General features: G+C 33.0%; 1 pseudogene; it reads left to right on the top strand.

Moving 5' to 3' along the window:
- The first annotated feature begins 59,329 nt into the window (after positions 1 to 59,329).
- LOC143410708 (cadherin-12-like) lies at positions 59,330 to 138,160 on the top strand (annotated as a pseudogene).
- The last annotated feature ends 6,019 nt before the right edge of the window (positions 138,161 to 144,179 follow it).

Below are 144,179 nucleotides of genomic sequence, written 5' to 3'. Positions count from 1 at the left end.
CATGGGTCAAAATTTAGCATAATCACAGAAGTTACAAAATCTTCCATGTGAAAATGTAAAAAAATTATTGTTATACTTAATTGATCTTTAAATTAAACAAGAATGTGTGTCACATGAGATTTAATATTTGATGAATTATATAGCATTTTATATAAAATAATTTGACTTATATTTTTCAAGCTAAAGAGTAATTGTGATCAAAAGAACAAGTACAGATATGTTTCCCTTCAAGAAGCACAAATGAAATTTTTTTTTAAATGTAGATACAATGAACTATGTCAAGGTTAAAATGTTGTATAGTCTTAGTTTATATTTTTCAAGAATTCTTTATTGTTTTTCATAAATAAATCTGAGTATTTGAACTTTGATTAATTTAACCATTTTAAATAATTTTTCTATATCTCCTATCATTTGTTTTTTGTAGATTGAACATAAGTACTATATATAAAATTTTATCAATAGGATTATACTATCATTTAATTTAGTGGCATTTCATCTGTGTAAACCTTAAGCAAAAGTCACTGGTGATTAATAATGATGAGAATTCTAATAAGTACCTTAAAATAAGCAATAAGTACAACCTTCAATTTTTACTTGTAGAATGGTTTTATTTTAATGTGATATATTGGGATTTTTATATTTATTTTACTTACTAGAATTAGGTTCTGATATTAATGAAACTCAACATGTCAACATGTCTCTAAAAACTACTTTCAAAAGATATATATTGTAATAGGCATCAGGAAAGAGAAACAATAACTATCTCTGTCTTTGTACAAAGCTGTTAAGGAAAATAAATTTAATACTTTTTCAGGTGCAAGTAAAAATACGTATGCTATTTTTTTATATTTTGCAACTTAACATTGCAAATAATTTATTTGAAACATTGCATGGTTTCCTATTAGGCTATTCACTTAACATGCCTAAAACCATTGACAAATATCTCTAATCAACATATTGGTGTCACAGACAAATTTGCTAATTGGACTGGTTTTGTTGAATCCTTTAACACTCTTGACCTTTGGAATATTAGTTACTGAAGCCTGTGCAAGTTCATAAAATGAGGGAACTATCAATCACTTTTTCCTAGTGCAGAAAAGGGGATTAACTTTATTGTAGATAAACCTGCAGAAAGTGGGCTTGTTATAGTTTGTTGCCATTGGTTTAGATTTGGTAGAATACTGTATGTTTTTTTAAAAAAAAAAAACTGCTTTTTCTCTTGAGAAGTATGTTTTCTCACCTTCTCTTTTCCTTTTGCTGTGGGTCACAGCAACATCCTGTCAAGAGGTGAAATATATTTGGCCAATTCACTGTAAGTTCAAAGATGCCCTGCAACTCATGGCAAACTGATCCTCACAAACAGGTTGCATTTCTCGGGCTTAAGTTGAATCTATTTCACAAGAAAGAAACATTTTCTTTCTCCTAAAGTGGCTGATAAAAAAATGAGCAAACAGGAACCTGCTGGCAGGTACCTTGTTGCTTCGCTGTGGCTGAGGAATAAGGCACCACAGATGAAAACAGACCCCTGAGATAAAAAGCATAGTTCCTGATGAGATCTTTGGAACCTCTGCATCCAATGTGCTTGAAGTCAGATCTGGCTTTACTTTTTGTTTTGTGAGTCGATAAAGGCCATTTCTCCCTTAAGATACTTTTAAGTTGATTTTCTATCACTTGCAGCGGGGAGAGTTCTGAATAATGCATCCGGAATGCTCTGTCATTTTTCCACATGGTGACTCATTTAGATAAGTAGTGGCTTAGGTGTTAAATGGGGAATGACTGCTAACCATACCCTGTCAATAGTAAAAATAGCTGAGAAGCACAGATTTTTCTAAACTGGAACAATCTAGTTCTGTGTCAGATAACAGCTATTTTCTCACTGTGACCAAAAGAAATTTCCATTTGACCCCCATGGCATTTGCAGCTCTGTACCAGTCAGATGAATCTTGATATAGGTGGGTCAAGGATAAATACATAAGGCACTTTGATTCCTAAGTTCCAGTCTGTGAAGATGTTATCATCTAGGAGTGAAAGAATGAGAAAATATCAAGAAAAAGACATGCATTTTTTTCCCATGAAAGTAAACTGTCTTATCAATGAGGGGGTTTACACATGATTCTGTTATCAACATGATGAAATGCAATCGTTTTGAGCAATCCAAAGTGGTTGAATGCTGCAGTCTGGCTGGGCACAAAATAACTGAGCCACCACAAAAACCTTGCAGATTCAAACAGCAACTTTTTATTCCTGAACTCTCACCAACACTCTACACACACTACCTGGGAATACACTCCCTCCACCAGGCTCTGCAGGCTCTGCGTACCAATTCTCTCAGAACCCCTGGAGAACTCAATGGGAATTCCAAAGGAGCGGGTGCCTGAGGCAGCAGGATATGCCCTAATCCCATCAGGATCCACCCTAATCCTGGAGTCCCCTATTCTCAGCAGGATCCACCCTAAACCCGGAGCCACCCCAATCCCTGAGCATGGTCACCTTTTAACCCAAAATACCACGTGTCATTCCTACTTGGCTATGGCTCTCAGCAGTTTAACCAAGACTTTATTGTACTAATTATCCTCTGCTTTATTCTGATTATAACATGGTATTATTCATTACATTCTAACCTATGGAAAAAAATTTGAAGGCCAAGCTTACCAAAAAATGTCTTATCTGTTTCTTTTAGAAATAGTTCAGATTTACCTGTATTTCTCTTACAATTGGCTGCTGTGGGAGGTTTGAGGCAGCCTCTGGTATGGTATATGTCTTTGGGAGCATTAAACAAGTAGATGAAACACATACAAAATGTGATACTATCCCAGAGGTGTGCATGGATCCCTAACATTGGAAATAATCATCACTAGTGATGCCATAAATCCCAAACCCCAAAGATAGACACAGGAAAGGAGGATGCTGGAGGGTGGTGGCATGAGGGCTTCCTTAGAAACCTGAGCTTTGGTGATGTTCAGACAGCTGCAGTTTAAATTATTAAACAATGGAAGGGGAGTTTTTCTTGATTGTTTTTACTGGTCTATTTATTCTAATGACAAATTTGTTCTATGAAAATGCAGGCACAAGCAGAAGACAAAAGATGATTCTTAAATACTAAGATCCAGAAAACTATTAAGTGGAGAAAACCTAAATAAATACCCTCCCCCATTTTTTGACACCCTCATGTATGCCTTGCTTCTACTTGATAAAGATCAGAGGGGTAGTTACATTATGCTTCCAAATGCAATGAAGAACAAAAAAAGCCCTTTCTGGAGATGCACTCGCAAAGAAGGGAAGGAGCTCCCAATCTTTTCAGATGTATTGAAGACTAGCACTCCTCATATATTTATTCACTTGGTTGTGTGACATTGCCAGGCCTCCTATTACATCATAAGGTATTTATCTCCTTGATTTGGGACTTGATGATACGATTTGGGTCTGTGGTATATAAAGAGACATGACCCAACAGAGACTAGAACTGTATATGTCTATGTAGCCTTGAAATGTTTACTTTTTTGCTTCTGCAATTGCCATAGAACTTCTTCCATACAATGGAAACATTTATCATCAACTTCAGCCTCAGAATAAAGAGAAATAAGGAAGTAACTGTGAAGACTGAGACTCAGTGAGGGGGTGATGTCATCCTGGGTGTTCAAGGTAGCAGACAAGAATGTCCTAGGCAAATAACCTTTCATTTTCTACAAGGGAACAACCCTAAAAACTGCTACAAATTTTTGAAAATAGTAATTTTTATCAACGTCTTGCTCTGGAATGCTATTTCTATCAACATATTGCCCTAAAGGCTCTGCATGACTCTCGGGTTGGGAAAAGAAAGCATGCCACCTGGGATGGAGCTAGGGCAGGAACTCCCAGACACAGATTAATCATATGTTACTTCCAACTTCAAATTGGTTGCAGCAATCATACGCTTTTCTGAAATGATTTCCATCAGACTTACATTGTTGCATGATACAGATTTTCACAGTGCCCACCTGCAGTCCCCTCCCTTTCCCAGCATAGAAACAAATTATATTTTATGTGCTTGCTTTGCAGTTTCATATATACTCATCACTTAAATCCCACCCAGTGCTCTTAAGATTAGTGAGAAATCATCCCCCTGTTCTCCTTTCCTTTCTATCTGGGTCACTGGCTTTGTGCAGCTGCCCACCCCCTATGCATACCCGAGATATCTTTGGCAGAAAGGTTTTCAATTTAACTCTTATCTATTTGGCCTATTTTTTTTAACCCTTTAATCCTGTTAGCATCTTTCAGCTGTCTGCTATGCTGTAGCAGCACTGCAAGTTTCCTAAGCACATTTTGGGATGTGCTAGAGTTTATACGCTTGGTCTGCCCAATAAATAACAGTATAAAAGTAGCTTGTATTTCTGTTAAGATGGAGCCTGTATTTTGTAATAGCCAGTTTATCACGTTCACTGCTGATTTTCACGGGAACTAGGCTCTATCAAGAGAAAAACTACCATCTCTTAGTTCATATTTAAGTAATGGCAGGGTGCATCTGAAAAGAATGGGTGCTCAGAGGTATCTGTTTATAGCTCAAAGTGTTACATCAGATACTGAAGGGCATCTGTTTTACCTGTAGCCTTGCAAACGGTGGAAGGCAAAGTTCTGGTCAATTTGCCTAAACTCTGATACATAAAATATAACAACCACAGTAGAAAATATCCTCTCCTTTGGGGAGTTAGGAAGGAAAAACAAAAAAAGCAAAGGTCACCTGAAAGGTTATATTCAAGTAAATCATGCAAGACAACAATGTCAGGAAGTGACTCATCTGGTGGTTATTATTCATCACCTCTTAACACCTTTTTCTTCCCCAAAGAGTAATGTGGAAAGAAGGATTTCAGTGTTGTCTAGATCTTTTTTCTATACCACTTTGTTACACTGTGTCAAAATCTCATTATGAGGTACAGGGAGCATTGAAAATTTTATTTATTTATTTATTTTTTAATAAATGTATATAAAAAAAGTCTGCTCAATAAATAAATATGTCAAGAACCTTGAAAAGAATGGCCAAGGCTATGAAAAACTCTGACCTCTCAGGTTTATGTATCTGTTTTCCTATCTGGATAATATTCTAGTTCAATAATCAATTTTGAGCACTAATTTTTGTTTCTAAAGCTATGTAAAATACCAGTCTTTGATTCTTTTATTGTACAGATGATTGATCCAAGTGAAGCTCTACAGCTGAGCTACATCCCCAGCACTTTGTTTTATATTGAGACAGGGTCACCTTAAGTTTCTGAGGCTGGCCTTGAACTTGGAATTCTTCTGCTTTAACCTCCTGAGTCACTAATATTTTAAGTGTAATTGCATTCAAGCATTCAACTAAATTAGCAGTCTCTAAAAATGGTCTAAGTATTGATTAATAATTAGAAGTTAAAATAACGTTTTTGGTTTTTTAGTTTCTTTTTTTTTTAATAAAGCAGGACCAGGGGTATAGCACATAGTAGAACATCCCTACATTAAATCCCCACTAAAACACAGACATGTACAAACACACACACAGTGCAGACATGATAAAATAAAAGCTTATTTTTTGCAATCCATCATCTTACTTTCTCCTATGTGATTTTTCTTCTTTCCTCCAGTTATAAGTACTACTGAGTCTCTGGATTAAGTTGGTAGTTTTGTAGGCACCATGAAATTAGAAACAGCCAGAGCACATTTCACTTCCTGCTCCCATACATCTTAGCTTAGGAAACATTGACAATAAACATAAGGATAAATAAGTGCATATCCTATTAAGTTGTCATTAGAATTTCTAGGAAGAAAAAATAGTGAAAGATGAGAGAATGACCAGGTTTGGGGTGAGGACTTAAAGACAGTGATGGAGGAGATCTCTGCTTAGATGGCATTTTCCCCCAGATTGAAACAAATAAGCCTCTTGGAACACCTGTTTTGACTGTTTCTAGCATTAGAAACAGAAAATATGAATTGTGAAGGACTGTATCGAAGTAGATTGGGGGTGGCATCCGAGGGAAACTCACAGGGTAAGAAATCACACAAATGTCTTGAATCTTCTGAAAATTCTAAAATCTGGACTTAGAAATCAGAAGGCTGATTTGGTTTTATATTTTCCAATCTGTGCAGAGAAGACAAACTGCAAAGTCAGTGATTTGGGATGTTTTAATTAATATTGTGTCTAGTGCCTAGGACATTGCCTAGTGGGAAACCAAGAGAAAGTCCTAAATTAAAATTAGGGTATTTTCAAATTGATATGGAAGTATTTTACCATATCTTTATCTGTTTAATACTTAGCTTTTCACTTGTTTTGTCAATTTGTCATTTGCATGAGTTGCCCATTTAAATGTGAATTCATCCAGTCAAGAGGTTCTACAAGACTGAGAGACAAAGGGATCCTCCACCCAACTTGTCTGCTATTCTTCTTAATGTCACCCCTTTTCTCTGCTCACTGGTACAGGCTGAGTATCCCTTATCCAAATTTTTCGGATCAGAAGTGTTACAAGTTTTGGATTTAAAACATGTATATATTTTGAAGTCATTGCACATACAGAATGAAATATCTTTGTTAAGGGACTCAATCTGAACACAAAGCATAATTGTTTCATATACATTTTATGCAGTGACTTGAGGATAATTTTTAAAGTGTCTTTTGCACACCTGCATTTTGACTGTGAATTGTCATGAGGTCAGGTGTGAAATATCCTGCTGGTGGCATCTCACTGGCATTCAAAAAGTATGAGATTTTGAAGTTCACATTTTGAGATTAGAAAAGATCAACCTGCATCCACTTAAAAATCTTCTTGAGTACTTTTCTTCCATTTATAAAAAGCAGAGATGAGCCAACATTCAGAACATACATCATCAGGCTGCAACAATGCTTTCGTAACTGAGCCATGAGATTACTTTTCTTCATACTACCTTGGTTTTCCTCAATTGAATAAAAATCGTGAATTTTGAGGTTATTTGGAGACATGCTGTTATTTATTGTTGATACAGCCTCAGTCTCCCCTCTAGTGTAAGTCGCATCTCAATATATCTTCTATTTTTAAAAATTGTATAGTCTTAATGAAGTTCTCCTTGGGCCTTCTGAACCACACTAATCTAGTTTGATTATTTTTTAGTATTCCAGCACCAAGTGACAGTGTTTTAATAATTGCTGAGAGCCATAGCCAAGTAGGAAGGAAGCATGGCATTTTTGGTTGAAAGGTGACCCCAACAAGCCATTGAGATGATAATGATTATGTTAAGATTAGCATTCAATTGGGGATTAGACCCCTGCTGTCTGCCTAGGCCTGCTACTTTGAAGCTCTTGTGGGACTCCAGGAGAGTTCCCATTGGTTGGGGAAGTGCGGTAGGAGGGAATTCCGGAGGAGAGATTTCCTGTTGGAGTAGTGTGTCCCAGGAGGAGCCAAGTGGTGTGGTTCAGCATTTTTTCCCGGGAGCATGTGTGGAGTGTGCTGGTGGAGTTCAGAAATAAAGTTTGTTCCTGCTTCAGTGGCTCGTGATTTGTGCCCCGCCAGACTGTGGCAAATATTCATCCTCTGTTTATTACTTCCACCTGTCACTTTGTTCATTCACCTATTTCTCAGAACTTCTGATCTTCTTCTGCCTAGTTTGCTTCCTCCACATCTCTCCAGACACTTCCAAGACAAGACCTATATTAGGCAAAATTACTAAGCTCCTGTGTCATTTGACTGAAAAGGATCCAATTCTCACTAGAAACATGGCAAAAATATTTAATAAGATTATTGGCATAATTTAAAGAAGGAAATCAACAAAGCAGACAGTAGTTATAATTGTCTGGCAGAGAAGGCTGAGACTAGCTGAGATGAATGCTTCTTTAAAGACAACACACAGGAGTGAAACCGCTGTTGACCGGTGACGAGTTCTTGCTTCCCCAATGTTGAAGAATAACACCAGAAAGCACACACCGAGGCAAGGTCAGAGTAGAAATTAGAAATTTATTAAAGGACAGCAGAAAAGACTTCTCCCAGAGGAAGAAGGGGACCCAAGAGGTGGAATCCTTGGAAGTGCGGTTGTTTCCCCTTTTTATAGTTTTGGTGATGGAATGTAGGTTGGAAGAGGGGTGGGACACAGGTGGGCCAAAGAAGTAATCTGGTCAGGAAGGACTTCTGAGTCAGCACCTTCAAGTTTGCTGGGGGCTGTTTCCTGGGCTCCATTAACATTTCTTTGAGGTGGACTTTGGCCTAGGGCCTTTTCAAGACTTCATTAACATTCCATGAGTTGTCCTGCGTTTTCCCTGAGTCATTCCCAGCATGGCCTCCATTTTAGATTTCACTCGATATTAGACCCAATTTACCTCACTACACTGACTACCTAACTTTAAATCTGGCTTCGGATTCCACCTCTTGGGTCTCCTTCTTCCTCCGGGAGAAGTCTTTTCTGCTGTCCTTTAATAAATTTCTAATTTCTACTCTGACCTTGCCTTGGTGTGTGCTTTCTGGTGTTATTCTTCAACATTGGGGAAGCAAGAACTCGTCACCGGTCAACAGCGGTTTCATATTGGAGGTCCCATACCGAGATTCTACACCGAGGTAAGTGCACGCACCCCATGTCTGTTTGAGGTGCATCTTTCTCTCTCTTTCTCTCTGGAGGGTATGGTGGGCACCCGACGGCTACTTAAACGCAACTAGTGCAGCCGCCACTCTTCAAGACTCGGGTGAGAGGTTTCTCGGCCTAGGCAGCTCTTAATCACCTGTTTAATACAGAGCAGGCATGTTGGGTTCTGCCAAAGCCGCTTCCAACTTTTCTGTCTGGGCCCGGAGAGCAATTGGCGTGAGTACACGGTGTCGTGAATCCCGATCTGCCTCGGATGCGTGGAGGTGGGGGAATGAGTTTGGAACAACTGCGGAATTCCGGTCTGGGCTACTCTCAGATGATTCTTAAGGTTCATTTCTCTTGAGCCCCCTCCCGACAGCCCCCAGGGGTATCTAGGGTGATACCCCTATCTAGCAACAGTCTTGGAAATTTTTAAAGCTTAATTTTGGATATACATGGTAGTGTGTAGTTCTCTTTTAAATTTTTTTCAGGTGATTTAATGTAACTTAGTACTACTTTAGAAACTTCAGAACAAAGAAAGTGGCTTAATGATCCTGAAGGGATCTCTTCTGATGGTAGCTTTATATTATTAAGTAAGATCCTATTTTCAGTTTTGTGTGAGCAAGTTTTTCTAGTGTAGGAAAATGTAAAAGGAATGAAATTTTATTAATTGTATCTTAAACTTGTATCATAATTTTCAACATCCAAACCTGGAAATTATGATTTATGGCTAAAATGCCTTAGGCATGAGGTTTGTGCTCAAAATTTCAGTTTTTCCAGTTTCTTCCAGACCTCAGCCAGGACTTAAATTGATATGCAAATAGAAGAAGCCTGGAGCACTCAGTAGGAGACAGATCTGAGACCCAAGAAAAAAAAAGGTTAAAAGTGTCTTTTTATGGGAACTCAAACTAGATTAAACCAAAGAGTAATTACAGGCCGGTCAATTTTTTCTAGGACTTTTGCTTTTTTCTTAGATTCTGTATTTTTTTGAGCTCATGATTTTGATCCTACAGACAAGTTAATGTTTTTCTGATAAGTTCTATTTTTGACCAACTATGGAGTTTTTTAAACATTGCAATGAGATATCACCTAAGAAAGCAACAAGGCCTTTACTATTGTGTTGTGTTACACTCGTGTTACGTGTTGTATGTCAGTATGTCTGTGTGTTTGTCCCTATATCATGCAGTGATATGCCAATTGACAGATGAGGAGCGCTCATGAAAAATTTTAAAAATGGATCCAAATATCTTTGATTCACGTGATTCAAATGGCTCAATAAATTAGGTAAACAGATGAAAGTAAAGATGTCTTTAAAATTAAGCTTATTATAAGTTTTTCTAGGTGTTCAAAAATAAAACATAACAAAATGTTGATGTGTATAAAATAATCTGATTAAATTCAAAATTTACAAGTATTGTTTCAAAATGTGAACAGAAGGAGGTTAACAGATAAAAAAGAAACTAGAAGGTTCTAGGTATGGATTTCATAGAGGGAAAATGTGTTTCTGGATAAGAGTCTATATGATTAAGTAATTAAAAGAGTTTAAGTAAATGATATAAAGAAGGTCTGTGTAAGTTGCTTATAAGTGTAAGTTTTTGAGCAAGTAATCTTAAAGAAATTAAACAGCTGGTTAAACAAGTGCTATTGTTTTAGAGAATTGTGCTATGTTATCTCTTTAAAAGCTAAACTTGGTTAATATAAAAACATCAATGTAATTGGTGCTATTAATGTGTTCACATCTTCCAGGTATACAAGTCTGTTAGGTAGAAGCTTTAGAAAGAGCATTATATCAAGCTGTGTTCTAAAGTTGTATGGTAATTTTAGGCTTAAAAGAAAGACATGTTGGAGATATAATTAAATCATTTGTGTTCTATAACTGGGCTTGTTATCAACAAGATATGTACAGTTCTATGTTACCTTTGTACACTGAGATACAACAAGTGTATTTTTAAGTTAATGAGGGCTTAATCTGTGTAAAGGTTTTACTGTAAAACACAAAAGTACTTTGCTACTTTTCTACAAAATGTTAGAAGCTTTCAGCCATTCTTTAATTCATGTTTTAGATGTGATATTATGTTATGTTTGCTCAAGTTCACAACAATTTATGTAGGCTTTGTAAAATAATGTTTAAAAAGCAAAGATCAGTTTCAGAACTACAGTATTTAAGATCTATGAAGAGCCCCACTTTACTTGAGATAAGGCTGTATGTCTCATCTAACTGCATGTGAAAGTGAGTATGGAAGAAGTAGGCCAGATTTCAGTACATTTAAAGTTGTGCCCAAAAGTTGTTTTTTGTCAAGATTACTAGGATCTCAAACAGGGGATTATAATGTATAACTCTGCCAAACTTCAAGGTAGCTATTACATGAACTAAATATGTTTTTACCCTAGTTAATTTTGTTTTGTAGTTTGCTTTTAGATGGTCTAAAGATTACCTGTTTGCAGAGGTACTGCTTTAAGAACTCACAACCTGGGTTAATGTAAGATAAGGAGTTATCACCTACAGGATAGAGAGATAGACATTAAAGCCCAGTGATCTTAATATAAGGCTGTTAAAACTTATTTGCTGGATGTTTAAGATTAAGTTTTAAAATTAAAAATTTGGCTCTTGTCCTCTGAGTCAGTCTGAGTCAGAAGATAGGGTACTTTTCCAAAGAGCTTTGCAACTCTAGGCCACATAACCTCCCGATCAGGAAGATTAATGAGACCAGTGGAGTACAGAAAGCCAATCAGTGCATTTGCTGTGAAGAGGAGGGTCATCAGAAAAGGGAGACATGCCTGATGCTTCTGAGGGAAGCCACATGGTCAAGCAAGGCCTGGACCCATCCTAGCGCAAATGGCACTAGCAGATCTGAGAAGCTGCTGTAAGTTCCCGAGGACTCCCAAGGAAACTCAGCTGACTGCTAACAATAGATGGAAACAAAAGTCAGTTTGACTTGCTTCATCTTAAACACTTAGCAAAGACAGTCAAAGCCAAAACACAGCTATTCCTGGGCATTTTTAAATAAAATAATAGTTAAATGTAATTTCCATAAATAAGTAAACTGGAGGCTTCAAAAGAGATTCTCAGACAGGAATGCCTGATAACTATCAAAAGGAACTGCCAGAGTAGTTTTTAGTTCAAGGCCTTTATTTGCTAGTATAGTTATCCAGCCCTAAGTAACAGAATTAAATATTTCTCTATTAGACACAGAGGTCATACTAGTAAAAGGATTTTGCAAGTCAGATGACATTAAGTTATTAAACTGTATCTTAAGGAAAAGGACATCTGTAACCCTAAAAGTTAAATGTTGTGTTTATATCCCTGACAATTCTGGCAATGTGACAAATATCCTTAAAGATTTACATGCTCAGATAGAAGCCATGTCCTCAGCAACTTTGTCATGGAAATAATATCTTAGCTCCTGGTTCTTGGTACTTCCTGGTGGAAAACATTGTTAGTCTTTGTCTTTGCCATCATACTCATTGGCATATTCCTGTGCTATGGGATTTATTGCTGCATCAATCTGGTTCCAGTACTAATGAATTCTTATTTCTCTTATAGACCACCCATCACTCAAATGTCCCTCCAGTCTATTACTTCTCAATCAGACTTCTATCATGGACCCACTCGATAGACCCGATTTTTAAAGGGGGACTCCAAACTGCTTGCCCCACACCATCCCTTTTCAGCCTGAAGAAGCCAGAAAGATTTTCTTCGCCCCCCTTCCTTACAGCAGTAAGGAGTTCCCAAATTAGAGGGGGGAATGAAGCCAGATTTAAAGTTAGGTAGTCAGTGTAGTGAGGTAAATTGGGTCTAATATTGAGTGAAATCTAAAATGGAGGCCATGCTGGGAATGACTCAGGGAAAACGCAGGACAACTCATGGAATGTTAATGAAGTCCTGAAAAGGCCCTAGGCCAAAGTCCACCTCAAAGAAATGTTAATGGAGCCCAGGAAACAGCCCCCAGCAAACTTGAAGGTGCTGACTCAGAAGTCCTTCCTGACCAGATTACTTCTTTGGCCCACCTGTGTCCCACCCCTCTTCCAACCTACATTCCATCACCAAAACTATAAAAAGGGGAAACAACCGCACTTCCAAGGATTCCACCTCTTGGGTCCCCTTCTTCCTCCGGGAGAAGTCTTTTCTGCTGTCCTTTAATAAATTTCTAATTTCTACTCTGACCTTGCCTCGGTGTTTGCTTTCTGGTGTTATTCTTCAACATTGGGCAAGCAAGAACTCGTCACTGGTCAACAGCGGTTTCAGGAGAACCCACACTGGTGTTGAAAATTCCTAGTCTTCATGGTGCTGGTCTATGTTTCCACTGTGCAGGAAGCTTAATTGGAACTTTTCTTCATCTGGATATGCATGTCTTTGCTTCTAAAAAATTATGTCCTTGATGGTCTTTTTGGGTTCTATTTTTTGTCCTCTTTCTGGAATTACTATTATTAGGATTTTTTTATTTGCATTTTCTTATCTTTTGGCCTCTACTTCTCATCTGTTATTTTTTGTTTGTTTGTTTGTTTGTTTTGTTTTATTTTGTTTTGTTTTACCTTCATGAAGATATCCATAAGTCTTTTAATGTGAATTATTCCTTTGTGATTTTATTTTTATTTACTTATGTTGGCTGTTTCTACTAACCAAAACAGTCTTTTCTGTTCCTTCACTACAGGGTCTAAAGCTAAGTAGTGGCAGTTCTGTGAGCTTATTGGACCAAACATATGCAGGCTCAGGTTTTAGAATGTAAATTTTTTCTTAATTTTTTTTTTCAGAATGCACTAATTGCACCTGTGCTCAGCTATGTCTAGTGTTCAGGACTCTATTTTACCCCTTATAGGGAGTAAACACTGAGGCTTCTCCTGAGACTGGGCCATGGGTGATGGTGGATAAGGTTAAGAGTCACCTGGCTCAATAGAGAGAGCTTGAAAACATTGGTATCTATATGTTTTGTGTATAATTTTTTGAACTTCCTGCTTATAACCTCTCATTTATCATTGTTTTCAAAAGGAGATTAAATAATGCCAATTTTCTTTCTTTAATGTCATCTATGGTATGATTACAATGACTCCTGAATTTCACCACTCCCACTTCATAAAAGTCAATATTTGGGGATTACTCTGTTAGTTATTTCTCTCTCTCTCTCTCTCTCTCTCTCTCTCTCTCTCTCTGTGTGTGTCACTTTTCAATTTTTTTTCTTGTCTCTTCTGAATATCATATTTATTTGTTTGTTAGTATTGTGATGGGATTTGGAAAAGACTACAGAGTCTAATCATTTTTGTTTTCTGTTAAATTTTGTTCTGTCTCATTTGTTATTCAGAAATGTTATCATAAGTGTATTAACTTGTTTATAAAATACATAGTATAATAACTTGAATGAACAGGGTTTTTTATTCCTGAGTTTTCTTAGATATTTTTCTTAGATATTTTCTTACAATATTATTATGTAATTCTCCATTTTACAATGTCCTTAGATGAGCTTTAACATGTTCCTTAAAGTTTAACTGTTAGTACCTTGATTAAATACACTTATATTCTCCAACATAGCAACGATTGGACATGTGTAGCTGATTAAAAATGAATCTAAAATTGAACGAAAGTTTGTTTTGGTTTCTTAAAATTACCAGTAGCCACATATACCTTGTGAATAGAGTATTGATAAGTATATATAGAACATTTTTTTGTCATTGCAAAGTCTTTTATTAGTAACACTAATTTAAAATTAAGTAACATTAGCCTTGTGAGGTGGTGCATACCTATAATCCTAGCAATATAAGAGGCTGAAGGAGGAGGATCATAAATTTAAGGCTAGCCTAAGAGAGACCCCCAGCAACTTAGACCCTGTATAAGAAAGAAAGAAAGAAAGAAAGAAAGAAATAGAAAAGAAAGAAAGAGAGAAAGAGAAGGAAAAAAAGAAAGGTGTGGAATGTAGTTCAGATTTAAATTGCCTCTGGGTTCAACTTCCAGTAGTGAATAAGAAAAATAGAATTAAGTAAAATTGGGTCATATAGTAAGAAATAAATATTCTTTTTCAATTATTTTATGTATCTTTAGTTTTTCTTATCCTTCTGATTACATTTAGGACAGAATCTCTCAGATTTACAGATGCATATGAATCACTTTGGCGTGTGTTTAAACCAAATATTGTGTGTTAATAAACCTAGAAGGGAGTTTGAGTTTCTTCATTTCAAAAAAGACTCACTGTACCATGCTTGAACTGCTGTTTCCCAAGACCACATTTTGAATAACAATAAACTGAGAAAGGAAAGACTTCATATTGGTTTAGTAAATGTTTGTATTTGTTTATTATTTTAAAATTTTTTAAAAAGATGTACACCTTTTAAAAGAATCCTGAAGAAGGTAATAGTATAGTGACAAGATCTACTATCATTGTGTTTGTTTCACAGAATTTTACTACATCTGTGAATTCATGCCTTAATCTGTCCACTTTCTTATTAAATTGATGTATCCTGAGAACTCATTACATGTCAAATATAATTATAACCTCTGTGCATATATGAAAATAATTTTATCATAGGGATCATGTGCTATCTAATCACATCATCATGATAATAGTGATATACAGGTAAAACATAATTGTTAGATAAATAATTGAATGACTGAAGTTTGGAAAAATTCACAATGTGTATAAAACTGGGGAATGTTTATGCTATTTGCCACTGCAGATGGACTAAATAAGGAAGAACACTTTGTTGTTTGTGAACTAAGATTTACTGAAAATTCCCTGTAGAGATTGTTGATTGAAATAAGGCTGGAGGCTTGAGGAAGATAGTATATAGAGAGATTGGGGGGATTGCCAAAGTTTGTGGACAAAACGGGAACATTATTAGGAAGGTATGAAATCAGAAAGCACTAAAGCAGAAGTTTCAGAGATACAGATCAAAGGAAATTGAAATATCATTTTATGGTCAGCTGGGAAAATATGTCATAGCACTAAGGTCAACGAGTTTCTGAAAAATAAGAGCATTTGAAAATTTCTATTCTGAGGCAATTTATCTAGATTTGAAGAGTTAAAGATTTACATGAGCTCTTATGTTTAACATGAATTTACACGTGGTGGAAATCATATTTTGACATACTTATAAATGGCGTACTTTATCCTCTTTTGCCCACTTTCAGAACGGGATTCTTAATTCTACTAGGTAATATAATTCCTAAATTCCAGGCATCTTTTCTTTAATTTTTTTTTAGTTGTAGATGAACACAATATCTTTACTTATTTATTTTTTTTATTTTTACATGGTGTTGGGGATCGAACCCAGTGCCTCACATGTTTGAGGCAAGTGCTCTACCACTGATCTATAGCACCAGACCCAATTCCAGGTATCTTTTCTTGAAAAAAAATTTTTTTTCAGTGTTGAACTTTATAAAACCCAAAAATGTTCTTTAAAAAATGACTAAATCTGCATTTTACAAAGAATAATGTGCAACATGTACTTCAATATGTACCATTTCAGTAAGCATTTGAAGAAAACCGTGCAGATGCATGAACAATTTCTTCTCTGGCTGAATCTAGATCAATGTGACAATTCCATGTGTGCTGTGATGCTCATTTATTGTCTCGGGGATTTCTCTTCTCTATTTAGGTTTAAAGATAGATATTTGCACCATGCAGCAACCCTTTGCCTCTCTGAATTTTTAATATCAAGATTGCTATTCTCACTGTGCTAACTGCTTAGTACTGTCTTTGCCAGTGTTGTGATGATGATGGAGATTTTGAGGAGGCCAATTTCTAATGAAATTTATAAAGAATGTGTTTTCTGTTCAATGTCCAAATTAGAACTGGATCACCCACAGCAAAGAAACATAAATACTGTGACACTTCCTGTGTATTTGTTTCCTTCAGGGATGTAGCACCCTGGTCACTACCAGCATTCAGTGATTTTCTGTGATTTGACTAATGAATAGTGACTATAATAACATATTGATAAAACTCACATAACATTACATAAAACATGATATAGCCCTCAGTCTTTTTATATTTAGAATAGCTATTAAATAGTTCAGTATACCTGACCCATACAAGCTGTAAGATTTATGGTACTGTTAGTGTATGCTAATGTATAGGATTATATATAGTTAATACTGTTATAATAGTAATGTTATTGATATCAGAGTTACTAGCAATTATTGCTAAGAGAGTCCTTTCTTACTGGCTTTTTAAAAAATATATGATTTTAGTTGTAGATGGACACAATAGTTTTATTTACCGATATGTTGCTGAGAATTGAACCCAGTACCTCACACATGTGAGGCAAGCGCTCTACCACTGAGCTACAGCCCCAGCCCTCTAACTGGCTTTTATATAGCATTCTTACTTGTTTGCTGGTCAATGTTTGGTTAATTACCATCAGACATTCTTATATATCATTGTCATTTGATCGTACCCTAAAAAGCATTTATTGTTTCCTCCCTCTCATCCTTCTTTCAACCACTTTTTCCTTTCCTTCTTTCCTTCCTTTCTTTCTCCCACATTTTCCTTCCTTTTCCCTTTCTTCCTTCTTTCATTTCTTTCTTCTTTTAAGAGGTGTAAAGGAATAAACAGTATTGTCCAGAATAAATACTGGAATGCACAGACATACACAATTGGATTCATGAATATGTACTTTGTAGAGCTGGTTACAAATAAAGCAGCAACTAAAAGTAGCATATATTAAAATCTAATGTATGCAATTAAAATATAAAGTAACTTTTATTAAGACTTGTAAGATATTTTCCATTAAATGTCTTATATCAATAATATCTCACTATGTATCTTTTAACATCATAGTTATACAAACAAAATGTTAAATAATTGTTTGAGGATTATAAAGTTTCCAAAAAATTCTATACTCTTGACCTTTTTTTTTTCATTTTTATCATGGGGATCATGATAATGGCTTTCCTGAGAACAAAAATGGATAATATCACAAATACTAACTTATGTAATAAACACAGAGCATATAAAATGGCTTTTGACTTGTAGTTTATACAGTTATAATCACCATGTTATCGATATCAAGGTTATTGATAAGTAAACTGTTAGATAGATTCTCATTTGCTCTAAATGAATCCTATTAAGTTTACTTACAAAGCCCGTTTTCCTAAATTAGAGGAATGCCATGCCACACATGCCTTTTAAATTTCTGATTTGCATTAGAGGTCTTCAAGTATTTAAGATCTTTAAAATTTTAAATGGACTTTAACTGTATGTTTGTTGCTTTTTAACTGTCTACATACTTAATTTTTTAAACACAGTAAACCTGAAACCTTGAGACTCTAACCTAGTCAACAGCAAGCTCTATAACTATGGACTGGACCTGCTGGCCTTGTGTTGAATTGGACAGCCAATTTTTAATGTGGAGCTGTGTTATGTTCTTGGGGTGCTATGAGGGATACAATGCAAATCAGGGAGTCTGTGAACCAGAAAGAACCCAATTGTGCAAATGAGCATCTGGGGACATGCAGTAGTACTTTAATGTGAGTTGGAAACTTTGTAGATGCACAGGAGAGAAGAAAGTTAATTCTAGGCAGAAAGATTATGGATGAATACTTGGGGTTATGTTACTTACATTTAGATCATAAGGACAGGTAGACACACAGCCAATGTGAAAGATGGAAGAACTACAGAGCCCCAGTTGGGAAGAAAAGTGTGAAATAAATCATACACATAGAAAGACCACACCATGAAGACCACACTAGGAAACAGAAGTTAGGTTTTCCTGAAAGATAAGACAAATTGTGATAGATAATCTGGAATGGGAATGTAAGCTATGACTACCTTTTCCATTACAAATGTCTTTTTTAAAAAATATTTTTCATTGTAGATGGACAGCTTAATTAATTTATTTATTTTTATGTGATGTTGAGGATAGAACAGAGTGCCACACACATACTAGGCAAGTGCTCTACATCTGAGCCACAACACCAGTCCATAAACATCTTTTTATTTCTCAGATGGAATCTTTTTTGTGATTTGACAAAGAAACTTGCATTTCATGGGTATCATTTTCCCCACAGTTCTTCATTATTTCTTCTCTACATTCAGCTTGAATTAATTGTGCATGTATTTCAAGTTTCTTTAACAAAATTTAAATTATCTCACCTTAAAGTTTTTCTTTAAGAAATTTTAAATGACATTTAATGGCCCCAAGTATGAATTCCTCCTATAATTTATTCCCAAGGTAAGCCAACCTTTTGATTTATTCTGATGATTTAAGAAGTTGTTGAATATTCAAAATAGTCTTTTTACTACATAAGGTCATGCCTGTCATTAAGAAAGAACATGTCAATTTTATGATGACTTTAATGAAAATATCAGAACCATTATAATATTAAGTGACATATTACCTACTCAATTTTTTCTTTATATTTTTAATGATGATGTTTTCTATCATGTAATTATCAACTGTGAGCATTTATAATTTTAGTCTCCTGGAAGTGGTTGGATAGAGTCCAAATGATGAACAAGCCTGAAGCATTCTGCAAAAGATAAATTTGAGATTTCATTTAAATGTTTTTCCCATTTTCATTTTCAAAATGGCCCTGTAAACTATTTTTTGTTACCCTGAGTTTTTGTCATATATGTTATATATGAGGAAAATACTTGTGAAATTTTACTATAAAAAGATTTATTGTAAACATCTATGTACATAATAAGGATGTAATAAATTCATGTGTCTAGGGTTCCCTCAGAGCTGAGGTAAATTCAATCTAAGCTACCCATATATATGACTTTGTGACCCACTCTTTGTTTTATTTTAGGGTAACACAGAAACTTGGTGTCCTATGGAACTGGGTAATGATGTTCTCTAAAAACTTAGGATCGACCATGTCGATAAATTTTCATTCAACATGTATTCTGTGCTTCATTTTCCCTCAGTTACATCACTTTTCCCCATAAAATATCAAGATGTCACCTCCTGAGAGATTTTTTTTTGATAAGCAAAATACAACTAAGATCAATGTTACAAATGCCTATAATGTCAATGCTTCCTAGATGTGCACTGCCATATTAAACTTATGTTTTTGATCAATAAATTTTAATTCTTAAATTGATTATAAAAGTTTATCAGATTGATAAAAAATGAGAAAAAAACAGAATGAATATTAGTCACAGGGTCATCAAAGATTATAATGCTTGTCTATGGTTCTACTTATAATTATTTTTCTATTTCCATATTAAGAAGCTTTTCAATTGATCATATTCTTCTGGCAAGTTCTACTGCAAAAATATATGATTATCCATTCAAACAATATTTTTTTCAAATTTAGTCATCAGTAGTTATTATGATTTTTGGTCACCTTATATTTTCCAAATATTCTGTGGATAAAGAGCAGAGAATTAAACAGCTTTACTTTTTTTGTTTACATTTTTAACTAGGAATACAGTAAATTGAAATTCTATAAGTTTGCTTTAGAAGAATTATACTGACTGCAATTTGAAAAACCAAATAAACCTCAAAAGCTGTATGCTAGGTCAAGTTTAATACCTCATAAATCTATAGCATAATTTTCTGTAGTATTGGATCATGCAGGCTATGAGCAAGATAGCTATTTGTCTAAAATTCAATATTTGCATATGTTTCATACATTTTCATTTAAATGTTAATATCAGATATTTGGCATTTTAAAATTTCAAATCACAAGCTAGGGGTTGGGGTAGAAGCTAAGTGGTAAAATGTGCACTTAGCATGTCCAAAACACTAGGTTCATCACTCAGCACCACATACACACAAACACACACACACACACACACACACACACACACACACCAGTTAGACAATATTTGTTTATACATGAGTTGGGTTGTGGATGGCCTTCAATTAGCCATTGGACACTATACTCATTTTATTCACTGAGTGCAGTTATTAGAAGTTCTTATGATACCTGATATTTCATAGATCACCGAAAGAGAAAGGAGGGATTTTCAGAATTGTCAAAACCTGTATTGCATCATGTGTATATCCAGGTTTGTGAAATAGATCATATACTCAAAAAATGTGACATCTTTTAGATTTTTAAGAAAGAAAAAATATTTTTTTGCTATCTCTAAATTGTGTACTGTAAAGAGAGTAGTCTGGAAAGACATTGATATTAAAACACATTGACTGTCTACAACAATTATTAAGTTTTAAAATTCTTCAATGTTACATATATGCATATATATATCTCCACACTCTATAAATTACTTTTCTTTTTTCAAAATTAAATAGTTTGAGCAGTGTTTCCTCCTGCCAGGGCAAATATTGGGCATCATTTACATCCAAAGTTCAACATGAAAACCCCACACTATGTCAAGTCAAGGGAGCCAATGTACCTTTTATTTATTCTCCAATTCAAGATTGACAAGTGAAGGTGTTCAGACTGTTTCATAGTTATCCTGCCACTCAGTTTATAACAAACAAACAGATTTTATTGAGGTGATCTCTGAGTGGTGCTGCCATGCTCTATTGGCTCCTGGATATGGGTGATCTTTTTATCTGTACCCTCATGCACAATTATTTACAGGAAACATGTCTACCAACATGAGGACTGGTCATACTTAACCACTTTGGCAGGACCTGAATCTCTCTAGGGTGGTGGAATCAGGCTCCAGTTTCTTATCAGCTGCAGTTTTTTTAAGTGAATAATTGATTAGAGAAAAAAATCTTGAATTCTTAGTCTATGGTATAAAGAATTGAAAAAAAATTCATTCTCTAACTATAATAAACAACAGAGAGAAAATTTTTACTCGTGGATAACTATGTGTTTAAGGATGAAATTCAGTTGGTACACTCCTATTAGGAATTCTTTACTTTAAACTCCCTGGGGGATTCAAAACCAATGGTAAAGAAAGGTCATATAAATAATTCTAAATATCACACTTGCTTCTATGTTTTTACACCAGTAGATAAGAAAACATACAGCATCACTTTACGATAATCTTAGGGCCATGGTGACACTCAAATCTAAGTTTTACAGAAAATGTCAAGATGAGAAGAATATTTGGAATTCCTATTTTTAAGAAGTTGAATAGCTCAAAAATGCTAACTTCACATTATTTTACTGAGAATTCAAGACTGTTAGGTTCAGTTTGTATTACTAAATGTATCCAGCACTATTTATCAAAAGAGAAGATACACAAATAATATGTCTCTAGGTATGTGTATCTTCATAAGGGGATGTGGCTGGATTTGCTCCATTCTTCTCTTATATAATCATTTTTAAATTTATTATGCAATTCTGGACCTGCTTATGTTCTTTCTTCTCATTCCCTTCAATTTTCCATTTATTGTGGACACTTTTTGCTGAGTTCCTATTAATGTAATTCCCGAATCCTATCTTCAAACCTCAACTATAGCTTAGACTAAATAGTTCTTGCAATTACCCATTAAAATGATCCATCCATGCTTGAAATTTCACAATTAACTTGAAAGGCAATGATCAAACCTGTTATGAGTCATTTGTAGTGCAGTGCAAATGAGGTATCTGCTAACAGATGTTGATGTCTAAAAGATAAGGACAAGGACAACATGCAGGGAATGCTGTTACTGTAGGTGGCACAGCAGAGAGGAAGGAACAGGGATGGGAAAAATTGATCTACATAACCCTTTTATCAAGAACAAGACCTGTGCAGTATCACAGGGTTTTTTTGTTACTCTATTATACCACATTTGTAGATCAAGGGTACCTGAAATATCTTAATTATCATTTTAGAAAACTTATTAAGTTAATAAATACAGCAGATTTTGTGCAGGTGCAACCAAAGATGGATAACATGATTTTGCTTTTTCTAAATACAAATCAGGCGACATTAGGTTCAAGGATCAAAGGCATCATAGATCAAATCCTTGCCAACCACTTTCCATTATTTTCCAAAAGTTTTACCATTATAGATCAATTTATTCTGACACAAACATTGTATATACATTAATATTTAATTGCATTCATTTGAGCAAAAATAAACATTTTTAACATATATTATGATGTTTGGTAACAGGAAGAAATTATGTCTTTTGATGCTTGAGTGAATAAAATCAGACTGGAAAAGCAAAGTTGATTTTTTATAATCCAAATTAATCTTTGTTCTAAATAATTAACTCCATGTGATTGAGAAAATTGAGTAAAGTGACAAAAGTAAAAGCTTCTACTTATTCCCATTGCTATCCTAGAAATCACTATCCACTCCAAAGCTTAAGGATTCCTCAAGGGGCACTTTGTTTCTTTCCAGGAAGAATCATACACACCGAGACAGCTCAGTACTGTGATTGACAGCCAAATCACTCTGAGCCTTGCCAATATCTTTACTATACCCAGCTGTTTATTAACCATTGATTTTCTATTATTAAACACATCTGTGGCATTGCTAACATTATCAATGTTGTCATTTAAAAGTGGTATGCACACGGGGTTGGGGTTATAGCTCAGCAGTACAGCACTTGCCTCACACACATGAGGCACTAGGTTTGATCCTCAACACCACATAAAAATAAATAAAATAAATCAAGTAAAGACATTGTGTCCATATTTAAAAAAATATTTTAAAAAAGTGGTATTCACTTTTTATTCCTTAACTGAATTAATATTTGGGATCATTCTTATTTATTGAAATAAATTATGAGAAATTAACTATGATTTTAATTTTCTAAAGTCAAAGAAATTGTACTCTGTATGTGTTATATCAATTTGACATAACTTTCATGGACTTTTAAATTTGTCAGTTCAGATTTAGAAAAATTTCAATAGAACTCATATTAGTAGCCATCGATTTAAAAAGGAATAGAAATCTTTCCTAGTTTCCACAACCCCTCTCTGTCTTCCATTCCTTCCTTCCTACCTTTCTTCCTTCCTCCCTTTCTTAAAAGTTCTGATTTGACCCAGCCACACATCCATCCTCTTGTATCCAAATAATTAATAAGGTACATTTAGTAAGGAGAATTAAGTAAAAATAGAAACTGTAACCATGGAATATTGATTTGCTTGTACTGACTCACAGAGATAAATTCAGCTGCTTTGGCCACATCCACACAGAGATGACTTAATCCAGAGATTGACTTTTGATCCTTCTTTAGTCTGCTGATGAGTTTTGTAAAGTAGTATTCCCTATGAAAAAGAAACCATAGAAAATGAGATAAAATTTGCTAATTGTGATTGTGCTTTCATCATTTTCCAAGTCACTCAAGGGCCCCTGTGTTTTCTGCTATAAGAAGAATGAAGAAATAAAGATTTTTCTTTAAATTTGGGCAGAGAAAAGAATTTGGGCTGAAGCTCAAAGGGGCTCAATTTCTTATACCTGGTGGTACAGTATACGCTATGCAATATGTAATCATTCTATGGCTGTTTTCCTCACATATAAAATGAAGATTAAAAAGCAATTCATTTTTTTGTGGAGGGGGTATCCAGGATTGGATTAAAGGGCACTCCACTACTGAGCCATATCCCCAGTCCTATTTTTTTGTATATTATTTAGAAACAGGGTCTCACTGAGTTGTTTAGTGCCTTGCTTTTGTTGAGGCTGGCTTTGAACTCATGATCCTCTTGCTTCAGCATCCTGAGAGGCTGGAAATACAGGCATGAGCCACCACACTGGGCTAGCAATTGAATTTTAAGTAATGTGTTACTCAAACATTGTGAGCTTAAGAAGAAATCAAAGTTAATATTCCTTTGCTGAATTTTCCCAAAATCAGTCTAGGTCTAAATGTTTCACATTAGTAAATTTACTTTGTTCTGTATGAAAAAAATGATTGGAATGTATTATCAAATATCTAAGGACATAGTTTCCTGAACTCTAAACTTCTCAATCCTTCTTTATCTCAAATGTTATGCTGCTGCAAAAGTGATGAAAATCTGTTGTTTAATAGAGAAATATAAATTGCAATTTTGATACAAAAAAAACAGGATATGACTGATTGTTGTTTCTTTTGAGAAGGAAATCTATAAATACTGACCCATCATAATTGGGGTACTTAACATCATCATTTATTGGAATTCTGACAATACTTATATATTCTGTCAAATTATAATGGTGTTTGGATAATTTGGATAACATTGAAAACAGTGTTCAAATGGAAAAAAGTAACAATTTTGTCTCTAAACTTGTTTTCTTACTTTGATATTTCTTTAGATTTTTATTTTTCACTTTTTGTTTTTACTATAGGTAAAACCATTTACATTTACTATAATAAGATATACTTGACACTGTTCTGGTGTTTTACTGCAGTCTTATAAAATCAGCTTTATTGAAGAACTCTGCTTTCAAATACATCCAGAATCACAAACATTCTTGTATTTTATGTACATTTTTGCTAAAAAACCTACAGATGGAAAACCACTCTGTTTCTAAAAGTATGTTTTAAGGAGAGTGGGGTGTATCCATGTTTAGTAATATGCAAATGCAATTAAATATGACACACATAATAATTTTTATTCTCCTCCATTGAGTTTGAGGCCTTGTAGAAGGAAAAATATTAAAATCACATGAGAAATGCACTAAGTGAAATCATTTCTTAGCCAAATAACTAGCTGAAAGTAAGGCCACAGTTCTATTTCTTCTTGATTTCTATTAACTATTATAACAAATAACTGATTTAATGCTTCTTGGGTAAAAAAAAAAGGAGAGAGAGAGAGAGAGATTCAAAACTTAATTCACAAATTCTTGTGAATTATTCATTCTTTAAGCAGCCATTCATCAAAAGTTTGTGATGCTGTGCTTGGTAGTGGGGAAGAGGAGATGAGTGGGGAAAATGAATGCCAGTAAAGTAAAGTAGATATTTAAGTCCTGAAAACAAATTAATTACATGCTTGCAGCACATATCCCCCACACATATACACACATGTGTATGTGTGTTTACTATATTTTACAAGGAAAAAAATCAAGATCTTTTTTTTTGGATTTGATTCATTTAATTGTCAGTTATTTAAACTTCCTGCCCCTATTTCATGATACAAATAATGAAGCTTTGAGATTTTTATTTTCTTGGTCATAGCTGTAAGAGAAAGTTTCTGACACTATAACTGACGTTTTAACAGATTATGTAGGCAAATCAGACAATGCCAGTGTGTGGTAATTTACAGACTAAGGAAAGAACTGAGTATGGCCTCTGGTGCTAACACTGGAAGAGATTTACGCAAAGGCAGCCATTCTTTATCATCTGTACTAAGAAATTTCCAAAGGCAACAGAGAACAAAGCAGGAGAAAAAAATTAACCAGTCTTTTCAAGACAACTAGAACAGAATATGCCTTTCAGATTTCTTAGCATTGAAGATACTGAAGCCATAGGAATTCTGTGTTGTCAAGGTCTCACACATGTGAGTACATAGACTGGAAAGAGGCTTCCTTCGGTGAAATATTTTGTTTCACACTCTTTCTGTATAAGCAACTTCCGGAGTCTGGCTTCAAAATGTTTAATTTGCTATTTTTTTTTAATAGAAGACAAAGGCTAAAAAGGCAATGCCAGCTTCTCACTTTATAGGTACAAGCAAGTAGAGCTTTGCAAAAGCTGTGAGGTGGTGACAGGCAGGGAACTTGTTCACAGACCAGGGGGCCTCCTAACCTGAGTTGCAGTGTACCCCTGCAGTGAGCCAGAAACCAAGTCTCCCTTCTTCCCATGTTGTTTTGCTAAATTGTGATAATAATTAAAGGAAAAATAGCCCTTACACATTGTGTAGTTCAGAAATTAAGTCAGTAAATAGTTTTAATGAGCCAATTTTATTTTTTAATAAATGTTTGAGACATTTTTCTCTATCTTTTATTGAAAATCTGTTTCTGAGATAAAAATACAAAAATATCATGTACACGAGGCATGTCGATTTTATATTTTCTTAAGTATGTAAAGTAGTATCTAAGATACAATAATTTTTCTCTCATAAATATATAATAAGATATACTTTTCTATTTTAAATTCTTAGTTCCTGCTTAAAAGTAAATTGATTCTCTAATATGCATTCATTTGTATCTGTAAGAATGTACACTATGCTCTTATAATGGTTAAACCGTGTAATAAATCAGTCAACCATTAAAAGATTGGTTTTAAAAATAGTCTAGTAATTTATTTCATGAAACACCTTTTATTTTAACAAAAATAGATCAACAACAATATTTTAAGAAACTTAATGGTTATCATTATATATTTTCAAATTTGTTAAAAAGCACATTATAATATATTATGAATAATATGATAAAAATTTATTTTCTCTATGCAGAATGCACAATAAAAACTTAAAATATATTAAAACAAATATTTACTAGATATCAGGATTATGAAATAATTGAACTTTGAATGAATGTATGTTACTTCTATATTTAGAGAAAAACATTTTAAATAGATTATTAAAATCACAAGCTAGGCCTTTTGTTCCCCAGTAATGTTAATGACATATATTATCTATAAGTTATTATGTAAGGTTTTTGAAATTGATTAATAATTACCTTTATTTCTTAAAACCAAGAAGCCTCTAAGTTTCTTATGAAGAAATTAAACTTTTAATAATTCAGTTGTGTATTAAACAAAACTATAGGAAAGAAATGAAAGTCTGGCAAGTATTTCTCCACCCTTTCTTACACTTGGCACTCTATGTGGTCCACATCACTATATGTGTTAACATTTTTGGGGAGGGGTACCAGGAATTGAACTCTGGGGCACTTAACTATTAAGCCACATCCCCAGTTCTATTTTGTGTTTTATTTAGAAACATGGTCTCACGGAGTTGCTTAACACCTCGCTTTTGCTGGTACTGACTTTGAACTCAAGATCCTCCTGCCTTAGCCTTCCAAGATGCTGGGATTACAGGCATTGTACCACCATGCCCAGTTTAGTTAACTTTTTGTTGCAAAATATTGCAAACAAATATTTTGCCTGCAAGATATTTCCCGAGATTTATCTACAGTGGTCTTCTCAGGCCCTCATTAATGTACATATTTGTATCTTATACTTTCATGTGATTTGTTTTATCATGTTCTCAAAGAATTGTCTCATTAGTACAAAAAAAAAAAAACAAGATGGAAGAAAATCTGGGGCTAAGAGGAAAAATAACTTGTACCATTCCTGCTTAGGGCATCTACTCTCAGCACTGCTCATAAGTGATTTTATTCTTAAAGATTATGTCCCCCCAAATAGCAAATTATGTAAAATAGTTCATAACAGCTTTATATTAACATAAAAGTGTAATCCTATTACAACGTAGTACTGATTTGTCTGCCACCCACGATTGAGTTTCTAGACGCAAGAAATGACTTTTATCAGTTTCCATAGGACCACGGAGGGCTGGCCAATAAAGCTCATAGTGAGAAATCACGTTATACAAGGCAGAGTTGAAGAAGGTGAATATATTCATTCGGAACAAGGAGAGATAAAGAGTAACATGATAGCCAAATTCCAATTTCAGAATTTTATCATTATAAGTTATAGAAGCACAGTGTCTCCATGGGGCAAGTGAGCAAAAAGTTATTGGAGAATATATTTTAACTGTTTAAGAAGGATTTTACATTTCACATTTCATATCTCATGCAGCTGTTAGTGTTCAAAAAGGAGTAAAATAAACTTAGTATTTACCTACTTTCTCAAAATATTGTATTTGTTACAGTTTTTGTATATAGTTATTATTACATATTTATATGTTTGTCCATCTGTAACAACCAAATCATATCAACCTTAAAAAGTAGGTGTCTAAATCCAAAATTCCACAAAAAGTGAAAGAATGGGCAAATTAAGAATGTTCTAAGAGTTATCACCAGAGAAATATTTTTAAATGAGTGTATAAAGATGAAGACAATGAGAACATAAGTGGAACATCTTCTCAAATATTGTGTAGTTGAGAAATAATAAACAGGAACTTTAATAAGTTGTAGTTATTTATAAGTAGGAAAATCCTAAATTTTCCTATCACATTTTATCACATAAATATATTCAACAGTGACTCGGTCCTGTGACAACCCATGTTGATAATAAGACAATTTGTGTAGCACACTGGAGGATATTGATCTGAGGCCTCTGACTCCTGCTTCTGGGAGAGAGGTAATCAATCTCTTACCAAACATGAACCACCTTCACTGCACACCATGTTTCACAGCACACCTGTTAGAAGCCCGTGCCGTAAGTAAACAAGCTCTGACCACACATGCCTATCTTACAAAAAGATGCTACTGTTCATCTTAAAAGTTGAGCCAAAGAGCAAAGATCATCACACATTTGAGGAAAACTATAACATAAAAACAGATAAAAATTAATTTTAAACCAAAAACATTAGGAACAGAATACTCAAAATAACAGTGAAACCACTTCTACCAATATTTAAGAAATTCAAGCGACAATGGAAAATAAAATGAACTAAAAAATGTGAAAAAATGAAATAATCATACAGTAAGTTCTTATACCTAATATTTGAAGTTATCTTTAAGCAGAGAAGAGGCATTTTTTAAAAAAATAGAACAAAGTGTGTAAGAGATTCTTCTTTTTTAATGTTGGGGGTGGGGGAGCAAGAGAAATTATAAGCAAGAGAATATGAGAATAAGAATTCCAGGAAAAAGAAGTCAGGAAGAACAAAGTTAATAATAATTTTTATGAATCTGATTATATGAGGTAGAGACTTAAAATTTCACTAAAAAGTATACAGGATAAATAATTTTTTAAAAAAACTATTTTTCATTTTAGTTCTCAGAATGCAAAGTTGGACAAACCTTTCCAAAATTTCAGAGAGAAAAAATAAATGTTAAAGAAATACAAATCAGCCTAGTGGGTGGTACACACCTGTAATCCCAGCAACTTGGTAGGCTGAGCCAGGGGAATTGCAAGTATGAAGCCAGCCTGGACCCTGTCTCGAAATTTACTATAAACAAAGAACCAAAGTGACATTAGAGTTTTCAGGAACATGACAACAAGGATGCTAGGAATTCATGGAGCAATGCATTTTATGTTGCAAGAAACATGATTTTGAACCAAGAATGCTAAATGTGGCCAGATGGTCAATGTACTCCAAAAATGATCTAGTTAAGTAAATAAAAACACATATACCTTCCAAGTAATTTTTTGAACACGTTAGTGTCTCTTTCAAAATTAAGGAACCAAGTCAAGAAAGAATGAAACATGACATACTGAGAATAGAGAAAGTTATCCAGTAAAACTGTAAGGAAAAAAGATGGATGTACTATCCAGGACTATTTAGGAAAATAGATTTAATAACATACTAATATAAAGGAGTATTTGAAAAACACTGATGATATTATAAATATAAGTATGGAATAAAATAAATATAATTGAAACTATGAAAAATACTAAATATATAAAAAGAAAATAAATGGGAAAAGTATAATTGCTTTAAGCCATTGGAAAATATGTTTTGGTAAAGACATATTAAATTAAAAAAGACTTGCATGGAAATGCAACTCAAATCAAAGAGAGTTAAATTTAAAATTATATTACATATTTAAATATTTATAAAATTATCTCAGTCATGGGTTCAAGTTTGCTACCCACAAATTGTGTTTGACCACATATTACAAATTTGCATGAATTTTTTATATAATAGGTGGATTTATATGGAGCTAAAGGTGATGCTGCCAAATATCTACTTCAATTGGCAATTACCCATTTTATGTAAAGGAAGAAGTTGTGTCACACTATAACCTATAACAGTGGCTCAGCTGTCCAATCATAAATGACTTTTATAATTTTAGGATTTTGGTAAAGTTGAGAAAATCTTAGTTTTCTCACCAGTAAAATATGCATGAAATGGTAATTTTTATAGTATCCTTGTGAGAACTTAACTTGTTTAAACAAGGGAAGTTGTTATAATAGAGTCTAATGTAATAAGTTATTACCTCATAAAGGAGTTGCAAAAATTAACTGAATGTATTTTTAAATGACAATTTTAAAAACTGCCTAATATAGTACTTTAAATTAGTCAACTATTAAATGTGGTAGTTGTACTATAAATAGAATACATAGACACCTGCACAATAATGAGAATAAAACAACCAATCTATGTTGGTTCAAACATTTTTTTTTTGATTAAAAATTCCTCTTGAAATACTAGCAAAATAATAAGGATTCATCTCTTTCATAAATTTTACAGTTGCTTCATATCACTTTCTGTGTTTGCCTGTGTGAGAGTGTGTCAATAAAGCAAATTACATATAAGTCACGAACAACTGAAACAACTTGACATAAAAATAAAATTTGACAAAATTTATTCAATTAATGGGAGAATCAGAACAATGAAGCAGTGCTTAAATTGTCATAGTATGAACAAAAAAATCTATAGATAATATCTGTCTCATTCTAAAAACAAAGCAAAGAATCCTGGACATTGTTTTATTAATTAACTATTCTAAATATTGTTTGATCTAACTTAACAAATATTGCCTTGAAATTTATTTTGGTTTGGTAAGGACATCTATTATTTATCTTGAAATCCAAAATCAATAAATCATGAAGTACACAAATGCATTAGAAATTAGCACTTTGATAAATTATCAATTCCTCTGCTATGTTGCTCAATGTCAAATATGGGTTATAGTGGAGCTAGTTTTTTAAATGATAAGACTATAAAATAAAGATCTTAGTCTTAATATATATTACTTATAATTAGTATTAAGCATACAAAACTGATTTCAAAGTTGTGTACTAAATATTCAGTTAATGTGAAATCCTATAATATATATGTATTTTTTAAAAATATTATTTAATATCAAAAAAGCAAAACCATAAATATAAAACTAAATTTGACTGAAATAGACTATTTGGATACTTATAAAACAAAATACAATGAATAATGCATTTCTATAGAGCTGAATTCCTGATTTAAAACAAAAATGCAAATAAAATCAAACAAATTTTTGTAGCAAGCTGTACAAATAAAAGCAAATTTGATACTTAACCCAGAGTTCCTTTCACCCTATAGTTGATCATTATGGTGGCTATGAGCAAAGGCTTTCTTTTCAGCTGAATGAGTTTCCCCCCATTGCATTTGTATAAGTCCTGACTTTAGATGACCTGCATTATCATGTGGTATGGTATAGAGATACAGGGTGTCCACCAAAAGCTCATGTGTTGGACAATTCAAGAAGGTTTAGAGATGAAATGATTGGGTTATGAGAGCCTAAATTTAATCAGTGAATTAATCTACTGATATGGATTAAATGGGTGTAACTATGTTGGTAGGGTGTGGCTGGAGGAGGTGAGTCACTGGAGCCATGCCTCTGGGGTATATATTTTGTCTTTGTTGAACAGAGCTCTCTCTCTGCTTCTTGGTATGATATCTTAAACCACTTTCCTCCACCATAATCTTAGTCCATGATATTCTGCCTCACCTTGAGCCCCAAGGAATGGAGGAGGCTGTCTATGGATTGAGATCTTTGTAACTATAAGCCCCCAAATAAACTTTTCCTCCTCTAAATTGTCCTTGTCAGATCATTTGGTCACAGCAATAAAAAATCTGACTAAAACTTCATGTAAGTGTTTACATTTATAAAAAAAAAAAGTGTGAGTCATAGAGGTAGGATAGTTTTAACTTTCAATGCAATAATACACATCAAATATTTTATACTGTGTTTCACATATTGTAGTACCTCCTAATATATTAATTGCTGTGTTTCTATTATTTTAGGGAAGAAGAGGGGCTACAGATGAGAATTACTTTCTGAATTCCCCAAAACTCATTTAAAATGGTCTTAAGTTCTTCAAACATTGTTTTTAACAGCAGAGTTTTTTGGTTGCTCTTATGGTGGTGCTTCTTGTTGTTGCTTTTGCTTGTTTTGGGGTCTTATTTTCAGTTAGCTGCTTGAAACTCTGGTCACTTAATGCATGCCTTAAAATTTAAAAAACAAAAACTAAAACTAAAAACTGAGAAAAAAATTTAAAAATAAAGAAAAAACACACCAGAGAACATCTAAAAATGTCCCCTGGTATTAAATATGTATCTTCAGTGTCAGTTACTGGAAGAGTAAATGGAAGTTCTATGGTTTCAGAACTTTGAAACTTGGAAGTCTTGTGTTTGCATTTAAATGCAGAAATCCCACCTTTTACAATTAGAAAAAGAAAAAGAAAAAAAAGAAGTCCTGAGCCTATAAAGTTACCTTTCTGAAGAAGGAAATGCTAATGGCTGGGGACCACAAGGACTTAGCTATCTATTACTTCTAGTTCATAATAACTTCTGGTTATTAAATATGTCAGATTAAAGAAGATTAAAGAAGAAAAACAAAAGGAGCACTACATGTAAAGTATTCCATGCTAACATAATCCTCTAATAAACAAGTGCCAGCCTAGTGCAGGGATATTGAAGAGGAAAAGGAAGCCACACTCCAGGTACAACTCCCCTGTAAGGAAAAGAGCACTCTCTACAAAAGAGGTCATGAAGGAAATCATGATAGCAGTGAGGGTGGATGGTTTGAAGGAAATATAAATTTGTTTGAGTAAGAGGTCCTCCATGGGGTAAGATTTATGGAATAGGCCAAACTGCTTTCTGGAACTTCAAAGCCATATATACTGCTAGCCAAAATATCAGAGTCATGGCAGCCTTTGCCTGAATGTGGCCCCAGGTCAATGCTCAGGAAAGGAGAGGACAACTTGAGCCCAATCTCAGGCCTAGCACACATTCAGGACTCTGAATTGCCTGATGGACTTCTAGCCAGCTGCTAAATTTATTGAAATTTATCTTCTCACAGTTTTCTTTTTTATTTGTATTATTATTTTAAATAGCACTCATTAATAATTTTCAATTCTACTAGGCAAAATTGCCCCTCACCAAATTTTTAATCTACCTTTTAAATCAAATATGAATCAAATTCACAGTTTTAATATTCATCCCAGAGCATCAGCTACTGCTGCCCTGGATTTTTGTTAGTTTTTTTTTTTTTTTTTCTGTCTCCACAGCTGGGTCATAAAATACATTCCTAAGTAAACTCAGCTAGCTAGGACTCATTTTCCCTTGGACTTTTAATTCCGTTTTTGTCTTTTAATCTCTACTATATTTTATAATTGGTTTACAACCTGAAAGCTTTTCTAAGAATACTATGTGTGAAAATTTCCATTTAATGACATAATCACTGAGACATTAAAAAGAAAAAAAAACTTCAGTATAGAGGCAGAAGCTTCAAGATAAATACTGAAGTCCTAAATTAGTTAAGACCCATCACATTTATTTGGAAATAAATGGCATACTTAGTTCTACTTTTGTCATAAAAACGTCATAAAAAAGTGTACAGCACAAAAAAAAAACAAAAAACTTTTTTTTCTTTTATAAGTAACAGGAATGCCTCCAGCTATCTGAATTAATCGTGCAAGTTCTTGGTTAAATTCAACGTTCCGTATAGTATGCATGGAAATTATAGTTTAATGATATAATATTTCTTCCTTTTCATCTGTGTGCTACTCTGAAATTTTCAAAGTGGTCAATAAAACATTATTCAATAAATGATAAATTACTAATAAACATAAATAGTTGTAAAAACAAATATTTATTTATTTTTAGTGAGCTTTGAAAGTGATACCTAACTTTTAAAGTTGTTTTCTAATATTAAAATAAAAATCATCCTGAGAATGATTGCTATATTGCAGCTGTAAACCAAATCACACGTTCCAATCTTCATACAGAAACCTTTGATGTGAAATGATAACTTGATCATATGTGAAGATTGGGCCATTCAACAGTGTTTGATTTCAGGAACTATAAAAACAATCTATCTCTGTCAGTAGTCATAATATTTATCTGCATAGAAGAATCTATTCCAAAATTTCCTGTTTTATAGAAGAAGAAACTGATGTCACGTTAATGAATTGGGAGAATTTGGATCAGAAGGCACATGAACTAAGCCAGACATTTTTGTTTTTTATTTTGAGACAGGATCTCACTAAGTTGCAGAAGGTCTTGTAAAGTTGCCCAGGCTGGCCTCAAACCTGCTATTTTCCTATCTCAGACTCCAGGGTTACTGGTATCACACATTTACAACATGGGGCCTAGCACTCAAGGGAATGCGAAACAATTTTGCAAGTGTGGTAAAGTCATATGTATCATCATGCCTTTGATTCTGTGTGATAATCAGTATTAATGTCACCTAGTTCCAGGTCATGTGATCTACAATAACAATCTCTAAATGTTATTCAAATAATTTTTCTGCATATGATGTCAGTTTAATTTTTGCTCTTAGGAAAGTATATTCTCTTTGTGGGAAATAAAAGTAGAATTGTGCACTCTTCTGTAAACTTAGCAGGCTTAAAGTGTCAGGATTACCAATATGCTAGTAATCAATTTTGTTGTACTATTTTGCAATTGCCCTTAAGAGTTCTCAAGACACTTTTGATTTGAAGATTCTCCTTTGATTTCTGCAACAGACAGCAAAAGAGTGCTGCTGTCACAATTATTGACAGGGTGGAACATTGAGCCTTTAGGCTAAGTCAAGGAATCTAAGGCTTCATTGAAAACTTCTAACATCAATTGATTGAAACCACTTTTTTAGCCAGACACATTTGTTCCATTATTAACTTACACAAGAGACACGTATTAAGTACGTATTATAAACCAAATCTATAGTATTTCTGAGATTCCAAAAGAAAGTAAAGCTGAATCAGTTTGTAGGTGACTGGTGGAAGACACAGTAGGGGAAGGATAGACAGGAACCAAGACATTCTGAACATATAGGAAGTGAGTTTCTGTAAGAGGAGCTACTGATCCAGTCTTTGAAGTAGGCAAAAAAAAATATTTCTAACATCAACAACAGCATGAATCCATAGCAGAATATGGAGCAGCACTATCTCTTAGGAAACTGTTATCTTACAGAGGAAGCATAAACACGAGTCCTTAGCGAGAGATGAACCTGGAGGTGTTGGGAGAGGCAGTTCACAAGAACATCTGAGATACTGCTGAGGACAAAGTCAAATTTACATTTTTACATAAAAGACAAGTGTGATTGAATTACACAGAATTGATGCTAGGTACTAAACAAGCAGCTTTGGGGTTATTAAAAAATGCAATACTATGATCTAGATGAGAAACTAATATTTTAATTAAAAATAATATCAGATAGGAGGGACATATTTTATCAATGATTCACTAATAATAGACTGGAATGAATTTGAAAAATAAGTTCTAAAAAAAAAGTCATTCTAGAATACAATCAAGACTTATCTTGTTCTAGTTACTGGCAATTTTGCTTCTGAAACAACTGAAAACTATGGATGTTGACCAAGGTCTAGCACCTAGCACCTAATAGGAATGAGATTAAGGAGTAGAACATACAGCTTTAGAGTAAAAGTCTACAGCACAGAAACCTTTCCAGGTAGGGAGCTAAATGTGATTTTATATAAAAGGTTAACTGATGATGTTAAGGAAACCATAAAGTGAAATAACATGAAGAAAGATTGGGACCTCCAAATTAAATGCCTTCAAAGAGACCAGGAAACATGAGGAGCACCTTTCTCTCTTGAGAGCAAACTGAGTTGATTGGAAGCAGTACCTGAAAGCTGAAGCAGTGCTGTTTTGAGTTCTAAATTCTGAACAGATATTTGGAGTCTCAGGGGAACCAGGATTTTAATTAAGGTGAACTGTCAGTGACATCACACTGTCAAAGTGTAACAAAAAATTTCCAATTCTTAGCAATTCAGACTTGTTAGTCTCCAAAATTAAGCAGCCAAGTTCTAACTTTTGTTGGACAGCAGAAAAACACAAATGTCCTATAGATCGAGTTTGGAGGTGCTGACTAGGTAAATTTCAGAATGGAAAACAGAAATCACACTGTCTTGATGTTCACACTACAGCTATGCCTGGGCCTGGTTTTGGAAAGAGCAGTGATATGTTTAAAATCCTGTACCCAAAAGATAATGCTGCAGTAATAGAAAAGTTATTGTGAGAGGAGTTCTGATAGAATTCCATCTCAAATTATACAATAAATTACTGGAAATAGAGGAAGACTCTATGCTTTCATTGCAATGCTAAAGGACTGTGACAACTGTCGTGATAAGCTTTCTCTATGTGCCAGTTATTACACTTAAGAGTTTTTCATATTTTTACATGAATTATTGCATTAATGAGTTCAATGAAGACTGGACAGTTTATACTTCCATTCTGAGGTAAAAGCGGCCAATAGGGTTTAAATAACTTGCAAAATATTGTTTGTGTAGAAGTAACAGAAAATCTAAGTCAAAGTCTAAAGTAGCATTTAAAAAATGGTTTCTGGTCTCAAATTATAGAAAGTGTTGATGGTTGAGCTTCAGGCATCATTAGTAAAAACAAAACAAAAAAAACAACAACAACAACAAAAAAAACAAACTTTATTTCCATTCTTGTAATTCTAGGGTTATGTCCTCTTCTGATTGACTTTTTCCATTCAAGTTCTTCCCAAGGTGTTCTAAAAGACTATCAATTTCAGACATCCACACACCTATTTCTAGAGAAAAAAATAAAGAGAACATTTTCTAGAAAGTCCCAGCACCTAGCTCTTTGAGTTTTGTTGGCTTGAAATGAGTCATGTATACAATCCTGAAATAATCATTGTTAAAAAATTTTTAAAAAATTACGTAGTTTAAACTTGAGCCTATTGATTCCACAGAATTCTACTTTTGCATGCATGGAAGAGTGGGTGATAGAAATAGTGCTAGTGTATGGACAGTTTAGGGAATGCTTTCTCTCTCTCTCTCTCTCTCTCTCTCTCTCTCTCTCTCTCTCTCTCATATTTCATTGTATTTTCACTGGATATGATGGCAAATGCCTGTAATCACAGCAATCCAGGAAACAGGCTGCAGGACTGCAAGTTGGAATTCAGCTGTACTTTACTGAGACACTGTCCCAAAATTAAAAATAAATAAATAAAAATAAAGGTATGTAGCTCAGTGGTAGAGCACTTGCTTGGCATGTGTGAGGTCTTAGATTTAATCTCTAGTACTACACATGCACTGAAATTACATTATCATTATAACAACTTTCATAAGATCACATTTCCATTTAATTAGAGTACTTCTAAATTCAAGTATATATAGTGGGCCAATTTTATTATAGTCTACTTTTTTGTATTTTATTATATTTTAAAAATACGTCCCAAAGTCACTTTGTCTAATACATAGAAAATAAAATTCAGGTGAGAATTTAATATTAAGGGAAGAGCTCATCACTCATGTTAGTGTTAAACTTTGTTAGCCTATAGGTGATGAAAATAGAAAAAAACATAAATTTCTGTGTTATATTACATGTATTTAAATAGTATATACTACATACACTTTTCTAGATAATAAAATTCATGGTTTTTCAATTTTATGTATTTTTTCTTTTCAAATGTTAGCTGAATAAGTGTCAGAATGTATATCATTCCATACATCCTATTATATGTCTAGAACATTTACAATGTTCTAATACAATGTACCTAAGGCAAAAGTAAAAAAACAAAAAACAAAGATATGATGCACCTCTTGATAAATCTAATCTTTCCCCAAGCATTTGAGATGCTTTTTACTTCATAGTGGTGAGGATGCAAATGGATTTAGGCAGTCTCAGAATGATAAACAGCAAAGGATGTATTTGATGAATAGAATATTCCTATACATTGGGGATATTTTAAAGAAAAATTTTATAGAAACTGTATGTTAGATTTAATACACTTAAATTGTCTATGCATTTCTAGCAAGTTTATGTACTTATTTACTAAGTACACAAAATGCAAGTAATATAATATGCAGAATATAAAATTTTCATGCTAAAAGTGGCATTGGCAGAATATATGTTTATGCAATATGCTTTCTTGTATGTTAAAAGTGATATCTGTAGATACAATAGAATGTATGTTGACTGAAAGGATAAATTCATGCACCAACAAATTAATGACTACTTCAGTTGAAGTTGTGAATTAATATGACTGCAATCTACCATTGTCTTGCTACAGTCATCTGTGGTAGTATCAAAGACAGTGATATTAGCATTGACCTTCAATTCCTGTGTTATGAAATGCAGACAGTAGAGATACTATAATTACTTTCAGATACTGATGATATCACTCTTAACTTAGTCAAATAAATAAAAATAATTATCACAAGACATATGCAAGCAGAAGCAAGGCCTATGTGGTTCCATTGTGAAAGAAAGTGACTAGTCTTTTCTGTGTTCCAGAACCCATATACACTGTGATAGAAATTATGAAGAAGAGACAATAAAGACAACTTAATCTCACCAGGGACAAAGCATAATATATTAAAGTATGTATGTAATGTACATGCACACACAATATGTTAACATATATGCATAAAAAGTTCTAATTAGTACAACCTAGTTTCATGAACCCTGTTGTGGTGGCTCACACCTAATTCTAGCAACCTGAGAGACTGGGGCAGGAGGATCACAAGTTTGAGGCCAATCTTGGCAACTTATCAAGACTCTGTAACAAAATTTTAAAAAGGAGGGGTGTTGGGGTGTATTTCAGTGATAAAATATCCCTTGATTAAACCCCTAGTAATGCTAAAGGGAAAAACAAACAAACCAAAAAAGGGTGTTCCACAAAAATCACGAACCAAGATAAAATAAAAAACTAAAGGTAAAAAAATAAATAAAAATAAGCTAGAAAATATATGACCAATTTGCCGATTAATATATAACATAATGTGTAAAGGACAGATGATTAAGAATATGATACCAATTTATATATGTGTGTGTGTGTGCATGTGTGTGTGTGTGTGTGTGTGTGTGTGTATCTAACGCATACACAAGATAGAAATAACAATAAAGATAAGGTGATGGACTACCAAAGTGCAGTCAAAACACAACTGCATATGAGAACTGATGAGAATGCTAGAAATCATACATTGGCCAAAATGTAAATTAGTATAGTCCTTTGTAGAACAACTTGACAATGGATATTGATATGTTTGAATTCAAATGCCTTTAGACTGAGCTGTGCCAATGGATAAGAATTTTCCAATTTCAGAATTATTTGTGTTAGAGACAATAAACAGAAACTTCTAAAATGAGTACTCACTAAGTAAATATTAGTTAAAAATCAGAAGAATTTTTTTGTGCTTTTGTAGGATGTCTACTTAAGATTTGAGTGAGCAAAGTAAGGTTTGAGAATGTGTGCATGTTTCTATATTTTATATAAAAGAAAGCTGAAACAGGGATAATTGGGTACTTAGACGGTACAATGAGTTATAATGAGACAAAGACAATGACATGACGTGTTGGAGAAGTAGGATAGGCCTAACAATGGCTTTGGAAAGCCATACACATTCATTTTCTCTATTATTCCTTCTGTGTCATTTGTTATCCCCAGTGAGTGTGGCTCAGTGCTTCCTGGATCCCTCAGCACATTTAATGTGACTTAGCCCTAGAGTTTGTCTCTCCGTGGAATAAACTTTCTTCAAAAATCCTCATAGAAGCCGAGAGTAGAATGGTGGTTCCCAAGAGCTGGGAAGAGGGGGATTGTGGAGTTCTTGGTCAAAATCTCAGGTTGAATATATTCAGGAGATGTACTGTACAACACAGTGACTGTAATTAATAACAATGTACAGGTGGATTTACATACAATGAAAGCATTGTGATTTGAAAATAATTTAAGTATTGAATAATACACTCAACATACAAAAATCACAGTTGAGCCTAAACCTGCTTTCAACATGTTAAGAACCATTATGTTAGGTTAGAGTTGGGTGAAATCAACATGAACTTATTTTATAAGAAAGTGCTGAATATTTTATTTAATTCGTTATACCTATATCCAAAAAAGAGCATTGGTGGTTTACCCTCTTGGTCACATGGTTGCCTGTGGGAGCTGTTGCCTGCCGTTGATGCTTCTGAGATTACTAAGGGGGTGTCCTATCTACTGTGTATCACTAGCTCAGGCAAAGAGCATATTTCACAATTTGAAGTATGGTTTTTACTGACTGTAAAATGAATGTATGCACAAATTTCATATTATTTTGAAACTAAAACAAAAAGTCTTAAGTTGAATTGTCACTAAGTCAGAAACTATCTGTATTATATACTTGAAAATCACTAATGAAATTAGTACAAATTTTAAGGTTTTTTTAACCCAAAGATTGATAAGTATGTCAAGTAATGCATATTAAAAGTAACTCAATTTAGCTACTCCATAGTGTATGCAAATGTTTTAAACATCACTCTGTATACAATAAGGATATAGAATTTTATTTGCTAAAGAAATGAACTAGGGCTGGGACTGTGGCTCAGCAGTACAGCTCTCACCTAGCACAGGCAGGACCCGGGTTTGATTCTCAGCACCATGTAAAAATAAAAGCATTTTGTTGTGTCCATCTACAAAAAAGATTTTCTCTCTCTCTCTCTCTCTCTCTCTCTCTCTCTCTCTCTCTCTCTCTCCTTTCTTAAAAAAAGACATGAACTAGAAAAAAGTACAAAAATTTTACCTCATTTTATTCATTTGTCCATATAAATTATTTTTCTCAAATATTTTTTCCTGATCACTATAGAAAACATTCCTCAATTTTATTCTGAATTGTAATCCACCCCTAAATTTATATGTCCAATACCAAACTATTCATGTGTATTTCAAGACACAGCATTTCAAGAGTTCTTAAGCATAAATGAAGTCATAAGGGTGGGGCCCTAAACTGATAGATCTGGTCACCTTATATGAAGATGAAGAGATGGAGAGATGGCAGAGCTCTCCCAGTTCACATGAGCACAAAGGAAAGACCATGTGGACAGAGTGAGAAAGTGGCCATCTGGAAGGGAAGAAGAAAAGTCTTACCAGAAAAAAAAATTTTACAGTTTGGTCTTAGACTTCTTCCCTCCAGAAATGTGAGAACATTGCTTTCTGTTGTTTAAGACACCCCAGCCTTTAGTATTTTGTTGTTGTTATTGTTTATCATAGTCTTACTAATGCCACATCCAAATTGGATCTCAAATGAATTCTAAATATGATCATTTAGATGTTAGGGAACACTTACTTAGTTCAGTTTCTCTCAATTGGGTTCCCTGATGCATTTTCTTTCTTCATTATTGTATAATACAACTCCATGTTCAATTTTTCTGTTGCTCTTTGTTTTATATGTATATGTTAGGGTTGGCTTAACTATTACTAAAAATACACTATTAAATTTGTAATGATTAGGGTAGTGTAAAGTGAACTTGAAGTGATTTGATACTCTGCCTCAAACATTTTGCATACTATCTGCAACCATTTATAAAGTAATGTTTTGTCTGTGAACTACATTCTCTCTGCACTGCAGTTAGAATGTTGTATTATTGTATTTGAATTTGAGGCATAGGAAATAAATTCCAGGCTGTTGTCAACATAGAAGACCCCTCCATTTTCAGTGCAAATCATTGATTAGTATATTATTTCCCTATTGCACACTAAATGCCTTCACCTCAAATCCACAATGTTTTTCTACTTCCTGGGCATTTAGTAATTAATAATGTTAAGAACAACTGGTGTGCGAGTTTAGCACTGAAGAAGGTAGTCTTGCTTAGAAGCATAAATATTCCTTAAATTTAACTGAGAATTATTTTTTTTAATTTTTTATAGTTCTAGATGAACAGAATGCCTTTATTTTATTTTATTTTGGGGGGGGCTGATAATGATCAAACTCAGTGCCTCACACACTCTAGGCAAGCACTCTGCCACTGAGCTACAGCTCCAGCCCTCTAACTGAGAATTCTTAACAACATGAAACATGAAACAACGTGAAAGTTTTGTTTTTTGTGTTAGTATAGAGAAAAGCATGGGAAAGTTGACATAGCAAGCCAGGACTCACCTATTCTGAAATTGAACAGACAGCTCTTTTTAATAATGTGCTTCAAGTAGAGAAACATGTATTCTTGCTATCATGTGACTAATAGGATTGAATGAAAAATCTCTGCTACTTATATGTATTAATGAAGTACTCTCACTCTTTTAAGTGACAAACTTTATAAATGATTCACACAAGATTTTAATATTAGATTTCAAGAAAAAAAAATTCTTCAACATGTTTATTGGAAGTTCATATTAACATTAAAAACAGACACGTAAAAAGAAAGACAAGATTATATTTGTATTCCTCTTTGATATTGCATGTGGTATAGGTTTGGCAAACTTTTATTAAATTTATTACTACATATATATATTTTGTTAAATATTTTTATTTGCTACTTATTAAAAAATATTTTAAGTTCAAATATACCTATACAGTAGAACAATTCACACCTCTCAAACTGCAATTTCATATTTAGGATTGGGGTAATATTTAAAATTGATAGGCTTTTCTATAAAACACATGTATGGTAAAGAAATATAGGTAATGAATCTGAGAGTAAAAATCACTGTTGAGGAGAGGAAAATTTATTCTTGATAAAATGTTCATATCTACAACATTGAGCAAAGACCAGTTTTGATGACTCCTTAAGACAGGAACATAGTGATTCACAGAAGCAAACACTAATCAATAATGAAATTTCTTGTGTGTGTGTGTGTGTGTGTGTGTATGTGTGTAATTATGATTTCATTATGATTAGTGGTATGATTAATGCAACTATTGATGGCATGGAAATGTTGGTGCTGGTGATGGAAAATACTACTCATCACTCTTATCTACTTAGCAATATATTCCTCCTTTCCTTCTAGAAGTTTCTTGCCCTGGGAAAGGCTGCTATAACATGTTTTTCATTTGCTGATAGAATATACCAAAGCATATTAAGCAAAAGCATTTGATATTGAATATCTACAAAAAGTTGCCATTTATTTTATAATTTTTATTTATTTGTTTATTATTGATTTTTTGTTTTGTGGTACAATACCCTCAGCTCTTCTATTTTGTATTTTGAGACAAAGTCTTGTTAAGAGGCAGAGATTGGTTTTGAACTTGGAATCCACCTGCCTCAGTTTCTTACTGAGCTGGGATTTGAAGTACACTCCACTGTGCCCAGGGAAAGTTAGCATTTCTTACTCTAATCTCTAATACTTTTCTTTTTAAAAAAATAATGGTGAAGAGTGGATTCATTCCTTTAGACATTATAAGACTTAGTTTATTCAAAGTTCAAATTGGTACCAACTTGAGAGAAAAGGCTAAATAAATAACTGAATGGAAAGGGCCAACTGTGCTTTCCCCAAATACAGCAACTACTCTGAATGCCTCCAAGGGATCGAGTGCACAGTAAAACTTAGGATGCACACATACACACACACACACACACACACACATACACACACACACAATATATATATATACATATCCCTGCTCAGCATATACATATGTGTGTGTGTGTGTGTGTGTATGCTTAGCAGATATTTCTAATTAAAAGCAAAATATAATTTTTTACAAGTTATGTATGATATCTTTGATTTTTTTTTTACTCATTTAAGAATAACAATGTTGAAGAAGACATTGGGAAGCAGTACTTAAAAAGTTCTTGAAGACTGATTTATGAATGTGCTTAAGTAGATAAGAGAAAAATACAGAAAAATTTTCTCCAACTTCCCTTTAGTACTTAAATAATATTCTCAATTTAAAAAAAAGGGAGTAAAGCTGCAGATAATTTGGACTGTCTTCAGTGTTTTTCAATGCCAATGAACCCTCAGTTTAATTTAGTCTTGAGACTAAGAGGAGTTCTGTAGCTATTTGACACTGCAATTAAATATGGTTTTTCAATTTTTCAAGTATTCTTTTCTAATTAAAGGCTTCCTAATGCGTGTATGCAGTTGCTGATTTGTAACCTGAAATTGCAAATCACTTAACCTCTAAAGTTCAGTAAGCCTCTAAACCTTTTAGCTTAGCTATTGATATTCTAATGATGAAATTAAAGCATCCACAGTAAGCAGATGCGCTAATGTAAGTGGTGTCCATGTTTTCTTTAGTGTAGAAATCAATAATACTACCTTGACAACTTTCAGTTCAATGATCTATCTACTGGAAATGGACTTAACTTTCAAAATAGATGTTTAAAATATGTGCTATTTGAAGAACAGCTCTATGATTCCACATTTTTAAATTTATTTTAACTCATATGTGAAAATATAGCAATTATATATATTAATGATATGTTGTGTTATCCTTTGACACATGTAAAAATTGTGAAATGTTTAAATCAAATTAATGAATCTCCTCAAATATTTATTATTTATTTATGATGGAAACCTTAAAAATACTTTTTTCTTGCTTTTAGATTATACGTTATTGTTATCTATAGTCCCCTAGATGCAGTACCACACCAGAGCATCTTGCTCTTCCTCTTGTTACTCAGAATATTCATCAACATTTCCCCTATTCTCCACGACTCTGACTTCCCCAGCCTTTGTGAACCACCATATCACTCTCCACCTTTATAATATCAAATGTTTAGATTCCATACATAGGTGATATCATGCAATACTTGTCTTTCTGTGCCTGGCTTATTTCATTTAACATAATGATCTATAGTTCCATCCATGCTGCCACAAGGGACAGGGTTTAATTTCTGGGGCAGATTATTATCCTCTTTGTAACATTTTTTTTAATCTCCTCATCAGTTGAGCAACACTTTGGTTGTTTCCATTTCTTGGCTATTGTGAATAGTGCCACAATGAGCAGAGGAATGCAGATGGACTTCCACATTCTGATTTCATTTTCTTTAGATATATTTCTCTTAGAACCACTGGTTCAAAAAGTTGTTTTGTTATAAGATTTTTGAGGATCTTTCACACTAATTTCCCAAATGGATGTACTAATGTGCATTCTATCAAGCATTGAGCAAGAGTTCTGTTTTTTCCCATCTTCACCAGCTCTTGTTAGCCTCTAAGTCTTTTTGATACTAGCCATTTGTAATAGGGTGATGTGATATCTCACTGTGGTTCTGATGTATTGTTATATGATGTTTTGATGGTAACAGTTAAATTTTCTTCAGTGGCATAATATCTCATGACATCCATGAGAAATGCCAAATTCCAAAGGAAAACAGTGTGCAGCAAATTATAGAAATGGTTTTCAACTCTGTACAGGAAGAAAGCTAGAATCACACTCTCTTATTTTCCAGGTGCATATGTGCTCCAGGTCAAGGCCACGGATGCAGATGACCCGACCTATGGAAACAGTGCCAGAGTTGTTTAGAGCATTCTTCAGGGACAACCTTATTTCTCTATTGATCCCAAGACAGGTAATTTTTTTATTACAGAAAACCTAATCACCACTCCTTCAAATATTTAAACTTTAATTAATTTTTGGCATGGAAATCACCTATTCTAATACAGCAAAAAAGATTCTGTGAGCTTCATACTGAGCAAAGAAACTAGCATCTCACCTATCTGCTATAGATAGTGACTTGTGTAAATCTAAACATTTTCACATATACTTACAACTTCTCTGGTTGTCTTATTTTAAATTTTCAAAAGTCTACTTTTTTAATATCTGGCTAAATAACTTTTCATTCCAGGTTTCTTAGCTGAATTAAATTACATTCCATTTTTTGGCTTATCAGTGCATGATGAAATCCTAGATCATTTTTGCTGTCTGTATAAGTGTCATAAGTGGCTGGCTAAAGCCAAGAGACACGTTTGTAATAAAGCAAAGGAGAGCGTGACAGACATGAAGACCGTTGATTCTGTATTCTGTGTCTTCAAAGCCATCACACTTCTAAAAAAAAAAAAAAACCCAACAACAACCTAACCTAAATTGCAGATTTAAAGGCCAAATATAATATGGATAATGTAGAAAGGGCAGGAACATATGCACATGAAAGATCTTATATCCCTCCCGTTTTTTTTTTTTTTTTTTTTTTTTTTTTTTTTTTTTTTGTGGTGCAGGGGATTAAACCCAAGATCTAATGCATGTTAGGCAAGTGATCTACCACTGAGGAAACCCTCACCCCTATTTTCCCTGATATATGACATGAGATTTCTGTTCTTCTAAGCAGTCTGTTTTTGAACACTAAATACATTGTTATTGAGAGTCATCCACTCTAACCAGTGAATGAAGAAGGTATTCCATGTCACATGAGAGTTAAAGCAGGAACTCCAGGTGATAGCCATTCTATCCCCTCTTATATAGTGCAACTAAATAAGTTGCAAAATAAATTGGGCACTATTATTTATGTTAGCTTAAGATAATGGGAATTGTCAACATATACTAAAATAAACTATCTTTAAAATTTGCAGATCAATTACTCTTGATGAAAAATATTAAATTTATAAATTTTAAGACACATTATATCTATGTATATATATTTGTATACAATTTATTGATATAATCCAAATATATTCCTAAAAGAGGTATGTGCTGAAATCTGGCATGCCAATGAGATATGTTATTAATAATTAGCCATCTACTAATGTTGCCTAGAAACAAAGCATATTGTTTTTCTACTAAATTGGAAACAAATGCAGGACCTACAGAACTTACTGTCAATGCTCACTTCTTTCCCTTGTGATGAAGTCAAAGGGGGAAACAGAAATTTTGAAGCTGAGAGTAATATAGTGAATTTCTTCTTTGTCTAGACCCAAAAAAAGAGTTGAGAGTAAAGAGAACACATCTTTCCTTTAAGAATTCCTTTGAGAAGTGTTATAGTTTGGATATGAGTTATTGCTACAAAACTCCTCTGTTAATGAAGCAATGTCCAGAGGTACAGTAATTGGATTGGGAGATCTGAAACCTAAGTTCATCTTAGTTTGAAAGGACTAGATGGTAACTGTAAGCTGGTTGGGCATGGCTGGAGGAGACATATGACTGGAATGTGCCCTGCAAGGGTACATCTTCCTTTCCCCACCTTCTGCCTCCTTAGTGCAAGGAGAAGAGCAGGATTCTTTTACCATACCCTTCCCCCCATGATATGCTGCCTCACCTTGGGCCCAGAGCAAGGAATTGACCATCTATGGACTGAGACCTCTGAAACTGTGAACCTCACATAAATTTTCCTTTCTTTAAGGTGTTCTTGTTGAGTATTTGTGGGACAGAGATAAAAGGCTAACTAAAACAAGAAGCAATTATAAGGGGAAGAGAATCCAGAAGGTGAAAACCTCCTCTGGTTTAGACAGAGTATTGTAGATTGAAACTCAGACCATGAAATGCTACCAGTGAGTGTGTAATGGGGAAGTAACCTTTAGAAGGTATTTTACAGTAAATATGGCAGTGAATGTAGGAAGATATATGTCAATAACATTATTAAACAAGATTTTTGATTATTGTTAACTATGGGAAAATTATTTATTTTAGAAGAACCGGGAAAATTGAAGAAGAAAAAAGTTGAGGATGTTGTTCAATGAAGTTTATGTTGACACAAAGTTTCCAAGAAATTACAGAGTTTTGGAAAATGGGCAGAATATATAAAGGATTGATGAAGGGACATCATCTAAAATGTATCCTTTCATTAGATTGGATCATTAGTTTTTCTTCATATATACATATAAATGTGATTTTCTTAGTTGTAGGTGGACAAAATACCTATATTTAATTATATTTTTAATGTGGTGATAAGGCTCAAATCCAGTGCCTCACATGTACTATGTGAGTACTCTACCACTGAGTTACAACCCCAGCCCCTGGGCTATTTTTTTCTTAAAGAGTTTTAAATCATATCCAAATTTACTTTTATTGAAAATCTGATAAGAAATGAAAATATGAATTACTTCAGTCTCTGAGGAGCACTCCTGAGAGACAAAAGAAAGAAAAAAAAGTATATAGCAACTTGTGAAGAAAGAGGGTCAGTTTTAGAATACTTTCATTGGTTTGCAATTATGTACTCTATAGACTGCGTGTGTTTATATCCTAAGCAGGGTGGCCAATGAAAGATGAATGACTTTATGCTGTTAAGAAAAACTGTAGGTGATGTGGATATAATTAAAACCTAACTGAAAATAAGAAAAAAAAATATACAGAGATAAACTAAATACTTGTGTTAAGAATATACTAGCTATAGTCAAATTAATGACATACATATATCAAGTATGTGATTCAAGACAAATGCTCTCCTTTTGAGTCTACTTGGGCAGTGTTAACATTAAATAAATTCTAATTTATTTCAAAAGTATTACACTACACCATAATATATGAATACACATTATGACTTTATAATTTCATGTTTATATTTTTGTATAATGCTTATTATATAGAAGTAAATGTGAAACAATTCTGGCACAAAGTACATAATAAATTTTTGAAGCATTGATTTTCAGTGGAGACAGAAGTCTTTGTAGTAGCCATGCCTCAGACCACTAGACAGGAAAAGAGTGGATGATGAGACACTTCATTAAGAGAATGAAAACTAGTTCTTCATGCACAAAAACCATTAAAAAGACTTTTTGTCAAATTTATCACCTTGTAGTAGATTAGAATAAATAAAAAATCAAGGATAATTGCAATTTCTCAGAAATACTTTCCATTTGTTCCAGCCATATAGCTTCTTTTTATGATTCCTCTTGCTGTTATTAAATAAAATGCATGAAAAGCCAATATTATCTAAAATTTTCCACATTTGAGTGTAGAGAACAGTTTAAAACTATTCTTAAAGGAAGAGTCTCATCAAAACTTCTAGTGCATAAATACTTAGGAAGAGATAAATATTTTTATATTTTTTTATTAGACATGAAAAAATAAAATTGATGTTTGTACTGATATTTCACTTTGATAAGCCTTCCTAACATTTCTGAGTAGATATGGCAAGATTTTTTTCCTAAATATAAACACATGACATTAGTATAAATTAATTTATTGAATGAAATAAATCAAGAAAGGGTAGTTTTTAAAATTTATTTATTTGATAATTTTTTGTCTTGACCAAGAAATACTTTGCTATAGGCATGTTCATATATATGCCTTAAGTTATAAATCAATAATATTTGTAAAAATCCAAATGTAAGTACATCTATAAAACATGCATTATTTTATTATATTTAATGTTTATAAGACATTGAATTATTTATTGTATCATATAATGATATATTATAATATCATAAGCTTTTATCAGCTAATTATATAAATCATAATGCTTAATTACACTTAATGTTTAAAGAGCAATGGAAAGCCTTTATAAGTTATAAAATATTTTTTAAAAAGCAAAATAATGTACTATTTTATCTAATGCATGGCATCAGAATACTGCTGAACATAGTAACCTTAATAATAGAGATATTCAAGTTAGAACAAAAAATATTACTCTTAATAACTGAATCTAATGCATTAATTAATGTTTAACATTTTTTAATGCATTTAGTTTTTTTCCAAATGATTCCAAGTAACTAGTCTGCATTAATTAACTAGTGATTTCCACATTGTATATCTACAATGTGCATCATATGGTGATGATATTTTGTACTTTTCTAAAATATCTGAGCCCTACTTGAGGAAGCATATTGATATCAATTTCAATATATTTGTTATTCCATAGACTTTAATTTTGTCTCTATACAAGATATAAAAAATCAACATTTTAACTTTTTAAATGCAAATTTTAGCAGTATTATGTATATTTACATTGTTATGCAACCAACAATGGACAGATATATTGTATAAATAACAAGGTATAGATATAAAACTAGTATTCTATATCCAGAAATTTTTGGCCAATTTATTTACATTAAATTTGAAACATGTGTTCTTTCTAAATTCTTTTAGAATTTGTGTATGTATGCATCATTTATATAATTTATACCAAAACAGTTAAGGGAAAATGCAGTTGCATGAGCTACTTTGTTTTTTTTTTTTTTTTGTTGTTGTTGTTCTGATATTCCAGGCTGTGTGACCCTCCTTAGTTCAGTGACCTTACCAAGATTTTTGTTCTTGAGTCTATCATCGTTCATTCAGATATAATAATCTTCAAGTCTATATCCTATGTGTTCTTATGTTTTTACTAAAGCTTTTTTTTTAGGTTTTAAAGTGTTTTGGTATTCTAAACTTCATACTAATATTGCAGCATGGACCATACCACATGTTTTGAACCAATACTTTATAAGACCATGCAAATGCCTGTGATATCTTGTGTCTTGAAAATTATTTTCATATTAATTCATAATATAATTTTGTCTAACTTAAATTTCTAATATATCCATCCTTCAAGGATAAGAGTGCTCACACAAAGTAGCCATTCCTTCAATATGTGTTGGCCAGAGTGAATGAATTGCCAGAAAACAGTAAAACAAGGACTCGTTATGGACACACCAAGGGCAAGAAAATCAATAGATGCAGTACATATTAAGAAGAAAAATGTGTCAAGGAAACACACCATTATTAAGATAAAAAAGCACACATGTTTAGCTATTCTGCAATGTTTTGCATATGTGTAGCAATATTAGCTGGCCATGAATGCATCATAGAAAAAGATCCCCTTGTATTGGGCATTGTCCCTCTTTTAGAGAAGTGTAATTGAGTTCCACTATCCTTGTTTTAGAATAAGCAGAAAGATCTAAGAATGTTTGGCCTTGAAAAGACAATACTCCACAGGGATGTAAAATATGCTGGTAGGAATTAGTTTCATTCTGTGTTGCTTTCGAGGAGAAGCTCTCTCAATGGCTCTCTCATCTAAATACACTGTTTGTGTGTGTAAAAAGGGGATGTGTCATAATCTTATGAGCTTGACATCACTGGATTTGGTACCATAGATCAATACCATGACCGGTAATGTGTTAAATTAATATTTTTTTTAATGTCCATTTATTTATAACCTATGGCCTGGCAGGTTCTTGGCCACTGTGATACTGAGATGAATCAAGTAGATTCCCATCTACTGGGTGGAGCCCATCAACTCCTCAGAAGGTTATATTTGAATTTTGTAAGACACAATTTTCTATGATGAATAATGCTACTAATGGACACTACAGATATAGACTGATTAGAGGGGTGAAACTTCTTGAGGAACATCTCCTGGGGAAAATGACTCCTAAGTCCTATGGAACTGTTAAGGCCTATTATAGTGGGAGTTCCCTGTTAAAAATAACTTGTTAATTCTTCTTATTATCTAAATACATTGTTGACAACATTTACATCTGCATCCATCACTGCATACATGAAGTTCATATAAACTTCATGTATGCAGTGATGGATGCAGAATGTTTATTAATATCTATAATGGCATGGGTATGAGGTGTTTCCTGAAAATTCCTGTTTATGCAGAAATATTTAGAGGTAAACTTATTTGGCCATGAGACCTATAAACTTATCTGTCCATCTTAGTTTAAATCACTGGGTAATAACTACAGGCAGGTGGGATGTGACTGGAGGAGATAGATCACTAAAGGATGTGACCTGAAAGTGTATCTTCCCTGTGGCCCTTCCTCGCCACATGCTTTCTCTTTCTCTACTTCCTCACCCAGCCACAGGGGAGAAACTTTCCTTCACCGAACATGTTCCCCCATAATGTGTTGCCTCATCTTGGGCCCAGGGCAATGGAGTGAGTCTGCGATGGACTAGACCTCTGAAATTGTGGGCTGCTAATAAATAGTTCTTCTTCTTATTTGTTCTTGTTGATAATTTCTGTCAGAGAGATAAAATCAAAACAATATGGTTTAAAAATGCATCATTTTTGGCCAATTAAGTCTAAAAGGAAATGAAACTCAGTGACTTTTCAAATCAACTGGTAACAAAAACCAGATCTCTTATATAGTGTATTTAATTACTTAGCTGTGAAATTGAAAATGGAAATATATATTATGCTGCTAAAGTTCTTAGTTCTTACACTATTATTATTGTTCCTATCCTGCCATCTATCTTTAACAGGCTTATATATAAAATATATTTTATACTGCTTTCTCCACATTATTACTTGTGTAAAGGTTGATTATTACTTGGTCAATCCTGGAGCCTATGATTTACTTAAAGAGATCACTCTCTGGTCAAAAATAATGCTTATTCAAGATGTTTCTCATGATAGAGCAATTATAATACAGCTAAGTCCAAACTAAATTCTTCATCCCATTCAAAATTATATCAGAAATTCTTTTCTGCAAATAGTGACCAGAATTTTTAAAAACACATTAAATAATAATCTGTCTTGAAAAAAAATGTATGTATGTTTTTTTCCATATGGTAAATTAACTGTTACTTTATTAAAATCTACTTTTTAAAATATTATTTATTAAGTGGCTACTGTATTCTTGACATTATTCTAAGTAAGTATTCTCCAAAAATACAGAGAAAAAAGCTTGCTTTCAGCAACTGATATTTTGTTGGGGACCACAAACCAAAGAGAATAATTAAGAAAAATAAACAGGGTTTTGAATAGCAATAAGAACTAAAGAGAAAATGACAATGGTCATGAAATGCTGAGGAGTAGTATCTCTCATGGAATAATGACCTAACCCGAGTATTAAAAGTTGTTAATTGCTTGAACTTGCAGATGTGTTATACTATATGCAAAGAAGAGCTAAGTAGCAGGTATAATTTATCCATCAGATAATCTCCTATGGAGATGGGGATCATCCTGTTTCCTTTCAGTGGACCCAAGTACTCCCAAGGGTCTTTCTTAATGAATCAGAGGAGTCAAAAAGGATTAAAGATGCTGCTTCTGTTGCTGCCTCAGAAGATGGTAAATGGGAATGAGGATACAGGCAGTTAGGCATCCTCCAGAAGATGAAAATGTTTAGAAAGGAACACAGCACTGCTGACAGCTGGACTTGAGACTAACAAGACCCTCTAGAATTGATATGGTATCAAGCCATTATATTTATGGTAATTGGTGACAGAATCAATAGGAAACAAATTTAGCAGGAGAGTTTGGATCAAACGACCAAGAATGTTTTAAAAGATAACTTTGAGAAAAAAAATCTGAAGGAAGTTGAGAAAATTTTTAAGAACCTACGATGGGATAACATTTGCAGGAGGCAAGAAGAGAAGGTAGAGACCTCCGGTGAGTCAGGAAGGGTGTTAAGGGGAGACAATCAGAGAGCTCAGTGGAAAGGTGGGGATTTTGTGAAAACTTTAAGAGTCCTGCAGTTTCTGAAGACTTCAGAGAGAAGATCATTGGAAACTCACCATTATAGCTGCTCTAATGAGAACACATTGGTGGCCTTGGGGACTTCGTGGGGCTAGATTACTCAGTGAATGGAGAATGATGGGATTCATTTGTTGTTCATCTCCCAAACCCAAACTATAATGCTATTCTAAATCTCTAGGACTTGGAGGGAAGAAAATAACCTGATTCCCTCTGTCTTTGAAAATATTTTCTTCTTCCATGACACGATAAAGATTGATTAAAATATAGCATAGAAATTTCTGTCTCGGAATTAAGCTTTAAAGTGACATGAAGATGAATTGGGAAGAATGTAAAAGGCTTTTGCAATGAACCTTATTCTATGTATTTATTTGATATTTATTGCAAAATAAATAGTTACACAGGGAAAAGACCATAGTGAATTGCTAAATCAGGGCATTGATATGGGGGATATTGAGTATCTTCCCTGAATAAAAGGAAAGAAAAAAACATGCTTGTATTTTCTGATTTGCAGGCAACAAAACATAAAGGAAAGTGGTTTCAAAATAATGAGTATCAAGTACACTAAAAAATATTGCATATTATTTTACCTCTATTACGTGAAAGTAAATAATTTTACCTTTATTACATATAGGAAAAATATAGAGAGTTGTATTAATAAAGGTGAAACAGGAAAATAGATATACATTCATAAAAATTATTAAGAATCTTTTCAGTCTTCTGGCAGCCTTCTTTCTATTGAGGGAAGATAAGAAAAAAAGAGCAAGTGTGTACCATAAATAACGGACATCTGTGCCTGAATCCTGTTGGATATAGTCACATATGAGTCAGAGATGGAGCTGGTTATTGAGGCAGAAATGACTTCTTAGGAAAAACACACTAACATAGGAACGAGAAAGATGAGCAGCCTGCCATCTGTGGAACAGAGACAATAGGAGTGAGATGTCTGGAAAAGTACAGGGGCACAGGTAGCCTGGCAAGGCTGGGATAGCAGAGGTGGAGTGCTCCAAGGTGTGAACCTCAAATGCCACCCTCTCAGAATCTATGACTGGTGGTGGTGCATGACTGCAGTGAAGGCATTTCTCCTGAGAGTTTCTCTATCCCAACTCTGTTTATAGGGAATATAACAATTCTGGAATTTGCATTGCTCAAATGATTCCGAACCACCTTGTCCTTTCTTTAAATCACCATCATTTTGAATATATGTGTAATATCATGATTGGTCCAAGACTAAAAGTTAGGTTATCAATGCTACTATACCATGGTCACCCACAAATTAGAAATGTCAGTCTCCCCCTGATTGACACAGTCACTACACTGCTGAAAATGAAAGACAGCAGGATGAATCTATCAATCTGTCTCAGATAATAATAATAACAACTGTAATGGTAACAACAACAACAATAATAATAAATCTATATTAAATCCAGTAGTATCTGTAATAACTTGGGGATTGTGCATAATAGTCCCCCAAATTGTGCTTTTATTCTGGACTGTCACCAAATAGATGTCAGAAGACTTTTTGTGATACTGAAAAGTGATCACATAATTTTCATGATGCTTTCTCAAAAGGCTTATTTGTCTTTGAATAACACAGTTGTCTGCCTGTTTTGCCCCTCTGCAGTCTTGTTTCATGTCATGTTCTCTCATGTGCTGGGCCTGAGGGCTCTTCCAGTGGGCTTTGATGTAGGGACGCTCTGCTGTCTCCTCTCCTTAGAATGCCCCACCCTGTTTTTATCCAGATCTGCCTCCTCTTCTCTAAGATTTCATCTCCACAGTCTTTCCTCAGAGGAGATTATTCTGACACCCCCACGTCCAAGGCACTTGCTCTTATAGTCTTCACAACACTCATCATCATGTGAAATTGCCTAAATCACTGTGTACTTCCTTATGATCTGCTTTTTACTCCCACAAACACAAACCCATTAAATATAAATTTTGAAAGGAACTGTACAGAGAGTGTATGAATTATCATCCCATATGTCTCATATGCCACTATGGGACAGTTTGAGATTAGTTTAATTAAACTACAATTGGCTAAAGCACATGCACACTTTAGAGAATCACTAAGGCATACATAGTACCTGGAGAAGGAATAACAAGAGGGTGCTGTTAGCTCACTAAGACTGAAGGAGAGAGAGGGTCTAGGGACACAGGCATTATCTAGTGAGGGCCCCTGGGATAGAAGGAATGGTATGTGGGCTACTATGGGAATAAAAGCCCAGGCCAATTTCTGTTTTACTTGACAATACACTGCCAATAGACCTAAGGCTTCCTGGAGCCAAGGAGCAAAGTCTAGAAAAGCATTAAAGTAGATCTGTGGGGCAGGGGGCGGGGGGAAGGGGAGGGGAGGCAGCAATTGATTGTGTCTATTATATCCTCAATTCTTTTTTTAATTATTTTTATTTTTTTATTAGTTACACATGACAGTAAAATGATCTTGACAATTCAAACATTTGAATCAAATGGCGTGTAATTTCTCATTTTTCTGATTGTACAGGTTGCAGAATCATATTGGTCATACAGTCACGTATATACATATAGCAATAATAATGTAATAATAATAATATAATGTCTATTTTATTTTCTGCCCTTCCTACCTCCCTTCCTCTCCCCACTCCCCTCCCATTACATCTCTCTACCCAATCTAATGTGACACACTTCTTCTTTTTTTTCTCCTCACAACATTAAATGTGTATTCTATATAATGATGAGGGTCTCCTTTCATCTTCCATGCAATTCCCCTTCTCCCTCCTTTTCCCACCCGTCTCTCTTCCCTATTTAAAGACCTAAAAAGAGCATAGTACAGGTGCACAGCCACATCAATGTTTATAGCAGCACAACTCACAATAGCTACACTGTGGAACCAACCTAGATGCCCTTCAATAGATGAATTGTTAAAAAAAATGTGGCATTTATACACAATGGAGTATTACTCAGCACTAAAAAATAACAAGATCATGGCATTTGCAGGGAAATGGATGGCATTAGAGCAGATAATGCTAAGTGAAGTTAGCCAATCCCTAAAAAACAAATGCCAAATGTCTTCTCTGATATAAGGGGGGTGACTCAAAATGGGATAGGGAGGAAGAGCAGGAGAAGAAGATTATATCCTCAATTCTAATAACAAAAGGTGAATGAAATGTTTACTTTAGTACAAGGCCTGCCTGATCTGTGGTCCCATGTCTTAGTACTGAACTTTACCTCTTCATTCAAAAATTAGCTTTTGTAAAATTATATACTAGATGATCACAGATACTGTTTATGATATTTTTTCCTATATAATATTGTGTTATTTTTCATCTCAAAATGGCATTCTTGGAACATTTACTGTATTTTATAAAATAATCAGACATTCATCAAGATTGAGGGACTATTGCCAAAGAAAATAAACTCTCTGAAGACTATTTTTCTTTGTTATATTATTTTAAATGTGTCAAACTATCTCAATCATATATGTCCATTTATATTGGCAGAAACTATGTAACAATATTCTTCCCATTCTAGTTGTCTTGATTAATACATTAGAAATATCCTCAGTTAGAAGATATTAAAATCATCCCAGGATTAATTATCTCTGTCTCCTTTTATCCAATAAAATGATTTATTTTAGAATTCTATGGGATGAATTAAAGTAAGTGGCATCATTTTTGTGAAATATTTATACTGTTCTATAAAATTCATTGGTTTGTTTTCAACTGCTCTACTATAAGTCAGCCACTGTATCTATATACAAATACCAAAAGGAAGGTAGATAGGATGGACACTAATACTAACATGAAAACTTAGTTGGCTTGAAGCATTTTCTTCTGCTTCCTGCTGTCTGGTATGGAAATACTGCAGCTCAGTTCTTTGCAAAGTCCTCCTACATCAAAACCATGTAATCTATTCTTGCTTGTTTGATTGGTTTTTATATTTTAATTGATTGATACACAAGTGGCCATAACAGGAATAATTTCCTCAAAGAGAAATTTTCAGCATTTTAAAAAGTGATGTAATGAAAAATTCTCTTTTCATTTTCAATATTATAGTCTTCCCAATTCCCCAGATTTGTACAAGTTACAAAAATGTGCAAATGTTGCATTTTATTTTTGTGGAACCGTGGTTTCTTGAATGTAAGTGATGGCGGTAAGAGCATCATTCTCATCATCACATATATTCTTGCTCTTCCAAAATTTTAATGTACTACCTTATAGTTAGTTAGGCAGCATGGTACCAAAAGAGGGCAAGGAACAGAAGGCAGGTCACCTATCATACCCAGGGCAGACGAAGAGGGTAGGGTGGCAGATGCCATGGGGACAACTTGACAAAATTAAAAATCACAGGGGGAAAAAAGATCACAGGAAAAAACAGATATTCTGAAAGTGAGTTATATGTATCTACCCCCTTTGCAATTGTATCTTAATGTTTTGATCTAACTTCATTTCAGTACATAGCTTTTTTATACACTTCACTAAGCAGAAAGAAACAAGTCCAAAATTCTCTCTCCTTTTCTCTCTTTCCTGCCTTCTCTCTCTTTTCTTTCTCTCTAATTTGATATTGAGGATTTTCAAACACAAACGAATTAAACAAATAAAAATATTTTATATATATTTGTAATTATTATATTTAAAATAAATTGTGCAAAGCTAGGCCTTAGTGAATAAAAGAACAAGTCAGTAAGCAGATGAACATATGAATCAAACTCAGGGATTTATCTAAAATTTGCCGAATGCATAACTCAGAAAGAAGTCACACAGGTTAAGGTAGGCAGGACAGAGACATTAAAAACTAGAGATGAAAAATCTTAGTTGTAAGATTTAGTTGGAAATAAGGCATCAGGAGCTTAAGCTGGAGACAAACAGATTGAATCAAAATGGTGTCAGTACCAATTCTTGAATAAAACATCATTAGCAAAATGAAGGCTGTCATTTTATAATTATTTCTTCCAAGTGTCAAAAGAAATTTTAGATTGCAGTTAAATCTGAATAGGCTTCAAAATGGCATTTGGTAGTTGGATAGTAAGTAGAAAGTAAAGATAAAATGAGGATGTATATTTGGTTTGTGATTTCAATGCTATGTGCTCCTGTTGACACTCTTTGTCATACATACTTGTTCCCTTACGAAACACCACTATTAGTGCCACACAGGTTGAAGGCAAAGGCTGTCCCATCTTACCCTAAAACCATTGACTGAAAATAGGAATTAGGTTAATGCATTCAGTTTTTTTTTTTTTAAAGAATGCTGAAGGCTTTTACTTACTTCCTTTTGAATAAGTGTAAATATAAATTAGTTCTAAATTTGGACACAAAAGTAGAAACTGAACATCATGTATTAATATGCATATGAACCATTAAATTTATGACTAAAAATGTAATTATGGATAAATTCACTCGAACAATCATTTATTTGGTCAACCAGCTTTTGAGTTCCTTCCAAATATCGGGCACTGTCCTAGGTGCTGGAGGACCTGGTGACAAAGGAGACAGAAGTCCCAGCAATTATAAAGCTTAATGATACCTAAATGAAAAATCTATTGCTAAAGTAACTGAGGGAGATGGTGAAAGACAAAATATAATGTGCAAAGGAGATTATTCACGAATTTAAAAAAACTAAGTGGCATATTTATCCTAGAAAATGAAAGTGAAGAAGAAAATGGTAATCATTAGAAAGTGAACACTCAACACAAATTGACCATGTACATTTTTTCACATGATTATGTTTACCAATTTTTTAAAAAAATTCTTATTTGAAATAGACACATTTGTATAAATAAAATTTAACCTAATGTTCTTAGTTACATTTTAGAACTAATATGGTAGTTTTAAATAATTCCTTACTGCTGCTCTATATCTCATTGTAGGGTTGTTTCCGAAATTAAATTATATCTTAAGTATTGAGCATTTAAGGTGTTTTTAAATAACACATGATTTCTCACCGGCATAGCTTTGCTAGTGAATCTACATAGAATCATTTTATTGTGGTTGCAACATATTTTATTATGGAAAGTACAGGATTTGTGATGTTTGTCTTCTGTTACTATTTCCCCCTCAAGGTATTATTAGAACAGCTTTGGCAAACATGGATAGAGAAGTCAAAGAACAATACCAAGTTCTCATTCAAGCCAAAGATATGGGAGGACAACTAGGAGGACTGGCTGGAACAACAGTAGTCAACATCACCCTCAGTGACGTCAACGACAATCCAATTCGCTTCCCCAAAAGTATGTAATTTACCCTAACTCAAAATTTGCAGAGCCATATGAAATTATTGAATTACAATGTTATATAATGCATTAGCAATTAAAATCATTTCCCAGACATTTTTTTTTTTGGTTTCAGGGAACATAAGTCAACAGATAAAAATTGCATGACTTCAGAATTTATAATTTCAATGTATTTCACATCCCATATTATTTTAAGAGAAAATAGAGTTAATAATTGAACAATCAGACTTATTAAATCAATGTTAACTAAAACAAAATATTTATAGTTATTTGGGTGGGATCTTACCCTGATACATTATTAACTTAAGACGTAAAACAAATATACATAATCTGATATAAGGCATCATATTTATAACACATGTACCATCATATTTTTTATTATATATTTAACATAATAATTCTGTGACTCCATTTTTGTAAATATACACATGGAACTATTTTCATATACTTTTGTGAATAGGATGATATTGATGATATTTTATTATTTTAGTTCTGACTAGTTATTTCATTTTAGTTTTGCAATAGGTGAAAATTGCTACAGTTTCTTTTGATAATAGAATGGTTCACACCTGTATCCTCTCTATAACTCTGTGTTTCCCTTTGAAAATGAGTATTTCTCACTTGTATTTCATCTAGTTTTCTGTTACAGTATTACATTTAACACCAATCATTACCTATTCACTTCCCAGTGCATTTTGGGGAATTATTTCTCTGTTCCTCAGAGTAAGAATATTGATGCTGAATGGTTTTAGTAGTAGTTTTATAAGAAATTTGATTAAGTCACCAGGTAGTATTTTTGTCTAGAGAGTTTAAAAACCAAAATGATTTTTCTTTTTCCACTTCAGAAGGACAATTAGGGAGTTCATCTACTAAAATCTGTAGCACTAAGAATATTTAAATAATTGTATATTTTATTGCTTTGGCTACATGTTTTCATATTTGAATGCTTTGTCACTTTTTTCTTTATAGTTTCAACCTATATTTTCTTCATTGGTATATATTTTTATTTAGTAATGAGAAAGTCTAATTGCCAAATGTTTGGAATGGCATTTAGAAATCATTATACTTTAATGCATATGTTGATTAGTCAATTGAACCATTCTACCAGGACACATATTAAAAAATGCCATGTGATTCATGCTAAACATACATAGTTTCTGTCAATTTAAAAAAAATGTATGAATTTGTTTCAAAGATAACACCAAACTTTAGAACATGGAAAGTATATAACAAAGTTTACTAGATAACGTTATGAGCAATAACACAAAATTCCTTAAAGAAATATTTTTTCTTTTTTATTGAGGGAAACAGAAAAAAACATTAAAAGGAGAAACAAATAATTACTTTGATTACCTATCATATTATCTCATTAAAGAATATGGTTCAAATTCTAAAAGCTATCCATGTTTTTTCTTTTCTTTTTTCCTGTAGTTCTTTCTTATTCCTTTCTTTCTATTTTATTTTTTTTAATTTTTTATGTCTGCTTTAAATTCGGCAAGCTGTGATAGATTATTGAGCAGTATGGATTGAGAGATTATTCTGTTTGCATGTAAAATGTGGGATATTAAACATGGGTTCAGATTCAGGTTTTGTGTATATAAAGCCTGTGGAATCTATAGTGTAGCAAATACGCTCTGGGAAATGTTATATTCTTATTTATATGGGTGATAGTGGTGTTTCCAGGTCAGAAATTCAAAACCACAACCAGTGGAAAGATGTCCTATTAGTGGGTATGTGTCAGGGTTTTAGCCCCTGGTTTCCTCCTGACCTGCGGGAGATATGGGGAAAGCATGCCCTGACCAGGATGAGCCAAGAAAGGCAAAGGTTGACTGGCCTTCGCCACCCAGGCGCCCACACCCTGCCCTCCCTCGCCGAAAGACAATCAGACACGCTAGGGAGACCTTCAAAGCAGGATCTTGTTTATTGAGGAAGTACACACAGCTAATATAATGCTCAGGAGCCAATCAGGATAAAGGTCAGAGGGGTGGGGTGAGTTCACTTGTACACCCTTCCCATGTTCTGTAAGGGAAGGCATAAGCTGTCCACGAGGGTGGAAGAGTACTGGACCTATCCTGGAGGTGGTCTGTTTTTTCTGTCACCACCACACTACCTACTGGCTGATTGCCAGGTGCCATCCCAGCCACATGTGCGGCCCCAAGTCCGGGAAGCAGGCAGCAAGTCATGTCCTACAGGTATGGGTGAAGAGTATTTTGTAGAAGTTTGGGCAGGGATAATAGACCTGGAAAATACACAGTGAAAGTCTTGATTCAAGAGAAGCTACATATAGTTAGGAGACACAAATTCCTGCTTAGATCCCACTGAAACAGAAAGATAACTTTAGATCGTATGTAGGGGGTAAAAGAATATGGATAGGTTCATAGGCTTGTTGGGTATTTATTCAAGTTTCAATTTGTGTTTTTAAAGGTGATTAAACAAGAAAATATGTGAAAGAACAGAGCATTGAAACTGTTAGAGCATTTATAAGCTATTCCATGAACTTTATGATTACTGTCTTATCTTCTTTTTTACAATAACATTATTAGATTAATATTTATCACTTTGCCTATAAAGAAGATGGACCCTTAGAGAGATAAATACTCAGTTATCAACAATGAATTGAAGTTACAAGTTTTTTAACTCTGAAGTTCACAATTCTTCTAATTTAACATGATATTAAAAATAAAAACTATGGTTTTCTTTATATGCCACTCTAAAACAATATTATTTTAAATGCACCTCTTAAAAAATCATAACATATATTAAACTGCCTATACTCATAAAGAGAAAAATGAGAGGGCAATAGAAAATTACCTAGCAGATCACTGTGATCAAATTATTTTATGATTGTATTACATGCACATTTGAACCACTGTCTAGCATTATAATAAGTGGGAGATATTGTTGAATTATTTGAAGGAAGAATGTTTTCATGTTTTGCATGAATAAAAAATTAGTCCAACTGCCTGAAGTTTTACATGTCTTTGTGTCAAAACCTTTTTAGTGTAACATCATTTTGAATTACATTCGTCAGAGGAAAAGACAGAATACATTTATACACAGTAAAACCATTTCTTTCGAGGCCAGTGCTCATTTAGCAGAAACATTTCTCATATGGAGCAATTAAACAGCAAATGTGACATAAAATTATGAACTGAAATGATATCTATTTGAATGTTAATCTCAAGGAAACATGTATTTCTTACATAAATAACTTAAAGGAGAATTCCCCAGACTAGCTATATTTGCTCATGACTCTTAAGCAGTAATGATAAAAAATCTTGCTTCAGATGAATTTGACATACTTTTTCCATTGCTTAAACATGCACAACATAATTTCTTAGAATTTACTTATCACAGTGCATTATGGCAATGTGTATTCATATGCATGTATGACTTATTAAGCCCCCATTTGCATCCATTTTCTTCTATAAAAGGAGATGGGAAACCATAAATGGCAAATGTATTTGTATAAAACTTATGAAAATAGTTTGTCATTTTACTGTTGATTTAAAATTGATTGCCCCATGATTTTATAACTTTTCTCAGTCTGATAATGATGATGATGACTATGGTATTGACTAATAAATTACTATGTTTCACACAACATAGAAATTGTTGTGTGACAATGATTTGGATGTTCCTTCTCACTTAATTCTTATGATGACTCAGTTTCAGAAATAAAATTGCAATGCTATATTGTTTAAAAAGTAAAAGAGATTCATCCAGGAACTTCATTTTTAAATTAACTCTCTCTCTAGAGTGGAAATTTATTTTTGATGCCTATGTTTACCCAAAAAGTTCCTCCAAGTAACCCAGAAAAGTGTCCACAAATGAAACCAACAATACTGGATGAGAAGTGGAAATAACCTGATACCTACAAAAAGAACTCTATCTGAAATCATATGAAGAGAAAGTATTTTCTTTTAAAAATGTTTTGCATGAGAGTTATATGGCTCCTATCTATTACAATCAGGGATATCTCTAGAGGATTTTTATTTGTAAGTAAGCTACAAAAATATTAATGCTTTCTATTACATGAATTTTAAGTGGCTAAACCATCTAACAAGCTGATCTAAAGTATATATTATGAAATCAAATTACTTAAGAAATGGGGTCAATTCAAGAGTATAAACATATACGCACATAGATATTTATGTGGTTATATATACACAAGCATACACACAGTCTCAGAATATGTGTTATATGTGTTAAAATAGAATATCTCCTGGCCTTTGAGTTCAGAAAAGGCCTTGTACTACTCATCTGCATATGGTGAGGATCACTCAGTTCCTTTCACAAGCTTCCTTGTTACTCTCAAGTGCATTTTTTACACCTCACTTCCTATCTTGCCTGGAAATTCTGGCTAAGGGCAGGCGACCTGTTTATTCTCCAAACACAAAAAAATAAACAAACAAAACCTAATAACACTCCCATAATATGGCTAATCAAAGCCTTTGAGCCTGGAGTAAGTTGGATACAAATGTTACAAAGTTGTAAGATGTATACACTATGTATTGATGTTACATTATTGCAGAAGGGCAATAATGTAACATAAATTACATGAAGGGCAATAATGTAACATAAAACAAAATGCCAAGTATTGCTTTTTAGATAAAATAGCTTTGATATGTGATAAGGACTGAAGTATACAGTAGTGTAGAGAAAGCCCACAGAAACAGTAAGTGAAGCAGAGCCTGGAGATATCTCAATAACAGAGTGGAAAGGACACGGGGATCTTCTGGACTCAAAAAAGAAGTTAAGTAAGAGGAAGACCGATGAAGAAATGACTTCAGCAAGAAGATGGCTTTTGTGTTAATATGATGAGCTTGATGGAGGGGAGAAAGCAAAAGGCCATCGAAAAAGGCTTTAAAATTCTTAAAAAGTGTTTTCAAAATCAAAGCCACAAAGAAATATTTCTAAGATATATAAGCAAAGAAGTGATACATGAACTCTTACACAAAGAGAAAAAATAACTGAATTAAAGAAATCATGCTCTGTTTATCATTAGAGTATGAAAAATCTTGAAAAGAAAACGAAGTTATGAGAAGATGAAAAAAAGCAGATCAAGTCTTTATTACTTAAATTTCTGACATTAGTGACGGTCTTTAACCATAGTTGTGAAAGAATCCTAAAGCTACCTTTAACTCCATATGGTTCACATTTCTCTACTTCATTTTTGCTTTATTATTGGTCTTAGGAGCTATATAGACAAAGAAACTGGATTTTGAAACTGTTTTGTTAATAAGAGCAACACAGAACCAAGTTTAATAGTAAAAACCTTGGAAACAAAATTCTGATATGTAAGAAATATATCTTATTAACAAATATTAGATGTAATAAAATATATCATTCAATAGAAAAATAATTAAAACTGCAGTTTTATTGAAGTAATGAATTGAAGTAATTGAATAATGTAAAAATAATATAATTTTTTATTTGAATCTGCATAAAGAGAATAAATTTTTAAATTTCTTCCCTCAAGCACCAAGTATAGATTTTTTAAGTAACTGACAATCACACAACTTGGAATAAAAACAGTGATAAACTTATGAACACAATATATATAAATGTACTGGATGGGAATCCACATCATTACAGAACAATGGAAATGTTGGAAGAAGTGATATCTACATTGATTCCTTAAATAATATTATTATAATAGTGTTAGTGGGAAACCAAAGCTATACTGAAATACTTACAGCACTGCAAAACATGACATCCTATTTAAAGGTTTGTATATATAGAACTATGAAAAATTAGAAGTGAAAAGACAGAAAGGGAAGGAAGGAAAGAAGGAAGAAGAAAGAGAAGGGGGAGAGAGAAAAAAATCAAAGAGTGCATTGAAACCATTCCTGAAAAAATAAATGATAGTCAGATATTTATACATGAAGAGATTTGTAGTGATAGCTAGTGAAACATTCAGGCACGGACAACTAAACAGGGAAAGTCCAACAGTCAAATACAGGCAATAGAAAAAAAGAAAAGCCAGTGCATTTGCACATGATTCATGATAGTATGATGGCCATTAAGAAATCAAATTAAGAGACAGCTAGTTGGACTGTCAGTTAACGAATTGGTTTTGGCTAAAAGAAACTAAACTCTGCCATGAGAGAGAATATTACAAAACTTCATCTCTTCCAGATTATCTTATTAAAGTCTCAAAAGGAAATTCATGAGTAACCAATCCTTTGAATAAATAGATGAGGTCAGCTGAATTTGAAAGCCTAAATATTTATTTGTTTTAAGTATTTTTATATCTATCTATATCTATATTGATCTTTATTTTTATTTGTTTTTATGTGGTGCTGAGGATCAAACCCAGTGCCTCACAGGTTCAAGGCAAGTGCTCTACTACTGAGCCACAATCCCAGTCTTGAAAGTCTAAATATTTATTAAAATTTTGTTAGTTATTTTTGGTACCAGGAATTGAACCCAATGGCAAATAACCACTGAGCTACGTCCTTGGCCATTTTTATTTATTTATTTTTATATTGAGACAGAGTCTTGCTAAATTTCTTAGGGCCTCCTAAATTTGCTGAGCGTGACTTTGAACTTGTGATGCTCCTACCTCAGCTTCCTGAACTGCTGGGATTACAGGCATCTGCCACCATGCCCAGATAGGCTCTTAGTTTAAAGGTGCTCAATTTTTTTCTAAATCATAAGAAAATTTGTATTATTTTTGTGGAATATTTTGATAAGGTTATTTGACAATATATGTTAGAATTCTTAATGTGCTATATCTTATTTGATTAATCAGAAATTATAGGGATAAAGTCAACTGAAAGAACTGTTTACATATTTAAAGGAGGATTTAAGGGAATATTAAATGCACTCTGTTAAGATGAATGAACAATGGAAAGTTATTGATGCACTTGAAAGGATGTGAACTCTTGCCAAGATCTACATCATGTTTATTACCATGTAACAGGAATAGTGAGTATATAATTCATATTTATTGAATATATATATATATATATATATATATATATATATATATATATTATAGAATGTGAAAGAGATTTTTATTCTGATAATAATTAAGTAATATAAATGGGCTGTTGAAATTCCAATGCAATTTTTTGAAAAAAAATATAAAGGACAATTAGATTTGTAGGGAAATATAGATATGTTTATTGAAACTGTAGTTACTATAACTGCAGTATTAGATGTAAAACTTATACTTGCATAGAGGTACTTTGTAAAAAGGAAAGGAGAATCAGAAGTCCAGAAAAAAAATGTAGTCAGTTTTCCTTCTTTTTTTGCACTACAGGCATAGAAAGAGTGTAAAAATAAATTAATTTTATCTTTAAAGCCTCATCCCCTTTTGAATATTTTTAAATCTCCTGATGATCTTTTTCTCCATATTTTCACTGACTGTGCTCTTTAAACTTTGAAAATAGAAACCCTCCTGTTTATGCCTAACCCACTAAGTCACACATTATTGAAATGTACATGCTTCAATATGGCTGAAAGTATTAATTTTGAGTTATTTGTATTTTAAAAGCTTGCTTACTAACAAAATATTGTCTCAGTTTAATTGATTTCAGGTAGTAAAATGAGACCAAGTGGACAAACCAAATAAAGTAATCATTCTGTGGGTCAGAGATGCCACTTGACTGGTCCTTCTCATAACCTAGAATACCTGAAACAGGTGTTGAACAGATTATCTGAGCTTATAGGGCACATCTCCCAGTACTGTGTTCAATGATGACACATAGTTGACTTGAAATTGTCTGTGGTGGGAGTTCTTATGCCATAGAAGTTGACAAACACTAAAACTCAGGGCTTATACCTGCATTCCCTCCCTACTCAATATGTATGTTCATAGTCACACCCTACCAGGGTATGAATGGGAATTATGATAACAGTATAGACATCATAGTTCTAATGTGATGATAAAAATATTTATTGATGGGAAAGATTTTAGATACATGCTACAAAATGTAAAGCAGTTTAGAAATGATTCCTAAAAACATTTATTCTTCTTAAAGGGTAATATGTATTTTAAAATGTCTTTCTTTCCTTCATATTTATGTCCATTGACTTTCTAAAAGCTTTATACATTTATTCCATGTTATTTCTGTGTCAGAAAATAATGTACTCACTCCCTGTGAGTGATAGACATGACCCTGTCTCTTCTTGCAGAAGAGCATGAGGAAGACATTGCAGGTACCTCAGAGAGAAGTACTATGGGAGACTCAGTTAGCACACAATAACAGTAATACAGAGAAGAAATATGTGTGAGATCTCTGTTAGCAAAGACTGTGGTAGTTGTGAAAATGATAATATGTGTATAGATTTGAACAATTTTATTGGATAAAAAATGGTAGTATTTATTTTCTATCAATGGAGGATTTTAATTTATGGAACAGGAGAAATACTACTTGCTGAGACATTGCATATTAGATATCTTTTGGGGGACATGGCAATCCTATAAGCTCTATGTGGAATGCAACAAGACCGATGCCTTGAAGTTTTGGAACATCATAATGTTTTGCCAAGTATGAAACTCAGAAGTTGTATATAGAGAAATTTAAAATATAAAAAAAATAGTGTGAATAGAGTAAATGAAGTCAAGAGGATAGATGAAATTAACTAGAAGACAAAAATCAAAGGGGCGGCTGGAGACAATGGCTCTTGACCATGATTGTCAATAGAACCAGAAGGAATGTAAAAAATCTTGTTATTCAGGTCTAAACACAGAACCACTAAAGTAACTCCTCTTTGGGTTATTCTTGGGCTGCAGCATTGTATCCAAATCTTTCCATATGATGCTAACATGCAGCAGAAATTTTATCTGATCTTGAGGACATAACAAAGGGCATTGGGGAGGGGACAGCTGTGAAGTGGAAGAAACCAGAACTCTATATAGAGAATGTAAGAGATGTTAGAAGTGTGCTTCAAAAAAGAGGGAATGATGAAGAGGGTTGAATGATGCCCAAAAATTGTTAAGAATTTAATGACAAAGAAATAAAACTGCCAATATCAGAGGAAATCTTTAACAGAATAGTAGCTTCAAAAACCAGCCTAAGTCTACATGTGGCTTGCTTGTTAGGTAGAAATAGGTCACAGTGACAATAAAGGAGAAATTATGTTAAAAAGGGGACAATAATTAAAAGGGTGCCTGGAGTCAGTTTGGAGCAAAAGAAAACCTTTGTGAAATAATCAAATATGAACACTGTCTATTCTTGGGAATATCTCAGTTAAGAAGAATATTGATTGTGAAAACAGACTGTGTGATAAATTGTACCAGTATTTGCATATTGCTGGAGTTCAATAGTAAGAAGGGAAGATGAAGGATATCTCAATTGAAATTGGCTAAATAGCGGGAGGGGGGTGCTTACAGATTTAATAAAAGTTTATTATTGAAATTTTTACCATGATGCTAAAATGCAGTGAATATCATCTAGCCAAGTATTGTCCAAAGTCAAATGTAGAATTTAAAATGAAAATGTCAGGATGCATTTAAGACTGTTGAGTCATTAGTCAGAACAAGATATTTTGTGTGTGTTTTTTTTTAAAAAAAAAAAACACTTTTTATAGAGTATGGGGAATAATAGAAAAAGTTTATGCTGAGGTATTCTTTGAGAGAGTGATGAAGAGTTCCCATATAATCAAAGTAAGTAGTGTGGTTGCTCTTTTCCTAGCCTCAAGTATGTAGAGAAGAGCCTCCTCAGCAACCAGGGCAGATCACAATGGCTGCTGTTATTTTCCCAGACAGGGAGCAAATCCTTGGGATAGTGTTTTCCATATGTTTAAGAATGTTGAAGTACCCAAGGAAAGCTGTTTGTAAAAATAATTACATGATAACAAAAGGAAGGGTAAAGATGTAGCTGCAGAAGGGAAAAATACCCAAGAGTCATTTTAAGTCCTACAAAGGAGATTTTCCTCATATTGAGAATCTGTGCGTGGAGTGCATCACTGAGGGATCTGGAGGGTGAGGCAGTGTTCTATCAAAGTAGAGGCAATTCCTTGCTCTTGGGGGTTGCAGGATGAGATGCTTCCAAGAATTCTTCACTCACTGCCACTCAGCTAAATCAGACCTGGAGAAGCAAAACTATACCTTAAAACAAGGACACACCAAACCCCTAGCTTTGCTGTATCCTACAGTTGGGGAGTAATATCTTGGAGAATTAATAGGAAACAAAAAACTGACCACTATATTGTAGTTACTGCTGCAGATGATGTTCTGGCTCAACATTGTTTTCATCCAAGGAAAGACATTCACTGAGGAAATGGAGAGGGGAAGAAGGAGAAAAATGAACATGCTGTACCTATTCCAATAAAAGGAATATTAATGAGGGATTGTTTGCAGGTTTGGGAAAGTGAAAAATCTACATAACACCATTCTAATTTCATTCTGTGAAATACAGTTCACAGTCGTTATCTGGGAAAAGAATTAGTGAAGTTAGTAAAGCTGAGTTTGTGGAGAGTGGATTGGTTTAAAATAGAAATGAAAAGAGAATGGTAGTTACTTTAGCATCTGCATACTTTGCAAGCAATGAGGAAGGTGAATTCTAGGTTAATGATCATAATTTAAACCAATATCTAGCTTTCTTTCTTGTTTTTTTTTAGTCATACATCTCTCCTCTTTAGAAGATTAATTATGACTATTAAGGGTTGTCTTTTGTCAGAAATAGTAATAAAAGAATGTCAGAAACCAGGCATGGTGGCTTATCCTGTAATTCCAGCAGCTTGGGAAGCTGAGGCAGGGGAATCACAAGTTCAAATCCAGCTTCAGCAATTTAGCAAGACCCTGAGCAACTCAGCAAGACCCTGTCTCTAAATGAAATATTATAAAGGGCTGGGGATGTGGCTTAATGTTTAAGCATCCCTGAATTCAATCCCTTGTACAAAAAAGGTGGGGGGCATTGGGAATATATATAGGCCACACATTAATATTTTATTGAAATGATAAATCAAACTTTTCAAGTGGATATGGAAAGGACAGGAACAAGATGAGAATTTATACAGATTAATATACCAGTGGTCCTTCTGATATTGGAGTTGATAGATCACAGTGGGAGTAGCTGAACAAAGAAAATTATAAGTCAGGAAATTCTTAGCCTATTAGCTTTTTCATGTGGTTGTTTCTGTGGTTTGATTCTATGGATTGATGGTTCTGTGGATTGTTTCCTATTAGATGACCTCACAGACCCAATATCAAGTTGGCTCAGTTCACACTCTCAGTCTAAATATCATACATGGAATAGAATTATAAACATTGCTTCAGACCTTCGAAGTTGCCATGCTAGATTAATATTTTTGATTTTTCAATTAAATTCTTCAATGACATTAAATTGTTAACACTGCTAGATATGTTTAAACTCATTTGAACATTACACAATATATACATATTTTTATAAGATGGGGAACCTCATAAATATGTATAAATTTATGCTCTTATATAATCATTCAAAAGAAAATTATTGAATTCTGAGAAAGACAAAACTATAAAAAATCTGTTTATCCATTTTTATATTGTCTTCATCATCCTGTGGACAAAGCTACTAGAAGCTGCAGTTGGACCTAATCTTTTACCTGAATTACAGGCATGCTAAGTAATTAACTTACTATATAAATATGATTTACATCTGGCCCTATATTTTTGCATTGTCTTATTTGCATAGAACCAGAAGTTTTAGATGGATGAGTTCTTATCACTCTTAGAAAAGATTTATTGCTATCATTACATAGAATTTATAAAACTTAATCCATTAATTTTAGATATATACTTAACAATTCATGTACATGCTTGTACAATTTAGAAGGGACATTTATAACCTTTGTAAACGTTCTTTTCTCTTTTAGTTGTTGAGAACTGAGATTGTATTAGATATAAACATTTCTAAATTGCACTAGATTTTACAAACATTTTGTTTTCCTTTCCTCTTCTGAGTTCTTTGAATTTCCTTTATTTTTTTTTCTACTATTGTATTTTAAAAGGGAAATAATTTAACTAAAATAGTAAAGTTGTTGGTGCCCAATCCTTGACATTTTAAAACGTGTTCAACCTGCACTTTTACTAAGTCAATCATTGCTAGAAAATGCTTCTCTTTCAATTGATACAAGTTTTTCAATGGCTTTAGGTAATGATAAGTTTGTGAACAATTTAAGATGAAAAATTTCAAAACTTTTTTAGAAAACTTATATCAGTAGAGTAGAACGAACACTAGTTCTCTTCAAATTTATTGTCACTGGTCTCATAGACATTCTGAGACTGAATTGGGATAGATTTGTCATTCCTGAGGTTCTATTTACAGATGTTTAATGTGTTTGATTTAAGCCCAGATTGAATTCAATTTTGTCATCAGAAAGGTCTATTCTTGCGGACTTTTTTTTTTTTTTATTAAAAAACTGCTTTAGGGTTTTGAAGACAGAGGACCTAAAATATTACTAAACTATCAAAATATTTTGTTATTCCTTAATTCTCCAATTTTCAGAACAAGAAAATAAATATTTTAGTAAAATATAAAATAATTTTTCAGCATTCTCTTTTTTTCATTCTCACACATTTGTATGCAGCTTTCTATTTCTTACTGTTATTCATATAGAAAAAATATTATAATGCATATTCATGGGGACATTATCAATAAAAATATTATTTAAAATTTAATTAGTAGTAATGGATAATATAAAGTATGTTATTATATATATATATATATATATATATATATATATATATATATATATATAATACTAAATTTTATTTACTATTGTACCAGTGAATTTTTGAAAATAAATCTACAAGATGAATCAAAATTATTATTACACCAATCTTACAAATAAAAGAATCACTAAATATTTTGCCCAAGGTCACAGAGATATAGGTAAAGTTTCTATAAAGTTATTATTATTTTTTTAAATTTACAACGATGTTGGTTGCTTTCTCTTGGTATGTTCTTGACATACTACATTATTTGTCTATTATTACATTTGCGTAAGAAATCAAATCATATGCAATTAGGTGCAATTAGATGGCATTTCAAGGAAAAAGCATACAGGATCAGTATTTAAACAATTCCATGTCTAAATCTAATTATGTAATCTACAGTTAGGTGATTGTGTATGTATATGCATATACACATTCTGAATATTAAATGTAAACTTTTTAAAAAAATAGTATAATTATTTAGGTGGGCTCAAGGATACAATTTTGAGTTCTTAAAATGTTTAATAATTCATATCAATTTATTCTTAAACATTTCATATTTCTAGCATTCTAGTGCCGCAGTCCGGCTGCACCAAACTGACGGGGGGGGGGGGTGACGAGCAACTTGTGTACATTGATACAGCAGGAGTGGGAGCCGTTTATTGTAGGACAGGAGCGGTATATATACATTCCACACAGCTTATCTTAATTAACGTAAACTAGATACAAGAGTCAACCAATAAGGAATCTCCACACTTAATGGCTCTCTGGCATTACTTCACAAACCACTCCCTCTGGCAAAATGCAAGGCGCCAACTTGACTTGTTTGCAGACCCTAACATTCTAGTATTCAAATTTTTTAATTTGTTCTTTCTAGGTATACATGACAGTAAAATATATTTTGACATATTATACATACATGGAGTATAACTTCCAATTTTTTTGGTTTACAATGTGGAGTTATAGTGGTTGTATATTCATATAAGAACATAGGAAAATTATGTCCAAATTATTCTGTGGTCTTTCCTATTCCCATCTCTCCCTTCCCTTCATTCTCATTTATCTAATCCAATGAACTTCTAGTATTTTTAAGCTGCAATTATTACCTGTCATATACAAATGATCTTTATAAATAGTTGAATGTTGAGCTCTTACACAATTTTTTTGTTATGTGAAGACTTATTGCTTTAAATATAAAATGTATTTCAAAAGTAAATTTGTAAAAATTTATTTCATCTTTTTAAAAAAATTTTCACATTGCTGAAAGTTTTTATGATATTTATAATTTGTTCATTCATTTAATATATTTGGTCATATCATATTTTCTCAGTAAATTAAAACATTATTTATATTCTTTTAAGTACATGCACTAAAACCTCGATGCACAGAAGAAATGTAAGTGATAAATAATTTCTTTATTATGTCTTAATTTTAAGGGATACAGATTAGTCAAATGCTGTTACATCGACCATATATGGACAATGCCACTCTGAATTTACCACAAGTTTTCCAAAGCCATTAAATATTAATGAAATTTGTGAGAATGCTCTGAGATGACAATTCTCAAAAAGAACTGCTTAGATAACTTATAACTTATATTGACAGAGTACTGCAAAGTATAGCTATCTTCACATTTATTGTTAATGGCCTCATAAAGTGTTCTTTTTGAAAGCATAAAATTCACATCTCAGCATAGTGTCTTCAAGGGGGGTTATTTCATCTCTAGTCTGCATTATTTGGTACCCTTCAAAGTTTAAAGTGCTTTTTCTCACAATAGAGGGTCTCAGTTCTGGCTAGACTTTCCATACTCACTAACCATTATCCAGTAGACATGACTCTAGTCTTTATTATTTTTCTCAATATACAATTTATTTATTTTTGCTTCTATACTTTTCAAATGAAAAGCTACCTTATGAAATTTAATATGCAACTTGAAGCTTCTCTCACTGAATATATTGGAAAGTGTCTGCAGAAATACCCTATGCTCTTTATATCCTCCTATTTCCCTAAAATATCATCCAACACCTGCCATGCACTCCTCAGGGAGGTATCCTCACCAACCCAACAGAAATCCCCTGTATAGAGCATCATGCTATTGCTCTCAAATCAATTTTTATCCCTTTACTTTGTAATGTTTAACAATAAATTTCCTAACTAAATATCCTATTAGAGGGAGATTTATAGTACTCATTCAACTTAAACCTCCATTTCTCTATTTTTTCAGCAAAAAATTTAAGATTCTAACACTGATGGACCATGAGATTGAACTGTGACTAATCATACTATCAATTTAAGGCTTTTATTGTTTCTACTGATTTTTATCCCAATCACACAGTGAGAATCAAATGTTGTAGACTCACTTCCTAATAAATCATATTTACATTTAATTGGCATTAAAAATTTTAAAAGGGGGATTCCACTTCTTAGGTCCCCTTCTTCCTCCGGGAGAAGTCTTTTGTGCAGTCCTTTAATAAACTTCTAATTTCTACTCTGAAAAAAAAATCAAAAGGAAGTGAAAAATATCTCATATATTCTGTGCTCTGTTCCTTTTCTCTGAAATTTCTCTTTGAGAAGTTGAGTAAAACTTGAGTGACTATGCCCCATGCCTTACTGCCACACTAAAAATAAATTCAAGATTTGAGTCCCTCAAATCTGTACTTATTGAGAAATATTTGTGATCTGAAGAATGTAGGTGACAATGGTCACATTAATTTCTACTAGGTACTTGTCACTTTTTGATAAAAGACAGATTGCCCTTGCATGTCCCACTTCCCACTTTATCCTTCTTGGAGACAATTGGGCAACATTTAATCCTTTCATTTTTGATTTTTCTAGTTGATCTGGTGGCCTAGGTTTCAAACCCTGCTTAGAATTTAGTGAACATTGAACATCTGGCAGCAACTGTGTTGTTTGGCAAATAAAACCTAATGAAAATAATACTAGTTTATGAGAAATGGCTACTTGGATCAATTACAATGACTTTCATTAAATATGATTCCTTAATAAAGTCTATATTAATGCTCCAACATTGTCATTAGAAAGTTTTATTATCATTTGTTTGTATTGTATATTTACTTATTTAAACTGTATATGGTGTATTCTTTTAGAAAGTCATCTTACATGTATAATACTAAACAATTAATTACTTACTCACAATTATTTTAGGTCAGTATAAATTATAACTTCTAGTGGGACACAGTGGCTCATGCCTGTAATCCCAGCAGCTCAGGTGACTGAGACAGGATCATTGCAAATTCAAAGTCAGCCTCAGCAAAAGCAAGGCGCTGATCAACTTGGTGAGATCTTGTCTCTAAATAAAATACAAAATAGGGCTGAGGATGTGGCTAAGTGGTTGAGTGCCCCTGAATTCAATATCTGGTACCAACCCCAAATATATATATACCTTCTTTCTTGTGCATCAAATAAACAAGATATAGGTGGATATTTAGCCCTCTTAAGACAGAATGTGTGTTCTATTGAGGTGATGATCTTTCGATGTCAGTTAAAATAAGGCAGATTTTAAAATAATTTACAAGAAAAAATGGGAAATATTTGGGAGGTAGAGGGTAGCTGGCAATATTTAACTGTTACCAGGGCTGATGAGATTACCAAGTTTTGCCAACTGATTGTGAAATAACTATATATTCTATAAAAATAATTGGTAATGAAAAATGAAGTGACTTAATTTAATAATTTTTCATGCCATCTTGAAGCAAATAATTATAATTTTAAAAAGTAATTTGTTGAGTGAACTTCACCATGGAAGAAAAATCTTGAGTGCCGTCATAACTCAATATTCACATATGTACTAGAATTCTAAAAGAACTTAATCACTGCACTTTGTTTGTCCATGGGAAAGTGACATTCAAAATTTATTTATAGAATTTGAAACTGGAATTCTAGTATCAAAATTAAACATTGAACTTCTTCATTCATTTTAGCATCTGCACTTTTAATTTCCTCCTTTTCTTTTCTTTTTTTTAACTTTGATTTGAATATTATTGTTTACCCCATTAATATTCACTTTGATGAGATGTTCAAAAAATAGTATGTCTTATTTATTTTCTTTATCTTAAACCTTAAATTTTTGACAAAGGTTTTAAATTATGTCTACTATTTTCATAGTTCTGGAATATTTTCCACAGATAAGTATTCTTTTTTTTTACATATTTTTCTGATCCAGTACATATTTCATGTAATGTAAGTATTCTATTTGGTGGTAAAAATGATCATTTTAATTTTTTCTCCTTTAATGAGAAAAAGAAAAAAATTGGGGAGTTCAAACTTTATGTACTCAGTTTAAATATTAGAAAGTATGCCAAGTTAATATGTATTAAAAATGAGCTGACGCCTGGCATGTGCGCGGCTCTGGGTTTGATACAAATAAAGATGTTGTGTCTGCCAAAAACTAAAAAATAAATATTAAAAAAAATCTCTCTCTCTTTCTCTCTCTTTCTCTCTCTCCTATAAAAAAAATGAACTGAATCTTTGTCTTCAATATGCCTTATTTAAATTCATCGAGGTAGAATTTTGTATTAGTGTATAGCTTATCATTTCAGTTCATTGTAAGATAAATTCATAGTCATTGTAATGGTTACTTTCTGGATACATAACCTTCAAATTCATAAATAACTATCCATCTATCTATTATCTATTTATTATCAATTTATTAATTATATATATATATCTATATCTATCTATCTATCTATCTATCTATATATATATATATATATATATCTTTTTATTGTGTTTTAGATTCTATTTTATTGGTATTGATTACTTTGGTGACAATTATGAAGACTTTACCCTCACATAGAAGGTATAATTTGATATCCATCATATTAAAATATTTCCACACAGTAATTTTAATATGGCACACTCTATTATTTATAATACCCATTTAAAAATTAAAAGCAGGTCTACTGAAGTGAAAATGAAGTTATTACATATAATCATAATCCTTGACAGCAAATTGCCTTTGCATTTTGCTCTATAATGTTCCAAATTTGATTTACTTTGTGCAGTCTACATTTTTCAAACCTGATAATCTTCCTTTACTAGTTCTCTGTCAATGCAAATTGCATATATTTTATCAGGCATCTTCCATCTGAAAGTTCCTGAATCTTCTCCTGTTGGCTCAGCTATTGGAAAAATAAGAGCTCTGGATCCTGATTTTGGACAAAACGCGGAAATTGAGTACACTATTGTTCCCGGAGATGGAGGGAATTTGTTTGACATCGTCACAGATGAGGATACACAAGAAGGAGTTATCAAACTGAAAAAGGTACATAAACAAAGGTTTGACAGTTTACTATCTAAAAATAATTAAAGAAAATGAAAGAGAATAAGCAATTTTAATTTTCCTTTAATTAGTAGTATTTTAAATAAAAAGTAATAATTATGAAATATTCACTCCCACAGATAGTGTTATACTATGATTTAACAAATATGGATTTATATTGAAAATTGAAGCCTAATAATTTGATTATGTACTTTTTTAACACTCTTATCAGAGTTTAATTTCTACTTAATTTTATAGCAATGTATGTACAAAAATGATCAATTTAAAAATGAAAAAAACAATCAATAACTTTTATCTTACCAAATTTGATCTTGACATTTCATGACTTTTTGGAGAACACAGAGTATAAATATCTAAGTTAGCACATTATTGGTGAGAGTTGATATCACAGTGGAGAAACACTATTGTTGGTAAGTTTTATTCAGTGCAGAAGTGGAAGAAATAAGAAAGGATAATAATGGACTTGAGAATTTTGTAAGAAAAAAGCCTACAGAGACTTTTAATTTTATCAGTTAGGAAGTAAGACTAGAAATATCCCCAGTGAAGAGATCATTGAAATAATACAAGAAAGAGATTTAGATGCTAATAGTAGTGAAGATTGAGAGAATTGTGATTCTGGCCAAACTTTAGAGCAAGAGAAAGAAAGGGAGAGTGGAAAGAGCAGTGGAGGAGGACAGCAAAGTTGTTCAGACCCTTGAAAGAAATCGTTACTTGCCCAATATGTAGTTTTGTCTTTTATTGGGTAGTGGCACATGAAGGAGTGTGTAAATGTGAGAAAGAAACCTGATTCCATTGGAGGCATGTAGATTGCTTCCATTATAATGAAGAAAACAATGAATTTTGAGAAGTGAAGTATAGCAAAAAAGTGAATCTTATTAAATTTAGGTCTTCTTTCCTCCTCTCCTTGTAAAATGTATACTCTCTTAACCCCAAACTGCAGTACATGTCATTTCTGTTACTATTTATGATCATTTCAATCCAGAAGAAATATTTTTGAAATCAGTGCTATTAATCAGTCTTTTCTTCTCATATTTGTTAGGAGCTCTGAATTTTAATAAGAAACACTATGAATTATAATGAAAATCATCATAAAAGTAAATGTAAGCTTCATATAGTCATTTTGTTTTTATTCCCACAAATGTACATAAATTGTACTTAGTCCAGAAGTTAGTTAACACACATGATACCATCTAAAATTATGCATTAATGCTGAATTTGAGAAATACACAAAGAAAAAAGGTGTATGATTCTTGTGTATTTCTCTATTGTTATTTAGTATTTCTCTTTTCTACTCAGTAATGTATCAGTGAATATTCTTATTAATTTTATGTAAAAGTATAATATTTAAATATTTTTCAAAATCAATCCAAATGAAACAACTGTAACAAATATTAATAAGCTAATAATACTAAAAATGGTAGAAAATATTTTACCATTTATGATCATAAATAGTATCTTAAAATTTAAAATTTAACCATTAAATTAATTAGATTTACAAAGTTAATATGAGTGACAGAATTAATACTAAATTATGCATATCTACATTTAAATATTCTTTCATCTTGCTATTATAAAAGTATTTTATATTCATCAATGTAGTTTTATATGTTTTATATTTACTTTTATAGACACCTATTTTTCATCCATGCCTGTAAGTAACTGATGATTAGATGTCAATCAGAAAAATCTTTATTTTTAAATATATTTGGAAAAAAATAGTGTTATATTTTTTTATTATTTTATGAAGTCAAAAATATAATGTTTTAAGGAAGTGTTGCAGTTATAAATTATAAAAAACTTAACTATTATTAATCAGTAAAAATGCATTTTCAGTCCAAGGAAAGATTAATAGTGAGTAGGTGCTACATCATTTTTTGTTTGAATTTTTGAGAATTTAAAAAAAAATTTTATTGGATTGACTTTGAGATTTATAAAACTATGGAAATGTCTTATTAAAATTGAATTACATAATGCAGATAATCAATCTGAAAAATGTATCTCTAAAAAAGACAAAACAGTGTTTCCTCCTGAGGTAAATTAATCATTCTTCTTACTGACATAAAACTCCTTGTCCAAATAAATCTGTAATTATACCTTTCCCTTCATCATTCAAGGGATATTTATGGTGTAGCCACCATGTCCCAGATCCATTTTGGACTCAAAGATAGACATTCCCTGTTCTCCAGCTCCATCCATTCAATTGGGAAAATCGGAAAATTGACACATGAAATATCTCTATCAGCAATGATAGATTCAAGCTGATAGACATAAATCAAGGTAAAGAGATTACAGGAATGTGAAAGGCAGTCTTATAGTAAAGGTCAAGAAGACTTTGGGGCTGTGGTGAAATATAAGCATATTTCTGAAGACAGACAGATGAACAACAACTGTGTACATTACATGTGTTCAGAAAAACTAAGCAACAATTGCAAAATCTCTCTCTGAGGAGGGACTGATGGACAAAGAGACTGGAAAGGTCAGTGAATAAAAGGAATGTTGATTGGAGACCAGGTATTCAATGTCCCATGATGGAGGTCTTGTAGGTCAGGTCAAGGACTCTGAGCTTGGTAATAATGAGGGGAGTTATACGTAAATCACCTCTGTTCTAATACAGTCAGTTTACTCTGTATGCTTTGAGGAATATCAGACTTAAGCAAGTAAGACTTACTTAAGTAAGGCTGAGAAAAGCCCAGTGAAAAGATCACTGAAATTAATCCAAGAAACAGATTGAGATGCTCATAGAAGTAAAGACTGCGAGAATTGGTGATTCTGGCTAAATTTAAAGAAACAGTCAAAACATATTGTTATAACTATTTTTATCATGTAGAAAATTACACCAAACAATTCAGTACTTACAAAGCCTGACAGAATACTTGGAGTCACTTTCAATGTTGTAACTTGCTGTGATCTCTAAATAAGGATCCACCAGGGGCAATCTCTACCTAGTAACCTATTCTGTTGAAAAAAAAATGCAATCAATAGACTACATCTATTAAATCTAAGAAGTAAGTTTTGCAACACAATTTTTGAATTATCTAACATCTATCTACGTGTTGGATTGCATGAAATGTGCTTATGTACACACACACACACACACACATATATATATATATATATATATATATATATATATATATATATATATATATATCTTTATCAAACATGGTGGTATGATTTTATGAAAAAGGAATAATGGAAAAATATTCAGCTGAATAAAGTGCATGGAAAACTCAAAATAAATTAAAATGACAGCTGTATTTAAAATACAGAATCCTTTTGGTTAAAGCTCATGTAATAAGACTATTCAAGCATTACATGCAGTAGGTTCTCAGAAAACTTTATCTTGCACTTATTATTGGTCTTTGAAGAATGAAATGAGCAAAAATAAATATGAATGTAAACATCAACAGTGGTATTTTAATTTTCCATATGACCTTAAAATTATTGTTTGACAGTTCCTACATAAATCATATTTTTAAGTATACTAAATACATTTAGGAAATCCATAAATTTATATCCTACATATGAATACATAGCTGTATTTTAAAGATGAGTTATTTTAAATTTTTGGTTGACAAACTTTTAAGCAGCAGTAGAGGAATGAAATAATATATTATTCAATTTAACAGAGCTTCTCTTTTTTTAACCCACTTAAAATACATTCAAATGCTCAATGTTCTGAAGCACATATTTTCAATGTTGTTTTATCTTCAAAATCTTTTATTTAGTTTTATTTTACTGTATACTTCTCTCCTTTTCCTCTGTAGGGTGAGGATATATAAAAATGAAACTCAGGTTTATATAAGCTGAGGAGAATGAAGAAAGGTGTCATTTCAGTGTATTACATTGAATTCAGAGTAAAATTAGGAAAATTTGTAAATCTCTCCAAAGCACACAATACTGGTAAAAACCCAAACCAACTCTTACTTTACTCTTGCATGTTACACTGAACAAAGTATACACAAATTAAAATTCTCTTATGTGTTTTTGAATAATATAGCAATACCAACACTAGAAAAACTAGAATAATGCTTCTGAAAGTTTCAATCACATCTTAAAATCTAGGAGCTGGGATATATTTGCAATGAGAAAATCAGCTGTTTTAAATTCAAAAAATTTCTTATATTTAAAAGACAAATAAACTATATCTTAGTAATTACTCCCTATGAGAAAAATAAAAATAAAATATATACTCCTTGAATATAAAAATGAAGAGGAATTTACATTAGTTAAAAAACTCTAAATGGATAAATATATTGAGAAACACTTTGGTTTGCTTGTTGCTGAATGAAAACTTAGGTAATTAAAACAGTAGAGTGAATACTTCAGTTATACAAAGAACAGTTTAATATCCTGCAGAATTTCAGAAAGAGTCCTGTACCATCTCTATAAAAATGTCTGTTAAGAACTACAAAGTAGTGGTGGCATCTGTTTAAAATGAAGAATGATGAAGTAGTGGCCTATTTACTATAAAATAAGTAAAACATTTTTTGAAATTAAAAAGTTTAACCAGTTTGATGTTATCTTAGCACATTTTTTATTTTGAATTTACATAACTAAAGATCACATTAAATGTAAAGTAGAAAGATTTTTAAATAGGAGATGAAATATTTGACTTTTCAACAGAATGCTTTTATAAATAGGCTGTGGCCTCAATTGGTTCCATTGGGCATCTATATTTTATATTTACTCATGAATCAGTAAAACTCATTAATTTTATCATTTTATATGACTGAGAATTATTTCCACACTATATGACTTGGTAACAGCACCATCATGTGGTAAATTTTAGAATATCTCTTAGGAATAAAATGAAAATAAATTGTAGACTAATTTATATGCTCAAAAAAATTAATAAAATTTAAAAATTCTATTTTTAGTAACTCTGACATTCCTAATTTCAGAGAAAGGGGTATTCCTTATGTTGTTTCTACAAATATTATGTTCCTGTTTTTTTTCCAAATATTTGTCTTTCTCTTTTTTTTTTAATTTCTAAACCTTGTTAATATTCTTTAAATACCTTGCCCAACTTTTCTTAATAGATTCAACTCTAAATTAACCCCAAATTAACAAATCCAAGGCCAATTTTTCTACTGCTTTGCAGATTTTTCTATTTGAATATTTCTTAATGCTTTTTTCAACCTCAAAATGTATAAAGCCATATTCCTTCTTTTTCTCCAATAAACATGTGACCTGTCTTATTTTTGTCCTTTCTAGTTTTTTTTAACAAAAAGTCCAGAATGCTTCTTAGGTTTCTACCATTCCCTTAGACCTTTTTTTTCCCAAAAACAGGGCATGAGCTTAGCCAGTGATTTCTTCTGAGCAGAAATTAATGTTGTGGCTTATATCCTTCTTTAATACTCCCATCCAACACTGCTAAGTATTTGCCAGCTTCACCCCTTATCTTCCTTCAGGAACTCCTTCATCCTGTGAATGAAGGGTGGAAACTACATCTGATTATCTTACTTAGACTTTTATCTGGTCCCCATTGCTGGAAAGGTCAAAAGCAGGCTGCATATTTTCTTTTACCAGCCTCTGTACACACTGTCACACACATGTACAAGCTCCTTTTCACCCACACCAAATTCACTGCAGGTGTCTACCTGAGTTGTTGAGCTGTTCCACATTCTCATGGAAGTCTCTTGCTCACAGGAATTTCAATACTTTCCTGTTACTTAGTATTATCTCCCTTGCTTATCATCAATGGTTTTTTTGAGCCCTTCTTCCCAAACTGGTTGTCTCTTACTTTATTTTACAAAATTTCAGCATTTCTGCAATAGCACTTATTGTACTTATGACACTCATTTATGACATATCTGATTTTTCTTATTTGAAGTCCTTTATCGTGTTTATGTTTTGTCCTGTTTGTTAAAGAAAATCTCTAAAATATATAGGGTATTAATGTTTTGTTGGATAAGACAAAAAACATTTCATGTTCACTTACGTACTATATAAAGTTCAAAATATTTTGCAAAGTATTTAAGAAAAGCAGTGTTTTATTGATTTCATTAATGGGAAATTTGAAGTGCATGGAAGAAGGATACATTTTTCAAAATCACATGGCTAATTTTCAACTATGGTGTATTTTGAAAAGCATATACTTTCATTGCAATGAATAATGATATGTGACAAAAAAAATAACTGGCCTCTCCAGATAGGAATGATTTATACTGTACATGTATGTGACACATATATTTCACTTAAGCATTTATAATACTTGATGAAACCTTTTGTCATTTTATGAAAATTATTATTGACAATGTGTAGCAAGAAGCCCTGACATTATTGCCTTTGTTTTGATTTATTTTGTCTTTGTTACTAGATTTGTTCCAGAAATTATTGTCACTAAAAAACAGACATTGAACTAATGTCCATGGTCTTTCAGGTACTTGCTAAATGACCATCAAAATATTTTCAGTATTACAAAAGACTGGAATGCAATAACTTTGTAAAGAAAAACTAAATGCATTTTAAATAAGTAGTTCTGTTGTAATATTTTTAGAGATAAGTTGGATGTAGTGTTTATTTTATTCTTTAAATAAAATGGCAATTTTTTATTTATAGTTATATAATTTTTAATTGTATAAGAAATACTGTGAACACTGTCAAAAGTAAAGCCTGTATTTAAAATATCCACATTTTATTTTGTTGCATGCTTCTTCACTATAGGGACTTTCTCATGTGGTACAAGAACATCAATTATTCATCAAATCTTTGATTATTTTTAGTGAAATATTGAATTTAATTCCTTCTTCAATGGAGATTATATATATAAGATTTCCCATGTCTTCTCTCAGAGAGGAATTGACTTTATTGATCATAAAATTAACTCATGGAAAACTTGACTTTCTTTCAAAATAATATGTGTTCTGAACATCTTATCTTTATTGTTCAGCTGGTATATAAACTTGCTTTGGAAGAGTGTTTTTCTAATGTATTTTCATCATGGTTCAGTCTGATTTAAATCTGTTTTCTAACTCCTTATCTTGAAAGGGACTAGTACATTTTGTAAAACATTACACTCCTCGCTCATTTGTGTCCCTTCACAGTTTTCTATTCTCTTGAATGTGAAGACCTACAAAGTGATTGAGTACAGCCTTAATGCCAAGGATACATTGTTTTTTGTTCATTTTTGCAGTGTTCCCTTCACTGTGTTGGTAAAACTGATAGATGCTCATCATGAAAACTGCTGCAATAACATTATAGATGGGAAGACGGCTAAGCCACATCCCTGGTCCTTCACTGTCGGCTTTTCAGGCTGAATTGAAGGTGTGGGTTGAGGTTGCAATCTGATACAAGGTTGGAACTCTTTACCAAGCTAACTGGTTGCCTGCAGAATTAACTTTGCTGAGGTTTTATGATGGTTTTGTTAATTCCTGGCTGAGATCAAGTCTCAATCCTCATAGGTATCCTTTAGGCACTTGCCACACTGGCTCCTGTGCTCACATGTTCACTTGCTCAAGACCAGCCAGAGCTGCTGGGGATATAGCTCAGTTGGTAGAGTGCTTTCCTTGCATGTACATGGCCCTGGGTTCAATCCCCAGCACCACCGAGAAAAAAAAAAGTCCAGCCAGAATCATTTGCACCATTTGCTAGGTCAGACATCACCAGAATGTGTCTTCAGTCAATGTCAAATGATTAAGGGCCTTAGTTCTATATTCATATTAATTTTTCCACAGAACTGAACAAGTTGACAAGAGTAATATGCCATTTAATTCACAAGTCCCTCACACTAAGGAGCAGAATTATTACATAAAATGGTTGGGGGCAATGGGGACAAAAATAGGGAGCATCTCAGAATTCTGTCTGCCACAGCTGTTTTATTCCAGTTCTCATGTATCTGTAATTATAGGTACCTGTTTCCACTCAACATTATCTGGAAACAAGAGGAGGCCTAAAAGAGCCCAGGGGGTTATTCTGATATTTAATATTAAAAATAGCTTATCCTCCTTTTAAGTGAAACAAAAATTATTTGTCACTGAACATTTTATGTATATTTAATTATCTGGACTTCAGCAAAGAGTAAAGAAAGCAATGTAACAAAAAGAAGTAAAAGGTGATAATTTGACCCTTCTTTCACTTTGTATTCCAGAGAGAAACTAAATATGCCATTCTCCAATTCACCATAGTCACGGTCTTACGTAGCACAATTTCCTATATTGTGAATTGTTTTCCAAAAGTTCTGATCTTACTAAACTTTGTTACAGAAAAATCCAAAGAAGTTGCTCAGTTAAACTCTCTTTAGTCAGTCTTTTTCTTATTCTTCTAGAAAGGCTCACTGAATTAAATATGCCCAGAGCAATGTCATAAAATTCTCAAAGTACTGTGTAAAAAATAAATATTTCAAATTTATTTAATCCCATCAAAAATAGAACCAATTTTCTAGCAATTACCAAAAAAAATCTTTTCTGTTCTATAATTATATCAAATGTTAGAATTTTTGTTGATTACAAAATCTCCCTCCAAATATGGCTTTGGTCTGTCAGATGGGTGAGTACAGTCAAGTAGAGATGATTGGTGAGTCTTTGCTCTTTCAGAGTTACACCATTTTGTGAATTTGCCTAAGGGTCAGAGTAGTGAAGAAGTCCACATAGAATATAATTGTGGCATTTCTCTTACAATTTTCTCCTGTTCTTTGATCTTCGTAGGAAATAACGTTTTGGTTGCAAAAAAAAAAAAAAAATCTAAATGTACAAAAAGGTTCTTTCATCTCACTCTCTATTTCCCTCACTGCCAAATTCTTACCTGTTGTGATAGGCCAGGACTTCTTTAAAAACATACATCATGTCTTATATCCTAAAAATAAAAGTAAAATTTAAAAAGCGAAAAATGTTTCAGAAGTCTCTTTCTGTCTCTGGCTTGAAATCGGTTTACCAGTATAGAGTCAAGTTCATCCAGACAGATGTAATGTATTATTAAGAGGGAAAATAAAACTATATATACAATATATAAGCTATATATAAAAATATACACATTAGTACAGATAGTCAGAGGCATTTCAACATCTAGAGGAAAATTAGAGATGGGAAACTGTTGGTAAGAATGCCTACATTTTAGGATAGCCGTGGATTTGGAGCCCAAAAGAGAATAAGTCTGAGCTGGGGCAACTCAGTTTGCTTTGAAATCAAGGACTCCAAAGTTGTAAAAATTAGATTGCTCTAAGATAGATGTTAGGGTTCACTGTCAGGAAAATACATTGTTTAACATTTATGGAGCACTTATTTTTTTACATGCAAGAAGAACTTTGTATTTTCTTTAATTTGAATTAGCCAGTGTACTCTTTCAACTTACTTTTTTTTCCTCTTTTTTTCAGACAACTACTAGGGTGTTTTAAATGAAATTTATTGCTTCTTCAAACTTCTCCATTAGACAACATGCCTTTATTCTATAATTTATTGAATGCTGAGAGAAAAAAAAATCTTATTTACCTTTGTACTTTCTGTTTTTCCAAGGGGATATCTCTTGCCTTGCCAGAACCTTTTATATTTTAACTAATTCAGTGCTGAAAGTTTTAATTTGTTATTTGTTTCTTCCTTTTTCCAAACAAAAGTTATTGTTGTAAAGAATTTAAATTATTACTAATTCACTACTCAGAAACTTACATAATAATCCTAACTTATATTCACCATTATAGTCCTTAATATTTAAAATATGTTTCCTGTCTTGTTTTGGTCTTATTTATTCGAAACTGTTCATTCTCACTATTTGTACTGATTTCTTCTTTTTGTTTTAAATAACATTTTGACATATTTTTCTGGAAATTAGCTGTATTTTCTTGAGTCTGATTCCTTTCTCAAAGCATGAGAGTCAAGCTTTAGATGGGTCAAAATATCATCATGGGATTATCCTCTATCTATGCTTTCTTAGATATTTCATTTTTAATCATGGGACCAGTGGCCATATTATCAATTTTATTTCTATTTGTTTTAAGAGAAATAAACATTTCTAACAGGAAAGTAATAAAAACTGAAAGAAATCAATGTTATATGTTAACAGGTATGACTAAATTATCAGAAAGTCAAATCAATTATTTGCATAGAACAAAGATAAAAATAGGAATAAGAATATAATGAACTTGATAAAATGAAGGGAATAATTAAAGGGGAATAAGTGTATGTTCTCATGCATTAAAAATATTGTGAGGAGACTTACTTGATGCATATACAAGACTTATAAATGATTTTACCATAGCAGATTCCATTGAATTGTGAGAGTTTTTAAATACATAAGTGATTTTTTCTCTTTTTCTCAGAAGAAATACATAAAATAATACTCATGTCTTTAAAAGTGAAAATAAACCTCCTTTAGTTTCCTCTGGTGTGCTAGATAAAGGAACAGATGCTGACAAGGCAATTAGCAAATCATTGTGGTCACACTATAGCGAACTGCTTTAGCAAACAGAAACTTAAGGGTTCCCGTATTCACTGTTAATGTTAAATTTGTGTTGTCTTAGTTTTTCCTTGGAGATTAGAAGTCTGAGTCATTACACTTAAGCTTATCACTTAACAAAGCAGCATAGTAGCACCATATTTCTGGAATATAGCATTTTCAGTTACTTTCATAATAAAACTAACATTTACAGTGAGGGTGAATGTAAATAGTAGCAAGTTAAAATTGAGCATTACTGAAAATCTGGAAAATGACTTGTATGTTTGTTCCAATGCCTTCTTTAATTTGTTCATATATGTTGGAAGCCTGAATTCTTGGTGATACTTACTGACAATGCATGGGAGAACCAGTATTTATATGCAGTTCTGAGAACACAAAAGACCAACACTCTTCATAATTACCATTGTGTGTGTGTGATTTTGAATCTTGATACAAATGTTTTCTAATAAAACGACTTATTAATTCATAATTACTTAAAAGAAAATGATACTAATGTCACAATAGGAAAAATGAGCTTTAAAATGTGCTGTTATGCCAAATTTACAAATGGAATCTAGAAATTTTCAATTATACAATTCCATTTTTGTTCCATTTCTTTATCACTGCTTGCTTCCACTAGATGTCAGCATTAGATAAGATGTGAGAAGTGCTTTCCTTAAACTATTAACTGATTTCAAACTGCTTTTATAAAATGTGTAGCCCCTATCTAGTATGTATGCTCATAAGTACATTATGTAAATTTAATATGTGCAAAAGATTATGTTTATGAGTTACCCAGAAAGTTTGACCTTGTGCTTTACTTACACACTAATTATAAAAGTGAGACATTTCAAAACCAGTATAATTAATACCAACTTGCATTGCTCTGAAATGATGCTCATGGTTTATGCCACATTCTATAAAAATGTAACACTTCAATTTGGATTTGTCCTCACTACAGCTTTTATATTTTGAAACGAAGAAGGCATATACTTTTAAAGTAGAGGCCTCCAACCTTCACCTTGACCACCGGTTTCACTCTGCTGGCCCTTTCAAAGACACTGCTACAGTGAAGATCAGTGTTCTGGATGTAGATGAGCCTCCTGTATTTAGCAAGCCACTTTACACCATGGAAGTTTATGAAGACACCCCTGTCAGGACCATCATTGGCGCTGTAACTGCACAAGACGTGGATGTGGGCAGTAGTGCTGTTAGGTAAGAATAAGAAATATTTTATTTTTATGTGTCTTGAAAACAAAACAAAAACAAGCAAATAACAATTTTCTGACCAAAAGTGCATCATGATTCACATATAGAATACGATGCTAGAAATTATATATAAGAATAGAGGAAATGCTGTAGGATTTGGACAAAACATCTGTATCAGTCCTCCTTGCAACATTTACCACAGATAAGCTATTGGATATGTCACACAAACTAACAAATCTCAATTTTTAATCTATGAAAGATTTAATAAATGAAGTTCAAAGAATGATTTTCCAAATTAGTTAATTTAAGACACTTTCACAGTGCCTAGAATGTAGCAGCCATGTTATAATTATTTTAAAATTTCTGTCCCCAAAGTTAGTGTTTAAAAATGGATGGTTTTGTCATTTGCTATTTGAAAGCAATTTTTTTTTTCTTATTGTAATGATTTTTCATTCTGAATGTGAGATTGAGACAATGGAAACACATTTAGTCAGTCCAAGAGTAAGATGAATTAAGGAATTGCCCAGAACTCAGACTTTGCACGGAGCTCTTTCCTATGGATACCTCCTCACTAATCTCTCTCTCTCTTTCTCTCTCTCTCTCCATCCCTTCCTCTTTCCCTCCCTCCCATAAAGCTATAACTTACAATAGCACTGTGGAGGGATAATAAAATCCCCTTTTCCTTACATTGATCCTGCAATAGGATTGAGACTTCCTTCCATATTCTGCTGTTTGCTAACTGACCCGAACCCAGACTTTGCACAGAGCTCTTTCCTATCAATACCTCCTCACTAATCTCTCTCTCTCTCTCTCTCTCTCTCTCTCTCTCTCTCTCTCTCTCTCCTTCTCTTCCTCTCTTCCTCTTTCCCTCCATCCCATAAAGCTATAACTTATAATAGCACTGTGGATGGATGATAAAATCCCCTTTCCTTACATTGATCCTGCAATAGGATTGAGACTTTCTCCCATATTCTGTTGTTTGCTAACTGACCTTACACATCTTCAACTCTTGAGAACCAATAAAGAACAGCAATAAAAGCTATTCTGGACCAAATTAAGAAAACATTATGTAGTCTTTTAAAACAAAAATACTCTATTGATATAGAGAGGAATAAACATATCTCTTAAGATTTTATGACATGTGGTAAGTAAATACCAAAAAATTTTGTCATGTATTCAGTGGTAGAAAGCACATCACTGTAGATAGCACAGTCTGAAGAAGTGGTTTGAAAGCATGTATTTTTTTATTGTATTCATCTGAATCTATCCCATGGGGTGCTCAGTCAGTCTAGGCTGTAGTCTTAGATTACCACAGACTGGGTGAATTAAACAATAAACATTTATTTCCCAGATTTCTGGAGGCCGTAACTTTCAAAATCCAGGTGCCAGCAAGTCTGGTATCTGGTGAATATTTAGAAGATGGTGGTCATCTTCTTCAGTGGTCATGAGGCAGAAAGAGACAGAAAGTTCTCTGTGGTCCACTGTTTAGGAGCATGTGGGCCCCACTCACACAGCTTAATCACCACCATCTCTTAATACCATCATATTGGAGATTCAGATTTTGTATCATGACTTAAGGGGGTGAGATGTTCACAAGCACTATGTCCTTAACATTCCATTCTGACCTATCAAGATTCTTGTCCTCACCTTCAAAATGTGTTCATTCCTTCCCCAGAGCTCCCAAAGTCTCAAATTATTCCAACATAATCATTTGAGTCTAAAGTACAAAGTCTAGCTAAATAATATCTAAACCAAATATGGTTGAGATTCAAGGTAAGATTCATGCTGAGGCAAAAATTCCCTCCAGCTATGAACCAATGAAACCAAACAAGTTATGTATTCCCAAAATACAATTCTGTGACCTAGGTCAGACATCACCATTCAAAAAGGGAAAAGCAGGCAATGCAAAAGTGATGACAAGTCCTATGTGAATGTGTACTGCAGCAGGCCAGACTCCCTTCAGCCCTAAGATTTAAGAATAAACCTTCTCTCGGTCAGTCCTCTGCCCTCCTGGACCACTGGGGCAGAGCTCCAGGCTTTTGCACTCACCAGGGTGCTAACATCACCCCTACTCCTGAGCAGGACTCTACACATGCTGTTGCTCTCTACGTTGGCCCTACCCATGTAGGAAGGTGGCCTCCCAGCCCTCTATTTGGCATCCTCACCCTTTGGCTCTACAGGCATTGATCTTACACTGTGAAATCACTGGGAAGGCAGCCATGACCCTAGCCCTAGGAAGGTTAGATTATGTTGGAGTCCTTCTTTTGAACTAAGGAAAGCACATGTTCTCAGTTGAAGGTACTGTAGGGCTTTGGAAGTCTGCGAGCCTTCTTTCATTTTTCTCACTGGTTTCTTCAGTCCTTTTTGGCAGAGCTGCTGCTGCTGTGATGACATCTTTTGTTGTTATGACTCCTGGCTTTTGTTGTTATGGTGGTTAGAGTCTGTTGCTCACACCCACAGGAATCCCTTTATCAAATTAGTAGTCTGCCAACCCCTACTGTGCTCTTCTCAACACACTTTCTCATGTTTTACAGTATGGATGAGCTATTTCCACATTTTAAGATTATGATTTCCACTGGCTTAACCATTCCATCTTTAGTTAATCTCCCTCCACGTTTTGCTGTAAGTAATTAGAATGAACCAAGTTTCTTCTCCAACACTTTGTGTAGAAAACTCAGCTAAATAGTAAGTTTCACACCTTGAAAGTTCTATGTTCCACAAAATGCTAGAATGTGAACACACTTCCCCAAGTTCTTTGATCTTTGATAATAAATATTGCCTTTCCTCCAGTTCCTAGTATGTTCTTTATTTCTCTCTGAACTTCAACAGAATGGTTTTACCATCTACCTTCTACAACACTTGTTGGTGATTTCATACCTGTTCTCTAAGTAGACAGAAACTTTCTTTATACTTCTTTTCTTCTTTCTGTGCCTTATGCAGGATGACTCTGAATGCCCATAATTTATAGAAATGCAAAGGTCCCTAATACCATCCATAAGGGTTTCACCTCTGAACCTAAATACTCCACAAAATTCTGACCTGTAATACCATTACATTGCAGGTTAAAACATCAATATATATACAAGGGGAGCATAGCCACTCAGATCACAACAGATTCTTTATTTTCTATAGCACATCTGTGATAAGGACAGAACTCTAAAAGAAGCACATCTGTCTCACAAAAAGGGAGAAAAATTATAGTAATGAGCATACCTAACTTTTCAGGTCAAGTACTGGCCAGTTTACTCATGGGGCTCAGGCTGTTTTTCTGCATGTCAACATTGCAACATGTTTCAGTTCCAGTTAATCTAAAGAGAATGAGTAGAAAATGCCTTGCAAACAAAATTATAGTTTTTTTTTAATAAATGTGTAAAGCTATTAAAGAAATACTGAAGATTGTAACAAAAAAATAATGAAAACATTGAAAAAAAAACCACTGATTAAAACTCCATACAGTTTAATAAAAGAGAATTGGGGTAATAGTCCAATTGCATATGTCGAAATCACATTCAATTTTTTAATTGTTGAATTACATGATGATACAAAAAACATTAACAAAAGTTGTCCTTCTAATGCAGTACTTCAAAACCCTTTCACGCAGAAAAATTTAAAGATTATATAAGTAGAACACATCCTTAGGTAAAGGGACAATTTCAAACCCAGGAAAATTGTCAAATTCATGATTCTGGTATGAGAAGGAAAAGAAGGATACATTTCAGAGAAATTATCCTGCACAAGTGGGCTTTCAAGTTCATTGTTTATGTCATAGGAGTCAGGGCAATGCCACTTTATTTTAAAGTCACACCCTAGTCTTTCTTCTAATGAGTAGTGCCTGCTTCCAAGATGAAGATGGATGTAATTGATTCTGTGAGAGTTGTCAGAAGACAGAATTGTTTTGAAAACATGAAACTGGTCCATGTTCATGGAGTAAAAAAAAAAACTTGAATCATGCCAGTTGTGGAAATATCCTGTTGAGTCATCTTCGTTTGGTGTAAAAACATGTTTGCTCACTTAACAATGATAGTGAAAATATGTTCTGAAAACTAAATATCAAATATATAATTATTTGACACATTAGGGTACAATCTATTTGGTTTTTTTTTCTTTGTTTAATATCTTTTAACAGTGTTACTATGCAAGGTAAAATTTAGTAGTGTTAATCTTTTATTCTGGATATTTTATTACTGCTACTATTATTATCATTACACTGAGCACAGTAAAGCCAGAAGTAATGCCATCACCAAGAACTAAACCAGCTTCAAAGAAAGATTGGCTTTGATTTTCTGCCTGGCAAATTTACCACACAGTTCCCTAGTAGTCTTAGTTTAATTTGTAAATATTTTCCCCTTTGTTCTTCCAGCCTTTGCCTTTTAATGCTCTCTTCTTCTGCCCCTAGTATTGTCTACCCTTTGTGGTAGAACATGTTACAATAAAGGTCATAAAAATGATTTCTAGTGAGGCAAGTCTGACTGCAACATGTGTACCTATTACTAGCAACTTTTTCAATACACCAGAAATTTAATCAGATGGGCAAAAATACACATTTATCCACAAAGCACATGTGGGAAGAGACACAAAAGTGAAGCCAAGCTTCCCATATGGCATGCTAAGGCAACAGATAAAATTTATTTTAATTATTGATAAAATTGGATGGGGAGATACTACATGTTCAAAAAATGTCCATTCTATTTTTTTATCTTCCTTAGCAGGAATTTTGTGATGATTAAAATAAGTGGTGGTATAAAATATTTCTAGATTAATCTGCCACATTCTATGAGCTGCATATGTGATTTGTTACTTTTCCTTCAGCATATAAACTTCAGAAGGCCAGACACTGCTCTTCACTGGATTTTTATCTATCTATCTATCTATCTATCTATCTATTTATTTATATTTGGAGTCAGGGTTCTACTATGTTGCCCAAGCTTGACCTAAATTCACAATTCTTCTGTATCAGTCTTAATAGTAGCTGAGATATGATCACAATCCACCAATCCCCTCTCTTCTGCATTGGTCTTGATGAATCCAACATACCTCAAACATTAATGTTATAATTTGTTCTAGAAACTTCACTCCATGAAGCAGTGGTTCAGAGGTAGGGATTTTTGACAGTGATTAGGGCTAGAAGATAATTGGTGGATTAATATATTTAATGGAATAATAACTTGAGTGGATTATTGGGTGGTAACTGTAGGCAGATGGGGCATAGCTAAAGGAAGTCTGGTTTCTGTATTGTATTATATATAATATGATACATATATTATATTATATATGTAATTATTATATATATATATATATATATATATATATATATATATATATATAAAGAATATATGCACTATAAGAATTTGTTTTATATAAAGATATATGGTCATGATCCATAAAAAATTGTATTGTATTATATTATATACTTGATTTGAAATACTTCAAAGAAACTCAAGGCAAACAAAGCATTAAAGGGGACACTAATTTAGAAACTGCAGTAACAGCTGAATGTGTTAATCTCTGGGAAGTTTGCCTTATTTGAATTTGTCACAACTATGCTATCCTTAAGATTTAGGACCCTCAAGAGAATTATTTTTCTGAAATTGGTTTTTGTATGAAGTCTACTTGCAAATATGCTGATGGCATGTAGCTTTCATTAACTGCATTTATAGAAGCTAAGAACAGATAATCATTTTACACAAAGGGAAAAAAAGAGTGGGGGAGGAAATTAATTTTTCTGAGAAGAGATTGATCAAACTTCCTTTTGCTATGACATTAGAGCATAAGTTCTATAAATATAATATCAAAATCCTCATGTATGTAAGCCCTTAAGAAAAAAAGGCCAACACACACACACACACACACACACACACACACACACACACACACCTCTGCTTATGCTGCTTATGATAGATTTGGAAAAATGCCCTTTCATATATTCATAAGCATATGCATACTACATTTTATTAATAACATTGCATTACATATTAGGATACATGTTTTACTTCAAAAATATTAACTTTGTATATTGCATTTAAAGCTTGTTCACTAAAAGTATTGAATCAAGTAGGTTTTCACTTGCACATTTTGGGGGTTATTGTTAAATAGTACCATGTTAGTCAGCTCTTCATCAAAGTTACAGAATACATGAGAAAAATAAACTTAAATGAAAGATGACTTATTTGGGCTTACGATTTCAGTTCACAGATTCTTGGCCAAGATGCTTTTGACTTGTGGCATCTCAGTATCTTATGCAGTGGAAAATTGGGGCATAGAATGTCTGTCCACCTCGGGGTGACCAGAAAACCAAAGAAAAAAAGTCCTGCTCTCACTATCCCTGTCATAGCCTTGCTCCCAATGATGGAGGTAACTTCCTTCCACTACGCTATGCCTCTTAAATGTTCTTCCAGTAATTTGGAATTGGCAATGAAATATGCATATCATTTTGGTACCTGTGAAAGCAGAAGTCTAGGTTGAAGGAAAAGAAGTGGAGTATAAGAAATTATTTTAGTGATAGGGAATGTGATTTTTTGAACAATAAAAAAGTGGTGCTAAATCATGTCTTCATAATTGTTCAAATGCATTTTAAAACTTATCAGTGATTTGATTTTCATAACTGTGATCTCACCTAATCACCTTGGGTAACCATTGCTTGTAAACTCAGCAGGATCCCGCCCCTGGGAGACAATAAGGTATACTTGTTGTAGACATGCTCTTATCATGTTATTGGTCCTTCTGAATCTTGCTCAAATACCATATTTCTAGTTGACAATACAAAATGACAACAACACTCTTACAAGCATGCATTGCTTATTTTGTTTTCACTAGGAAAAAAAATTCTGTTCCCTCAAACCTTATATCCAAATAAAAATTTATTTATATTGGTAGCAAGTGACTATCAACATATAATGATACCATCATATTTAATTTGTACTAGTTCTGGGATGTGCACATGTCTCAAATCACACACAATAGAATAGCTGATATTATTTTACAGAGAGAGAAATCAAGATACCAGAAGATCAAATCATGTCTTCAGGAAGGATGGCAAAAGATTTGAAGAAATACAGCTAGATCCCCAAGTTCTCATTATTATAAGCCTTGGAACAAATAGCCAAAGAATTAGCTTTAATTTACAAAGAAATTTTATATTAGTTTAGTAATACATTCAATTACGCAGTGTCACTGTAATGGAAAGGATGGTGATTTATTTCAGAGGCCAACCTGTTTTGCCTTAGGTAACTCCTCAGGAGTTCTGACCACCCAGGTGAACATGGGATGTATCATGGACCTGAATTGCTATGCTTTCCTTTTGCTAGTGGTTCAGGTTACTTGCTTTATCTCCAAGTGCTGAGGGAGCAAACATTTAAAAAACCCTTTCCATTCTCTTTCTTTTCTTTTCTATCTTGTGTGTGTGAGTGTGTGTGTGTGTGTGTGTGTGTGTGTGTGTGTGTGTGTTTGTGTGTGTGTGTGTGCAGGGTGATGGTAACAGGGATTGAACTCAGAGGTACTCAACCACTGAGACACATCCCCTGCCCTATTTTGTATTTTATTTAGAGACAGGAGTTGCTTAGTGCCTCACCTTTGCTGAGACTGGCATTAACTTTGTGCTCCTCTTGCCTCAGCCTCCTGGGCTGCTGGGATTATGGGCGTGTACCACAACACTTGGCTCCATTTATTCTCTCTATAATTTCTTCAGTTGCTTTTGGAGAATAATTCTTTTGTCACACTAATTTGAAATTGTGTATGTATGTGTTTGACCTATAATAATTAGTTATTTTAAATGCATAGTAAATAATCATCATATATTTTCCTGAAAAAATACGGTAACAGTCAATAATCATTAGAAAATTAAAGAAATTAGTCCATGAAATAATCTGTCATAAACCATTCAATGAATTATTAGAATGTGAATAATTTTAGTGTAAATTAACTAAAGAGTACACATGTCTAGTTTTGTAGGAAATCAAGCTTACTTAGAAGAAATAAAAGAAATAAAAAATTATTTAAAACATAATATAAGCTTTTAAGACACAAATGGTAAATCGCTTTAGATAAAATAGCAAACAGATTCAGACCATTTTGCTGTGGCTCCTAGAGACAGTAAATAAAATTAATGATGACCTGAACAAACATATACTACTTCAAGGCACTAATATGAAGTAGTTATGATGAAGCTATCTGGAAAGTACTTCAGGATAAGTATGTTTAACACTCATTGATATAAATTAAGAAATTCCATGTCTACCCTGTAGCCTGGATATTGTTAATAAGAGCAGTCAGATATTCTTATAAAATAATACAGTGCACCCATGTAAGTACAAGACCCTATGACTGAACAGGGAACTCACTGATAAACTCTAATGAAAGGAACTTCTTATGTACTCAACAAAACAAAATACAAAACTCTTGTTTTGCTATTTTCATTTTTGAGAAACCACCATTAACATCAATTCAAACATGTAGGTTAGACAAAAGAAATAACACAGGAGGATTTTGTAGGAAAGAAGTGATGGATGTCACTCATAAGGACTTGAGGACCCTTCATAGGAACAACACGAGCAAAGGCAAAACGTGTATTTAGTGCTGCAGGGAATTCAGAAAATAGCTGGATTGAATTGAGTACCACGGCCCAATGAAGGACGCATAAGATCCAGAGTCAGAAATATTTCTAGGGATGAAATGCCTACATTTATTAAGCACATTCTTTATTTGTATTATCAAACCCTGCTATCTGTATGTTTCAATACATAACAAAGCTGAGAATCTGTGTTTTATATTCAAGACATCAAGTTCAGAACCCAAGCTTAGTATTGGTGTAAACCACATTTTCCACCATTACAGCAAGCTGCTTCAAGGTCTCAACAAATTGAACAAAAGGTCACATATAATGCTCTGGGAACAGATGATGTTTTCTTTAAAGGAAAAAAAAATCTTTCTCTGAGAGTATCTAAAGACAAAGTACATGGTCCACATAGAACAAGAGAATGGCAGAGTACAGGGGAGTCTGAACACTGACATGCACATGTATCAAAAGATTCATAGTTAGAATACAATGTGTGACTGTTTAAGAAAAAACCAAACAACAAACAACCACAACAACAACAACAAAAACAGGCCTGTCACTTTGGTGCACAGCTGTAATCCCAGGTACTCAGGAGGCAGAGGCAGAAGGATGGCAATTTTAAAGCCATTCTGGACAACTTAGTGAGACTCTGTCTTAACTTAAAAGGAATGAAAATATAGTTCATATAGTTCAATGGTAAAGCATCTCTGGGTTCAATCCTCAATACCAAACAAAAAAAAAAAAGGAAAGTATGAGAAAATTAAAGGAAAATGAATACATAACAAATATAATTTTAGGGGCTGGGGATGTGGCTCAAGCGGTAGCACGCTCGCCTGGCATGTGTGCGGCCCGGGATCGATCCTCAGCACCACATACAAAGATATTGTGTCCACCGAAAACTAAAAAATAAATATTAAAATTCTCTCTCTCTCTAATATATATATATATATATATATATATATATATATATATATATATATATATATATAATTTTATTAACACATTTTATATTTATACCTCTTTAGACACCTATTCTAAGCATATTACTTATATCCAAATGAGATATTTAAACAAAGAAGTGAAACATTTCTGTGTGTGTGTGTGTGTGTGTGTGTGTTACTCTCTAATACTCTCTTGAACCCAGGGTGTTTTTGCAACTAAGCTATGTCCCTAGTTCTTTTTATTTTATTTTGACACAAGGTTTCAATGAACTTCCTGGGCTGTCCTGAAACTTACAATCCTTCTTCCTTAGCCTCCCCTTTCACTGTGTCCCACGTCCCAGCAAGAGTGCTAACTATTTAACCATTCTAACTTTATAATGTGTTTAGTTTGTCATTAAACATCTAAAACAAACAATCAACTATCCAAACTGAGATACAACTTTGAATTTATTAAGAAAAAATTAAAAATAAGGAGAAATATGAGATAAAGAAATAAATAAATGAAAGAAATAAAGATCTCAGTGTTTATATGAACCTTTTTAAACTTATATTTGCCTAAAAAGGTTCATATAAACACTGAGATCTCTAAGAAAAAAGTTTAAAGCTTAATTGTTATTGTTAAGGAAGCAATTACACTCTGAGTGTTGATGTATATGGCTGAAGTTTTCATTAAAATGTTTCTGCAAATAGATTCAATTGACTTTCATTTCATTAGCTGCCCAAACACAAAAGCAGCAGCAACAACAACAACAACAACAACCAAATATTAGCAACTTAGAGGAGATAACAATGAAGAGATTTTGATATATAATTATTACCTAAACAAAAGACTGTTTTCTACATTGACCTGAATTATTATTTTTACATTTTATTACCTAAGTATAAGATGTAATAGTTTTAGTATAGTTCAATACCATCAAGTACTTTTTACAAAATGTTTTGAGAATTAGGACAGGGTCAAAGTTAGCATTTCCATTAACTCAGAGGAAGTTATTTAGGTAAATTAAAAGAAACAATTTTAAGGGGAATGCTTACCTAATGAAGAGAATAAAAGTTTTTGAGGCATTTCTCAAAACTCATTTACGGAGAAGTAATAAAAACTGTACTCTATCAGGTAGCCTTCACAGGTCAGGTTACTGTTTTAGTTTTTTTTTTTTTAATTTATTTCTATTCAATTGTTAAACCAGTTTTCTTTGCAATAGTCATTGAATAATTGTATGAATTGTTTTATATATCATAAGTATTTAGTTTTTCATTTAAATCTCAACTATTACTGAGTAAGTAGAAGATGGTACAAACATACTTTATTGTTATGTCTCTTGTTTATTGAAAAGGGTACTGCTGGGATTAGTTGCAAGTAAATATCAATCTATCCTTAGATTTTAATGAAGACTCTAGGAAACTCAAAGTGTGTGATTGTTGTTTCTAGGAACGTGTATCTCCTGAAAAGCCCTTCTATATTTAGAAACTATGCCATGTCTTCTTGGAAATGTTCAAAAATTATAGTTGTGGTTTCATTGTCAGTTAGATCATAGCAATTTTTTTTTCTGCTACTGGTCTCCCAATTGTTATATTGGGTAAAATATCACAATAAAAAATGATAGCTCTTGTTCAACATTTACTCTTTCATTGGGCACTGGATTCAGTCAGTCATGTGAAGGCAGGACATCAGAAAAATACTAGTCTGTATAAGTTTCAGCCATATTCCAGAAGTCAGGGGGCTTCCTCATAGGAGAACATCCAGAGAAAAGGGTACCAAATCTCACCAGGGGACAATCTAAAAACTGGGTGACATAAAATGGTGAATGAGAGCCAAACACAGAAACCATTTATAATACAGAGCCTGAGAATCTGTGCTCATGGTTTGTGTTTGAGAGATTTGTGTGGAGCTTCGTAGTTCAGGTATTTTAAAGTTGAAGATAATGTATAGCATAACTTGATGCTAGAACTAAGCATAAGTTTGTGGGTATGGAAGTATATTTTATCTGGAAATTAAATGAAATAATGTTGACAGACAGAGGAAAGGGAAAACACACACACACAAACACACAGTGCAAGTTAACACGTGTGATTCTGGGTCTAAGCAACACATTTTATCTTTTTAACAAGACAGTTACACAGTCGGGTACATATTATTTTCCAAATTTTGTAGAAATGAAGAATAGTGTGCATTAAAAAGAGAGATTCCACACCTAACTGTAAAAAGAATGAGTGATATTTTACATCACTCATTCTGTCCAGAAAACAAGTGTTCTTCAAACTATTTCATTGCATTTCAGTAATAGTCAATTTATGCAGTGCACTTATATGTCAGTGTCAACTGAGCAAAGTAAATGAAATTTGCTTACTATGGTAACAAGATACAGGATGCTGTAGACACATTTATTATTTATTTAGAGGTTTTATTTGTTTTGTAGACTGAATTTAAGGCCTTGTGCATTCTAGGGAAGTACTATATTACTGAGTTAAGTCCTCAGCCTGACATATTATTTTATGCATACATTATACAAATCATTGAATATTTAACATGTTGTCAAAAAACTTAAAATGTATGTAATTAACTACACAAAGTTGTATTTCTGTTTGAATCAAATTTGTAAATTATGAAATGTCTCCAAGTATTAAGTATAAGTAAAATGGTAAATTTTTATTTTGTCTGGGAATGTGAAGTTCTTTCTGGGATTTAGGAATTTGAGTATTAAAGCTAATAAATTCTTCTGCAAATCAGAAAAATAAATTGGTTTTCCTGAATAAAACATGTTAAAATGTCTTATTGCCTTCCAGTGGAAATATTTAGCTGTCATATAAACTGGAATAATTGTTTCTGTGCATCAAATTAAGTGCAAAATGTAAGTTGCAAGTTGTCTGTGGAGATTACTATCCCAGGCAGTTGGTAACAGAAAGATGCACAAAACTAGTCTCTACTTTTAAATAATTTAAAAGGCAGTGGGAAAGAAAAGAGATTGAATCACCTACAGGAAATATATACAAGCTATGTTATCTTATTTGGAATCTACCGTATTAATTGAATATTATTGCCGGGGTTCGGCTGAAGCAAAATAACCTGAGGGTGACAAGGAACTTGTGTAGACTGATACAGCAGGAGTGGGAGCCGTTGTTTATTGTAGGATAGGAGTGGTATATGCACATTCCACACAGCTTATCTTAATTAACATAAATTAGATACAGCAGTCAACCAATAAGGAATCTCCACACTTAATGGCTCGCTGAAGTTACTTCACAAACCACTCCCTCTGGCAAAATGCCAGGCACCATCTTGACTTGTTTACAGACCCTAACATTTCCCCCTTTTGTTTAATTTAAATAATGACCATAGTGGTTTTTACACAAACACCATAAATAATCTGCTACAAGCAGAAGGGGAGGATACAAAATGCCACAATACCAAGCCAATTGATGGCTCCATGCAAGGAGCCCTTGGAAAAATAATACGAGCAATGACACTGTTAGCAAAGATATCGAGTTACAATTTGTTGTAGATTACAGTTTGTTGTCTCAGTCCAGGTAAAGCAGTGTCTCAATAGATTAACTCACAGTTCAGGTAAATCACAGTCCAGGTTAGTTGTGCAGGCAGCTAGCTTAAATCACAGTCCAGGTAAGTTCTGCAGGCAGCTAGCTTGATCCGAAGTCTTGTTTGGTTCTCAGCAACACTGGAAATTCTTCCACCCTCGTCCTCCTGGGACAAAGGCAGGAACTTTGTCCCAGGTGCACCCTTTGTCCACCTGGGACAAAGGCAGGAACTCCAGCAATGATGCTAAAGAAAATCCTGTAGTATTCTAGCAGGCACTAAGAAAACAACCTTCTGAACAATTTAGTACATTATCTCAAGGTTTTTTTTAACATTTGAAATAAGCCTTAATATTGCTCATTACTCATTAGCTTCCAGGTGTGGGGGAACCATTGTAGTTACCAGCCTTGGAAATGATCAAACTTCAGGGATGCGGGCCATCTTCCACCTGCAGCATCCCGGGCAGCCCCAGATGGACCCAGGGAGAGTCCGGGAGTGTTCCAGACTCAAACTGCCACTGGGCACAGGGAGCAAGAGCCTGTGAGACTGTGCCTCTGGGTCAGGTTTGGATTTGGGCTCTCGCAGTGGCGTCCTGCTCCCCGGGCGCGGGGGGCGGGGAAGAGCCTGCTGCCACCGGTTGGAAAGTCCTTGCTGTGCCATGACTGGCTCACGCACATGGCAGCCACCGTGCCATGCCAATTCACGCACCCTCCAGTAATGAAAAGATTCAGTAATAGCCTTTTGCTGCAACATTTTTCCTGATAATCCTTGCTCCTCTGAACTATCTTCTTTCTGACTAGAGTTCCTGGACTTCCATCAACACATGCCCTAACTCCTCTTGGTTCCACTGGGGTGCCTTCTTCTCTTAGTAATTTACTTCTCACCCCTTCCATTTTTTCATCACAAAGACAATACAACATTTCAAGAAAAAACAAGACACAAACATACTGTATCAATCTTCTCCATTTTCTCGAAATGGCCATTTGTCCTCTCGCCCTATCTGTCTAGGGACGAGCAGATTTGCTCCCTTCCTATCTATGGATGGGCAGCTTTTTTTTTTGTCACTTACCCAAGAGTGTCCTGGGGCTCCCCATACGGGCCACCATCTGCTGGGGTCCGGCTGCAGCAAAATAACCGGGGAGTGACAAGGGACTTGTGTAGATTGATACAGCAGGAGTGGGAGACGTTTATTGTACAATAGGAGGGGTATATATACATTCCACACAGCGTATCTTAATTAACATAAACTAGATACAGCAGTCAACCAATAAGGAATCTCCACACTTAATGGCTCTCTGGCGTTACTTCACAAACCACTCCCTCTGGCAAAATGCCAGGCGCCATCTTGACTTGTTTGCAGACCCTAACATATTACATTAAATGGAAGAAAGATGTTCACATTTCCAAGATGGGTAGAGTCTCAAATAATGAAATATTTTAAAAATAAAATGCAGGTTAAGTGCAATATAAAGGAAGAAAAGAATTGTAAGAATTGATGGAGATTCCACTTAATGAATGGCCAATGTGGAACTCTGCAGAGGCCTTCCTTGGTAAAACAAATAAACAAATTAAAATTTTAAAAAAATGATCAAAATAAAAAACAATTAGTTACTGTCTCTCAGAACTTTTCTAAAGGCTAACAGCACAAGAAGAACTATTTACTCAAGTAAGTAAACAAAAATTTGTGAAAAGCAACAGACTTTGGCAGTGGACCCAAAGCCACTACCTCCCTCCTTATTATGTCCCAGCTACCTTGGTAGAAATGCCTGCCCTGGGTATTTGTGGTTGAAGAGACATGTCTTCCCTCTCTTCAGTAGCCAATCAAGAGATAATGGTTTGCTAGGAGGGTCAGGCTGCCAATATTTCTCATCCCCTCCACCTCCAGGTTTCAGAAGCTAAATTTCTAGTGAGTGTGACTAAGGGACCAGTAGCATCTCTCCTCCAGTCAGTATCACACACAGCAGGAGGTTCTACCCCAGTGAGACTAATAATGTGGGGCCCAAACACCCTGAACAATGAGAGGCAGAACAGGAAGTCCACAGGCTGCTGTCTACACCCAATGCCTAGAGCACTGGCTCAAAGAATTTGCCCAGGCTGAAACAGAGTCCTTGAGAACCCAGAGATCTGAAGCTCTTCTCCAATTACTTGATTTTATTAAGCCTTAATAGACATATTTCATAATTATTACCATGTTTTATTAGACTTGTGACATAGATACATAAAGGTTGGTGTAAATATGTTTATACCATATTTAATAAAAACACATAGATATATAGGAGCAATATTTCTAGATAGTACTGGAATTCAGTTAGGGAATTTGAATCTGATAAGGTGTATATGGTCAAACCTCAGAATAGATATAAGAAAAAATAAATCAATGAAAAAAATTATAAGGATTTACATTACAATGCAAAATATTCACTTAATGAAAAAGAAAAAAGGTAGAGAAGGAATAGAGGAAAAAAGAAACAAAACTTATGGAAAAAAAACTGGCAAACGCAGATTCAATATTAATTCAAAGACCTTATATGTAAAAGGAATAAACAATCTAATCAAAAGGCAGAAAATATAAAACTACATAAAATCTGATGAAACATAATTTGTATGATTATAAATTTCTGGTAGCAAAGTTATCCAATTTGAGTCCTTGGTTCTGTGCAAATGGCCACGCATTTTTTTTCAACATTTTGTAGCAAGTAACTACACTAGGCAACCTTACTTCTTTGGGCCTCACAAATGTCTCAACCCTTATTTGTATAGATAACACACTTATATCATTTTGCAGTATATCCCATCTTTTCCTCAGTGAATCTGATACTGTGGGACTTCAAAGATCATAGATAGGGGAAGGGCTCAGGGATATTGATCTTGGAGAGCTGAGAAAGTTTCTGCCTATCAGACTGGGCCTGCCATGGAGTGTGGGGCAATATGAAAGTGGGTGAAGTGAAGTCAGTCTGTAAACACAGATTAATTGACCCTGAAAAAACATTTAGTCAGTGACCTTTCTTGGTAAGAGGGTCTCCTTCTGCCGCTTAGCATAGGATTTCAATAAAGGTTAGCTTTTTCATTTCTGTGACTTAAATATCTGATAAAAAACAATTTTATAGGAGAAAATGATTATTTGAGGACTCACAGTTGCAGGGGTCCTGTCCATAGACTGCCTGTTCTATTCCTTAGGCCTCGAGGTCAGGTAGAACATTATATGAAAGAGTGTGACAGTGGGAAGCAGCTCACATGATGATGAAAAAGAAAAGAGAGAGACTCCGTTTACCAAATACAAAATACATACCCCAAAGACATCCTGTGTCCTCCGTACACACCCTACCTGCCTTTAGTTACCACTTAGCCAATTCCACCAGGGGACTAACTCACTGATTAGGTTCAGACTCTTATAACCTCATCATTTCTTCTCTAAACCTTCTTGCATTGCTTCACACATAATATTTTGGGCGATACCTAATATCTAAACCATAAAAATGTTAAAGCCACTAATTTTGACTTGTAGTTTCCCATAGGCTGGGCATCAGAATTGCCTAAAATTACAGGGAACTCACCTCTGTTTATTTTTACTTTATTCTGAGATTAAGTGTATTAGTAAGTATTTATTTCTGGACTAACCAAATTGTTAACATTAACCCTCAACAATATTGGGACAAATTAGTTGTCTTTGATTTTGGAGAAACATGTTAATATTTAGGATCCAGGGGATATAAAACCTGTAAGGTACTCTCAAATATGTCTGTTAAAACACTAATACATGTGTGTACATGAAGTTAAAAATGAATGTGGAAAGTATTATCAAGTAATATATTGGAGAGGTATTCTAAAATGTTCTTAGAAATGTATGATGAATTTAAATTTAAAAATAACATAAAGTAGCAGTTCTTGTCTGTCACGTTGGAGAGTACCTAATATAAATCATGCACCAAGGTCTACCTACACAAGAACAAATGACTTTTAAACAGGAGGCAAGAGAATGTCTTTTATCATTAAAAACTTCTCAGGGACAGAATTATTTTATTCCTTGACCCCATCACAATTTTTATCCATAAAAATGAAATTTCCAGAAAATTAAACACATAACAATATATACATATAGAGTTAATAAATTTAAAATATTTTCTAAAAACTACCACATTCTTGCACAAAATTCATGATACCTAAAATGAATGAACTTTACGGATGAAGTGGGTGAAATTTTTAGCATATAAATTATATCTCAATAAAGTTTATGGAAGGTGAAGTACATTTTAGCAAAGTGGGAACTTACTGGAGCAGTTCCAAAATCGCCCACAGTGTGTACTATTTCCTGAGGAAACCCCTTATAAATGTTTACAGTTCTAATATAAACATATTTGCTTTAAGTATCTGAAATCTGTGTTTATATATGTTCTCTTCTTCAGTCCTACCTATTCCCTCAAAACATAACAAGTAATTCTGTCACCCCTGCACGTGTCCATTTCTACCAATTTAAAGTCAGCTAATGTATCTTGTGTCTTCTTTGGGCTGCAAGTGTCCCTAGTTTTCCTCATCACTCCTCAAAACCTGTTGAATCAAGTCTCTTTACAACCCTGCTTACTCTCCATCTTTTGTCAAGATTTTGGAGATCCAGAAATGCTCACAGTCTCATCCTCTTCAAATACATCCAACAAGTTACTTTTCTAGGGGTTAAATGTAAGCCCCCTGTGGCACTGCTCAGCAGTGTTGATCTCCCTTAGCATGTGGCCTACCTCCTTAATAGTATGTCTAAGGTCTTCTTTGACCTAAATCACTCATCTTCTCATTATTGTTCCTCTCAAGTATTTTCTGTAGCAATTACTAACAATGTATAATTCTCTATACTACTTTCACAGGTCTGATAGTGTAGTTGCATTGCTCTCTAAAATACCATCTTTTCCCTTTCACTCTGGGATTTTCAGTCTCTTTTTCAAGATCATTTCTCCATATCCTTCTAGTGCCACCAAACATCAGGCACAGGATGTCTTGCCTGAACCATTTGATTTTACAATTGTTGCCTTTTCTTGGCTCTCCTATGGTCTTCCCTATCCCTCTATCAGTCATTAAGATCATGTGTTGATATGTGTAACCCCAATTCTTGTTTATTTTACTTAATTTTCATGTTTCAGCTCTAGCAAGGTGTCTACTGCATGATGTACACTCAGCAAATATAATGAGTTGCTTGATTGAACCTAGTATGCATTGAAAATTCTTTTCAAAATGCTAGCTGATAAACACATTCAGTCGCAATTTTCTTCTTCAATTAGGCATATATTTAGTTGAATAGAAGTGCTTAAAAGGACTATTGTGAGACAATTCTTTCTTGTTCCAAAAAGAACATGCTACAGAGAGAATTAGACTTATTATATCCTCATGCTTCCTGACTTTTAAATGTAACTTAACTTCATTTATATTTTTGAGAGCATTCCTAAAAGATAAGCTATTATATTGAAATCACATGGCTTCAATGCATTCTCACACCTCAAATCAACAGCCATGATATAAAAAGATTACTTGCACGGTTTATACCCTGTTCCATTACATTCAGTAACTTCAGGTGGGAAAATCAATTACTAACAAATATTGACAAGTTTAGTTCATAAATCTCATTTGTAAAGGCAAACAAGTTTTGATCTCTGACTGCAGTGACATGAGAACTACAAACTTATCAGAATAATAACAAGCTTGCCAGAATAATAACCTGCTCTTTGGAGATACACTTCCCTTAACTGAATTTTCATGATGAAGACAGGATCACTTTTTGTGGCATGGGTATTTTAATGGGCCAGCTGCAATAATGTCACCTGCTCTCAGCCACTGTTATGAACCTATCTTTTGTTCCCCTGCCAGAAACATAATGTTTGTAAATGTTCTGTGCATCACACCATATGATTAGCAGAGCTCTTCCTTATAATATCCCTTGTCAATTTGGTAATAATACAGAGTGATGATCATATGGGGATCATTACTGACTTGTTCAAATATCAGCATAAAACATTGAATCTATGGAAACTTGGACAAATTCTTCCTTGTTTCTATGGTTTCATTTCTATAATTTCATAAGTAAAGTGGGGAGATTGATAATATATTTTTAGAGCTACTGTATGAATTAATGATAATATTTATCAACATCGAGAGAAATATGGCAAGCTTTAAAAATGCTAACTCTTGTTATTATAATTGATAACATACCAGTTCATGTGTTCACCATTTCCTAACGACTTAAGTGAATGAAATTTCTGTTTTGTTATTCATTTTCTTGGATGTTCTACTCCTATTGCTTCACATAAGTCAGCAACATTTATTACCAAATATGTCAGACAATAAAAACGATAAAAAAGACATCATTAGCAAAGGTCACCACTTCTTTTTGAAAGTTGTCCTGACATATAGTATAATAAAACAGCAATGGGTCTTTTATGTTTGTATAAAGACAAATATTTTTGTACAATCACCAAATTGTCAAAGTTTTTCCTTCATTTTCCATAATGTGATTTTTTCCCCTGTCTGTGTTAAAATCAAGATTCTACCTCAGTTCTGGCATAGATTTTTGTTATTGTTTGCAGAAGTCTCCCTCATCCAAAGCCCTTTCACAGCCACTGTTAAGGATTTTTTTTTTACTGCTCAAAAAAGTTTAGTATTCAGCAGGTTAAGGAAATCCATGGTCAGCTTTAGAATTTCAGTCTCTGCTGAGCTTTCAAGGTGTCAAGACCCTAAAATAATATGAACAGCAGGAGTACTAAATCTTTCATTATTTCCAGTTTCCCCTTGAGCATACTGACTTTGCAATAAAGAAGCTGTCATTTACACTCTTCTTTATTGCAAGGTGGGTAATATCTACAGGGAGAAAAATAAGGAACTGTGTCAAGTTAGCCTAACTGCCATTATGATTAATGTGTAATCATTGCACATTTGCATTTACTCTTTTCACATGCAGGTACTTCATAAATTGGAAGAGTGATGGGGACAGCTACTTTACAATATAGATGGAACAGAAAAAACCATCGCCACTAATGAATTACTAGACAGAGAAAGCACTGCACAGTATAATTTCTCCATAATTGTGAGTAAAGTTAGTAAGTATGGCATGGACAGAATCAATGTTATACCACAGTTCTTTGGATTTAACACTTTTAAATGAGTACCTGCTGAGATGTTTTTCATTTTTGCAATAACAGCTGAGTGGTCTCCCGGGGAAACTCAGAAACCTGTTCCTTTTCCTCCTAGCATAAGTCCAGAGATATTGTGACAGCTGCCAATGAGCCCTGTTTGCACTATCGCATGAATACCTAGAAAAGCATTTCATTGTGAGGTCTCATCGTTTTCACTCTGTACTCTCAAAAAGTCACCAGAGTGACAGCTTTTCTGCCATGCATGATCCTAAGAGTTTCATAGGCTGGTCAAGAAGAAATAATAATCAAATAAAATTACTCACTCTAAAATATTTTTTGAAATCAAGAAGAGCATTTAAAAAATCATCTCCCTGTCTCTTTCCTGTAACTAGAATACATTTTTAATAAATGTAACTGTGGAATACACTTTTAAGTGTGATTCTGCAAAGAGCTGCAGAGAATCCCTATAATTGTTTTTAATTGTTCCTTGTGTTCATTTCTGCTTGGTCCAAAATAGAATCCTGTCAACTGAGCTTAATTGTAGTTATTATGGTTTAACAGTATAATAGAGAATGTGATAAAAATTTCTTTAAGTAATCAATTAGAGTGGAAATGTGACATTTGACTCTTTTTACTTGGTTGTTTTCAACAGAAATGCATTCCCCTAGTTCTTCTGCTTATGATTTCCTAAAAGTTTTGGAAAATCCCTAAGTATCTTTCATTTTGTTTTCTCATTTGTTTTGTGCATCTGGTGTAAATTTATAACACTTTTGCAGCTAATTTCACCTTTCAGATCAGAGAGAAGCTATGAATAGTTCTGTGGAGGGGTTTTGATCAGTCTCAACTCGGTGGGGGCATAAATGTGGAACAATTTTTTTATCTGTAACAACTGCGGCTCAACATGAACAGTCAGATACCTTACCCCATGCTTTTAGAATATCGTTAGCCAATTTCACGACTTTCAGGTAACTCTTGATTGCTAAATAACTACTGCCTTGTTTGTTTCAATACTTAACTCTTAAAATTTTAACCTGTCATGTGGAAAGTCTAGCTATTCTGAGGCTGCCATAAAAGAGAGATCGCCTGTTGATGCTCAGATTACAACTGGGGCTCAGTTCAGCCTTCCAACACTACATGTCAGTTGATGGTTATGTCAGTCTTGAAACCCCTCATCCAATCTACTTTCTAGATGAATTCCACTTGCTAGATGAATACCACAGTGTACTCCCCATTGCCTTGTGAAACTAATATTAACTCATGGAATTGTGAGAAACATGAAAATGTTATTTTTTACTTTCCATGTCAAGGTTGTTTTTTGGTAAAATGGAAATAAATCACTGAAGATTCCAAAGAAACCATAATTTGTATATTTGAGAATGTGGGGATAAGGATATAGACATTCAGGTCTCTTGGGTTGGGAGTGAAGGAAATAAAAATGCATGAATTCCTCTTATCTGTCCCACCACTTTTAGCGTTGAGTTGCACTGATAGTAAAGGTAAATGTTTGAAGGCCAATTATTTTCTTGTGTGATTTGATCCTTTAATGTTGGGGGCTTTTGGAGACATTTGCATAGGAATCAGATACCACCACACAATGGTAAACCTTAAACTTTCTTAATTTCCTCTTGATTGTCAAGCAGCCTTCTTGATAACAGTATAATTCTTGATTACAGTATAATTTCTCCATGCCAGTTCCTATCTGCTATGTCCACTGTACCCTACGAAAACTCAAAAACTTTTGCCAAGGTAAATTACAGGCTGTGCTACCACAATGTCTTTTTCTTGTCATTTTTGTTCAGATTGAACCTTCTTGCTCAGCTAGACTCAGACACAGAGTATGAAGTGAACTACTTGAGCGAATGTGCTATTGTAGAGTTGAATACCAGTCAGCTAGTCTTGGTGGACCCTCCACCTACATTCTCTGTACACTGTTTGCTGTAGTCTCACTTGTGGGGGACATCTTTCTTCCTTTCTGTTCTGTATCTGCTGTACTTGCATAGGTTAATTCTTCCCTCTTGATAACTTTCAATGATTAATTTCTATAGAATTTTGAGGACAATTAATTTATGAAAATTATTTTCCTAAACTATTTAATACAAAGCCATTGTGAGTCTTGCTAAAATCACTTTGAAGTAGGAGTAATAGACCTCTGCCTTACTTCAAGCTAAATGTTTGTGCATAATCCATTGGTAATCTTTACCATACTATAAAAGTTTTCTTTCTCCCAGTAGCTACAAAACCATGGTAATGGTGTGAGAATAGACATAAAAATAATGTCCAGGGCCTCCTTTTAGAGTCTTTAGCTTCAACTGCTTGAAACAGGGAAGAAAGTATAAACCCTTGTGTGAAAATAAAAGTCTTCAGTCACTGAAAAATTAGATTTCCTAAATTTATAGAACCATATTTGGTTACTTATCTCTATAATTAGTGCACATGCTCTCCAAAATTGTAAGCTGTAGATTTTAGCAAAATGCGAGTAAGGAAATCCTAGTTTATGGATAACAAGTAGTTTCTTAGCCCTAATAGTCAGCACTGGAACTTAGGTATATAAGATACATCTGTACATATGTATCTCATGTGTCTAAGAAATCAATTTCCTCAATAAACCTGCAAGGTATTACTATCTACAGTATAGGAGTAAAGGAATTCAAATTGTTTATAGCACTGTGTCACACAGCTAATGATGACAAACCTAAGATTAGAGCCCTGGACTCTTCACCAAAGTAGATTTTGTGGATTGGGTACCAACAGTTGTATAGCCATGCTTATTCATGAGAGTTACGTGGGTTATATATACTCCTCTCTCTCTCTCTCTCTCTCTCTCTCTCTCTCTCTCTCTCTCTCTCTCTCTCTCTCACACACACACACACACACACACACACACAATATGAGAGTGATGCCAAATTAATATTCCTAAAACAGACTGACCATCAATTCCATTTTGAGGAATTCAGTATCTGTTCAAAGACGATTGATTGTATATTAGACCCATCAAAGAAGTCTTCTAGGACAAAATAAAGATGCCAAAATATCATCACATGACAATTAGAGATTCCATAATAAAAGCTAATTTTGAGTCTTTATTTTTTGCAAATGAACTTTTAAAGTAAACATGATTCATATTCCAATTCCTTAAGCTGACTTCGTTGATCAAGCTATCCCACTGATCAGATATTATTATCATAGTGAATGGATGAGAAATAAACACCCAATACTTGCTCTTGCATGAAGAATGAAATTGTTTAAGTAGACCAAACTGCAGGTTGAACTAGTATATGTTTTGACCTGACTCTTCTATTAAAACCTCTCAGGTGAAGTGAAATGGTACAATGACAGAACAACTTTAAATTAATTAAAAATCAATCATTTATCAGTGTTGCTATAGTCAGAAGTCCAAATAATTCTCAAGAATTTTAAAAGAGAGGGAAGCTTCAAAATTTCACCTCATTCAAATTATCAGAAAATTTCAAAAGGCCAATGTATCTAAATATTTTGGTGTTAATGTAACAAATGCCCTTAGTTAAAGAGGGTAAGTGACCATGACACTGACGTCCTATAATTTATTTCATATTTATAATATATACAAATTACATAAGAGACAATTTTCTTCTTATTGATATTCAAATAATAACATGGATTGGTTTCATTTATTATGAAATAAGTAAAAAAAAAATCAATGAACTCTTTTCCTAAATGCTATTTTTGTGATATTTTATATATTTGTGTAAGTTCATGAGTTTAAATTTAATTGTTTGGTAATCAATTTTTAAGGTGTCTGCATGAAGATATTTTTATGTTAGAACTTATTTTACTTAATATAGAACATGTGATATGATTTACATATGTACAGAAAAATCAAGTTATAAGATTTTTTACTATAATTCAAGCTCAACATGAATTATGCATTTATTTTATTTACTATATTAATAACCATTTGTGCAAACATCATTTGTTGTAGGTTATGAGAAAACTATAAATAATGTCAATTCTTAAGGACATTGCAGTGAAAGTATAGATAGAAATTAACCAAATTAATGAATTAAAATAAGTTATAAATGTTAAAATTGTGTTTAATTCCATAAAATTCATATTTAGGTAAACACTAGAAAGAAGTTGCAAAGGGTTGACTGACCACTATGTTGTTTTAAAGTGATGAAGGATTTAAGTAAAAATAAATGACCTTTTGACAGAATATTCTTTTTTAAAACATTTTTTAGATGTAGATGGACACAATATCTTTATTTTATTTATTTATTTTTATGTGGTGCTGAAGATTGAACCCAGTGCCTCATATGTCCTCTACCACTGAGCCCCAGCCCCTGGCAGAATATTCTGAAATGATTCTCTGTATGCCAAAAAACTAGCGATGAAATTATATTCTCAGACAAGGTGAAGTAATAATAAAATAGTTAAACTATTCTAATACTTGTGTACCCATTAACTCATATGGTCCCCTTTGATAATACTTCAAGGTTAGTATTACTATCCATGGTGTAGGAGTTAAGAAATCAATGCTTTGAGACATTTCTTCGTAGCCCAGCACCACACAGCTAAAGAGGACAAACCTGGGTTTGGACCCTTTGACTCTCCAAAATGCATTTTGGGATGCGTATCCACTAACTTCTGCTTCCTTCCTTTATTTTAAATGAGTAATAACAATAGTCATGGTAATTTTCAAATGCATTTTGAATAAAAAATATAGTACAGATGTTCTGTAAATGGGCTGGCTATGCTATAAAAACAAACCAGTAACACTTTTTCCAAAAATAGATGGACATGAGACTGGGAATCATATTTACACATTAAGAGATGAAGATTTGAAATGTGTTCTCAAGCACATCACTGCTGTTTGTCAGCAGGTTCTCAGTCTTTGCAGAGGAAGCCTATGAGAAAGTAGAAAAGAGACCTCTCCTTAAAGGTGTGGTGTTACTTAACTTTGGGATATTAGATAATTATGCTATGTTACCAATTGCATCAGAATTCGGTCATATAGAACACCAACATTTATTATCTCATTTACTCATTCATGGGTGAAATGAGTCCTCTAAATTTTCTCTCATTAGACCTTAATTAAGTTCACTCCATAGGTGATATTAAGATTCAGTTTCTTGTAGGATGATGGACTTGAGACTTAGAATCTCAGAGGCTGTTGTTTCCAGGATGTTCTCAGTTTCCTGTAAATGAGAGCTTCTAGGGCAGTTTACAACTCTCAGTCAGTGCGATCAAAATAAACACAGAAGACAGAGAATGTGTGAAAGATCAAAATTAATCCTTTTTGTAATTTTTTTTAGACATTGATGGGCCTTTATTTTGTTATTTATTTATATGCGGTGCTGAGAATCGAACTCAGTGCCTCACATATACTGGGTAAGCGCTCTACCACTGAGCCTCAACCTGAAATCCATGAAACTGAACTTTCTATAACCTACTCTGAGAAATTGCATCACATCACTTTTGCCACATTTTGGTTCAGTAGAGGCAAACTACTAAATCTAAACAACATGTAAAAACAGAGAGTAAAGCAAGTGTGTAAAAAGAAGGCAGTGATAATTATAGACCATTTTAAAAAGGTTGACTATTTTATGTGACTCTTGGCAACTAAATAAGTTATTTTAAAAAGAAGAAAATTTAGGAACCATATTATCTGGCCTCTAAGTCCTGAAAATTTTGTTAGAGAAGCAAATATCTGGTGAAATGATTTGAATGCCAAATCAAAATAAAAAGTGTTCTCACTATATCCCATATAACTTTTAATTTAAACTGAGTGTTTAAAACATTAAAACACACACACATACATTGTGTGCATGTAAGAACAAGGAACAATAAGTCCTACCACCACATAAAACTTTAAAGATTAAAGAAACATACAGAAAAATGTACCTTGTCATAGGGAGAAGAGGGGATTACAGGTGGGGAAACTGCTTAAGCAAAGTCGTAGAGGTATCAAAGTTCATGTTGAGATCAGATCCTGCAACCTTTGTGGGACAGTTGGATGTACAGAGGGAATAGAGGGGAAAGATTGTCTGTAGTCTCATTCAGCCATCTAAAGCTTCACTGAGAATTTAGTTTTTCCAATATGTTTGAGTCTACCCTCATTTTGTCGTTTCTACCTGTATGTCCTTTGCTTCACACCTTTCTAAAAGGCATGTATTTCTCCAACTTTTTTTTGTTGGTGGATTTGGAATGCATTTCTTTAATCCAGCACTGACTGCCTCACAGTGTATTATCTGGTTCACTGTGATTGATCAGGGAGCTGGTGACAAGGGTGAGTTGGAATTCTTTGTGGTGTCTGACCAGCAGTACTCTCCTACTCTCCTTCCCCCGTTGATTGGATCACTTTTCAAAAAAGTTATAATATTTCTATGCATGCTGTTGAAAACTAATATCCTTGGGTTGCCTTTTTTTCCTACTATTGTTCCTCTACTCCCCAACTATGATCACAAGTATCACAGTCATCTGGGATAATTTTTTTTATTAGACAGATGTTTGGGTACATTCAAGTCACATTGGATCAGAATTTCTGGGATTATTGTCAAGAAACCTGTACTGGAAACAAGCACCCTATGTCATTAAACAAACATCAGGTGGGGAAACTGCTTAAGCAAAGTCATAGAGGCATCAAAGTTCATGTTGAGATCAGATACTGCAACCATTGTGGGACAGTTGGATGTACAGAGGGAATGTTGCCAAACTCTCCAGTGTCCTAAAGATGAGCACAAATTGAGGGAAATAAAAATGTGAAACCTGTCACTACTCAGCATAGATGAGGTTTGATGATGGCATGGAGCAATTGCTTATGATTATAAGCCCATGTCATTTTTTCTTCTTTCAGTTGCCCAGATAATTAACCTTCTCTTACTTTTCATAGAAGCCTTTTCATAGATTCCTGGTAGAATCTAGGTAGTTTGTCTACCATTTTCTAATTTTCTTTTTTTCTTCCCCCAAGTAACTATTTGAAACTAATTTGTATTCTCAAATGAAAATAAATTTTATTTATACTAGAATTGGCAACATTTCAATAGTAGTTCTAAGAGTGATACTGTGAAGAATGAATCACTTGTAAAGTTTTCAAACTATTTCATAAAGCTCTGCAGTGTATCATATAACATGGAAAAAATAATCATTAATGTTATCTCGATCATCAACTTAATTTAGAAATGTTTCCATTTTGCTAACTATTATATGCTATGCAAATATAATGAAATCCAAATTTATGTTGTGAGAGCTTATATTTTATTTTAAACCTTCAACTGCTTATGATTATACTAACATAATCAAACTGCTTAAGAGTACTTTAAATCAATATAATTGCTTCAACAAAATCACATGTACAACATTAATTTCAGCCTTATTTTTTACTTAATTAGTATCAGTTTTCTCAAGAAGTAAAAACTACATGATGAACTTTTCACCTAATTGCTGAAATCCATATACAAATATATATTTATACAAATATGATAAAGATCCATTAACACAGAAATATTCCTTTAACCTGACAGAGTTCAAGAATAGAAAAAAAATATCAAAACTATTACATTGACATGATATATCATATCTAATATATTTGTAGAGTGATATTATCAATTTAGCATGAACTTTTAGAAGAAATGTCTTTATCTTATACATCTTTGATTCCAAGGTATATTACTCATTATGAACTACATGGATATGTTTGTAATTAATATATTGTGTATGTTCAACCTTTCTTGAAATATATTACATATTAACAATTTAAGTCACCAACACTACATTATACCTTCTATTCATTAGAGTCTCAAAACTATTCATCATGAGTATAAATAAAACAGCAATATTTTAATATTTTTTCATTTATTTATTCCTTAGTGTATCTTAACATGCCATTTTTAATGTTTATAAAACAAAAAAAAACTTCATTAGATGGGCTTATGGAATAATGACCATAAAGCACAGTATACTGTAAAAAAATAGCATGTTAAAATGTCAATCAAAAGAAAGCAAAGAAGGAGGGTGCTGTGGGAGCAGAGAGAAAGGTATCAGGGAGTACCTCCACAATACTGCTGCATGTTAACTATAATGTCAGGGAAAAGATATTAAAATTTTAGTATATTGGATACTAGAAATATCATCTATTTCATTCTTGATTGGAAAAAGAACTGATACTAAGAATAAAGTAATTGAATATAAAAGAAATAAGTATATGGAAAATATTTAGGGTGAGTAAAAGGTGACACTCTTTTGTATTTGTCTTTGTCTCTTTCCCTATACTTTTCTCATCCCTATAATAAAGATAATCAAGGTGAGAAAAAAATAAGGTTTGTGTTCTGTTCCAGCCTATGTGATATTTCAATATTATTATGAAGAGGTAAAAGCTGAAAAAATGAAATTGAAGTATGAATTGTATTTTTGAAAATGTATGCTGATTGAAGAATAATTAAAAGGATTTAAGAAAAGCAGGTTTGGAGAACAGTAGAAAAAGCTAATAAATAATTTTGTTATAATTTAAGACAAAAACTTGAGTGTTCTATGAAGCGTTGACAGTGGGTGAAAATGGAAAGATTAAAATGATGAAAATTGAAACTCATTTAATGTTAAAATACAGGGTTTGGAGTGAGACATCAGTATTAGGGGTCAGGTTTCAGGTAGGAGATAAGAGTAAGGGGTGCAGTAAACTGATGTAGAACAGAGAAACAGAAATAACGGTGTTTTGCAAATTCTGAGCTTAGTTTTGAACATAAAGGGTAGAATATGCTTGCTCCTCATACAAATCATTGCCATCATTTGTGTATACTTGTCATAATTCAGTAACAGTTTAGCTTTAAAAAATATATTTGGTGGGGCTGGGGTTGAGGCTCAGTGGTGAACCCTCACCTAGCATATATGAGGTGCTGTGCTCAATTTCAGTAGATATATGTGTTTATCAGCAAAATAGATTATAAGTGAGTATGAAAAAAAAAGTTAAGTAAACTGAAAATGTGCCCATAGAAGAAAAAAATGATGAGGAGGTAGAAGGACAATCAAGACATGAATGCATAGAAATGAACAAATATTTTTAGGAGCTATAAACCACATTTTGAATAATCAAGAAATTATAGAAGGCTAAAACACAACTGATTATTTTGTGCATTATATTCTTATTGCTTTTGCATCTTAGTTGATTATAATGAAAGAAAACTACATAGAAATATAAACTATTAATGATTTATTAAATCTCTGTAACTGGGTGTTTCAGAAATTTAATTACTTACCAAAGGACATTTGTTCATTAATTTTGGTATAAAATCATCTTTATTATAAAATTAATATTAGTGAATTCTATGTGTTTTCAAAATTCAAATATTTCAATTATTTATTGTTCATTTATTAATTTTATTTACATTTATCTTTAACTAATACATTAAGGTCTAAAAAGTATACATATTTGTGGAATAACAAGTAATATCTCAAAATCTTTGAACTTGTGTAGTATCTATATCAGGATCACTATATCTATTGCCTGGACATTAATCATTTCTTTATGGTGAAAACAGAATCCTTTCTCTAGCTTTCTGAAGTATACAGAATAATTATCTCTATTTCTATTTTTATTGTCATAAGTAATAGAATTTCATTTTGTTTTCATGGCTGAATAATATTCCATTGTAAATATCTACCAAATTTTCTTTATTTATTTATCAAGTGTTGCACTTCTGTTGTTTCCTTTTCTTGGCTACAGTAAACGTGGCAGTGTATTTTTTCTTTTTTACATACTTATTCCATTTCCTTTGTGTATATACCCAGGAGTGGAAATATTATATCATATGGTAGCCCAATTTTGAAGTTTCTGAGGAATTATTATTCTGTTTTCCTAAATGGCTGACCTAGTTTACATTCCCACCAACAATGTGCATGGGGTCCTTTTTTTCTATTTTCTCCCAGCACTTGTTATCTTTAGTCTTTTGATGACAGCATTCTTGCTGGGATGATGAAATGCCTCATTGTGGTTTTCATTTTTTTCCCTGATGATTAGTGATGTTTAGCATTTTTTTCTTATTCTTTGTTGATCATAAAATATTAATCTAATGTTGTTGTAATTATTATAGAGGCAGTAATTTGAGAATAACCTTTTATATTACAAATGGTTTTACATAAAGTAAAATAGAATTGATAGGTGTATAGATTTTATTAAGCATGGATTAATTCAGGGAACATACACTAAGAACCAAGCAATCAGTGGGGCGTGATCCATACAGTTTTCTTGTCTTGTCAACTCCATAGAAACTGTTTTAGCTTTTCAGCCTAGTCTGTTTTTAATACTATATTTATTTGTTTGTATATTTAATTGAGTATCATGTAGTAGCACTGTGTTATATTCTAAATGTCAAGATAAATATGGCACAGTTCTTGTCCTCAAGGAATTCAAAGTATCTAATACTTCATATTATTTTAAATTTATATATATATATATATAAAATTTACTCTTCATACAGTTTTCATTATGAAAAATAAAAAGATTAGTGGTATTGTTAGGGATTTTTTTTTCCTTTGGAGATCACATTTTGTAACCAGAAGCACAAAAGGTAATATTTGACTTTACCATAGGCATCTATGAATAATTTAAATCCTTTTTATGGATTGCTCAGTCTAGTTGCAGATCACACCACTAAACAGAGCTATTATTAAACATAGTTTAACTTGACTTGCAATTTAGAAGTGAACTGGTTTAAAGAGGAAAGCCAAAGAAAGCCTTTATTATTCACTCATTTACATGTGTCATACTCAGTTTGTACAATTATAATTCAGTTTTTGGTATAAAAGGCTACAATTCCAATTTTGAAGTTATTGTAGTTATAATTTAGTACACAATCACAAAATGGAATTTTCACTGATATAGCTATTCTAAAGCTCTTGTCATTTTTAAATAAGGAAGCAAAGTAGCTCCCATGTTTATTAATATAACCAGAACCTGGTATTTGTTAGAACTTTACAATTTTCAAAACATTTTGTATTAGACTTCTCACTTGGTTCTAAGAAATGTTGCATTATTTGACTATATTTATTGAGTATCTACAGAGCTGAATACCTCAAAACTCTCTCTTGGCTCTGAAAGGGGTTTCCCCATAGCATGGTGGCTGGAGTGCATTATGAGGTGACTTGTGGAAGAGAGGTGATAATTGCCTGGGCAATCTCAGGCAGCATGCCTTCTTGCTCTTCAGTTCCTTCATAGACATCTCAGATCTCAGGATTTGATAAAAACACTGAGGAGACTCAGAATTCTGCTTTGGCTTCTGCAGAAATCTTAGGGAAGATTCTGCCCATTTTCTCACCTATTCATAGATATAAAATTTTAAAATTTTGTAGATCACTAGGACACTATGGCAAATTTAAATCTGGTACAAAGTCTCAAGGTACTATGTAAAAGAGAGCTCTCCATAAATGTATCGCCTTCGGTTTGCTCTCTATGAAACCACTTGGCACTGAGAAGACCTGGGAGAGAATAGTACAGTTACATGAATTTTACATTCTCTTTAGGTAATAGTCTTATTTATCTAGGATTATCAATGTTATATATAAAGAATAGTCACTAGTGACCTGTTTCTAAAAAAGATTTCTGATTTAATTTCCAATTGATAACAGGCAGACTAGAGTTATGGGAACATGAAGGGAATAATTTTATTAAATGTACTAATTGTGTTAATTCCCACATGCTTTCTTTTTTAAAAACCAATTTACCTGCAGTCCTGCCTGGCTTAAGTTGACAGAATATGTTAACAGTCCTCAGCACACTATCTATTATATGAAGGAAAAATGCAGACCCAAATGCCAATTAGAATGCAAATTATTCTCTCTGAAAAGGTGGGCTTTTTACACATGCCAGATCCTGTAACTCAGGATGAAAAGTATGATCCACCCAAATCATAGAATCTATAAGAACAGCTTCCTGTGAGTACAGGCAGCTTGGTCCAAAGTGACCTACAGTTTTGATGACAGTGAGGACTTGAAAGTCCAATGTCATCCTGCTATCAGTCAAGACAAGAGGTGGACCTGGGTAGGATTCTCTGGAAACTTCCCTGGGATCCCCAATAAAAATAAAGACAGGAAAGGAAATATTCTCATTCTCTGAGAGGACCAACCCAGCTTTTGCTTTGAGAATGTTCCCCTTTCCTATCACCACCTAGCTGGACTGGCGATGAGCAGGGATCAAAGGAGCTGACTGTATCAATAACTAAGAAAATGGTTAATTAACCACACAGTACAGAAACATAAGACAGGATGGCTCAGCTCGGTGAACCCAAGGGTCAGCTCCAGCCCTGGAAAGACAAAAGAGTGAGCACACGGAGAAACTTTCTGCTTATTGGGGAAAAGATATTAAAGAATATTCCACCCAAATAAGGCAAGGATTGGGTTTTAGGGGTTTGCCCATTCCCTTTAAGTAACGCCCAGGTAGGGCTTGAAGTGGGCTCTGTTGCTGAGCTAGGGGGTAAAGGCCTTTGTTTATAAAATATACTGATCTGTACTTTTGCTTTCTTGTGAAGTTTCTGTTTGGCTTTGTTATCAAGTGATAAATGTTTCCTCTATTTTGAAGAATTTACACTATTTGGTTTTTAAACATTTGATAGAATTTCTAGTAAAGACATCTGGAAAAAGGCTTTTAATTGTGAAGAGATTTTTCATTATACCTAAATTTTCATACCTGTTTTAGGAACACAAATGTTTCCTATTTCTTCTGTCAGTTTTGATCATTTGAATCTTTATAGGAATTTGACCATAATTTTTTTTACTATTTTTTGCAATAAAATAACATCATATTTCTTTAGAATATTTTGTTTTGTTTATGATTAAAATATATTTCTTATTTTTTTTCTGATTTTGGTAATTTTTTTTTCTTTTTCCTTATTTTAAAGTTGTACTTTAAAAATGAATAAGCAATTCTAATTCTCATTCACTGAGTGAGCATGAGAACGGACTGCAATATCGTTTAGGATTTGGACAAACATCTGACAAAATATTTTGAAGGCATGAGAGACAAATACAGAATACTTTCTTTTATTTCTCTTCTTTCTTTCTTTTCCTTTTTTTTTCTTTCTTTTTTTTTTTTTTTTTTGGTACCAGGTATTAAACTCAGGGGCACTCAACCACTGAGCCACATCCCCAGCCCTATTTTGTATTTTATTTAGAGAGAGGGTCTCATTGAGTTGCTTAGTGCCTTGCTATTGCTGAGGCTTGTTTGACCCTCCTGTCTTAGCCTTCAAAGCAGCCATATGTGCACCTTGCACCTGACCAGAATTATATCTTGGTTATCATAAATGGACCACAAATTATTAATTAGCAGATAATTAAAATATAAACAAAGTAGACTAATGATAATGGAAATTTAAATGGTCTATTAGGAACATCACAATTATGTGTGACCTCAGTTGTTTAATGTTTACTAAGCCAACAATTGAATTTGTTTTTTAAGTATTAAATAATAACTAAACCCTGTATAATTTTGTTGTCAAATATTTGGTCATTATACTCTTGCTGAATCAAAGTTAAATGAAATTTCATTATTGCTCTGTGAAATATAGATTAGATGGGTCAGAAAGAATATATGTCATTACTTTGTCAACATACTTTAGTAAATTATATACCTAAATGAAAGAATGCTGCATTACTTTTATAAATTATATACTATGGCAAAAAGTTCAAGGCTTATTAGACTTCAGTAGTTCTCAAACAGAGATGTTCTTCCTACCTAGCTTGGCACTAAGGAATTCAGTATATTGTTTTTAAGCCCTTAATTATGAAAAATTAAAAATGTATTTAATAGAGAAAAAATAACAGAATTAAATCCATAAACCCATTACTCATTTTCAGCAATATGAACATGCTGTTTTTATTGTTTTTCCTCTATCCTTGATTGAATGTTTATTTTATGGCCTTTGCAATGCTGGTTTCTGACATTTAATTTCAGGAAATCTAGGTGTCCTGCAGTGCACAGAATTGTTTCACACAACAAAGATTTGTCTTAGTTAAAACGCTTAAAGCATCCCCTGGAGAAACAGTATTAATAATAAGTTATTACAGTATTGATGTTTTTTTGTGAAAATTTACTCATAGAAAACATCAACTAAAATGACATTTTAGGGCAATAATTCAATAATTCAAAGAATACCCAGAATTTTTGATAAATGAATGTAGGCCTGAATTCATTTTGATAATCTTTTTATATATTATAAAAGTAGATTGTTAAGATAAATACAATTGAGGGATAAGACTTGTCTCCTCTTGAAGAAAATCCCTCTCATTCTAACCTAATGAAATAAAACTCCTACCCTAGAAAAAAGTGGAAAAGAAATTCTCCTCTTCATGTGGGCTCTGGACTTGAACCCACTTTAGCATGTAAAATAGGAAGTAGACTGTTTCCCATTGTCCAGATGTTGAACAGGTTAATCATTCTTCTTAACAGCAAAATCTAAGACATAATATAAATCATTTATCTATTTTAAGTGGCCGTATAATTATCAGTGTGCTTTTTAAAAATAATAATAAATAATAGAATTGAGAAGCACTAAGGAGCCAGAACATCTGATTCCAAGTCAGCATTTTTACCTTCAATTGTGGTTTTTGGAAAAGTCACAACTCGCCATTTTTTTTAAGAGTTCCATATGCATAATAGGGTTGATGATAGTGTCTATATAATAGTTACCATGAACCATAAATGAGTTAATCTGTATAATGTGTTTTAGAATGTTGTTGATTCATTGTTTACTTTTTAAAGTATTAAGCATTTGTTTTATTTTTATTGTTGATATACAGTTTTTTTTTTAGAAATTTAAACCAAGTTTAGCAAATTTACTGACTTTTATCCCTATTCTGCACTACATAAATGTAAGTACTAATAAAATAACTGTCTCTAGCTAATCTCCACAGAATATAACTGGTCATAAGAATAATAAGAATTTCACCAAAACATTGAAAGTTATGTAAAACATCATCTTATTTAATACAACAAATCTATGAGGTAGGACTTATTGATATCCTGTGTTTTATATGGGGAAACTCAGTGAAATAACTGAATAAGAAAGGTTCAATAACTTTTGAAAACTAAGCCAAAGTTTTTCTTATCAAATAAGTTAGTATGCTTTCACCAATATCAATGTCTACATCATATGTATTTTCACAATCATTCTTCAAGATTAACAACATATATTTCATAATTACACCAAGTATCCTCATTTCATATATTCTCTGTCCATACTGGTATACATGAGTAGATTTCACAGTGACATATGGCAACGTGTAGATATTTTTTGTGTTAACGTTCAACATTTTAAAATTTCTTTCTACTGAATTTTATAGACTTATGACAATCAGTCATTCAAAATATTTGTGTACCCATTTCTTTAAAGCTTTCCAGATAGAGGTGTATAAGAATATTTTGAATTTTCAATAACACTATAGAAGAATTTAACTTCTTCTACAGAAGAATCAAGACAGAATGCATGGTAGAATATATACGTCTTTCAATTTTCATACTCCTGGACTTACATTTTTAACTCCCCATTCTTCTAGCTGTGTGATCTGGGTAGGCCTTTAAAAATTTGAGACAACTGATTCATCTGTAAAATCTTAAAGGTAAATTTTGTATGTTATAAGCTAAAACTTACAAAATATTAAAGTATTATGTTATAATTTATTAAACTAATTATTTATAACATAATACTTTTATGTTTTGTAAGTAATACTTTTATGTTTTGTAATAAATTATTTAGAGCATACTTCAGCAAATGACAGGTAGCAAAGGGTAAGTTATTAGGTTGATCCCAAACCCTGTGATGGGATTTTAACTGATACCTTTTCAGTTGAGATTTATTTTGATACTGTAGAAAGAACCTATTCTCTAACAAAAGTTTGCTTATTCTTTTCTTTCATATAATCAACAAGTAATTTCAAGATATCCTAGCTTTCTATGATATTCCTTGATTTTACTCCCTTAAAGCTATTTTTTCTAATTATAACTTATGTAAATCAATTTCTCTTTCTTCTTCATACTCATCATTTTTTTATTCAGGAAGAAACTTCTGAGATGATTAATTTCAAAAGGGTAATTTAAGTAGATGAGTGAAGCATGCCAGAATTACATCTAAGAAGATGCCACAGAAAGAACCTGGCCTGCCAAACCAGGCTTGATTATTAGAAGTCACCCCTGCCACGGTTGCCAGCTTGCCATGCCATCCCCACGGCTAGATGCATTCTAATCTTCTCTCTGAGTCTTTGCTTTATTGGCTCTCAATTAATGTCCCAGGGAAAATGTGCAATTCATTGAGTTTCAATGAAGTGCCTGTGGACTCCTTCCAGGATCTGGGGAAAACATAGCTGGCCTCCAAGGAGTGAGTTTCAATAGTGGGTAGCCCAGTAGGGCTGATTCCCACCTCAGTTGCTATATTTTTACAATTTATATATCGTTTGAATCATACAGGAATATACAAAAATGTGTAAGATAAATGCATTTTATGTACAGGTCAAGTATATGTTAAATCAGTTCCTAAAACGTTTGGTTCTTTTACAATTTTCACTCATCTACTTCAGCTCCTGCACATTTGCTACAAACGGTTCTTAAGATTTCCCAATTATTCTTGGAGTTAGCCAGTATCCTTCCAATAAATTCCTCTTCGGATTAATTGCCTCAAGCTTTGTCTCTGTTGTTTGCAATCAAGGACCCTGACTAATAAATGTGTCTTTATTTCTTGTTCTCTCTTGTTGATATAATAAGCACTCAATTGTTGAACTGGATTGAATTGAAAGGTCTGTTGCCAAGTTCTGAAAGGCTTTAAGATTTAAGGGGACTATTGTGTATTTTATTTTTCATGCAAAGGGCTATTGTGCAATTTTTTGCTGTTGTTATTGTTGATGTTGTTCTCAACACTCTCTCACTCTCTCTCTCTCTTAAAATCTCACCTATTTCCATGACTTCATCAAATACCTCCTCAGAAATATTGCTACAAGCTCTCTCTCTACTTCATTTTTCCTCATAGTTTTTTTTTTTAATTCACATTTTCAACTACTTGATGGATATTTTAATCTCAATGTGCTGCCAGCTCCTCAAGGATACCATTTAAATATTAAAAATTTTAATTTACATCCCAAATCAGAAAAAAAGGGTAATTTAAGATGTAAAACATGGCAGAGAGTAAAATTTTTACTACATTTGTAAAACTTAGAAAACTATATTTTTTAATCTAATAAAAAATATTGCTAATGACAAAGATTACTCTTGTGAACTAATCCTGGTAAGATAGGTAAGTCATTCCACCAGAAATGCCCTGAACTTATAAAATGCCAGCTAAGTGGTTGGTCTTACCTAATGGTGAGTTTCAGGGATGAACCCTGGTAATATGCCTTGTTTGTGTTCTGACACCTAAGCATCAGTGTTGCACTGATGTTCTTTATTGAAGAAAGAATAACTAAAACAATTTTAATCATAATTTATGTTTTTATGTTTCAACAGGTAATCCATTATTAACCAGCAAAGTCAACATACTAATTAATGTCTTAGATGTCAATGAATTTCCTCCAGAAATATCTGTGCCATAGGAGACAGCCGTCTGTTAAAATGCAAAACCAGGAAAGGTATCTTACAAATAGTGTGAATCAAGAGTATATAAAACTATTGGTGGTACACCAATTACACTTGTAATTTCATTGACTTGTGAGGCTGAAAAATGAAGATAACAAGTTTGAGGTCAGCCTCAGAAATTTAGTGAAACCCTATTTCAAAAAGAGAAAAGTGAAATGTAACTCATTGGTAAAGAAACCCCGGGTTCAATCCCAGAACCCACTGCCCCATGCCAAAAAAAATGTTTAAAGACACATCATATATGTATATTTTCAACTCTAAGTCCAGACATATATACATGTGCATATGCTCATTTTTCAGAACAAGTCCTCATAAAATAAATCATAAGAGATATTAAACTTGAGTGGATTATGGTGAATATGGATGTGAAAATAATCCCATGGGAAATAAAGTTTTGATTTCCTAGCAAGTTCTTTGGATTATGCATTCTGCCATTTTTGTACTCTCTTACTGTGGCTTTTCTAAAGAACTTAACTGTGAGCAAACACTCTATGCTGATATATTGATGTGAACTTCAATCACTTTTAAATAACATAACCACTTACTTAGGTAAATTGAATGAGTTTTAATTCTTGAAATAAATTTTACATTTGAAACAATATTTTTAAAGGGCACGCTTTAAAATTTACTGTCTTTCAATTTGTGCATGTAATACTACTTAGTAGATTATTTGTCCAAAAGCTGTGCACCAGTGATATGTACTATCAATATAACTATTATATGAAATTTAAATAAAATTTAGAGCCCATGTTCACTCTAGTAACATTTCAAGTGCTCAGTAATTGTATGTGTCAAGCAGACACCATTTTGGTGAGTAAAGTTACATTTTCATAAGCATGGAGACTTCTAGATTGACTGTGTTGTCCCAATCATTCATAGATGATGTGAGGAAATCACTAAATGAATTACATTACTACATATTTTCATCATGTTACCTCAAATAAGAAATCTGCATCATTAATTTATAATAGTCACAGAATGGATTAAAACTTATCACCTTGAAAGCATCCACAATATGGATGTCTGTTTCGCTTGTTCTGCTCCAGTGTTTTTAATAGTAGATGCTACATAAGTATTTGAGCATAAATTAATTTTTTTGATAATTGGAAAATTAAAAGAAGTTTACAAAACTTCTACAAATTAAATATTTTTTCACTTTTGAAGAGCTCCACTGTGCCAAAGTATATAAAAAAGCCATTTTTTGTCTTCTGGATACTTAGGAATATCAATAATATCAGACTAATCAAAATCTTATAATGCTCCAAATGAAATTAGCCTCTGGTAACAGAGCTCTATTTAGCTCTATTTGTCTAATAAAGTAAAAGTTTTAAAATACTGATACAAGTCCATGTTACTAGAGATCAACCAGATTTTCTTATTTGTGGACAAAGTAGTGAAAAATCTGTTGTGTTCTTGCGAACTCTATATCAAAAAATATCTTTTGGGTTTTTGTGTCCTACTCCTCAATACTTATGTTCAAAGCACAGTACTGAAATGTCCCTTGAGTTTGCAGGGTGTGTGATATATTGCCATTTTCTGCTTTGGGTACCCGACTATAGTGCCCCTGGCCTACAAACCATGCATAGCAAATAGCTCTCTCTTCTGGATTATTCTTGAATATATATAAAATACATATATGGAGATATATATATATATATATATATATATATATATATATATATATATATATATACTTTTCTAAAAAGGAGAGAAATAGTAGGAAATAAGTTGGTCTTATGTAAGCCTGTGAAAATTTATGTGAGAGTTATTTTCTTCAGGGCAGTGCTATTCAAATAACGTTTCCAGATAAATGAATGTCTTTAATAGTTTCTATATGCTGTCCTAAGATGATTTTCTTTCTTCAAAAATATGTTCTTGATATTTTGTTGTTAAATATTTTTTAATTTAATAGTGGCACTAGCTAACAACATTAAGAAAACAAAATAAAAATTGACAATCAAATATTGGTCCCTAAGTAATGTACAGAACTTTTAGGGGTGAAATTCTATGATTGGAGTACATTGGTCTGAGTCAAAAAAGTTAATTTTTCAGGATATGTATCAAGATTCTTTCTAAATTATCATATTCCATTGTCTAATGATGAATTATAAAAGTCTCATTTATGACAATTATACAAGGAAAATAAATTCTGTGCAAAGAGTTTGCACTATGGTAAGAAATTAAAATTTCAAATCCAGAATCCAAAATCCCTAATTTTGTTACTAATGCTGCACTGATACATAAATGCCAATAACAACTGTGATTCATCTATCCATTATTTAGGTATCTCTCTGTGTGCCCAAATATATGGGAAGGTAAAATGTAGTCCGGAGACTGGATTTAATCAGGAATAAAAACCAGAAATAAAACAAAAATCAAAAGCATCAGTTTAATAGCATCGGCCATATGATGAATATTTTTCACAATTATGGCAGGTTACCATAATTGAATATAACGTCTTCCTCTGCCAGATTGAAATTTAGTTCAAAAGCATGATCCTCTGATCAGCACACATCCTTTGTCTTTTCCCACACATGCTTCCTGAAATTAGTCTTTCTGGCACACAGCTATTGGATATGTTGATTCAAAAGTGCCTGGAAGCCATTCTGATTTTGTTTTGTTTTGTTTTGTTTTTGGTGGAATGGAATCCATATTCTTGTGCATGCTAAGTAAGCACTCTACCACTGAGCTGACTGTCTAATCACTTAAAGCCATTGTAACTTGCTTATCTATGTAGTGAATTATGAATGTAATAGTTTGGCTCTGAGAAATTACTTTTTGATTATTTTCAAATTTAAGAGCATCTTACTGAAATATCAGGAATTTAACTAGACTATGTGCTACTTTTGGTGACAGTGAAGAACATTTTTTGAAATAGGGATTGTAATGCTTATTATGGAAATCTATATTAAAACATATTTTTGTTCCTAACCAATGAAGAAAAATTAACTTAACAACAGAAACAATATACACATTCTTTCTTTGTTTCCCATTGTTTTATACATGAAAATAAAACTCATTCTAACAAACAACAGTTATAAAATTTTGCTATTTCTAGCACTTTTAGATAATCAAATATTTTGTTTCCAGTAAGCAGCTTCATGTTTAGGCTGGAAAGAATTTAATTCATCTAATTTAAAATGCAAACAAGTACATTTTAATTTCATTTTGCTTATTAGTGAGAATTTTCAATGCTGTTAAGCTTTTCAGTTTCACATATATTGATTTAGAATTAAGCTGTTTCCTATAATTGAGCCTGCTATTAAAACCTGTAAACATTTAGAAAATTGTTTAAAAAAATTATGTGTGAGTAATTGGTCTGTTAAAATGAATTCAAAAAGTATAATTTCTGTAGCATACTTTATTAAATGGATTTATAAACCTGTTATGTAAAGTTCCTTTCAAAACTGATTGACTTCAAGTTTAATCTTAACTTTGTTTCAGATAATTCAGTCAGTGCTGCAGATCGAGATCTTTCACCTGCTGGGCAGCAGTTCTCCTTTAGATTATCCCCTGAGGCTGCCATCAAACCAAATTTTACAGTCCGTGACTTCAGAAGTAAGTATAAACACTTAAAGATTTACCTTTTTCAAGTAGCTTTTTCAAAGGGCACACATAGAGGAATCAATACTTTTCTTAAAAGCATTCAATTTTGTAAAATAAAGAAATCCACATATGAGAAATCCAACATTGCCTAAATAGTAATAAGTTAAATATTTAATCTATATGGATCTATCTAGAAGGCCAATGTATTTCCACCATACAAAGGAATGTCTCTGAATGAGCCATGCATGTAAAAAGCTACCAGACAAATTGAAAGTTGTCCCTATCAAATATATCCTTTGGCTCCCATGCATATTTCTTGTACATACAAATAGTAACTCTATAGTATCTGTTTTATTTTAATAACACTCAGTATAGCACTGGTTACTAATGTAGATATTGTAATCAGAATGATTCCCAGGCCATACCAAAATGGTTGACGCCCAGAAAATTGTACTAAACGATGAGAACTTCACCCTACTTGTATTAAATTCATGTATACAAAGTATAAAACATAATGGTTATAATATATTACTGCCACTATAATTTTAGTTATCCCCTCATATACCATGTTTACACTTACTTTCTACAACTATTCTGGCCAACATTGCTACTACTTCTGCTATTACTATTGCATGTGACACTATTATATCCACTACAAAAAACATAAAGAATACTGGATTTCAGATGCTTCTCAATGTATGATAGGATTATGTCTCCATAAACTCATCGTAAAGTTGAAAATATACTAAATTGACATTGCATATCATATACCTACCCTACTAAACATCAGGGATTAGCATATCCTATCTTAAATGTGTTTAGAACAGTTTGTTAATCTGCAGTTGGTCAAAATCATCTAACAGATTGTCTATATTAGAATAAAGTTTGGAATATATCATGAAATTTTTAAATATCATACTAAATATGAAAAGGGTAACAATTTCATACTATGGGTATGCTTTCATACAACATATGGACTAAAAATATTTAACCATGAAGTTGGGAACTGTCTATATTAAGGTTTATGTGTTCTGTATTAAGTAATTGCAAATTATAGTTTTGCTTTTTGCCTTTTTGTTTGTTTTTGTTTTTTGCTTTAACATTTTTATCTCTTAATTTTTTTTTTTTGATTTTATAAATAAAGTGACCACTGGAGTTTAAACTTCAGGGGCACTCGACCACTAAGCCACATCCCCAACCTTATTTTATATTTTATTTAGATACAGGTTCTTACTGTGTTGTTTTGAGCCTTGCCTTTGCTGCGGGTGGCTTTGAACTTGTAATCCCCCTGTCTCAGCCTCCTGAGCCACTGGGATTACAGGTATGTGCCACACTGCTCCTGGCTTCAAAATTTCTATATGCTAAAAAATAAGAATTAAAATGCCAATTTTTATAATATTGGGTAGTGAGAAGCTAAAGTTTTAATAAATTCTGTTTCTAGAACTAAGTACTTAAATTATATGGGATGATAATGATGGTGATTATTGGTAGACGCCCAAGGATGTTTTGAGAAAACTGGGTTTGCTTTAAATAATTAGAAAAAGAAATTGGAGTACCCATGTATTGTCACCAAAGAAAGTTGAGTGAGAATGACTGAAGAACAGCTGTACATGAAACAGCACCCCAAAGTTGAAGGATTTTATGAATAAAACAACCACATGTTTTATCATGAAAATGGTAACACTTCTGAGAACAGAAGTAGACAATATTTATAGTTTTCAGTTAGAGCAACCCATCTAAAATAGAGCTGTCCAAAACAAATCAGGTCATTATGTTCACACTATTTATAAATAAGCTAAAGGTATAGTAATTCAAATAGAGTAATTTTATAAGTCATTTAAAAGTTTATGCAACAGTACAACATGTTCAGATTTTCATTTTGGGAAGCTCAGTCTTATGTAATATGGAAAAGACATGAGAGGGAGAAAAGATAAGTCCTTGCACCTTTGCATTATCGTGTGAGACTGGCTGTGAAGATGAAGACAAGAGGATGGAGAAAGAATTCATAGAGCCCAATGCAGGATGCCCTTGGTTTAATTCATGAATATAATGCAGACAAATCAGATTTCCAGATCATAAGATTGACGCTCATATCACTTACTCACTCTGAGTATCTGCTATGCCCCCCTAATTCATCTTTGTTGGAAGACCAAGATAATCATGATAATATGGACCAGACCCTCTGGTCTCAGGAGCAGTGTTTGCTTATAGACTGCACATATACCTGCTACAGAATTTAATGTCAATTATTGCTCTTCTTTATTGCAAGCTATATTTGTACACTTTTTAGGGTACAGAAAATGTTTTAAGTGGGGAAATGAGGTTTACTGTATCTTTTTTTTTCTCACTATTGACAATGTACAATTTTCATGCAATCTATTTTCAAAAAATAATAAACTGAAAATAAATATTTTAAATATCCCAAAAGATTCTAGACACTGTGGTGCATTTCTGTAATTCCAATTGTTCAAGAGGATGAGACAGAAAGATCACAAGTTTGAGGTTCTGCAAACTAGCGAGACCCGTGTCAAAATAAAAACATAAAAGGCTGGGGAAGTAGCTGGGAGGTAGAACATTCCTGAGTTCAATCCTCAGTGCTGCTACACAAATAAACCTATTAATTATTTTCACTCAGGTTACAACACTTAATCTTTGTTCCTTTTCCTCAGATTCATGTAGAAAAACATCAAGTGCTGAAGATTTTAGCATTGCTTTGACTAGTCTCCACTTTTCTATCCTTATTGTCCCCACAATCATTTGACACGTAAATTTAATTGGGAGTATCCTAGTAGACACCTGGCATTTTAAAGTTTTGTTTCTCAATTTTAAAGTGTTATGTGTGTAATAATAACAAAGTAATCATACCAAAACAAACCCTGATCTTATCACATGTATACTTTGTTCATCAAGGTACTCCATTTTTCAGTAACTTCTGTTGGCTCCATTGAGTATCTACAAACAGTACAATGTAACATAATGGAAATGATAACATTTTTAACAGACTTATATTTAATTGAGTAATATATTTTTCTAATTTTTTAAATCTATTTTCAAGTAGGAATTATGAATGTTAATATATTGATAAATAATAAACTACATGTCAATTTATTTGTAAAAATGAAACATTTGGGGGAGTTTATTGGAAATAATAATGAAGAGTTTTCAAATAAACTAAAATTTATGCTTTCATGAATAGAAACATATAAGAAAAGAGCAAATGAATGCAAAATAATATTTTCAATTGAAACATTAATTAAATTTATATGAAATGGAATTTTGGTGTCTTTTATTTCTACAAATATCACTATTATTAATTTTATTCAAGTTAAAATGATTTTCCTTTGTAATTACATTAAAGTGGTAATAGTTCATGATTTTCACAAATTGTTATGTATTTTTACATTTATAATTGGAATGTATTTTTCCATCTCTCTTTTTTTTTCTGATGTGCAAGAGTGAAAACATTTAAATACCTACACATGCATACACACACACACACACACACACACACACACACACACACACACACTCATACCTGCAGTTGTCTGTTGGTATGTTAAGGATTAATTCCAGGACTGTAACACCCATAGAGTCCAAAGTTTTCAGAAATACAAATTTCTTATAAAGCATTTCATAGTATTTACACATAATCTGTGCACAGCCTTCTGAAAAATTCAAATCATCTCTATGTTACTTATTATACCTAACACAATGTAAATGATACAAAAATAAACAGTCAATTTTACTCTTTATGTATAGCAATGGAAATTTTTTTCCATTGCTTGTTTTCTCAAATTTTCAATCCATGGCTATGGAATGTGTGAATATGGGGGGTCCGTATATAAACATGTTTATTTGTTTATGTATAAATGATCCATGTAAAACACAGGAAAAATCACAAGTTTAATCTGAAAGAGTCAATAGATTTTTTAAAAAATATTCTTTTTAGCTGCAGATGGACACAATACCTTTAATTAATTAATTATTTTTTTATGTGGTTCTGAAATAGAACCCAATGCCTCACATGCTAGGCAAGCAAGAACTCCACCACTGAGCTACAACCATAGCCTCCGTCAATAGATTTTTAATGAATTTTAAAGAATAGATTCTTATATAAGATATTCAACAGATTAATGCTTTAATTTTTTTGTTATGCTAATATGTGTGGAAATATTCTTTTCCTCAATGATATTTTCATATAAGAAAAGAAAAAAGAGTAACCCAACGACTTCTTTTCTCATAAAACATTCTGTATTTTTTTCCAAATACGAAAGCTAATTCTTGCAGCAGACAAGATTAGTGTTTCCTCCTTCTTTAAGGATTATTTTTCTGGCAGCTTTCATGATGATATATGACATAAGTAATATAAGGTTGCATTTTACCAATTCAAGAAGGTCTTCTTATACTTAGTGGATATCAACTTAAAGAATTGAAGTGAAACTCACAGTAACCATGTTATCTGAATGTCCTGTTTTGTAGACAGCACAGCTGGAATTGAAACCAGAAGAAATGGATACAGCCGCAGACAGTAAGAGTTGTATTTCCTCCCTGTTGTAATAGAAGACAGCAGCTACCCTGTCCAGAGCAGTACAAACACAATGACTATTCATGTTTGTAGGTGTGACTCTGACGGTACCATCCTGTCTTGTAATGTGGAAGCAATTTTTCTGCCTGTTGGATTGAGCACTGGCACTTTAATTGCAATCCTACTATGTATCGTTATACTTTTAGGTTAGTTTCAACATTGATCAAGTTCTCCCTCACACACTCCTATGTCTCTATCTCTGTCTGTCTCTCTCTCTCTTTCTTGAGCGGGCATGCTCTCCCTCTCAGTTTATCATGTAAATAGATTTTCGTTCAGTGAGCTGTCACTTCTTGTTATAATTTATCTATATTATAATATTTTATGAGATATATTTTTTATTTAATCCCTCATAAGTCACATAATTTAAAATATAAAACTGGATTTTCAAGTTTGTGGCCTTTGCAAAATGAGATTCTCTCTAAAAATATCTATTTTTTGGCAACAATTTCTCAATTCATTTTATATTCTAGTAATTACTACAATTGAATAAAAGATCCTATAGTCTTCTAAGAAATGTACTAGGTGAACAAAAGCTCTCAAATTCTGAAAAGAGAAGAAAGAAAAGGGCAGTAAAGAAATAGAATATAAAGGAATCCCCAAATTTTATTTTCTTCAGTTAAAACTGCCTTTCAGAAGCAATTCTTCTTCCAACTTTCCCACATCCCCTCACATCAAAATTTTAACTATTCCTACTCTGAAGAAAACTGACTAAAATATCTAGGCACACAACAAAGGAAAAGGACTGAAGTAAAATGTGTTCACCATCTCTGTGATAGTGACTGTCAACCAATTTCAGGGCTTTGCCTCTCCCATCAACTGTTCAGCTTTTCTATTTCACTTTCTAATTTATTGCCATATTCACACTAGTACAGAGAGATTTCAATTTTGCATCACCTCTTTAAAATCAAATTACAACAGATACACTGCTGGGCACTGTGGGATAAGTTTGTATATGCATATTTTCCATTCAGGAAAAAATATTCTGAAAAAGATGAACACTTTCTAGTAACTATAGGATAGAAAGCAAAACTGTTAAACCACTTGTAGGAGGTAGAACATGGAGTAAGAAATTCAATGATACCTTGTGGGAACATGCCTTGAGTCAAATGTTCATGCTGTCTTGAATGATAAAGTTGTAGTCCAATTTACATGTGTATTATTAATTACATCTAAATAACTTTCATAAGCATAATGAAATATTATGTCCTTATAATTTATAATAAATAATTATTAGTATCTATTTGTGCTGTTGATATAAAACTTAAAAGAGCACATTCAAAAAAATTCTAACATCTGGAATTGAACATAATCAATTAGGTTTAAGTTCAAATCAAGTGTTCCTTTCTCATTCTGCTCATTTGTCTTGTGACTACTGGAATGCCAGAGTAATTCCATAGCAATTTAGCAGCTCTGCACTTTCCCTATGACTTAGGGAATCCCAAAACCTAGGAGACTTGTTTGATTGCCTGGGGAGAAAAAACCGAGTTTCATCATGATGAAAGAACTCTATAGTTCTATGACAAGAGTCTTCCAAACTCTTCCAATATAAGTAAAAAGGATTTTGCTCCCCTAATTATTTTTAATTGATTAAAATGAGAAGGCACATTGGGAGTGTATTGGTCTATTTGTATTGCTACCTTGAAACAGGGTAGCAAGTAACATGTCTGCTCATCATTACAAAGCCCTGAAATCTACCATGCACTCCTTCATTCTATGCTTCCTAATGCCTGCAAAATACCTGTGCTATTCTAGAGGCTGTGAATTCACTCGAACAGAGTAGTGAATATTGGCACTCTTCATCTTTCCATGGTGTCTGCTTAAATATCCACTATTCTTTGACTTCTGTAACCAATCACAGACTTCACTAGGTCTGCCATTTTCATTTCCTTTGTGAGTTGATGGGAAGCCCAAGAATTCAGTGTTACTTGATTTTCTTTTAGGTGGACTTCAGGGAAGTCTATAATAGTCTGCTTTACTGCCCTGATGACTCCTAAACCAGTTTGCATTCAGGAATTCTCTATGAGGCTTTCAGTCTCTCACATACTCCCCAGGCAATCAAACAACAGTCTCTTAGGTTTGGGGATTCTCTAAGTCATAGGGAAAGTGCAGAGCTGCTAAACTTCTCTCAAAGTCTCAGTGTACAGAAGTCCTCCCTAGGTTCCCTCCCTTCTTCCAATGCCCTGACTCTAATTTTGGAGAAAGTGAAATAACCTACTTTCATCATGATGTATTCTTCTCTACTCTCTAGTTTTATGACAAGAGTCTTCCAGACTCTTCCATTGTAAATCAAAAGGATTTTGCTCCCCTAATTATATTTAATTGATTACCTCAAAAATTATTTATTTCATTAAAAACACAAATTTCCAATTTCCAAATGAGAATACTACAATTTGGAAATTAACCATAATAATTACATCTTGCAGATGATGATAATATTTAAGTTTTTTTTTTTTTTTTTTTTGGTATCAATTCTTACAACTCTGTATGGTTAGAACATCCCCACCCCCACCCACCCCGGCATTTTTGTCAAACTGAAATCTAAAATATGGAAATATAAGGGCAAAAATGATATTTTGAATAACTGTTCTGTGGTTTCTTGTTATCATTTCCAAATAAAGTTGTTGACTTCAGACAATGAGAAAAACATAAACACATACGTGCTCCTATTGATTGTAGTGTTTTTAATCTAAGATTGGAAGCAGCATGCCTTGATCAATTTTAACTTTCTTGGAATGATAAATGGCTCATCTGCCTTCTTTTCCCCAATTGCAATTTGTCTCCTCTCAGCCATAGTTGTGCTGTACATCGCATTGCGCAGGCAGAGGAAGAAGGATACCTTGATGACCTCCAAGGAAGACATAAGAGACAACGTTATTCACTATGACGATGAAGGAGGTGGAGAGGAGGACACGCAGGCCTTCGACATGGGGCGCTGAGAAACCCGACAGCAGTCGAAGAAAACAAAATCTGCAGGGATATCAAGCCAGACTCACTTTGCCTGCCCCGCCAGAGGCCCCTGGTGGAAGACAGCACGGACATCAGGGACTTCATCCATCAGAGGCTGCAGGAGCACGACCTGGACCCTGCTGCCCCGCCCTATGACTCGCTGGCCACCTTCGCCTACGAGGGGGCAGGGTCGCTAGCCAGGTCGCTCAGCTCCATTGACTCGCTGGCCACTGATGCTGACCAGGACTACGACTACCCGGCGGACTGGGGAGCGGGCTTCAAGGTCCTTGCTGACATGTTCCATGAAGAAGAGAGCTACAACCCCGACAAAGTCACTTAGGGAGAGGCGGAGGCTAGGTGCAGAGGAGGAAAGATTTTTTAACAGGAGCAACACAAGTAGACATCAATGCGCGCACACACACAGGCTTTATAATGCAGGATTCTTTTGACGATCTGGTTTCTAGCAAGTGGCTGTATTTATCACACTGTCAGTTTTGGTTTATTCTGTTGTCACAAGATAAATCCTATAATATGTACTTGCTTTGTTTTGTTTTGTTATTTCAGAAACACGCTGAGACAAGCTCAGGCCTATTAAATACGATTTACTGACATGACAACCTACAACGAAGATAGCTATGTGGCATCACGGTGGAAGAGTGTTAGATTTTTCTTAATTCCACTAAAGTGCCTATTGAAACTCTTATCATTTAAAGTGGTGTACCCTACACTCTGCTGTGATGTGGTTGCAGGATTCAGTGATAAAGAGGAATAAACAAAGACATCTTCAAGGAGCAATAGCACCCTGCTGACTCTTCTCATTCCTCTTGAGACAAAAAGGAAACTCTGATCTCCATCTTCTTATAATTCAAAGGTGTTTCTTTTTAAAACTGTATGCCAAGACATATTTGCTTTTCCTACCCTTTCAGAAAATTGAAATAAATATAATAATATCAAATTAAATATGTAACCCATGAATTTGAAATGCAATGTTTGATCGTAACATCAGTTCATATTAAAGAATGTTAATTAATATATTAGTTTTTTCCAAAAAAATAAAATTTTAAAAAAGAAATGGAAAAAAATCCCTCTTTATAAAGGGAGGCCTCAGGGCTAAAATTCCACATTAAAATAAATATTGGTTTTGTTTTATACTGTAGTGGTGTGTGGAAATTGGTTTTAAAAAGTCACCAAATCATTTAAACTCTCAGTTGTAGATAAAATACCAGCTTCTATTTCTATGAATATTTTCAAAGGGAACAACAACTATTAATTTAAATAGAGAAAGAGCAATTCATTACAGTTTCTTAGATTTTTATTACATTCTAGTGATTCTTTCTTGGCCAATGAAAAAAATACATATCAAATAACATAGGCTAGATGTACAATACATCTCTAAATATTTTTTATGTTATTGAACAAATAAGTCAGGGACTTCAGAATGTTGAATCCAATGACTAAATCTTAAAAGGGACACAAATGCAAAATCAGTCAGCTGATGCACTTACTAACATGTACTTTGTGAATGCCATTCTATACTACAGCTCAGAGTTAACTCTTTGCTATCTCACAAACAACAATCCTCAGATTCATTATCCTTTACAACTTCCCTGTAAATAGATTTTTAATTTGATACAAGTTCCTAAGAAATATTCAATTTAATGAGCATATTAGTAAACTTCACTCATGTTAATTTCAACTGGATTGTATACTATTTAGAAATGCACATAAGAGATATTAACTAATTAAAGTTGTATATTTCTCAATATTAAACCTATACATGTGTCTTCTGAAAGATAAACACTATGTTTAATTAGAAAATTAAAGTTGTTGTAGTTCCATATGAAATCTAAGATCAATATCTAACTATAGTTTTAAAATATCTATGAATATATTTAACATTTACAAGATCATAAAACCAAGAATTCACATATGGGAAAATCACGTGGAAATATGAATAACTGGTAAATTATACTCAGCCATATGCACACACAAATGCTTACTTTAAAATTATCTATTATTGATGCTATGCAATGGGATCCTTTAAATCTGCATTTCCCATCTTTTTCCTCTTTCTACCAGTTGCATTGTTTCCTTTTCTCCTTCTGAGGAATGACTGACGAACTTGCTTTCCTCTACTGATCACCCAGTTTTTACTTCAGTCTCATTCCTGAGAACTACAATATTCATGTAGTATAATACTTTCTAATATAGTACACTTTGGGAAATATTTACATACTTTTTTAGGAAGCTTATAATATCATCATCTTTCCCAAGAGAAAAATTAAGATAATTTCTAGATTTGCCCACACAACATGATTCACTATGTAATGAAGAAAAACCTCCTGAAGAAGGTTAATGTCCAATATTATTCCCTTTTGAAATGATTATTATTGGCAGAAATTATTGCATTTGACATTTTGTAAAGGAATATCATTGGATCTACATTCAACAGAAGCCATGTGACGTGAAGAAAATTAGGAGGGGCAGATTATGTGAAACCATGTGACTAAAATACTAAGCAAAAGTATGAAACTTGTGGATCTTATTTTAATCATATTAATAAATTTTATTTTTAGGACATCTATCTCTTTTACATTTTCAACACTATTTGTGTGGTAGGGCTACTTTAACAAAATATCAAAGATTGAAATGCTTAACAAGAGGTGCTTTTCCTTACACTTCTGGAGGGTTGGTTTCTTCTGAGGCATTTCTCTTTGCTTTAGGATAAATTCTTTGTTCTGTGTTTTTACATTGTCTTCACTCTGTGTTTATGTTTTTATTTACTTTTTTAAAAGAACCTGCTGAATATTAGATTTGGTCTTAGTCATGTAACCTTTTTTTTACCTTACTTATCTCTTCTAGGTCCCTAGCATTGAATGCAGTCGCAAAGACAAATTAGGAGATAGATTTCAGCATAGGGATTTGGCATATAACAATAATACAGATAATCACAGCAAACTTTTTTTCAACCAAAAAAGCATTTGATTTATAATAGCCAACCACCCAATTATGTCAAAAGAAAGTGATGGAAATAATCTTCATTACAATGGGAAACTAGAAAAATCGATATGGGGAAAGAGATCTGTTAGTATTAACTAATTAGAAGTGTTACAGAATACTTTTTATGCTATGACAAAAAATAGATTTAATATATCAATATTTTTATTTTTAAATATTTTTTAGTTGTAGATGGACACAATACCTTTATTTTTAAATTATTTTTATGTGCTGCTGAATATAGAACCCAGTACCTCAATGTAGCAGGCAAACACTCTCTCACTGAACCAGAAACCCAGTCAATTTTTTTAAAAAATTTATATTAACAATCACAAAACTTCATTCAAGCTTTAAGCAATATAAAACTATTAATAATTTATATTTATATAGGTAAATATTGACTATTAACTATAATTAAACTATAATTTTATTGTCTTGCATATGTATCTTTATAGAAATATATATGTACATATTATATATAAGTAAGTATGTTACTTATAAATTTTTAAGTATACTACCTTTGATTTTATTCAAAGAATATTTATCAACATCCAGCAGTGAAACTTTGTGATTGATACACTAGAAATAATATAAAATTGCTTTTTTACCAAATTCTGTCTCTGGCTAGTAATGTCCAAGGAGGCAAGTTCCTTCTTCATCTCTCAATGTTCTAGTGGTCACTGTGGTAAACTTAATTTGTTGCACCCTAATGTTTTGTAAGCTTCCTCTGAAATTTATTGGCTATTAAATTCTAGCTATAATCACAAGTCCATTAAATCATTTGTGGATTACAAAAAAATTTTGAGACTCATAGAGATCTTTAAGTCATAAATTACAGAAATCTTTGAAGTATGTCGTTGATTGATCATACATTAAAATTTTCCACTTCTATCACAGAAAGGAGCCATTTTTAAAATACAGATGCAGAAGTTCTTTAGGTGTGCATAGGAAGAGAGAGAAAATAGTATGAAAATAGCTACAGCCCAGATCTTGAGGCAAAGAGGAAAAATGAATCATCGAAAGGAAAGATTAAAAGATATTCACTATTCCCTATAGAAATCTTTGCAAAATTTTCAATAGCTATTGTATAAAACTGAGAATTACTAATAACAGATGTAACTGCGTATGTATTATATGTGAGGTGGTCAAATTGTGACGAGAAATAAAAACGAGGCGATAAAAAATCAGTAAACAGTCTCAGTATCCTTCCAAAGAGTATGCCTGTACAATGGATCATTGTATAAATCAACCCCTGCTTGAAAATATCTATTTTTGCCTCCTCAACTACAGCAGCTTGTCCGGATATTCAGTTCTTGTTGTAATCGTTCCTTCCTCATTATTTTAAGTATTCTATCATATTCTGGCATACAACTCAGCTGAAGAGACAAATATGATTGCACTACTCTTTCATGTGTATGTGAAATGGTTTGTGTTGGATGATATTAAAATTTTTTTCTTACCCTCGGAGTTACAAAATTTCATACTAATGAGCCAAGGATGAGAATTTCCTAATTCTTAGGACTAGATATTTGAGGGCTTCTGTAAATATGCAGCCTCAGAACCTTCCCTTCTGGCAGATTTTCTGGTATTCATTATTTTGTTGCTGTTTTGTTTGTTTGTTTGTTTGGTGGTCTGGATGTAATGGCTCATTGTCTTATATTTAATTTTGTATCTTTTAATATTTTATCCTATTTTTGTGATAATAATTTTCTTGGTAGTTCTCTTTTTTCCTGCTTGCTCTGCTCTTATATTTAGATGAGTCATATTTAAATGAGTCTTCATTTTCTGTGATGATGTTAATTGTAGCTTCTTTTTAAAAACAGTTACACTTTTTTATTCTTTCATACATTATGAGCTTCAAATGAGTACAGGAAAAAGAAGTATAGATTTAATTGTAATGTATTCCATTTCAAATTCAGATCTCATTTCAGTTTTCTGCCAAACATGATATGAACAAATTCTGAAACTTTTAAGTGTTCTGTTGAGAAGATAGAATCTCAAACAGCAGCAATATGAGTTCTGGAGTTTATAATTTCACACATCCCTGTTCCACCAAACTTCCAGTCATTTACCCAAAACTCTTGACTGCTATTAGACAATATGCCACATTCTTTATTGTGTAAAAATACAAATACACTGATGTGCATATACGAATAATATAAAAATAGCAGATCTACATGATTCATAAATATTTGTTTCCTTAACATTATGTTATTTATCTTCATCACTCTGTCTAATTATGGCAGAGACATATAAACAGTCACAATTATATAAAGACTTGGAAAACCTTAATAATTTGTCTCTGACATTTGTTATAAAACAGTGAGACTAAATCTTCATGGTTGGTCAATATATGTTACACTATATAAATAATACACTTATATATTAGCCATTGCATGTTAATAAGTCTAAATTTTATTATGAACCACCACGTTGTTCAAGTTTCTTGAAATTCTTAGTGCACATATTTTTATAACAGTCAGTCTGAATCTCCATTTTTTCCAAAGTTCTTAAATTCCTTAGGTATTTATGTTTAATCACATTTTTTATTGTCTCACTTTAAAATTAATGTTATGGGATGTACTGATACCCAAACAACTTGTGCAAAGTTGAGAAATAAAAAATGAATAGGAAATAAAGTTCTTTATTCATGAAGAGTTAAATAAATCTAATGTTAACTTCCATTCTTGGTATTTTCTCACTGGTTTTCCAACCACAACACTGTTATTTACTACTCTACAATGAAAAATAAAAACAACAGGAACTTCTTGGAATTATGGTTCATAATACAACATATTATTATACTTAATCAAGAAAATAACATCATTATTTCTGATATGCAATATCTTACCCAAGAGTCAAGACTGAATGACACAATATTTTTCCCCAGTACAAATAGAACTCTATTACAAAATTGAAGATATCCATGTGTGTATTACCAGTAATCCAAATATATGAAACCACCTTGCATTATACCTTTTACTGCATTCACATAAGTCATCTAAATACAACCTTGGCCTTTATTTTTCAATGCAGTTATGTTCAACGTCATTTCTTTTTAGCTGCCTTGAGTGCATTTCTACCTTAACCTTTAGGAACTCTAAAGATACAAATTCTAAAAGTAATTTACTTACCTTATATTTCTCCCAATACATCATTCACTGAATATGATGCTTGACCTGATTGAAAGTTACTATATATATATGGTCACTGAATGATTTAAGATGGTCAGTAACAATTATCAAATTTTTCTTTCCAAATTTCTGCTCTGTAACCATTTTTAAAGAATGCAACAACTAAAATAGAGTTTCTACTGAGCACACACTATGCTAACAATTATACTATAAACATTTAATTATTAG

The sequence above is a fragment of the Callospermophilus lateralis genome, chromosome 11 (assembly GCF_048772815.1).
Source record: "Callospermophilus lateralis isolate mCalLat2 chromosome 11, mCalLat2.hap1, whole genome shotgun sequence".
Lineage (NCBI taxonomy): Eukaryota > Metazoa > Chordata > Mammalia > Rodentia > Sciuridae > Callospermophilus > Callospermophilus lateralis.
The sequence above is the reverse complement of the archived record's forward strand: the minus strand, read 5'-3'. Positions and strand labels throughout refer to the sequence as shown.